At 38.0% G+C, this 144,179-nt stretch overlaps 1 long non-coding RNA gene across 1 annotated transcript; it reads left to right on the plus strand.

The window, feature by feature from the left end:
* Positions 1-33,607: 33,607 nt before the first annotated feature.
* LOC122448746 lies at positions 33,608-120,489 on the plus strand. Its single transcript, XR_006271734.1, has 3 exons — positions 33,608-33,839; positions 76,372-76,529; positions 120,363-120,489. It is a non-coding gene; the product is annotated as an uncharacterized LOC122448746 (long non-coding RNA).
* The last annotated feature ends 23,690 nt before the right edge of the window (positions 120,490-144,179 follow it).

The raw sequence follows: 144,179 nt of genomic DNA on the forward strand, positions 1-144,179 counted from the left end.
CTTCATCAAGGTATGACATCATCATCACCAGGTCACTTGTCACTTCATCAAGGCCCCAGTCAAGTGTCAGTTGAGCTTTTCCAGAGTTTGAGGATAGTGAGTAAATAGTGGTGAAATGGTCAGTTCATGGTATCCTGTACACTGGAAGGAAGCTCTAAAGCAAGGAGAAGAAAGGAGATAAAATGAGATACATAAGGATTACATGAAAAAAGGTGCATGAAAGAGGTTCACATAGGGCCTTGTACATACTAGATACACAGTAGATCTTGTTTGTTTACTATCCTTTTCCTTTTTTCTCAAGTAATAGGAAGAGAAAGTTCTTTTACAAGATGTTTGCATGTTTGTTGGTGGAGGTTGGTCCCATCAGGTTACTTATTAATCAATCAATCAATCAATCAATTAATTAATTAAAACACTTAGTAACTAATGATGCTAATGTTATGTCTACATGGTGTCAAAATATGTAGCAGAACATTTTTTTAAGTTATTGATGTATAGCTAGGGTATCATCATACACCTAATGATTTTTTTTATTCCACCAAATTACTATGTGCATATAAAAAGTCTAATGTAACATGGGAACTATAGAACCTGTGACAATGCTGTCATCTAATATTTAGACTTATAAAAGGTTTACTGTGCCTGGAAATATCTCCATGGTGAGCAAACAAATCAAAGAAATTGATTTACTTTATATTTTTAACCTATGGGCCACCTAGCCATAGCTGCCACCCTTGAGTGCAGATGGAGATTTGGCTTCTCTATTTGGCTATGTTGGAGAGTCCCTTCATTCCTTACTGCTGTGAGTCTACCCTTTCTTAGGAAGAGCTTAAGGAAAAAACTTCACAGGTAGACGTGAACGACATAGAGGTCAAAGATATTCAGCTCTCTATTTCTCAATTTGAAAGTTTTCATCATATTCCCAAGGTTTAATTGAGGAGACAATAGGGTACCAAATATCCAAGGCTCAGTGTTTTAATTTATCTGCTCTAATCCTCAGTTTCCTCATGAAGACTCTATTTAAAAACAAAATGTGTTCACTTGACGGTTGATTTTATTTCTGCCTAATCACCTAATCAATCACATCACTTGGGGAATCTAAAATATTTATTTTGCATGTGTTATTTTCAGAAGTCCAGAGCAACGTAGATTCATTATTTTAGCGTTCTAAACACAAATTTCATTGCCTGCAAAGCTGCTTAGTTGAGTAATGGAATTGTCTGATTTAGCTGGAAACTTGACTTTTCTCTCATTATTCATATGTGACTTAGTGTTCCAGCAATTCCTGTTTGTACATGTCAGACTTGGTGAACAAAACTTACACACAGTGAGGAAAAATTTCACATCCATCTGTAATCCCATGTCCTGGGAGCATGTGGGAAGGAGGAGAGGCTAAGAGGGAAAGGCCAAGTTCTGTTTTCCTCTTGGGGATGTAACAGCCTGCAGCACTGGGAGCGCCATTGCTTTCTAGGCTACACATAAGACTACTGCCCCCTTCAAAATATTCATACTAGAGCATCTGGGAAAGCATTTCACATAAGAGAAGGAGACAGTGCTTTAAGGTAGTGAAGTTTTGATGGGACTTTTGCAGTGGTAAATGTCCAAAGAGGGCAAACATTTTGACACTCCAAGAGCTAGAAATAGAACTGAGACAGTTTGGTGAAAACTGACTCAAACAAAATAAAGCAACTAGTATCGTCCACCAGCAACAGCTCCCGAACCTGCAATTTAAGTTTTTTTTTTTTTCCCTAAAATAATCTAATGAGATTATAATCTAATAATAAAATGAGAAACCACTTGGTATTTTTAACCTGACCTGGAAGCATCACCAAGTGGTCTCACCTGTATTGTGTTGGTGGGATATGTTCCTGAAGTGCCAGTGACCTCCAAGTGCAAGAAGCAAACCATCCCTGAAACAGTGGAATGGAAATGTCCTCAAACCAGAGAAAGATGCTCAGGTCATGCTTTGATAAATGATGGCAAATTCAAGGGGAAGGAGAGGAGGTGAGCTCATTGGCTTAGGAACCAGAGCAAAAAGAATGGAAAGGCCACAGTACTTGGATCTAGTATTACACAGCATTCACGCATCATTTTCCTGTGTCTGCGGTATCAGCCTTCCCTGATGATGGTGTGGTTTCCAGGACCAGAGTGTAGGGCAGACCTGGGTTCAGCAAGAGCCCTGAAGCCAGCACCCACTTCCTCCATCAGAGAGGCACCGGTCAAGCTTTCCCAGCCAGTAGCTGCGGGTCACTGATGACTGACTGAGCAGCTCTGGATTTTACGTGTGTATCTCAAGTAGGAGATACATGGGGCCAGACTCCGTGTCACAGAACATTAAAGACTATTTATGGTCCCATGGCTCTTTAAGACTTAATTGGTCCTTTTGTCCATTCTTAGCTATACTCAGCACAATTTGTTGTTGTTGTTCAGTCACTAAGTTGTGTCTGACTCTTTGCAACCCCATTGACTGCAGCACACCAGGCTTCCCTGTCCTTCACCATTTCCTGGAGTTTGCTCAAACTCATATCCATCCATCTCATTCTCTGTCACCACCTTCTCCTGCCCTCAACTTTCCCAGCATCAGGGTCTTTTTGATGAGCCGGCTCTTCACATCAGGTGGCCAAAGTATTGGAGCTTCAGCTTCATTACTTGGTCTTTTTCTCCCTTCTTAGCTACATTCAGAACATATAGGCTGAACTTAATTTATCCATATCTAAGGACTATCACAAGCTACTTACTATCTATTCTTAGTTTTATCTGTCATCTTAATTTGTTTCTCCTATCTGTTGTGGAAGAATTCAGTAATCTTAAATAATACAGCAGTTAACACCCTTCTGGGCTGAAATTTCAAAATATGCTTAGTGTCAAATGAATGAATCATAAAGTAGAAACGTGGATTTTTCCTGTTACAACTCAAAGCCTACTACAAGTGTTTTTGTAGATTCTTGTAGCTCTCTTGGACCTCCCAGGAAGATTCCCTCCCCCCATCACATGAGTCATGTAGCTGGAGGCTAAAAGCACAATGAGCAGCTCATGAAATACAGCATTTCTTCTCCTCCTGTTCTTCTCCGGCTGCTCCTGCTCTTCCTCAGTCTCCTTTTCATCTCCTTCTCCACGTGTTTTTCTCTTCCCTCCTCCCTGCTAATTCAGACTTGAAACTTTTTGGTTATATACCTGTGAATCATCTACCCACCAATCTTTTATCCAACTGTAATGCGTATGTCTTACCTCATGTGAGTAACAGAAAACAAAAACTCGCTAGGGACTAATTAAAATTATTCCAGTTAATTGACAGACAACTGAAATGCTCAGGGCAGGATGTGGCTCCAGCATCAGGAGGAACTCCTTTAGGTTCTGCTCATTCTGCTTTGACAACCAAGCTCGGCTACTCTGGCTAAATGTCCATCAAGAGTATAAGAGATGCCAAACAATAGGGTTCAGTTCAGTCAGTCAGTTCAGTTGCTCAGTCGTGTCCGACTCTTTGTGACCCCATGGACTGCAGCACGTCAGGCTTTCCTGTCCATCACCAACTCCAGGAGTTTACTCAAACTCATGTCCATTGATGGTGATGCCATCCAACCATCTCATCCTCTGTCGTCTCCTTCTCCTCCGGCCTTCAATCTTTCCCAGCATCAGGGTCTTTTCCAATGAGTCAATTCTTTGCATCAGGTGACCTAAATATTGGAGTTTCAGCTTCAGCATCAGTTCTTCCAATGAATACTCAGGACTGATTTCATTTAGGATGGACTGTTTGTATCTCCTTGCAGTCCAAGGGACTCTCAAGAATCTTCTCCAACACCACAGTTCAAAAGCATCAATTCTTTGGCTCTCAGCTTTCTTTATAGTCCAACTCTCATATCCATACATGACTACTGGAAAAACCATAGCTTTGACTAGACAGAACTTTGTTGGCAACGTATGTCTCTGCTTTTTAATATGCTGTCTAGGTTGGTCACAGCTTTTCTTCCAAGGAGCAAGGGTCTTTTAATTTCATGGCTGCAATCACCATCTGCAGTGATTTTGGAGCACCCCCCAAAAAATAAAGTCTCTCCCTATTTCCGTTGCTTCCCCATCTATTTGCCATGAAGTGATGGGACTGGATGCCATACTCTTAGTTTTCTGAATGTTGAGTTTTAAGTCAATTTTTTCACTCTCCTCTTTCATCTTCATCAAGAGGCTCTTTAGTTCTTCTTCGCTTTCTGCCATAAGGGTGGTGTCATCTGCATATCTGAGGTTATTGATATTTCTTCCAGCAATCTTGATTCCAGCTTATGCTTCATCCAGCCCAGCGTTTCTCATGTTGTACTTTGCATATAAGTCAAATAAGCAGGGTGACAAAATACAGCCTTGATGTATTTGGAACCAGTCTCTTGTTCCATGTCCAGTTCTGATTGTTGCTTCATGACCTGCATACAGATTTCTCAAGAGGTGGGTCAGGTGGTCTGGTATTCCCATCTCTTTAAGCATTTCCCACAGTTTGCTGTGATCCATACAGTCAAAGGCTTTGGCATAGTCAATAAAGCAGAAGTAGATGTTTTTCTGGAACTCTCTTGCTTTTTCAGTGATCCAACAGATGTTGGCAATTTGATCTCTGGTTCCTCTGTCTTTTCTAAATCCAGTTTGAACATCTGGAAGTTCACGGTTCACATACTGTTGAAGCCTGGCTTACAGAATTTTGAGCATTACCTTGCTAGCCTGTGAGATAAGTGCAATTGTGCAGTAGTTTGAACATTCTTTGGCATTGCCTTTCTTTGGGACTGGAATGAAAACTGACTTTTTCCAGTCCTGTGGCCATTGCTGAGTTTTCCAAATTTGGTGGCATATTGAGTACAGCACTTTCACATCATCGTCTTTTAGGTTAGTTTATTAAAAAAAAAAAAAAAAAAAAAAACAGGTTGAAAGAAGTCCTAAAAATATTCTGTGCACAACAGGTTTTAGATCTATATTAACATAGTTGGATATATAATTTAAAAGGACAAGGCAGATATAGTAGGAGGACTATGTGTTTCTCTGCCTTGTAAGGAAATTATAGTAATCTCTTGGCTCTCCTGGTGGCTCAGCTGGTAAAGAATCCACCTGCAATGTAGGAGACCCCAGTTTGATTTCTTGGTCGGGAAGATCTGCTGGAAAGGGGATAGGCTACCTACTCCAGTATCCTTGGGCTTCACTTGTGGCTCAGCTGGTAAAGAATCCACTTGCAATGTAGGAGACCCCAGTCTGATTTCTCGGTCGGGAAGATCTGCTGGAAAAGGGATAGGCTACCTACTCCAGTATCCTTGGGCTTCACTTGTGGCTCAGCTGGTAAAGAATCCACTTGCAATGTAGGAGACCCCAGTCTGATTTCTCGGTCGGGAAGATCTGCTGGAAAAGGGATAGGCTACCTACTCCAGTATCCTTGGGCTTCACTTGTGGCTCAGCTGGTAAAGAATCTGCCTACAATGGGGGAGACCTAGGTTTGATCCCTGGGTTGGGAAGGAGATCTCCTGGAGAAGAGACCAGCTACCCATTCCAGTGTTCTGGCCTGGAGAATTCCATGAAGAGCCCAACAGGACTGAGCAACTTTCACTCACTCACCATAGTAATCTCTCAACAAAATATGCTAGGCAAGGAATGTAAAATATAAATATTGTGCAGAATTTATATTTCATGTTTAAATAATGCTCAGCTCCTTTCTCATTTGACTATTTTTATTTTCAGTATATGTTTTAATTTAACCAGAACTAGAGGATGAAAGTGAAATTATTACTTGGAAACATTTGTATTCCTGCTTCAATTTAAATATCCAAATATCAAAAATTTTACATTTAAATATAAGCATCAAATATAAACATTTGATTGTTAAAATGTAATTGAAATATTCAAAACATAATTGGAATAGGTATTTGTAAGTAACAGGATCACCAAGCATATAGTAATCTAGACAGAATTTGCATAACATCAGTGCATAAACTTCAATAACTTCAGCTGAGCTTGAGGATATAACTTTTTAATAGTACAGGTAAGAGAGCCAAGTTTACCTTCTCTTTATGGGTTTCTTGTTAGACAACAATATTCAACAGAAAGAAATCTGAAAGTTCATCCTCACCAATCATTCACTCAAGACTAAGATCCGAGCATTTACCTGCCACTAAATGAATTAATTTCATAGCCAGGAGTGAGTTTGTGGATTTTACGTCTTAACTAAGCATTACACATGTTTGAAAAGAATATTAAAATTTAATTAACTTGTTTTCATTTTGTTTTTATTGGACAAGATGATTTTTGTTTAAGAAAAAAAGATCATATATAGACCTGATGAAACATTACAATTTTAAAACTCATTTCATTTGAGAAATTAAGCATATCTACATTAAAACTATTGTGATAGTGGTAAACAACAGCACTCTCTCATTCATTTTCTTCTGATTAGCCAACTAAAATAGGATTCACGCTCTCTAATTAGCAAACACACAAAAGATTCAAATTACTGCTGTAGGAGCAGAATGTTTAATTAAATTACAAAAGACAGTTTGCAGTTAGTTATATTTGGTCTACCTGATGGTATTCATTTATTTGTCAAGAGACAAACTAATTTGGTTGCTTAGATTACCACCAAGTTCAAAACAAATAAATATCTTCCTGGGTGAAGAAAGTAATCATAGTTCTTTCTAATTATATTGTAATCTGATTTGCAGTAACCAATCTGAGACAAGGTAAAGTTCAATTCATCTGTTTGTGCCTATAGCATCTAGAACATATTAGATATCCAATAATACTGGAAATAAAGAAAGGAAGAAAGAGAAAGGAAGGACGGGAAACAGAATATCAAGAAATAGTAAATAAAGTGAAGAAGTAATTGATTATTTGGTCTTCTCGAAGTCTCTTCTAAATAAATAAGTAGATTTGCAGGAAGAATATTGGATTGAAGATTGAGCCAGAGTTTTGGTATAACATGTTTCAAAGTATAGTATATTATACTTTATATACTAATAATTTATATACTTTATAATATATATTATATATAATATATACAATATAAAGAGTATATAATAATTTATATACTTTATATATTAATAATATTGTGCATGTAGTTTTACCATTCCTGAATTTAATTTCTCATTGAATTTTTCTAGATGTTTAGGTATATCCTGGAACTCTATATATAAAACTTTATATATTTAAAGATCTTATCTTTATTTTGCAAGTGAATGTAGTTTTTCTACTTTCTAATAATGAATCATTCTGTGGTAGATTCCTTACAAAAATGGCTGCAGCTTTTCTTCTCCCTGAATCAGTAATCCTGGGTGATAAAACTTTGCAGCTCCTCCCACCAAAAAACCATAGTCTATCCCCAACTTTTGACTTGCTTTTGTTCATTTGTTTGCATTTTTGGCCCTATGACTCACTTTGACTAATAGAATGTGATTGTGTGCTAGTTCTGAGCCTCAAGAATATAGTTTTTGCATGCTTCTGGTTAATTATCTTAATTCCTACCCAGACTCCATGTGAAAAAGTCTTGACTAGCCTGATGATGGATAAAAGACTACATGCTCAACCCACAGTAGATCAGCCAGTCCCCCAACTGATATAGCAACTGACTGCAGTTACATGAACAAGCCCAGTCAGCAATAGCTGATCTTGGTCCAGTTGAGCAGAAATGTCCAATTGACTAAGATAGTTACGAGCAATAATAAATTATTATTGTCTTAAATAATTTAGTTTTGGTGTGTCTTGTTACTCAACAACAGCTAACTGATGCACATCCTTCCTGAAACATGAAAGCATCCTTTATTCTTTCTACCCTCTGTCTCTACAAATCAGTTTCCAAATCTTCTTTATTTTAATGAAAATACAATTTCTCTTATGGTCTCCTGACAGTCTGCTAATCCTGGCTTTCCAATAGTTATTGCCTGGTGATATTGATGGGTTCTTACTGAAGTTCCCGCTTCCAATCTCTCCATTCTCCAGTTCAATCACTTAAATACTATTTCAGTCTATGGATCTAATCATGTGAATCCTTTCCTTAAACACCTTCGTTTACTCTCTTTTTATACATTGAAGGCAAATCCAAATATCTTTAAATGGTATAAAGCCCTTCCTGTTTTTATTTCCACCTCTCTTACCAGATAAACAATGGAAGACTGTCATCAAACTCCTGTAATCCCACAACATAACAGAACCACCTTTAACTTCACAATCACAATTCTAAAGCTGCTGCCCATTTTGTTCTGTTTGCCTGAATCCACAAATCTGCCCTGTCCACCTGTTGACCTTTTACTTTTCCTCCAGTGTGTACCTCAGAGATCATTTGCTCTGGGAAGTTTTCCTGATTTCTTTCAAACAGATGCATTACACACTCTGTATGGTACATCTTTCTAATGAATAAATCTTGTTCTCTGTTTCATTCACCTGTTTCTGTGTTATTGTCTCTCAGAATAAGTGAGCTCTTTAAATGCAGAGATTGCTCAACCACCTTTTACCCTTGAGAAACAATCATAGTGTCTAGCATATAACAGGCACTTGATAACTTTTTTTAATGTACATGTAGTCAGCAATATTAAGTCAATTCATCTAAAACTGTCCCCAAAACCCCTATTTATGAAGTTAATTTTATAGATGTTTGAAATCTGCACTTAATTTCCTTAAGTTTATTTACATTTCATATAATGTAAATGCACATTATAAGGGTGACAAATTTTCCCACAGGACTTATTTTGGGTGAATCTGGCTTAGTATTAATTAAAATTCCAAGGCATTTCACTGTTTCAGAAAACTGTAATCATCACTGTATTGTTACTTTCATTCATTCAACAAATATTTCTTAGGCACATACTATGTACCAAACACTGTACTAATCCTTCAAATCAATCACTGTCCAAAAAAGTAATCTTGCCTAAATTAATTTATGAAATAAACCATGCATGTGCTTTTGTTTTTCCTTTTTATTTTATTTTATTATTTATTTTATTTTATTTTATATTTTATTTTTCCTTTGTTTCTTCATTGTTTCATCCTTTCTTTTAACTAATTTTTCTAAGAATACTCAAGTTTCCATTTTATTTTCAGAAATTCAGGATATTCTCAGATGGTTTTAAATCCTCAAACTCTCTTTTATGCATACTAGCTATTTTCTATCCAAGATTTTAATGCATATAATTTTTAAGAGGAATAATTACTTCAGAAGTCTGATTTCAGAAGCTATAACTCATATCCATTGATCTCAGTTAATATGACATATCAGTCATCATTTCAAAATCCTATGGCTGGGAATTAAATTAAACTTTCAAAACATCAGTATCATTTAGAATTCCCACTGAGAATATGAGTATGTTCAAAAACAGAAAACAACATCTTTATGTACTCATTATTTATAAAAGATTAAAATTATCATATTGAAACATCAGTGACTACATATGTTTATTTTTTATAAGTTACTCCATAGTAATAAGGAAACTGCACAAAGCTCTAAAAGCAAACCACAGTTGTTCTTTTTTAAATTGTTTTGGAAAAGGAAATCAATATGTATTTAAAGAATTACAACTCAAGAGTGAATTGAGGAAAATAATATGATTCAATCAAGAACTACTGAATACAAACATTATATTCAAAATAAAACTAATGTTGTTGTCAATTCTATTACTTAATCACTAGATTAATAACACTGCAAAAGATAGCAATTCAAGTCTTTATGAAGATTCTTACTGACATATAACTGCATCAAATTTGTCAAAAATCCTATTTGGTGAATCATGTAGGTTCCCCCCTGACCAAAGCAAAGTAAAACCAGTATCCTTGGTCAATTTAAAATCAGTAAAACAATAGGAATTAATCATAATTGATTTAATTTTTCTGAGCAAAATGTACTATGAATTCTACTTTAGTCCTTTTCCATCTTTAGTAAAATTACCCTATACATTTATATGGGATTAAAATGGAGACCCAACAAGTTATTCTTTTATCTGGGAATGGAGTTTCAGAAGCATATTTCTGTGCTGAGGTTGATATTTTAGAATATTTTTATAAAATATCATAAAATAATGTTATAAATTCCTTTGGCCTTTCATCTTCCACATTCTAAGTGAAGGTTTTTTAAAAAGAAGAGCAATTCAATTCAGTTGAATTATACTCAAATGACTCTCATTAAGTAGCTTGACTTGTGGTTAAGCTTGAGTCTATTCCTGTAATTTTTCTGACCCCTCTCTCAAAACATCAACACACTCAGAGATTATAGGAAAAACCCACTTCAGATCTGAATTTGGCCTGAGTTTCACACAGTTTGAATATACTCCTACCATTTGAAGGCATTAAAAACAAACAAATCTTTATTTGGCTTGTCCCTTTTGGAGTCTCTTTCCTGGAAGCAATGTTTAGGATCAACTGTGATCCTAAGTTCCCATACAGGATTGTTAAAAAGAACAAATTTATCAGTGCTTGGCTTAGGGACAAAGTGCTAAAATAACAGATGGAATCAATATCAAACTTTACAAAGGAACTACATAGGAAAATCAACAGTTCTTTGTAATGATTGATGATGATTGTATAAATGTCTTTTTCATGCTCTTAGCATTTCTTCTTTTGAAAGAGTCTAAGTAGATGCCATAAGTGGTTGTTGTGAAGTAGCTCCAAATAGGCATTGAGTTCCATTCTAGGCTGTGATCAATTGTAAATCAGCATTTTGTATGATTGTCACAAAAGAAAGGTAAAGATGTAATCACCTGGCTGTCTTCATTAATGTACATTTGAGAGGGTTCAGCTTTCTATAATCAGATCCCCCCCCCACCCAGTGTCAAAAGACACACACACACAGAGCTCTTCCCTTTCTTTCCCAGGACTGCCATAGACTGCCACAGACTGATTATATCCATGTTCAGTGGTCATCATCACTATGATTACGTTTGCTTTCCTGTATATGTATGCAGTTTTTTCAGTTACTAATTTGTTCATTTATTTGCTTAATTAACTTTAAACCTAGCACTATGTCCTATTTATATACATGTTGCATGTATGTATTTTAACAAAAGAAACATCTGCATCCTCTTTCCATTCTCCAGCTCTAATTTTTATTGTTTTCTTCTCTAAATCTAAATTCTAAATTCTCTTCTCCATCATCCAGTTTTTTAGCTTGCTTTTTAAATCCTCTCTGTATTGGACCTAAGGATTACATGAATTGTTATATTTTAGATTACTCATTCTGATAAAACATACCTTCCAGGAGTAAAATTTTAGAAACTTGTTGGGACTTGCTCAATGGTTCAGTACAAACTAATTTTTGTAAAAGTTCTATTTGTACTTAAAAATATGAAGTCCATGGGGTCACAAACAGTCAGAAACGACTTGGCAACTAAACAACAATGCTTCAGTTATCGGCTGCAACATTCTAGATACGTTTACAAAAATAAGTTTGTTAATCATGTTGGTTAAATTTTCCACAGTCTCCTGGTATTTTATTGTTCAATTAATTCCTGAGGAAGGTTATTAAAATCTCTCATTATGGTTGTGGGCTTATATATTTTGCTTTAAAGTTTGTCAAATTGTACTTTATATGTATTTTGAGTATCTAGCATTAGACACACACAAATTTAAAATTATTTCTTCTCTGTGACTTAAAACATTTTTATTTATGATTATTTATTTATGATTATTATCATTCTAATATGATAAAGATATTTTGCCACTGATCATTAAAACTATCTTAATTTCTAATAATGCTTTTTGCTTGGAGATTTACTTTTTGATATTAAAATAAGGATGTCATACCCTTTCCACTGTTTTACATCTCTGTCTCTGCACATTTTATATACTTCTGAATAGCACACATTTAGTTTAAGAAATGTCTGTCTGCTCACTGGAATATTCAGTTATTTTAACTATAGTTTAAGTAAACATTTTTATTTTGTCCTTGCCATTTATTTCACCTGTTCGACACTTCTTTTCATCATCTTTCCTTTTGGATGATTTGTACATATTTCTTTATCCTTTTGAATATTTTTGTATATTTTAAGTTTCTAATTTCCCTCCCACAGGTTTTTAAAATTAAAATTCTATTTCTAAAAGGATTAGTAACTATTTCAGAAATTAAAACCTGCATTAAGTGCTCAAAGTCAAGTAGTTCTCCAGCTTTTTTGACATATAATTGACATACCATTGTGTAATTTTAAGGTATAAAATATGATGAGTTGACCCACGTATATATTGCAAAATGTTTACCACAATAAAGTTAGTTAACAGATTCTTCACCTGACATAATTACAATTGTGTTGTTATTGTTGTTATGGTGAGAACATTAAAGATATACTCTTAGAGCAACTTTCAAGTATGTTATATAGGTATTGCTAACTATAGTCACCATGCTGTACCTTAGATTCTTAAAATTGTTAGTCTTATAACTGAAATTTTGTACTCTTTGAACAACACCTCCCCATTTTCCCCACCCCTCAGCCCCTGGCAACTACCATTTTCTTCCTTGTTTCTGTGAGTTTGATGTCTATATAATTCAAATATAAGTGAAATAACACAGTATTTCGTCTTTTCCTGTATGACTTATTTCACTTAGCTTAATGTCAGCAAGATCCATCCATGCTGTTGCAATTGCAACATTTCCTTTTTTATGGATGAATAATGTTGCATCGTAGCACACTTTATCCATTCATCCATCAATGAACACTTAGGCTGTTTTCACTCTTAGCTGTTGTGAATAATGCTGCAGCAAACATGGGAGTAGAGATATCTCTTTAAGAGAATGATTTCATTTCCTCTGGGTATGTATCCTGGAGTGGAATTGCTGGATTGTATGAGTTTTTTAATATTTTGAGGACCTTCCATACTACTTTTTCAAATGGCTGGACCAATTTACATTCCCATCAAGGTTTTCTTTTCTCCACATCCTTGCCAGAACTTTTATCTTTTGATAATAGTCATGCCAACAGGCATGAGGTGATATTTCACTGTGGTTTCAATTTGCATTTCCCTGATGATTCGTGATTTTGAGCACTATTTCATATACCTGTTGGCCATTGATATGTCTTCTTTAGAAAAAGGTCCCTTCAGTTCCTCTGCCCGTTTTTAATTAGATTGTTTATTTTCTTGGTATTAAATTATATGAGTTCCTTTTATGTTTTGGTATATTAACCCCTCATTGAATAGTTTGATTTGCAAACACATTCTCTCATTCTGTGTGTTGCCTTTGTTTTGTTGTTAACTGTTTATTTACTGTGTAGACGCATTTTAGTTTGAGGATTGATGTTAATTCTTCTTTAAATATTTCCTAGAATTTACCCATGAATCCTGGGCTTTACTTTGGAAGATTTCTGATTACTAATTCAATTTCCATACACATTATTAATCTCTTCAGATTTTCTATTTTTTCATGATTCAGTTGTAGTAGGTGATAGCCAGAGCAAGCAGCAAGGGTCAGGGTCAACTTCAGGCTCACAGGCAGCTGCAAGGGTTCTGCCTGTTGGCATGGTCACCTGTGGCTGGAAAATTTCCTCATGGGCACACACAGGGCAGTGGAGACCAGTGATGGGAGTCAGACTGGAACTCTGGGTATGCTGTGGAATACCACATGCAATCAGCATCAAGAAAAGGAAGTGTGTGAAGACGCAGGTGGTACCCTCATCCTCTGCCATCTGAAGCACACGTGTAACATTTTATCAAGTAAGAAACAGAAAAAATACTGGCAATGGTGCTTTTGTATTCTGAGAGACCACCTGTGAGGCCAAGTGAAACATGCAAGTGTTTATTTTTCTTAGTTACTTCATGAACAGAAACTGAAAGATGCCTAGGGCAAGAAACTCCATTCTATCCCTCCTCCCCAACCCCCTGTTTTTTTTCCATTTCCTTGTCCCTTGAGTCCACATGTCAGGAGCGATTTTTTCAAAAGAAATATTATATTTTATTAGCCAATTTCCAAGAAATTAAACATAGACACAACATTATAAAATCAGTGTAAGGAAATATGTCTTTTTCAGAAGCAAAAATGAAATTGGAAGGATTCTTTTTGCCCTTCTCTCTCCCTTGGCCACTACCAACAGTAAATTTCAGGGGATAAAAAGAAAAAAAGAAAAAAAAAGAGGAGGAAGAAAGAAATAAAGTCAAAAAGGAGATTAAAAAAACTAAAGCAGTAGCATTGTGTTATGAGAACACTCTGTTCTATTGTAGACAATAAAACACGTACCTTCCCAAGAGCAAATACACTGGCCCTAGAGGGGTCCACCTTCAGCTCTGCACCAATTGCATCTATAGCAATCCTTTGCTTTGGTTAAGGATGGTGCATAAACTCTTTGGCAGGTTAACCAGGCCAGACTAGACATCTCCTGTGTATATCCTGACAGATCCTGGTCACTACTACTTTGTCTGGCTATAAGCAGCTGCCTTTGTAGAAATGGTAAAGGTGGGAGGGAAACCCTGGGAGAATTACAGAGAGAACATAAACACATTTCTTTGCAGGGGACTGTAAATTACACCTTCTCTTCATTCCGCCCTTCACCCCACTCCATGAAACCAAAAAGCACAACCTTCTACCTATACAGAAACAAGAGGTTTTTCCAGGAACCTGTACTAAGAAATTCTAATTTTTGTTAATGTGACTGCTAACAATGTTACGTGTTTCAGCTATTTTTAATTGTCAGCTTTCTAAAGACAATGTGTGTAAATCCAGCTCTCCATTTTCGCAGAAGGTTGTTGTTCTTAATTAGAAAAGTGGGTTCATTATCAGAGACACTAAAGTTTATTTTTCATACCAGAAACATTACCATGAGAGGTTTTTCATTAGTATTTATGTAATATTAAAAACAAACTATTATCATATTTGGAAATTCCCCAGTTATTTGGCATATGAAGAAAGAATGTCCAAATTATTGTTTAAAAATTTCACCCTACGTTTTAGTGTCAGATAGACATAACCCTAAATACTTAGTGTCTTAAATTGTTCAAAGCTTCTTGAAGTGAATGCCAATTCCTAATTCTCAAGTGGTGTTTGATAACTTCACTTAAAAAGGAAATATAAACACAGTATTTTGTTGCATTATACCTTGGTCATTTATTAGAATGTCTGCACTTCAATTATAGAACGTAAAACTCAATGGCAAAGGTTTTAGTAAGCATTTCTTCTGCTCAAATCTGAAATCCAACAACTTGCAAAGAATCAACCATTAGAATAATCATGACATTAGTGCTCTAAATTTGGGCTTGGATTCTAATGAAAATTTTTTTCATGTAAGCAGTTGGAGTTTCTTGTTACAGGATTGCAGAGCTAGGTTGGGAGGCTTAGAAGATTTGGAATCCTAGAGCTGTTATCCTAAAAACAGCCATAAATTACAGAAAAATGGAAAATTCAGGCACCCATAGCATCATTCTTTAACATGTGGTTTTGTTTACCGCAGCTGCGTTCTATACATAAGAAACAAGCGAATTCAATGAGAAATGCAGTGTGTTTTACTCCTACTTGTTAATCTAAGCCAAAGTGGAGTGAAAGCAATAACTGACATCTTCCATTTGTCAATTAATTATCGAATGCCTTGTAATACTCCTCCTACTGTTGAGTCATAATTAACTTGTGCACTATTCAACTTTTCCTATTTTATGATTTGTTGCTCTAACTTGCAAGTGCTTTGAAGGCCCTGGAGATTACATTTTTCATAGTCTCTGTCTTCACCATGTCTATAAGTTGGCTTGGGTTTAGTAGCTTCTTAAACTTCTTTGATAATTAAACTAAACAACTATATGATTTAACAGACGTGAAAACACATTATCAGAAAAAGTGGGTCTTCTAACCATGAAAGAAAAGATCTGCTACACAGTAACCTCCCCTTAGGGTGGAGATATTGCACATAAGTGATTTCCTTCCTTAGTAGGAAAATGGACCATTATTTGAAATACCAGAAATTTAAACTCTCTGAACCTCAACACAGCTACTCATTTCCTCTATTCCAGGAAGGAGAGTTGCTTTTACTGATGTATTAAAACAATCAAGTTGTCCAAAAAGATGGAGTTTAATTGCAGTTTTAATAGCACACAAGTGCACTGCACCAAGCCAATATTGTAATATATAGTATTTGTTTTATCAATCATAATTTTTCTTAATTTCTTAATTTCAGCATCATCAAATGAATATCCATAGCTATGAAAAAATGTTGGCTGGCAAGGACTACAGAACCAGCAATCATGCACCATAGCATCATTTCAGCAGGATAAAATGGGCACCAAGAACCTAACCGCAGAAACCAGCAATGAAGGCAGCATCAATTATGCCACCACAGGCTCTAAAGTAGCAAAGAACACAAGACAACATCAATTCTTCAATCTTTATCTCTGGAATCAAGCCATGGGACTCCGTGAACACAGAGACAATGTGTGCTAAGTTGGGTGTCCTGTTCCAAATCACAGACTTGGTTGAAGAGTTATAAAATAAACTGTAGGAAGTTGCTCTGTTTATGACCATAGAGCAAGGGTCAGAAGTGGAATTCTGGGAGCTGCTGAAATTTACTTCATAATATTACTTAAAACTGGCCTCAAGGGGGAAGAGAAAATGGAAAATGGCTCTAATTTCATCTTTCTCACTTGAAATTATGGGCTGCTATTTACAGTCCCGTCTCAGTCAACTGACAGCAAATCTTTTCCTGTGATTGCAGAATGTTTCCTGTCTTAAGTGAATTGAATGTGGTTGGGGAACACATGGGGCAGGGTGAGAGTTCAACACTGAGGAAAATGCTTCCATTGATACCAACTCATGACAAGACTTGACAATATGGTCATAAAGTAGGTCCCAGCACTGAATTATTTAGCTCTGGACTCCCTGGAGGCCTACCACATGAACTTGCAAAGTGTGAGACTTTAGGATCTAGTGACAAAAGTAGTCATCAAGAAATTCTGGAATTCAATGCATCTTGTCAACATGGCTTCAACGAGAGGATTATGCAAAACAGATTTATTAAATGCAGGACTATGTAAGTCAGGAATTGTTGTGATGGGACGAAAAACGATTAAACCAGTTAAGACTGTCAAGCACAGCTAATAGAAAGCTGAGATTTACCTCATTCAGAGAAGTTATTTAGGGTTGAGAATCATAAATATTTGAGAAAGCAAGAGATATTAGTTAAAAACAATGAGTTCATATAATATTTTTATTACTAACAAGAGATTTCTTTTTAAAGAATTATTTTGATGACATGTCCAAAAAGACAGGCACCCAGACCATCATTCTCCGACATGTGGTTTTGTCTATTATAGCTATGCTCTTTGTGTTAAATATATAATTGATATAGCTAGCAGAATTATACAATTCTGCCTTGACAAGGAATATAAATTGAACTTTACTATTTTACTATTAAACATATTTGATTTATGTTAACATAAATCAAATATGGGGGCTGGGTGTCATCCTTGTAAGTCAAGCATGAGGCCTGATCTTGTAGCCTTTTCAACAGCTGCACACTTTGCCTGGTAATAAGTCTTTCCCCACCATATTTGGAGCCATATGAGTAATCATTAAATAAAGTTAATATCTATAATGACTGTAAAATAGAAATATATATTAATTTCCCCTCATATCAACCAATGAGTTAACCAATGTGTAATCACTCAGTACTATCTATATGAAGATATTAGTAACAAATGGAGAAAACTTTGAAGCAGGGAAATATTGGAAACAAGTAAAACAACTGCTATGAAATTTCATCATAGTGATATTTTTCTCCAATTTTTCTCCTGCTGCATTGAAACAAAGTATGTTGAGCATTTTCTAAGTGCCTAAAACTAGAAAATCAAGCAGGGTAAAAGGAGGAAAACATCATCTCTGCCCTCTGAGTTCTAATATTCCTCCTATTGCATAGTATCTTTTTAGAGTCCAGTCATCAGATTTCACAAATTAACCTGAGGACACTGAGGACAGAAACTGAGGACACTCAGAATACTTTGGGTTTTAGACAAATTACAATTTTTTTTAGTATAAATATGTTACAAATATTGTCTGAGACATGGTGTGTGTGGTGTCAGTAGCTCCATCATGTCCAACTCTTTGTGACCCCATAGATGGTACCCTACCAGCCTCCTTTGTCCGTGGGATTTCCCAGGAAAGAATGCTGGAGTGGATAGTCATTCCCTTCTCCAGGGATCTTCCTGACCCAGGGATCTAACCCAGGTCTCCCGCATTGAAGGCAGATTCTTTACCATTTGAGCTATCAGGGAAGCCCCATATAAGACAACATACTTATACTAAAACATGTACTCATTTCTTATCTAAAACTCACATTTAACAAGAGATAATATAATTTTATTCCAGCAGCCCTATTTTCTGGCTGTTGTTTGGTTTAAAGTAATTCCAGCTGCAGTAGAAGAATGTTCCCATTTAGGCAACTCTCCACTCAGAAGGAACAAAAATCCCCTCTACATTGTTGCTCCATTTCCAAAACCTTAGCTTGAAACTGTGATCTGTGGTGTCTCCCTCCCAGATATTTGAGACAGGGAGCCTCACTTTTGGTTGAGTGGGTCAGGCTAGGACAGCACTTACATCCCTTTTGCTCACATTTCATTGCTTAGAACTCAGATGCATGACCCCATTTATTTAGGAATTGCAGTCTACCATGTGGCTCCAAAGAAGAGGGAGTAAGTGAAGTTATTGCCTAGCAGTCTCTACTGCAAAGCCAAAAAGAGTACAGAAAATGAGAACTGTATTAACAGAAGATCATTATATTGTTTACACACATTCAAGAAAAGAAAATCACATTAATGTGAATTCTAGCAAAGAAAAGTAATTTATATGAAAGTTTACAAGTACATTAAGAAGTGAATTACTACTTAGAAAAAGAAGTCAATTAAGATACAGATATGTGGCTTATGTATACTAAATTACCAATTGTACATGTTAACTGTGCACAATGCACATGCTCTTAATCTATTCATTAATGTCATTTAGGACTTCCAATGGAAAATGATACCACTTTCCCAAGAATCCCCTTAAAGTTTTTTGTATTTGAAAATAAAACTACATAACCTTAGTTCTCAAAATCATATTGAAATTCTTCAGATAACTGCAATTTTAGTATAAAAATACAAGGATGTTAAAAATGCATGATAAATGTATAGATAAGATATAAATTGAAATAAATGACTTAGGATCAGCAGCTAAAAACCAGAAATGATAAAATAGAGAATAAAACTTGTAGTGCAGTTCCGTTCAGTCGCACAGTTGTGTCCGACTCCTTGCAACTCCATGAACCGCAGCACGCCGGGCCTCCCTGTCCATCACCAACTCCCGGAGTCCACCCAAACCCACGTCCTTTAGTCAGTGATGCCATCCAACCATATCATCCTCTGTTGTCCCCTTCTCCTCCTGCCTTCAATCTTTCCCAGCATCAGGGTCTTTTCAAATGAGTCAGCTCTTTGTATCAGGTGGCCAAAGTATTGGAGTTTCAGCTTCAACATCAGTCCTTCCAATGAACACCCAGGACTTATCTCCTTTAGGATGGACGGGTTGGATCTCCTTGCAGTCCAAGGAACTCTCAGAAGTCTTCTCCAACACCACAGTTCAAAAGCATCAATTCTTCGGGCTCAACTTTCTTTATGTCCAACTCGCACATCTATATATGACCACTGGAAAAACCACAGCCTTGACTAGATGGACCTTTGTTGGCAAAGTAATGTCTCTGCTTTTCAACATGCTATCCAGGTTGGTCATAACTTTCCTTCTAAGGAGTAAGCGTCTTTTAATTTCATGGCTGCAATCACCATCTGCAGTGATTTTGGAGCCCAGAAAAATAAAGTCTGACACTATTTCCACTGTTTCCCCATCTATCTGCCATGAAGTGATGGGACTGGATTCCGTGATCTTAGTTTTCTGAATGTTGAGCTTTAAGCCAACTTTTTCACTCTCCTCTTCCACCTTCATCAGGAGGCTCTTTAGTTCTTCACTTTCTGCCATAAGGGTGCTGTCATCTGCATATCGGAGGTTATTGATATTTCTCCCAGGATCTTGATTCCAGCTTGTGCTTCATCCAGCCCAGCGTTTCTCATGATGTACTCTGCATAGAAGTTAAATAAGCAGGGTGACAATATACAGCCTTGAGCTACTCTTTTCCCTATTTGGAACCAGTCTGTTGTTCCATGTCCAGTTCTAACTGTTGCTTCTTGACCTGCATACAGCTTTCTCAGGAGGCAGGTCAGGTGGTCTGGTATTCCCATCTCCTTCAGAATTTTCCACAGTTTATTGTGATCCACACAGTTGAAGGTTTTGGCGTAGTCAATAAAGCAGAAATAGATGTTTTTCTGGAACTCTCTTGCTTTTTCAATGATCCAGTGGATGTTGGCAATTTGATCTCTGGTTCCCCTGCCTTTTCTAAAACCAGTTGAACATCTGGAAGTTCTTGGTTCAGGTATTGCTGAAGCCTGGCTTGGAGAATTTTGAGCATTACTTCACTAGTGTGTGAGATGAGTGCAATTGTGCAGTAGTTTGAACATTCTTTGGGATTGCCTTTCTTTGGGATTGGAATGGAAACGGACCTTTTCCAGTCCTGTGGCCACTGCTGAGTTTTCCAAATTTGCTGGCATATTGAGTGCAGCACTTTCACAGCATCATCTTTCAGGATGTGAAATAGCTCAACTGGAATTCCATCACCTCCACTAGCTTTGTTTGTAGTGATGCTTCCTAAGGCCCACTTGACTTTGCATTCCAGGATGTCTGGCTCTAGGTGAGTGATCACACCATTGTGATTATCTGGGTTGTGAAGATCTTTTTTGTACAGTTCTTCTGTGTATTCTTGCCACCTCTTCTTAATATCTTCTGCTTCTGTTAGGTCCATACCATTTCTATCCTTTATCGAGCCCATCTTTGCATGAAATGTTCCCTTGGAATCTCTAATTTTCTTGAAGAGATCTCTAGTCTTTCCCATTCGATTGATTTCCTCTATTTTTGCATTGATCACTGAGGAAGACTTTCTTATCTCTCCTGGCTATTCTTTGGAACTCTGCATTCAAATTTGTATATCTTTCCTTTTCTCCTTTGCTTTTCACTTCCCTTCTTTTCACAGCTATTTGTAAGGCCTCCTCAGACAGCCATTTTGCTTTTTTGCATTTCTTTTTCTTGGGGATGGTCTTGATTCCTGTCTCCTGTACAATGTCACGAACCTCCATCCATAGTTCTTCAGGCACTCCGTCTATCAGATCTAGTCCCTTAAATCTATTTCTCACTTCCACTGTATAGTCATAAGGGATTTGATTTAAGTCATACCTGAATGATCTAGTGGTTTTCTTCACTTTCTTCCATTTCAGTCTGAATTTGGCAATAAGGAGGTCATGATCTGAGCCACAGTCTGCTCTCGGTCTTGTTTTTGCTGACTCTATAGAGCTTCTCCATCTTTGGCTGCAAAGAATATAATCAATCTGATTTCAGTGTTGACCATCTGGTGATGTCCATGTGTAGAGTCTTCTCTTGTGTTGTTGGAAGAGGCTGTTTGCTAGGACCAGTGCATTCTCTTGGCAGAACTCTATTAGCCTTTGCCCTGCTTCATTCTGTACTCCAAGACAAAATTTGCCTGTTACTCTAGGTGTTTCTTGACTTCCTACTTTTGCATTCCAGTCCCCTATAATGAAAAGGACACCTTTTTTGGCTGTTAGTTCTAGAAGGTCTTGCAGGTCTTCATAGAACTGTTCAACTTCAGCTTCTTCAGCGTTACTGGTTGGTGCATAGACTTGGATTACCGTGATATTGAATGGTTTCCTTTGGAAATGAACAGAGATCATTCTGTTGTTTTTGAGATTGCATCCATGTACTGCATTTCAGACTCTTTTGTTGATCATGATGGCTACTCCATTTCTTCTAAGGGATTCCTGCCCACAGTACTACTACAGTATATAATGGTCATCTGAGTTAAATTCACCCATTCCAGTCCGTCTTAGTTTGCTGATTCCTAGAATGTCGCGATGTTCACTCTTGCCATCTCCTGTTTGACCACTTTCAATTTGCCTTGATTCATGGACCTAACATTCCAGGTTCCTATGCAATATTGCTTTTTACACATTGAACCTTGCTTCTGTCACCAGTCCCATCCACAATTGTGTGTTGTTTTTGCTTTGGCTGCATCCCTTCATTCTTTCCGCAGTTATTTCTCCACTGATCACCAGTAGCATATTGGGCACCTACCGACCTGGGGAGTTCATCTTTCAGTGTCCTATCTTTTTACCTTTTCATGCTGTTCATGAATACCACTTCAGTATTCTTGCCTTGAGAACCCATTAACAGCATGAACAACATGAAAAATTTATACTTAGAATTCATCAGTTTAAAGAACATAAATTAGATATCACTTGCTGTTAGTGGTGTTTTAAATGTATAGGTCAGTAAAAAATTAGGAGGTGACACAAAGAGTCAAAGGAAGAAGTCAAAGAAACAAACGAAAACTAGTACTGAGGTTCCTCAAATGTATAAGCAGGGAGAGAAAAGGGAAAGATGACTTTAGGGTATCTTTAACATTAAACTCCTCAGTGATCAGTGCAAAAATAGAGGAAAACAACAGAATGGGAAAGACTAGAGATCTCTTCAAGAAAATTAGAGATACCAAGGGAACATTTCATTCAAAAATGGGCTCGATAAAGGATAGAAATGGTATGGACCTAACAGAAGCAGAAGATATTAAGAAGAGGTGGCAAGAATACACAGAAGAACTGTACAAAAAAGATCTTCACAACCCAGATAATCACAATGGTGTGATCACTCACCTAGAGCCAGACATCCTGGAATGCAAAGTCAAGTGGGCCTTAGGAAGCATCACTACAAACAAAGCTAGTGGAGGTGATGGAATTCCAGTTGAGCTATTTCACATCCTGAAAGATGATGCTGTGAAAGTGCTGCACTCAATATGCCAGCAAATTTGGAAAACTCAGCAGTGGCCACAGGACTGGAAAAGGTCCGTTTCCATTCCAATCCCAAAGAAAGGCAATCCCAAAGAATGTTCAAACTACTGCACAATTGCTCTCATCTCACACACTAGTGAAGTAATGCTCAAAATTCTCCAAGCCAGGCTTCAGCAATACCTGAACCGAGAACTTCCAGATGTTCAACTGGTTTTAGAAAAGGCAGGGGAACCAGAGATCAAATTGCCAACATCCACTGGATCATTGAAAAAGCAAGAGAGTTCCAGAAAAACATCTATTTCTGCTTTATTGACTACGCCAAAACCTTCAACTGTGTGGATCACAATAAACTGTGGAAAATTCTGAAGGAGATGGGAATACCAGACCACCTGACCTGCCTCCTGAGAAAGCTGTATGCAGGTCAAGAAGCAACAGTTAGAACTGGACATGGAACAACAGACTGGTTCCAAATAGGGAAAAGAGTAGCTCAAGGCTGTATATTGTCACCCTGCTTATTTAACTTCTATGCAGAGTACATCATGAGAAACGCTGGGCTGGATGAAGCACAAGCTGGAATCAAGATCCTGGGAGAAATATCAATAACCTCCGATATGCAGATGACAGCACCCTTATGGCAGAAAGTGAAGAACTAAAGAGCCTCTTGATGAAGGTGGAAGAGGAGAGTGAAAAAGTTGGCTTAAAGCTCAACATTCAGAAAACTAGGATCATGGCTATTGGTCCCATCACATCATGGGAAATAGATGGGGAGACAGTGGAAATAGTGTCAGACTTTATTTTTCTGGGCTCCAAAATCACTGCAGATGGTGATTGCAGCCATGAAATTAAAAGACGCTTACTCCTTAGAAGGAAAGTTATGACCAACCTAGATAGCATATTGAAAAGCAGAGACATTACTTTGCCAACAAAGGTCCATCTAGTCAAGGCTGTGGTTTTTCCAGTGGTCAAGTATGGATGTGAGAGTTGGACTGTGAAGAAAACTGAGCGCCGAAGAATTGATGCTTTTGAACTGTGGCATTGGAGAAGACTTTTGAGAGTTCCTTGGACTGCTAGGAGATCCAACCTGTCCATCCTAAAGGAGATAAGTCCTGGGTGTTCATTGGAAGGACTGATGCTGAAGATGAAACTCCAATAATTTGGCCACCTCATGTGAAGAGTTGACTCATTGGAAAAGACCCTAATACTAGGAGGGATTGGGGGCAGGAGGAGAAGGGGACAACAGAGGATAAGATGGCTGAATGGCATCACTGACTCGATGGGCATGTGTTTGAGTAAACTCTGGGAGCTTGTGATGGGCAGGGAGGCCTGGCGTGCTGCGATTCACGGGGTCGCAAAGAGTCGGACACGACTGAGCGACTGAACTGAACTGAACTGAACATTAAACTGCTGATTTTTCATTACTTTAAAGTATGAGGAAGAAATTTAATTTTGATTCAAAAGAACAGCTGAAATACAAAGTTAGATAAGCCTTGAGTAGAAATGGATGAGAGAAAGGGTATTTTTAAAGATACAAGTAATGAGCTTTCTGTTACTTATTTGATGTAACTTTAACCTTAACAAGAGCTTTTGCAGTTGATGCCATTATCTAATAACCTACTATTATCGATTTTCAGAGAAAACACATTATCTGCAGGAAAACTTTCTGAAAGTCACAAACAAGCATGAAGAACCCAGAGGCAAAAGATTTGTAAAATCTTTAAAAGATAGCTAGAGGCAAAAGAGTGAGCAGTGGGAGCAGATCACCAAAACACTTGTCTGCCTAATAAATGTTCCACAGAACAAAATCTACTCAAAGCATAGCCCAGAAAGCAGCCTTAGCCTTGTGCTGCTACAGTGCTCAGCTGCGACCTTGCTAGAGCAAGCCACAGGTCTGCCCCAGCTCAGAATGACTCACACACAGACACTCTGCCTGCAGGAAGAGCAGAAAGCACTTTAATAATCAAATCCAGTGACAACATAAATATTTCACCATGTCAACTCAAGGTGCAAGTTGGCTTGTCTTCTAGAATAATTCAGGGGACAGAACATGATTCTGTAAAATAGAAAATGCATTGACCTAATACTGTAATATATAGACATATATATGTATGCATACATATATACATATACATTTATATGTATATATATAAATGCTCTCATTGAAAGATACAAGTTGTTCAAGACCCCTTCCTTATTTGAAACTTAAAAGCACTCCTCCAAATAATGGGGTATAGTTCTGACTCATTTCTAGCCTCATTTCTAGAAAGCATAAAGTCACCTTCAGATGTACATGTCTCCATATCCTTCTATTTCAGATGACTTTTTTTTTTCCTGGTGACTTATAATCTCAGGAAAGACCAGTAAGACAAAGCAAACACTGTACAAGAATTTTTTGAGGATAATTCTACACAATATTTCCTTATCTCTCCCAGTTTAATATTAATAGCAAGACAGCACATCCTACAAAGAGAAATAAGTAGAACAAGTCTTCTTTTGCCCTCCCTCTTTCTCTTCTGTCTGTCTCACACACACACATACACACACATAATACTCAACTGCCTTGTCCTAACTGTTATACTTAATGCAGAATTGTTCCAGGATAATGGAACAAGATGGCTTCTCTTTGGCCCTTAGTTCCCTTCTTTTTGTACCTTTCATTCATACGGGTCTTGGCCCTTTGCTTGCCTGGTGTCCTCAGCTTGACCTATATTATCTTATTAACACTGTTTTTTTGGAGTTTTCCTGCCTTAATCAAACTTCGTTGTTCTGAGCCCCACTGTAATTTGAATTATATGTAATGATGAAAAGAAATCTGAAAAACATGTAGTAAACTGATGTTTCATAGTTGATTAATGCTAACTCCATGGGAACAATTTCATTCAAACTAGAGATTTCTGGGGCCACAAAACCGTAATCAAAAGGGTGGGATATATGTGACCAGAGGCAATTTTACTCAATACAAGAATTGACCAGCCTGGTCCAATTTCTTATACAGAACTAAATTTCAGAAGAGAATTTCTAGTCACTGGCTGACTGCTTACAAGTTCTGGCACAATTTGAAAATATGGAAATGTGATACAGGAAATAAATTATGAGACAATTGTCTTCATTGTAATTCTCAGGGTTTTTGAGAACATAGTTATTATTAGATGAAAACATGGATATTATTTACAAAATTCTCTAATGTTGCAGCCAGTATGAGTTAAGATATACTAGCCATGTGTCAACCACTAATAGGTACTTTATCCATTATTTCATTCAATTTTTACTACAGCTCTACTGGACTACTGTCTTCGTTTTCCAGGTGAGAAAACCTAGGCTTGCTTGATGAGAGCTAGTAAGTACAGAACTCAGATGTAAAATACAGGGCTACTTGACTCCACGGCAGGCTCTTTGCCCTTTGTTGCAATGCATGTGCCCCTGCCCCTTGGTCAGGTGCAGAGTTCTCTCTGGCTGTTTACCATCCAACCTCACATTAAGGAGGTCGCTTGTTTGAGCACCAGATTAGTGCTCAAATCTGGTGGTTCCTCAGATATAATTATCCTCTTGAGGAAAGAACACCTTATTTCCCAAAATTCTAACTCCTTTCTGAAAATGAGTGAACATGGATCACACACTCTCCTGGGGACCACTTATATGAGCACTGGGGGATATTTTGAGCTCACGAACACAGAAGAATACTCAAATATGAAGAGAAAATGAAAAATATTAGGTAATTTTTGTAGCCACTAGACCACCAGGGAAATCCTAAATATTAGGTAATTTTTAAATGTCATGACAAATTTAGTTTTCTTCTACTGTCAAAATAATTTCCCTAACGAATCATTTTCCCCTGGAGAATGAAATGGCAACCCACTTCAGTATTCTTGCCTGGAGAATCCCATGGACAGAGGAGCCTGGCCGGCTACAGCCTATGGGGTTGCAAGAGTCAGATACAACTTAGCGACTAAACCACCACCACGAATCATTTCAACCATTTAACCACTTGACTTTATCTTGCTCAGGTAATAGAGATCTTCTATGAAAGATATTACAATACTTAGGTACCTTTTGTTCTGAGACTGGTATTAAAGCCCCAGCGGTACAACCCAGGGTTTAAAATCCTTACCTTCTTTTCAGATAGAATTTTCTTCCTTATGTTAATTTTTTTTTAAAGGTAGAATCTATAGATTTTGAAGGCAAATTTTTTTGTAAATGGAACTCAATTCAAAGTATTGTCTGTCTCTGTCGTTAAAGACAAACATGTTGTGAGCAACATTTAATTCCAACACTATGTAAACAGCAGCCATCCTGCAATTACAAATTATTTCCTTCATTACCGCTGATGCCTCAAGCCTTAAGAAACACCAGGGAAGACAGACAAAACAAGCAAAAATAACCGATTTCCCTCAACCTTTCCTGCTGCATAATTACTTCCTGTGTTTATCTGATATTTGCTTCCTTAGGCCTGTTGCTATATGTTTTGACCTTATAAATGGCCAATGGAAACACTAAATAGGAAATTTACACCAATTGTTGGTCAATCTTTTCACTGGTTTCATTTAAAAATAAAATTAAAATTAGAAAGATAATAGTATTCTTTTACCTTTGGTTTATAAGTCATTTGAGACAGAGAATCAAAATGAAGTTAAGTTTTCTAGAAAAGTCCACCTAAATATTTATCTGACCTCCTTTTTGTCTTTACAAGAAGAGGCACTTGTGTTTATCTGGTTTTATTTTTGTTTTGTTTTGTTTTGTTATCTGTTTTTTTTCTTATTTTGCATAGATATATATACATGTTCATGTTCTTAACCATTTATTCCTTAAAAGGCTTTATTTTCCTTCTTTTTGAGTGAATTGATAAATGGTTAGATAGAATCACTGACTCAATGGACATGAATCTGAGCACACTTCCTGAGACAGTAAAGGACAGGGAAGCCTGGCGTGCTGCAGTCCACAGGGTCGCAAATAGTTGGACATGACTTTGCCACTAGTACAGTGCAGTGCGTCTGTGACATATTTTAGAGTTATGACAATATTTTAACACACTGGTACACTCTCTGTGCTCATTCAGAATGATTAATATAAGTGGGAAAATTAACTCTAAAATGTCTTGTTTTAAAAGCACCCACTTCTCAAAGAGATGGCTCACTGGCCTTCTCTTTGAATTACAGCTTTGGGATATAGAAGCTTATCCACCGGAATCATGCCTTCTCTTCAGCAAGGGATTTCTAGAGATAGCCGATTAGGTTCAGGTCAAAATGCAGATCCCCCAAAGTTCTGGAGTCACTGCTTCTCAAAACAGTGCCTAATAATACTTGTTGCAGTGACTAAGTAAAGAAGTTAAACTTGTATGTTTTTGCCTGTTTTGGGGTTTTTATTAGAATATAATTGCTTTACAATGAAGTGAATCAGCTATATGTGTACATGTATCTCCTCCCTCTTGGACCTCGCTTCCAGGTCACTTCTGTCCCTATTTAATGCAGCACTTCTCAGGGTCTGTAAGACAGTAATAATGCACATGCAACTTTCCAAGTACTGTCAGTGAGAAGTAACCAGAAGGCGCTTCCCCACACGCCCTCATCTGCATCTCTAGACTATTGTTCTTCCTAAGCTAAATCGGGAAATGTTTCACAAAATAATATCTCTTAAAGAACAAGATGGGACAGTGTGCAAAACCTCAGGAACCTAATGAGCCAGGCAGGAAGGTGAGGCCTCTGGGCATCTTCCCACCGGGCTGAGCATTTCTTCACTACTTGCAAGATAAGTTGGTCCATTAGCAATAAAGATGTGCTTCTGAAGCTGGCGGCTTCCCTGATGGCTCAAATGGTAAACAATCTGCTTGCAATGCAGAAGGCCTGGATTAGAACCTTGGGTCAGGAAGATCCTCTGGAGAAGGGAATGGCAACCCACTCCAATAGTCTTGCCTGAGAATCCTGGGGACAGAGGAACCTGGCAGGTACCTTGATTGAGGTCCTTGAGGTCACAAAGAGTCAGTCAAATACACCTGAGGAGCTTTCACTTTTTTTTTTCACTTTCTGAAGCTGGTACCTTTTGGGCAATGATCGGGAAGGCAACTGGTTATTTCTATTTGTATATTAAGGGGAAGAAAGTTTTCTGGCAGTTGCATAAGGTTTTACAGTGCAAATCAGAATTTACAAGCTAATAAGTGGTCAATAAAATTCAGATCAGTTCAGTCACTCAGTCGTGTCTGACTCTGTGTGACCCCATGGACTAGAGCATGTCAGGCTTCACTATCCATCACCGACTCCCAGACCTTGCTCAAACTCATGTCCATCAAGTTGGTAATGCCATCCAACCATCTCACCCTCTGACGTCCCTCCTCCTCCCACCTTCAATCTTTCCCAGCATAGAGTCTTTTCTAATGACTCAGTTCTTCGCATCAGGTGGCCAAAGTACTGGAGCTTCAGCTTCAGCATCAGTCCTTCCAATGAATATTCAGGACTGATTTCCTTTAGGATTTAATGCTTGGATCTCCGTGTAGTCCAAGGGACTCTCAAGAGTCTTCTCCAGCACCACAGTTCAAAAGCATCAACTCTTTGTCGCTCAGCCTTCTTTATGGTCCAACTTTCACTTCCATACATGACTACTATGGAAAAGCCACAGCTTTGACTAGATAGACTTTTGTCAGCAAAGTAATGTCTCTGCTTTTTAATATGCTGTCTAGGTTGGTCATAGCTTTTCTTCCAAGGAGCAAGTGTCTTTTAATTTCATGGCTGCAATCACCAACTGCAGTGATTTTGGAGCCCAAGAAAATGAAGTCTGTCACTGTTTCCATTGTTTCCTCATCTATGGGACATGAAGTGATGGGACCAGATGCCATGACCTTAGTTTTTTGAATGTTGACTTCTAAGCCAGCCTTTTCACTCCCCTCTTTCACTTTTCATCAAGAGGCTCTTTAGTTCTTCTTCACTTTCTGCCATAAGGGTGGTGCCATCTGCATATCTGAGGTTATTGATATTTCTCCCGGCAATCTTGTGCTTGTGCTTCATCCAGCCCAGCATTTCGCATGATGTACTCTGCATATACATTAAACAAGCAGGGGGATAATGTGCAGTCTTGAAGTACTCTTTTCCCAATTTAGAACCATACTGTTGTTCCATGTCTGGTTCTAACTGTTGCTTCTTGACCACATAGAGATTACTAGGAGGTAGGTAAGGTGGTCTGGTAATTCCATCTCATTAAGAATTTTCTATAGTTTGTTGTGATTCATACAAAGGCTTTAATGTATTAAATGAAGCAGAAGTAGATGTTTTCCTGGAACGCTCTTTCTTTTGTGATGATACAGCAGATGTTGGCAATTTGATCTCTGGTACCTCTGCCTTTGCTAAATCTACCTTGAACATGTGGAAGTTCTTGGCTCACGTACTGTTGAATCCCAGCACAGAGAATTTTGAGCATTACTTTGCTAGCATGTGAGATGAGTGCAACTGTGAGGAGGTAGTTTGAACATTCTTTGGCATTGCCTTTATTTGGGATTGGAATGAAAACTGACCTTTTCCAGTCCTGTGGCCACTGCTGAGTTTTCCAAATTTGCTGGCATATTGAGGGCAGCACTTTCACAGCATCATCTTTTAGGGTTTGAAATAACTCAACTGGAATTCCATCACCTCCACTTGTTTTGTTCATAGTGATGCTTCCTAAGGCCCACTTGACTTCACATCCAGGCTCTCTGGCTCTAGGTGAGTGATCACAACATGGTGATTATCTGGGTCATGAAGATTTTTTTTGTATAGTTCTTCTATGTATTGTTGCCACCTCTTCTTAATATCTTCTGCTTCTGTTAGGTCCATACCATTTCTGTCCTTTAATGTGCCCATCTTTGCATGAAATATTCCCTTGGTATCTCTAATTTTCTTGAAGAGATCTCCAGTCTTTCCCATTCTATTGCTTTCCTCTTTCTTTGCATTGATCACTGAGGAAGGCTTTCTTATCTCTCCTTGCTATTCTTTGGAACTCTGCATTCAAATGGGTATATCTTTCCTTTCCTTTTGCTTCTCTTCTTCTCTCAGTTATCTGTAAGGCCTCCTCAGACAACCATTTTGCTTTTTTGCATTTTTTCTTCTTGGGATGGTTTTGATCCCTGTCTCCTGTACAGTGTCATGAACCTCCATCCACAGTTCATCAGGCTTTCTGTCTATCAGATCTATTCCCTTGAATCTATTTGTCACTTCCACTGTATAATTATAAGGGATTTGTTTTAGGTCATACCTGAATGGTCTAGTGGTTTTCCCTACTCTCTTCCATTTAAGTCTGAACATTACAATAAGGAGTTCATGATCTGAGCCACAGTCAGCTCCCAGTCTTGTTTTTGCTGATTGTATAGAGTTTCTCCATCTTCAGCTACAAAGAATATAATCATTCTGGTATGAATATTGACCATCTTGTGATGTCCATGTGTAGAATCATCTCTTGTGTTGTTGGAAGAGCATGTTTGCTATTATTAGAGTGTTCTCTTGGAAAAACTCTATTAGCCTTTGACCTGGTTCATTTTGTACTCCAAGGCCAAACTTGTCTGTTACTCCAGGTATCTCTTGACTTCCTACTTTTGCATTCCAGTCCCCTATGGTGAAAAGGACATCTTTCTTTGCTGTTAGTACTAGAAGGTCTTGTATGTCCTCATAGAACCATTCAACTTCAGCTTCTTTGGCATTAGTGGTTGGGGCATAGACTGGGATTACTGTAATATTGAATAGTTTGCCTTGGAAACGAACAGAAATCATTTTGTCGTTTTTGAGATTGCACCCAAGTACTGCATTTTGGACTCTTTTGTTGACTATGAGGGCTACTCCATTTGTTCTCAGGGATTCTTGCCCACAGGAGTAGATATAATGGTCATCTGTATTAAATTCACCCATTCCGGTCCATTTTAGTTCACTGATTCCTAAAATGTCAATGTTCACTCTTGCCATCTCCTGTTTGACCACCTCCAATTTACTTTGATTCATGGACCTAACATTCCAGGTTTTGATGTACTATTGTTCTTTACAGTGCTGAACTTTATTTCCATCACTAGTCACATCCTCAGCTGGGCATTGCTTTTGCTTTGGCTCAGCCTCTTCATTCTTTCTGGAGCTATTTCTTCACTCTTCTCCAGTAGCATATTGGGCACCTACAGATCTGGGTGTTCAATTTTCAGTGTCATATCTTTTTGCTTTTTCATACTGTTCATGGGGTTCAAGACAAGAATACTGAAGTGGTTAAAATAAAAACAAAATTGAGGGTTACTATTAGTAAAGAATTTTATTCTTTACCATAATATTAGAGAAGAAGACAAATCATGGATAATACTATGCTGCATTAATTGCAAAGCAATGTAGTCAACAGAAATTACCTTTTCTAGGTACACATGAGTCTATTCCTCAGCATGCCATCACTTTTAAAACTTTGCCTTAAGTGCAATTAGGGGATGTAGGTAAAATCAACAAGTAGAAATTCTAGAAATCCTGGAATTCTTGTTGGGAAGGCAACACTAATTTCATTACTAATGAAGTTAGTCTTCTCAAGTTCAAATCACAGATAACAGCTTTCCTTTATACTAAAGACATGGGAATTATTATCAATTTCAAAGATGAATTTAATTGATAAATTTGTGGGCTATTTCCTAGTAAAGATCTCTTTCTATGAAGGGGAATTAAGTTCTTTATAGACATTGATTCATTTCAGTTCATAGTACTATTTTTCTTATTTTATTAAAATGTTTGTCCTTAAAGTATGTTGTTAATTTAATTTCTTGGAATAAAGTTAAATAATAAAAAAGAAGTTATAATATCTTTTATGAACAGAAAAGATTTGGTCTATTGATATTTTTATATTATTCAATAAAGAGCAAATTCCTAGTTTTTACTGCATAGCAGTCAACTGCTTAAAAAAGGTAGTTTTCTACTTTTAAAAAAAAATAGATGGAAAGGATTCATTTGATCATTTTAATTCAAACTGTTTATTTCTAAAATTGCTGATATTTATCAAATTTCCGTTGATATTACAGCTAAGTACTTCACATGGTTTATCTAACTTTGAAATTACCTTTGAGGGTAGATACTCATTTTATCCTCATGTGAAAAATGGGGGATTTATCATCCGGACTATGTATACTAACCTGGTAGAGAATGGAGCTATGATTAAGATTTGAGTGGTTTGACTCCAGGGTCTTCCTCTTTAAACACTGAGACTTATACAACCTATACACAAATGTCCTGCCCTGGCATCATCACCATGAGTGAATGATTCAGGTATTGTTGGAAAAGTATCAGCTCTTCAGAAATTTGTATCTCATTCATGAAAGTAGCTTGCCTTGGGGTCAATACTGAACCAAAATACACAAATTAGCCTGCATGACATATTACAAATTTTCTCTGAATTGGATCCCTTAAATGACAAATGTGTTGTGGTTAGTCGCTCAGTCATGTCCAACTCTTTGCGACCCCATGGACTGTAGCCCACCAGGCTCCTCTGTCCATGGGGATTCTCCAGGCAAGAACACTGGAATGGGTTGCCATGCCCTCCTCCAGGGGATCTTCCCAACCCAGGGATTGAATCCAGGGTCAGAGGAAAAAGCATACACAGCAGTATGGATCTGTATATCGTAACCATCGAAAGGCTGCTGGCTTGGTGGGCAACAGAAAGGGAGAGAGTGTGTGGAAGAACAGCCAGAGAGGCAGAGACATAAAGTTACAAACAGACTTGTTTTTCTAAGGACAAGAACTTTAGACTTTGTCCTTTTGCAAAGGGAAGTTGTTAGAAGATTTTTAAATAAAGCAATAGGCTGACCCAATTTTCTTTTTAGAACACAAATCATGGCAGGAATAAGTCAGAACTGGAGGTAGAAAAAACAGATAACAGATTATTGCAAAAAGTTGGGTTATTGAGGACAAGGGGCTGCAAGACGGCAGCACTGTGGGCAGAAGGGCAATAATGGAGCTGTTCACGGACTGGATGCGGACTGTGATGGATCAGCAAGTCAGTCATGATGTCGTAACAACCACTATGCTTCTGCACTTGTCCTTCTGACTTGTAAGGTAAGTAACACTAGAGGGTGACTATGTTCTTGGAAAAGAGGACTTGAAATGCTCATGTAGTTAATAAATGTTTGCTATGTGTGCCTCATTTCTGTTGAAGATACAAAAGATCATGAGACATGGTTCAGGTCTCGCATCATATTGCCGTGCTTAGTCACTCAGTCATGTCCGCCTCTCTGTGACCCCATGGACTGTAGCCCACCAGACTCCTCTGACCATGGGGTTTCTCCAGGCAAGCATACTGGACTGGGTTGCCATGCCCTCCTCTAGGGGATCTTCCCAACCCAGGGATCAAACCCAGATCTCCCACAATGCAGGCAGTTTCTTTACCATCTGAGCCACCAGGGAAGCCCATAAAGTGAAAGTCGCTCAGTCGTGTCCGACCCTATGAATTGTAGCCTGCCAGGCTCCTCTGTCCACGGAATTCTCCAGGCAAGGACACTAGAGTGGTTAGCCATTCCCTTCTCCAGGAGATCTTCCTGGGGCCACAAATAGTGTCCAGCTTTTTGCGACCCCATGGACTGTATAGAACATGGAATTCTCCAGGCCAGAATACTGGAGTGGGTAGCCATTCCCTTCTCCAAGGGATCTTCCCAACCCAGGAATCGAACCCAGGTCTCCTGCATTGTGGACAGATTCTTTACCAGCTGAGCCACCAGGGAAGCCCCATATCATTTATTATGTTTTAGATATATTTGTGGAAGCCTCAGTGCAGCAGATATATGGTATCAACTGCCAGGGAAGTAGATAAAAGCACTCATGAGAAACATGGTGAGTGAGAAGGGACAAGGACAAGAAGAGAGACTGTGGATCTATAATGTTCAGTGCCACGTAGGAAAACATGGCAGCAGGGTTGGAGGTCAGCCACCATGGGAGAGTGCAATCAGGAGCAACAGCTTCCTAAAACTAAAAGGTTTCCTGCAAAGTGAAAAGAAGCCAAGTCCAGTGGGGTTCAGGATGGATGTTAGTCTGCAAAAGTAGTGAGAGCGGCCTCAGGGAACATGTGGAGTGAGGCCATATCACAAAGGACACACAAGAAGCAAGAAGTGAAGGACACAAGTGTCAACCATTCGATTGAACCGCTCTCTGACTCTCCTCGGAATTTACATGGAATATTCTGGAAGGGGTGTCATTGCTTTCTTTTTTCTAAGAAACAAACATGCAGAACAAAAACCCCCACACAAATATCCTACCCAAATAAACTCTGAGGTTAATATCTAAGGAAAAATAAAATAAAACCTTCTGCCAATACTATGTAGCCTAGCCCTAAAGTTATTTTATTATAAGACTATTTTAATAATGATTTTTGAAGGAACAGATGAACGTGATGGGGAGACTACTACAAGCTACAACAAGATGAATTTTTAAAAACAAATTTAGATCCAATATAAATACAAAACATCATTATTATGGGCCAGATTTCTGATTCTTAAATATATAATAATGTGTCACGTTACATTACTATATAAATATTCTTTCTTTTAGTGCTATAAGTACTCTCATTTGATCAAAAAGCTCATTAAATAGTATGATGGCTATTTAGGGACACATGGAAGAGTCGTCAAGTCATTAGGATTTCCTAGTAATTTTAGTTTAAACAGACATCTGTGGTATTGTAGTGTATGCCACAGAAATACGTTTACAAATGACCTGGGCTCCTGCCAGTCTGGGGCTAAGTGGATTATTAACAGGGTGAATTCCCAGACAACTGCTCTTTCTTGTGGGAAATGCAATGAATAGCATCCTTATTTTGTTCATTCACAGATATCAGTCTAATTTCTCTCCATCCATGCTGATTTCAGCCTACTGACAAGCAATGGGAGTGGAACTCCTTAACGGAACTGTGCAGTGGAATGCTTACCACATAGCAATATTTTGGGGGGACACTGTAGCAAAGTGTAATGTATCTTCAAGAAGGAGTCAAAAAATAGGTTTGAGAACAACAAAGTCTTCCTTCCTTTTTTCTTTCTTTCTTCCTTGAAAATCCAGCCCAAAACTCTGGAGTGAGAAGAAGACTGGGGGAAATGTGGGAGTGCTGGGATCAGGATGACAAGAGGACAGTGACCAAGCATCCCAGAGAGAGCCTGGCTGGGGTGGGGGTGGGGGTGGGGTGGGGCAGCCCAGCAAAGGGGGGCAGAGGGCAGGGAAGGAGCTCACTGGAAAGCAGAGTCCACGTGAGAGTGCTGATCCACCAGGTACAGCCATCCATTACAAACAGGAGCTGAGCAAGTAGCAGACACACCAAAGATATGGGAGACATGTTTCTCGCTGCAGAGGGAGTTGCATACATGAAAAAGGGAGAAACTAAAATGGACAGTTCAGCTTTGAACTGGAATCACCAGTATCAGTGTGAATGCACCATTTTTTCAATATATAGCTATAGACATAAAAACGTAAAAACATAACAGCTGATCGTGGGTGTATATATACAATTCCAGTTCAAGATTTTCTTTCTTGAAAATCATTCTCCATTAAAAAGAACCAGGGCTCCATAGTGAAATGGGTGATTCTAGGGCTGAGGCAAAGAAATACAACAAGGTGTGTCAGTTTTATAGCAGTTAGGTTAGAACTTCCATTATTTCAGAAAATGAGATTCGCTTTGGTCATGGGATGGCTCTGCCTACCTCACAAGATAGCCGTGTTACAAGGGATTATGTATTGAACATACTTTTTAAATTATTTAAAGCCATATAATTATAAATGAAGGTTAGTATCAATATCTGTACTACTCATAAAACATAAAACATTCCCTGAATAGCTGCACAATACCAGGAGGGTGAGACCCGTGGCCTTGCTCCCCAGTGCCTGTGTTCTGACAATGGCCCCAGGGGATGTTAGGTGAGAATATGTGGCAGTTGCTTTCCATGCCATTAAACTCATAAGCCTAAGAATGTTCACAGCATACTCCACTCATACTTATTGACTCTCAAATAAATAAAGCAAGCCATATTCTATTTTGCAAATACACGAGCAATTTAAATCAAGAGTAAGCTTATTTTCACAGCAGTTTAGTTTACAATTTTAATGTTCTGTTGTGATGATTCATTTCTCTTCCTCCTCGATTTAAACGTTAAAAAAAAAAAAGAACATATATGATTTCAAAGGTTTTAGGTATATGACTGATCCACTCACTTTAGTTCACCAACACAATAAGGCACAGAATTGTATTGTATGGATCATTGACATGGCCGATGATACTGCCTCCTGTGGAGCTATTGTGACCCATCGTGTCGATGGTAGCTTCCTCATTTTAAAAGCAATGCCCTCTATGTGGTCGCTGATCCAGAATGTGTCTCAAAGAACAATAGAGAACCATGGATTGATTCTGACTTTTTTTATTCCATTGTGATCATCAGAAATGTCTAAAAGTCAACTCATCCTATTAGAATTTCATAGCCTATAATAGATATACATTTTGAAGCAGCTCTGTTTAAACTCATATTATTCAGTTTTTCCTGAAATGCACATGACAAAACTTAAGTACAGAATAGCTGTTATTTAATATACAAGTATTGAATGTGATACTCAATTCTCCAGGTTAAAAGATCAACAAACACAGCAAGAAAAACAAGCCAGAGTTTCTCAATTTATGTTATCAAATATTAAATCATCTACATTAGTTGGCATGCTAATAATTTTCACTCAGTTTGGTAAATTTGCATCAGTGGTTCACCAAAGCAGCAGCAGAGACCTGTTAAAGTTCAAATTCTTGGGCTCCATCCTAAGATGCTGGGGTTTCCCAGGTGGTGCTAGTGGTAAAGAATCTGCCTGCTAAAGCAAGAGACTTGAGTTTAATCTCTGGGTTGGCAAGATCTCCTGGAGAGGGAAATGGCAACCTGCTCCAGTATTCTTGCCTGGAAAATCCCATGGACAGAGTAGCCTGAAGGGTACAGTCCATGGGGTTGCAGAGAGTCAGAAATGACTGAAGTGACTGAACACATCCTAAGACTTACTTAAATCAGAAACCCATCAAACTATACTTTCATAAGGTGCCTGGTGGTTCTGCTGAGCCCCCACTTGCTCCACATGGAGATCAAGTTTAGACTGGTATGCACTAGCAGGATTTGCTAAAATAGTTGTATCTTTAGTGAAAACGATGGTTGCAAGCACTCTACAATTGTTCTGATGCCAATATTTAGAAGTCAGTCATAAAATACATTGCTTAACTAATTATCAAATAAAAAAAAAGAAAATCTTCTCTAGCTTTCTTCTCCCCTATGGCAAATGGGATAGTTATCTCCAACTCACCTCCCTCATTCCACAACAATTATCCAATATCATTCGGCCTGGTTCTACTTGGATATATATAAAACTATATATATAAAACTATATATTTAACTATAATGTTGATTGGCGGCATTTGGACTGTTAGTGGAAACATCATACTATAAGAATACTGTGTTAATTTATATAATAGGATATTTTTTTCTCAGGGTATCTCCAGACCGCAACTGTATCCACCTTGCTCATTTCCTGCTGTTGTTTAGTCACTAAGTCGCACCTACATCTTTTGTGTTCCTATGGGCTATTGCCTATGAGGCTTCTCTGTCCGTGGGATTTCCCAGGCAAGATTACTGGAGTGTGCTGCCATTTCCTTCTCCAGGGGATCTTCCTGACCCAGGAATCCAACCTGGGTCTCTTGCATTGGCAGGTGGATTCTTTACCACTGAGCCACCAGGGAAGCCTACTCACTTCCTGTATACTTCTAATTTTCTAGGCTCTCCAATTACGAGATTATGTTAAGCTCTATTTTTTTCTCTACTATTCTATGTTTTGGAAGCATTTATTTCCATTAACTCAAAATGGTAAGTCACATTCCCTCTGCATTCTAAAAAGAGACACGCTCATCCAAATCAGTGTTAATTATTGATAAATTTCTATGAATCCAGTCAGTTCAGTCGCTCAGTCCTGTCCAACTCTTTGCGATCCCATGGACTACAGCATGCCAGGCTTCCTTCTCTGTCCATCACCAACTCCCAGACATTGCTTAAACTCATGCCCATTGAATCAGTGATGCCCTCCAACCATCTCATCCTGTGTCATCCCCTTCTCCTCCTGCCTTCAATCTTTCCCAGCCTCAGGGTCTTTTCTAATGAGTGAGTTCTTCACATCAGTTCCGTTCAGTCGCTCAGTCATGTCTGACTCTTTGCGATCCTATGGACTGCAGCAGGCCAGGCTTCCCTGTCCATCACCAACTCCCAGAGTTTACCCAACTCATGTCCATTGTGTTAGTGATGCCATCCAACCATCTCATCCTCTGTCGTCCCCTTCTCCTCCTGCCTTCAATCTTTCCTAGTGTCAGGGTCTTTTCAAATGAATCAGCTCTTTGCATCAGGTGGCCAAAGTATTGGAGTTTCAGCTTCAACAACAGTCCTTCCAAAGAACACTCAGGACTGATCTCCTTTAGAATGGACTGGTTGGATCTCCTTTGCAGTCCAAGGGACTCTCAAGAGTCTTCTCCAACACCGCAGTTCAAAAGCATCAACTCTTCGGCACCCAGCCTTCTTTATGGTCCAACTCTCACATCCATACATGACTATTGGAAAAATCACAGCCTTGACTAGACGGAACTTTGTTGGCAAAGTAATATCTCTGCTTTTTAATATGCTGTCTAGGTTTGTCATAGCTTTTCTTCCAAGGAGCAAGTGTCTTTTAATTTCATGGGTGCAATCACCATCTGCAGTGATTTTGGATCCCAAGAAAATAGTTTGTCACTGTTTCCATTGTTCCCCCATCTATTTGCCATGAAGTGATGGGACCAGATGCCATGATCTCAGTTTTTTGAATGTTGAGCTTTAAGCCAACTTTTTCACTCTCCTCTTTCACTTTCATCAAGAGGCTCTTTAGTTTCTCTTCACTTTCTGCCACAAAGGTGGTGTCATTTGTACATCTGAGGTTATTGTTATTTCTCCTGGCAATTTTTATTTCAGTTTGTTTTTCATCCAGCCCAGCATTTCTCATGATTTATTCTGCGTATAAGTTAAATAAGCAGGGTGACAATATACAGCCTTGATGTACTCCTTTCCCAATTTGGAGTCAGTTCGTTTTTCCATGTCCAGTTCTAACTGTTGTTTCTTGACCTGCATGCAGATTTCTCAGGAGGCCAGTAAGGTGGTCTGGTATTCCCATCTTTAAGCAATAGTATCTATTTTTGGTCACTTGCCATTACTTTAAATCAATACAGTTATAAGAATCACAAGTATTTAAAGACCTTGGAGTGAGATTGCCTCTGCTGTTAACCTCCTGTCATAACACAGAAGTGACTTAACTCTCATTTAGTAAGTATATACTCCAGGTTTTTATTCTAGAATAGACAGTAAAATTTAGCAGTCATATGAGGGAAAGAAAATGGCACTCTCCTTGTGATTGGACAATGGTGGTAATAGATATATTCCTAATTTAAAATAATATTCTGGAGTATGGAAAGATTTATGTCAGCCACACTAAGCAGAATCAGACAGTTAACTTTAAAAGGATCCTTGAGAATGGAATAGAAAAACAGTTCTTGAATCATCCCATCTCTCAAAATACCATCACAATAATTGCCAAAATTACAGCCTCTGGTTACCTGCACATTCTATGAGATTCGGCTCACATGCCCCATGGTTCTCCTGATGGAAACACCACATCAAATATGTTTCATAACCAGTGCTAAGCCAGGTTTCTATGAAGTTATGTCAGTCCTAGTAAAAGTTCATTTTTCAGCTAATGGGCAAGAAATTAATTAATAAAAGTATAAAACCTGTAAGGAAATATATCTTATATTCTTAAGTGTCATAAAAAAAAAATGATTTGGTGGTCCAATGGTTAAGACTCTTGCCTTGCAATGCAGGAAAAGTGGGAGCCCACATGCTCTGGAACCCGTATGTAACAACTACAGAGTCTGTGTGTCACAATGAAGATCCCGTGTGCCGCAGCTAAGACTCAGTATAGTCAAACTAATTAATTAATTATTTTACAGATCTGGTATCAATTACCTCTAAGTTTTAAATCAAATTGTGCAAATTTGGTGATGGAAATTTTCTGCCAATAACATTATAACTGTAGCATTTCAGAGAAAAACAACTAACAACTAACTTAAATAGGACAAAAATTTCAATGAGACTGTTACTTAATGGAAAGGTAAAACAGTCAAACTGTGAATATGGTGGGTATAGGAGTAACAGCTCTTATTATGAGATCAGAGGTACAAAGGACTCTTTTTTCCTTATAACGTTCTCATTATTGGCCAGAAATAATACAGAGCAAAGTCAGGTTGTTTCAAAACTGTACCTCATCAGTCAGCCATTATTCAGCTTATCTTTCTAAAGCCAAAATATTCCTGAGGCCCTTTAGCTTCAGGATTACTCATTTCCACAAGCACAGTGATGAGAAAGGTAAATTCAGTATCTTAGTAGACAAATATTTGTCCTGAATCCCTATTATCTCCACTTATTATATTGTTTAAAACCTTAAATAATCTGGGCAATTGTCTAGCTGTTTCATTCTCTATCACTAAAAATGAACTTTAATGATTGAATTTTATGTCTTATGGGCAAAAAAAAAAAAAATAGATGTTTGAATGCAGTTTATATTATATAAAATCTTATTTAACTTAAAATTTTCTTGGGGACTTCCCTGGTGGTCCATTGGTAGGAAATCCACCTGCTGGTGCAGGGGACACAGGTTTGATCCCTGGTCTGGGAAGACTCCACATGCTGTGGGGCAGCGAGGCCCAGGTGCCTCAGTTTCTGAAGCTTGTGCTCCCTAGAACTTGTGCTCTGCAACAAGAGAGGCCACTACAATAAGAAGCCCCTATTCTTATCCCCACACCACCACTAGAGCATAGCCACCACTCACAGCAATCAGAGAAGGCCTGTGTGAGGCAACGAAGACCCAGTGCAGACAAAAGTAATAAATAAATAAATAATAAAATGGCATTGGAATATCCATGTATACTAACATGGGGAGATACCCTGAAGATGTGAAGTGAAGGTGGAAGACAATGAGTGCTCACCAAATAACCAAGTGACTGACTCCATGTGTCAGCCTATTTCTGGCCAGTGAACCATCAGTGAAAGTGATGTGTGTCCCCTCCAAGGAGGATAGGTAAGAGCAGGTATGTCTCTGTGGTATTTCTTACACCCTAGTGCAGTGGCCTTTGAGGCCATGTGTTCCAGAAGACTGCCTTAAAATATGGAAGAACCTCAGCAAAACCACATCAAATTATGACATGACTGAGAAATAAACATAAAGTGCTAAGCCACTGAGATTCCAGGGTATATGTCTTATAAAAGCCGGTACAAGTTATCCTTATAGATATTAAAATAAATGAGTCAAGTCTTAGGAGAGTATCTAGTATATGCACCTATCACATATACTGTAAAGCCTGGAAATGGTCTTGAAGCATAAACTTAAATTGCTGATCAGTGCTGAACACTAGCCTGTGAAAGCTGGGGTTCAGGAAAATGAAAGTGAAAGTGTTAGTCACTCAGTTGTGTCTGACTCTGCAAACTGTCCATGGAATTCTCCAGGCAAGAATAATGGAGTGGGTTTCCAGTTCCTTCTCCAGGTGATCTCCTGACCCAGGGATGGAAACCAGGTCTCCTGTATTGCAGGCAGATTCTTTACCATCTGAGCCACCAGGGGTTCAGGGGTCGAGGTCAATGAAGGGCACATGAGGAAGGAGGAGGAAGATGACAGACTTCTGTCCTTAACTTCAAAAAAATCAAACATCTTATTTTGTTTTACAATGAACACAAGTTATTTTTATATACAGTTAATCTATTTTTAACAGATTTTCTTACTACCATAATTATAATAGTAAAACATTCATTTATCATTGATTAAATTGCACACTTCAGATAAGAGAGATTGGGAAATTTCTGTATAAAAAGTCTAAGCAGAATCTGGAGCCCAGTACCACAATTTAAGAGCCCACACACTGCAACTACTAAAGCCTATGCACTCTGGTGCCCATGTGCCACAACTACTGAACCAGTACAACACAATTAGAGAGCCTTCAGCACAACAAAAGATCCTGAATAATGCGTCAAAGATCCCATGTGCCACAACTAAGACCCAATGGAGCCAAAAAAAAAGTCTAAGCAGAATTAAATAATCTGATTAAAGACAACTTTGTGATGTCTACATGTAACAGAGTAAATATAATCAAGAAGCAGAATGCTGAGACGTTTGAAAAACTTTTCTGGAAATTAGAATTATGTAAGGTCTAGAAATTCAAAGAGAAAGTGTATTTTCTGAGCCACAAGAGAGACAAAATTTTCAATAAATGTTAACTTCAGCTAAAAGCCAAATGTAACCTCAGCTAAAAGTGAATGACTCTTGACTAAACATCTGTTTTAGATGTCATACTCCTGAAAGCCAGAGTTTGAAAATTCTAGAAAATACATGAAGCCAAGAAGAAATGCATATATACTTGTATAGGAGTAAAAAGGAAAAGGACTTGCCCCATCTTCACACTTGACAAATGCCCAAAACCCAGAGGCATTAGGCTCAGTTGCTTATCCTAGTGTTTTGGATCACAGGACTTTTCCTGAAGCATGGAATTTATAAAAGTGTAGATTCAAGTCCCTAACACTTTTACTTCTCCCCACTCCACATTTTATGTTATTGTTATCACAATTTACATATTGTGTATTTATTAACATTTTTATAGTTACTTTTAATACTTTTCCCTTTCAACTTTTATATTAGAATTAAAAGTGATTAACTCACACTTATAGTGTTATAGTATTTTGTGTTTATATACTTATCTTTACTAACAAGTTTCATACTTCCTTATGCTATCATATTAGGTGTTTTTAGCATCCCTTTGTTTCCTTCAATATTTCTTACAAGGCAATCTAGTGGTAATAAACCCTTTCAGCTTTTGTTTGTCTAAGAGTCTTTATCTCTTTCATTTTTAAAGGGTAGTTTTGCTAGGTATAGTATTTTTGGTTGGTAACTCTTTTCTTTCCCCACTTTGAATATACATCCTATTCCCTTTGGACCTGCAAGGTTTCTGCTGAAGATACACTGAATGTATCATTTAAGTTCCCTTGTATGTGACACTGCTTTTCATATAAAGTTGCTTTACTTTCACTGGTTTCAAAATTCTCTTTGTCTGTGACCTTCAGCAATTTGATTATAATGTGTCTTGGTCTATGGAGTTGTTTGGATTCATCCTTTTTGGTAGACCTTGGATATCTTGGATCTGGATATATGTTTCCTTCTTAAGACTTGGGAAGTTTTTAGCCATTATTTGAGTAAACTTTCTGGTTCTTTCCCTCATCTGTCTCTTGCTGGGACTCTCATAATGCACATACTGCTTTTCTTTATGATGAGCATTAATTAAGCTTTATCTACTTTTGTTTAGTCTATTTCTTTTTTGTTCCCCTCACTGAACTATGTCCAATAACTTATATTTAGATTGATTGCTCCTTTCTTTTGTTTATCCTAATTTTAAACCCCTCGTGAATTTTTCATTTCAGTTATTGTGTTCTTCAGCTTCTTGAATTCTCTTTAGTACTTTTAAAATATTTTCTACCTCTATTGAGGTTCTCAGTTTGCCCATGCATTATTTTCTTGATCTTGTATGACAGTGGTTTTAATTCTCTCTTATTGACATTAGTTGACTTATTAATATGTTTCTGGAGATTTATTGTGTTCTTTTGTTTGGAACTTACTTACTTCACTTTCCTTGACTCTCTATGTTGTTTTCTATACATTAGACAAAGCAATCACCTCTCCTGGTCTTCACAGACTGATCTTTCTTTACCTACTCTGGGAGAAGCTGGGAGTGAGAGGTCTATTCTTGATTTTACTGTACTGTGTCAGCAGTAAGGATTCTGTCAAGAGAGTGTCTTTTTTCTCCCTCCTGGCTTCAGTGAGTCTGTTTTCATGTTTACCTAGGCCATTAAAGTTTTCCAATTAGCTTTTGGATTTATCATAATGAGAATTTACCAGTGAATTGTTGAATCAGTCTATTACATACATTTAAAATTTGGGGCACATCTCTCATAAATTTCATTTACAATCATTGAATGTTATTCTATCAATCATTTCAATTATTTTTATATGGGTGATTTGACAAGGACTATTTCATGATGCATGAAAAATACATATCCTCTTCAAGGTATGATCTAATTCTAATTTTCATTTCTAATTGTATGAGTGATATAAACATTTTAAAGTGAGAAAAATATTTTTCCAACTAATTCAAGCTTGTTTCCTTTTTTCTTCTTTTTCTTTTTTTTCATTTTCTATCATGGAAATTAGGGGGAAAAAACTTTCTTTTTTTTTTTAAAAAACTTTCTTTGATTTGGGCTTTTCTCTTAATAAAGAGAGGTGATCTCAGTCATGCAGGAAGTCAGAAATTATGTAGCAAATGTAAGCTACAGAAAACATCACAGAGCAATAAAAAAATATACACCTGATGCTGCTTCATCTTAGTGCTTATCATCTACTTACAGAGTCTAAACACTATTTCCCCCCTCTGTGGCTATCAGTGTCTGGTTCTTAAACTGAAGAAAATGGGATGTGGCTCTTGAGGTGCTGATATCTGATAGATGCTACAATAGTGGAAGACTACTTAAACATCTAACTTTTCAGGAAGTGCTACCTGTTTTACTTCTCTCCTACTATTACAAAAATGGTCTCACAGTAGGGATTCACTTCATGTCTGTGATTGTATAAAGAAATTAAATCCAGAAATATAAAACCCTCAAGGGGAATAAACCCACATTTTAAACATGAAATTTGGTTTTATATTAATATTATATTGTGGCATCTTGCTGTGTCATGAAAGTCTAGGAAAGACCAAAAACAATATGTACTCCCAATGTTCCCAGACATCGCGTACTATGTTCCTCTTTCCCTCTCCCTCCTCAGACATTTGTACTTTACTGCTACAGTACACAATATCCAAAACAGTGTACTTTTACCAGAAACAATCACATCTTCTCCCTCTGCATCCCAAATTATACAACAGACTATAAAATGGAAATCTGAAGATTCTCATTAACCAAAATAGTTGTCATTTATCTTCCACATCCTCTTATGATGGGGAACCACTTCACTTGCTGTCACAGTCTTACTCTGTTCCTCTAATTCGTGGCCTGGGAAACAGACCAGCTCCAGCTGAACAGGTGGTCTAGCTGGAGCCCTGCAGAGATCCTGAATGCCAGGAAGCTTTCAAGGTAACTGCCTTCATGTGGTAATTCATGTGATAATTTGTTCTCAGGCCCAATAAACCAAAGAAAAATAACTTGGAACAAAATAAAAATGACATAAACAAAAACCAGATGCTCAAACCTTGAAGCATACTTATCTCTTATTTTCTTTAAGGACACATTTCATCAATGTAATCTTTAATATAAAAATTAAGCAACATATTCTTGTACCTAACTGTATCAGTGCTTTCTTATTCTTCCCTTTTGTTTTTAAGAGGCAAATTGATTTGACAGTATGTAAAACTTTCCTATGTTATGTGCCTAGAAAGCTGAAAAAGTATCTGTGTTTCATTAGCCTCTGAAAACTTAGATGTCTGTTTAATACGTCCATATCTGTAACTTTTTGAAGAGAAACAAGTCAGCCTTGAACTAACATCTGTCTAAGACATTAGCTACTTTATAAATTATGTGTTATTCAAAATATAATATTGGATTATATTTCTCACCAAAAAAAAGATGCAGCACTCTTCTTGAAAATTAATGTGTGGTATTGGTATTAAATGGACTGAACAGCACATTCACAGGTGTGTTTGCCAGTGATCAGGAAAAAGACTAGGGCCACAGAAGAATCCCCAGAGCTTGCGGGAGGGACACATTAATTAACAAATTTTATCTGTCCCCTGGGTTTCTGCTCACCTTCATCTTGTGACACAAATGTAATGAAGAGAATCAGGTTCTGAACAAATCTTCTTAATCATCTTTGCACCTTGTTGCATTTTTCTAAATTATTACCAACACAGCCTAGTTCTGTATAGGGAGAAAACAGTGAATATAAGCCTTACCTTGTACTCTGGTGAGCCACAGGGTCGAGCTTTGCCCCACGAGCTCAGACATAGTGGACCAACCAGGGAATTGAAATCCCTGATGGAAGGCAAGCACGAACAAGTTTCCCGCTTTTGCCTTTGGGAATTCTAATTGTAGGTGGATAGGAATATGATTCAGACCTGATCGTCTAGAAAACACAATAACTGCTTTACTAGGGTTTAGGTAAACTCGCCTCCGATTCTGCTTTGCTTTTTTAAGGCTGATATGTTTCTTTTATTCTATCAATGTTCATTTACAGAATGTAAAGATTCTTTCTCACAGCAACTTTTTCCATGACACTTGTTTCTCTCAAAGTAGTAGCAGTAGTAATTAATATCTTGCATGTTTATAACTCCTGCAGTTTTCAAATGAGAAAAAAAGCATTCTTTCATTTGTAGAATATATGATTAATCATATCCTATTGGAATTTCAGTATAAGGTACTATAATCATTATATTACAAGATAAATAATATGAACCTTCTGAGTACATTTGCTGAATTATTATTATATTAATATATTATCATAGAGGCAGTAAAGTAAAAACACAAGACTTTTGAAATATATGATCTTGATTTCTATTCATTAATATATTTAAAGAAATACGTAATCTTTAATTAACATAAAACAAACATAGTGAGCCCAGAAACAACAAGCACATAGTAAATCGCTAGGAAAGGCACTGACATTTCTAATTTACAAAAAACATGATGTACCTAAGAGAATGTGTAAATTAAGAAAAAATAGAGTGAATTAAAGAAAGGGCAAATGATTCATAAATTTCACCATTCTGAATCAATGCTCTTTCCATCTCAAATGATTCTGTTTAGTTTACTCTATCCTTGAATCCAACTCTTTCTTTTTTAAATCTAAAGTTCATTCCAAAATCACTTTTAAATCATTATTTTTTTCCTGAGTAAGCAACTCTATGACTCTTCTCCCTAAAAGGCTGACATTTCACTTGTTTACATAGGAAGGTTGTCAAGACCATTACAGTGTTTATAAAAGGCTGAGTTTCCTTTTGGTTGATATATTGACAGCATAATGCATGCAATGGTTTTGTAGATTTTTTTTCTACCCACAAATTTTCCTTTTCCAAATCTAATATGGATTTGGATCTTGTTTATCTTCCAGTGTTCTTCTATGGAAAAAAAAAAAAAGATCACTATACTTTACAAGATTGATGTTTATGAAAAACAGCACTGTCAGGGAGAGACTGAAAACCTTTCTTTTTTTATTTCCTACTAATATGACCTAGCTTTCTGCAATATTGTGGAGAGAACCAAGGGAAAAGGCAAGAGGAATATTTTAAAAAGCCTACATCAGTTTTTAGTATTCAGGTTGAACCATATCTTATTTTGGAAGACTTACATAAAAGAAGACTCCTTTCTTGTCCTCAGTAACCCATTCCACTGCCTAATAGCACACTCCATGTAAACTCACTTCCTTAAAATTTGGTTTGATATCTCTAAGCCTAATAAGATTTTTCTTGTTATTTTGTGATGAAGACACAAGTATGATACAATGTGATAAGTGTTGTGATGGAGATATAACCAGTGAAAATTATATCACAAAGCAGGGATAAAATGTAGCTATCTTATACTTTATCCCAATTAACTTAACACTGGTTTGAGTCCACATCTCAAAGTTGATGCCAACCTTATCTCTACAGAGAATTCCTGCATCTTCTGAATGCATCAAAAGTCAAAGGGATTGGCACAGCCCTAGCGTTGGAGTTCAGCTCCACTTCACAGTCACAGACAGGGACAGGCTGGTGGATCTGCAACTGCAGCGTAGTTTTCAGTAAAATGGTACTGCCTTTGATAATGCGCCCTACCCATTTTGACTGTGGATGCCTTCATCCATTCATTTAACAAATGTCATTGATTGATGTTATATTCCAAGTCCTATTCCAGATGCTGGAAACAGAACAGTTAGGAAAACAAAAGTGTTTATTTTTATAAACCTCATGTTCCAGTGACACTAATTACTATTCAGTGCTCATTCTGGAGATCAGACACTAGATAGACAGATAGATAGGATGATTTACTCTTTTCAATGAAGAAAGCATTAATATTATTCCAATGTTATGAATGAGCAGAGTGAAACACAAATAGTTTAAACAACAACCCCACTTTTCATAGCTAGTGAGGGGTGATTTAAGCTCACACAGACTAGTTCTAGAGCCAGTGATAATAACCTGTGTTATTACATTATTTTACTGCTACTAACAGTCCAGTGAAAATTTTTCCTTTGAGCCTAGTTATCAGGGGAGAACAGTCTGCCATCCTGGATCTTCAAGGGGAAAACAAGACTCTTCCCCTCAAAGCTCAAAGGGAGACCAGGAACAAGCAGATATTCAGAGTTGTGCTTCCTACTACTCATTTTTCCTAATAGCACCAGCTGCATCAGGGCTGTTGGGTCTAGATGGGAGAGTGGGGGACAGTGGGGGAGGGAGGTGGAAGCATCCATACTTTATCGCTCTTTTCCTCCTAGATGATCCAGACAAGCCAGACAAGTTTTTCCTTCCAACCCCTTAAACAGAAGAGACTTTGGAAAGTAGAGTACCCACCCAAGCCAATTAATGTCACCATCCTGGTTGTCTCTAAGAGGCCTCCAGTCTACACAACATAAACAGTACATCTGCTCTCAACTAAACTGTCTTCAGTGCCTCGATACTTTAATTTCTTACAGACTATGTCATGACTTTCTTTAACTTTCTTTACATAAAAACAAATAAAAAGAGTAATGGAACATTTTTATAAGGTTTGCAATGTAATAAACAAGCATCAAGTTGATTACAATATTGGGATGAAATTCATTTGGAAAGAAATGTTTGACCTTGGATTTGAAGGATAAGTAAGAGTTTTCATTTTGGGGAAGTAGGGAGAGCAAGGCAGATGGAGAAAAGAGCATGAATCAATCACAGTTGACCAGTCATATGGCAAGATTCTCCTATGCTCTCAGATCTTGGAGGTAAGGATCATACCTTCCCTGTTGGACTAGACCAATGCCAGACACAGAGGCATGTGGTAAATATTCCATGTTAATAATGAATAAACAGATGCTGTTAAAGAAAACAGAATATGCCAGGAGACACAGAGAGACTGTGGGTAGAAAGAGATCTAAAAATGAAGTGCTAAACAGCCTGTGAAGTACATTATAGAAAGAATTTGTGTCTTCTAGGCCAGCAGTTCTCAAAGTGTTGTTTGCAGCACTCTGGGCATTCATGGGGTCAAAACTCTTTTCATAAAAATGCTAACATGTTACATTTATTTTCTTCTCTTATTCTCTCACAAGTGCACAATGGAGTTTTCTATAGTCTACATGGCATACAGTGACATCATTATTTTAATGGGAAAGTGGTATATTCATGGGAATGAATTTAGTGGGTATATTTAATGGGAAAGTGTATTCATATATTCTTGTCTTTAAAATGTCAAGTTTTGTTATCTAATATAGTAAATGGAGACAGACCCACACAAACCAAAGTCCCTTCTAGTTCCTCAATAGTTCATAGTAGCATAGAAGTTTCCTGAGACCAAAAAATTTGAGAATCCTGATCTAGGTAAACCATCACATTTTTGAAGGGGGTGATGGTATTATATCAGTGTGATATTCTATATAGCTCAGTAAAGGTAAGACAACTAATTTCGATTGGTCTAAAAATCCATTCTCTATTTATTCTTATGTATAAATGATGCAGTTACATTTTAATTGTTTTTAATGAGAATTCTATCTTAGGTACAGCTTGGAAATATCTTGTCCAAAAACTCAAGTCAGGTAAATGTTTGGCCATTATTTACTGATTAAGTTTAGTCTACTCTGCCCTTTTTTAAAAGAAAGTTTTTGTTTTATTTATTTATTTCACTACACTGGGTCTTTGTTGCTGTATACGGGCTTTCTCTGGTTGCAATGAGCAGGGGTTACACTCTAGTTGTGGTGTGCTGGCAGTGGCTTCTCTTGTTACAGAGCACGAGCTCAGTAGTTGCAGCTTTCAGGCTCTCGAGTATGTGGGCTTCAGTAGTTGTGGCTCACAGGCTTAGTTGACCCAAGGCATGTGGCATCTTTCTGAATCAGGGATCGAACTCATGTACCCGGCATTGCAAGACTGATTCTTAACCACTCGACGACCAAGGAAGTCCTACTTTGCCCCTTTAAGAATGAAATTTCCCTTTAAGGAAAGATGACTATGGGTAAAGCAGGTATTGTCTTGTAAGTTCTGCTTCAAACTACAAATATTTTGCGGTAACAGAGGAGGCCATTAATATCTTTAGCTTGAAGCCTCCCGCCCACACTATGGCATTTGTAGGTCTTGCTATCTGGTCATTGCAAATTTGAAGTGTTCTATAACAGTCATTCCAAAGTGCTTTATGCCCTCTGGTGACCATTTGAAACTTTGTTCTTTCTTTTGATAGATTCCTTACCTCAAAATTTTTATATTCACTTAACCTTGTATAAGCAAAATCTAATTTTGAGTGCTATGATATTTTGGTTGGAGTTTGGAAACTTCTTAACTTAATAACAATAGGGTGCTTGCTATGTAATATTCATTTCCTGAACTCATTTTCACCTCACTTGGATACTTTTAATTTTCCATTTTCTCTTAATATATAAGTCAAAGGTGTCGTACAAGTCAGTGTCAAAAATAGGAAGCAGGAGACGTCCTGTTGTGCGGATTTTTGAATGGTTGGGAAGAGTATTAGCAAATGCTTACTTTCATTTATAATAATCCTCCAAAAAGAAAAAAAAGTATAATGAACATTATACTATAATAATTATACTACCGTGATCCATTATTGCTTACAGAGGCATTGATTGAGGTTTATGTTCCTCTGGGCTCAAAAGAGACACAGCACTGATTGCCAAATGCTCAAATTAACATTTTTCATAATATGCTTCAACGATGACAGCTTCTAAATGGTTTACCTGCTTTACCAAAGAATTTACAAATAGCCTACCTAAAAGCATACATCTTACAATTTCCCCTCAAAACAATAATAACAATTTGGTCTTCTTCGTACATCACTGTCACCATCCATATATGTGGAATGACTAAAAAGAAAATAAATCAGGCCAATGGGTCAAGATTTTTTGATAAAGAGATTAAATTCACACTCAGTTCACTATTGACAGAACCATGAAGCTTCTTGACGCTACTGATTTTCTTTTACTTATTTTTTTATAGAAGGATAATTGCTTTACAGAATTTTGTTGTTTTCTGTCAAACCTCAACGTGAATCAACCATAGGTATACATATAGCCCCTCCCTTTTGAATCGCCCTCCCATCTCCCTCCCCATCCCACCCCTCTAGGTTGATACAGAGCGTCTGTTTGAGTTTCCCGAGCCACACAGCAAATTCCCATTGGCTATCTATTTTACATATGGTGATGTAAGTTTCCTTGTTACACTTTCCATACATCTCACCCTCTCCTCCCCTCTCCTCATGTCTATTCTCTATGTCTGTTTCTCCATTGCTGCCCTGTGAATGATTCTTCAGAACCATTTTTCTAGATTCCATATGTGTGATTTAGAATATGATATTTATCTTTCTCTTTCTGACTCACTTCACTCTGTATAATAGGTTCTGGGTTCATCCACCTCATCAGAACTGACTCAAATGTGTTTCTTTTTATGGCTGAGTAATGTTCCATTGTGTATATGTACCACAGCTTCTTTATCCATGCATCTGTCAATGGGCATCTAGGTGGTTTCCATGTTCCAGCTATTGTAAATAGGCCTGCAGTGAACAATGGGATACATGTGTCTTTTTCAACCCTGCCTTCCTCAGGGTGTATGCCTGGGAGTGGGATTGCTGGGTCATATGGTGGTTTTATTCCTAGTTTTTTAAGGAATCTCCATACCATCTTCCATAATGACTATATCAACTTACATTACCACCAACAGTGCAAGAGTGTTCCCTTTTCTCCACACCCTTTCCAGCATTTATTGTTTGCAGGCTTTTTGATGATGGCCATTCTGACCGGCATGAGGTGATTTGCATTTCTCTAATAATGAGTGACGTTGAGCATCTTTTCATGTGCTTGTTAGCCATCTGTATGTCTTCTTTGGAGAAATGTCTGTTTAGGTCTTTTTACCACTTTTTTTTTTTTTTTACCACTTTTTGATTGGGTTGTTTGTTTTTCTGGCATTGAGTTGCATGAGCTGCTTGTATATTTTGGAAATTAATCCTTTGTCAGGTTTCATTTGCTATTATTTTCTTCCATTCCAAGGGCTGCCTTTTCACCTTGCTTATAGTTTCCTTTGCTGTGCAAAAGCTTTTAAGTTTAATCAGGTCTCACTTGTTCACTTTTGCTTTTATATCCATTACTCTAGGAGGTGGGTCATAGAGGATCTTGCTTTGATTTATGTCATCGAGTGTTCTGCCTATGTTTTTCTCTAAGAGTTTTATAGTTTCTGGTCTTACATTTAGGTCTTTAATCATTTTGAATTTATCTTTCTGTATGGCGTTAGGAAGTGTTCTAATTTCATTCTTTTCCATGCAGCTGTCCAGTTTTCCCAGCACCATTTACTGAAGAGGCTTTCTTTGCCCCATTGAATATTCTTGCCTCCTTGGTCAAAAATAAGGTACCCATAGGTTCATGGGTTTATTTCTGGGTTTTCTATCTTGTTCTATATTTCTGTTTTTGTGCCAGTACCAAACTGTCTTGATGACAGTAGCTTTGTAGTATAATCTGAAGTTGGGAAGGTTGATTCCTCCAGCTCCATTCTTCTTTCTCAAGACTGCTTTGGCTATTCGGGGTCTTTTGTGTTTCCATATGAATTGTGAAATTTCTTGTTCTAGTTCTATGAAAAATGCCATTGGTAATTTGATAGGGATCACACTGAATCTGTAGATTGCATTTGGTAGTATAGTCATTTTCACAATACTGATTCTTCCTACCCAGGAACATGGAATATCTCTCCATCTGTTTATGTCATCTTTGATTTCTTTCATCAGTGTCTTATACTTTTCTGTGTACAGTTCTTTTGTCTCCTTAGGTAAGTTTGTTCCTAGATATTTGATTCTTTTTGTTGCAATGGTGAATGGGATTGATTCCTTAATTTCTCTTTCTGATTTTTCATTGTTAATATATAGAAATGCAAGTGATTTCTGTGTATTGATTTTGTATCCTGTTACTTTGCTAAATTCACTGATTAGCTCTAGTAATTTTCTGATACTATCTTTAGGGTTTTCTATGTACACTAACATGTCATCTGCAATCAGTGAGAGCTTTACTTCTTCTCCCATCTGGATTCCTTTTATTTCTTTTTATTCTCTTATTGCTGTAGCTAGGACTTCCAGAACTATGTTGAGTAATAGTGGTGAAAGTGGACACCCTTGTCTCATTCCTGATCTTAGGGGGAATGTTTTCAGTTTTTCACCATTGAGAATAATGTTTGCTGTAGGCTTATCATATATGGCCTTTACTATGTTGAGATAGGTTTCTTCTATGCTCATTTTTTAAAGGGTTTTAATCATAAATGGGTGCTGAGTTTTGTCGAAGACTTTTTCTGCATCTATTGAGATTATCATGTGGTTTTTAATCTTTCAATTTGTTAATATGGTATATCACATTGATTGATTTGCACATATTGAAAAATCCTTGCATTCCTGGAATAAATGACCATGACCAACTTGCTTATGGTGTATGTGCTCTTTGATGTGTTGCTGAATTCTGTCTGCTAAAATTTTGTTAAGGATTTTTCCATCTATGGTCATCAGTGATATTGGCCTGTAGTTTTCTTTTATTGTGCTGTCTTTGTCTGGTTTTGGTATCAGGGTGATGGTGGCCTCATGGAATGAGTTTGGAAGTGTTCCTTCCTCTGCAATTTTTTGAAAAAGTTTTAGAAGGACAGGCATTAGATCTTCTCTAAATGTTTGATAGAATTCTCCTGTGAAGCCATCTGTTCCTGGGCTTTTGTTTTTTGGGAGATTTTTTATCACAGCTTCAATTTCAGTGCTTGTAATTGGGTTGTTCACAATTTCTATTTCTTCCTGGTTCAGTCTTGAAAGATTGAACTTTTCTAAGAATCTGTCCATTTCTTCCAGGTTATCCATTTTATCGCCATAGAGTTATTCATGATAGTCTCGTACAATCCTTTGTATTTCTGCATTGTCTGTTGTAACCTCTCCTTTTTCATTTCTGATTTTGTTGATTTGATTCTTCTCTCTTTTTTTCTTGATGAGTCTGGCTAAAGGCTTGTCAATTTTTTGTCTTCTCAAAGAACCAGCTTTTAGTTTTGTTAATCTTTACTATTGTTTCTTTCATTTCGTTTTCATTTATTTCTGCTTGGATCTTTATGATTTCTTTCCTTCTACTAATTTTGGGGGTTTTTTGTTCTTCCTTTTCCAGTCGTTTCAGGTGTAAAGTTAGACTGTCTATTTGATATTTTTCCTGTTTCTCGAGGTAGGATTATATTGCTATAAACTTCCCTCTTAGGACTGTTTTGGCTGCATCCCATAGGTTTTGAGTTGTCGTGTTTTCTTTTTCTTTTTTTTTTGAGTTGTCGTGTTTTCATTGTCATTTCTTTCTAGAAACTTTTTGATTTCTTCAGTAACCTGTTGGTTATTTAGTAGCGTGTTGTTTAATCTCCATGTGTTTATGTTTCTTACAGTTTTTTCCTTGTAATTAATATCTAGTCTCATAGCATTGTGGTCAGAGAAGATGCTTGATACGATTTCAATTTTCTAAAATTTACTGAGGTTTGATTTGTGACCCAAGATGCAATCTATCCTGGAAAATGTTTCACGTGCACTTGAGAAGAAGGTGTATTCTTCTGCATTTGGATGGAATGTCCTGAAGATATCGATGAGATCCATCTCATCTAATGTATCATTTAAGACTTGTGTTTCCTTATTAATTTTCTGTTTTGATGATCTGTCCATTGGTGTGAGTGGAGTCTTAAAGCCTCCTACTATTATTGTGTTAATGTCAATTTCTCCTTTTATATTTGTTAGTGTTTGTCTTATGTATTGAGGTGCTCCTATGTTGGGTGCATAGATATTTATAATTGTTACATCTTCCTCTTGGATTGATCCCTTGACCATTATATAGTGTCCCTCCTTATCTCTTGTAATCTTCTTTATTTTAAGGTCTATTTTGTCTGATATGAGGATTGCTACTCCAGCTTTCTTTTGCTTCCCATTTGCATGGAATATAAGGCTTCCCTGGTGATTCAGAGGGTAAAGCGTCTGCCTGCAGTGCAGGAGATCCAGGTTCAATCCCTGGGTCAGGAAGATCCCCTGGAGAAGGAAATGGCAACCCACTCCAGTATTCTTGCCTGGAGAATCCCATGGACAGAGGAGCCCGGCAGGCTACAGTCCATGGGGCCGCAAAGAGTTGGACATGACTGAGCGGCTTCACTTTGCATGGAATATATTTTTCCATCCTCTCACTTTCAGTCTAAACGTGTCTTGAGGTCTAAAGTGGGTTTCTTGTAGACAGCATATATATGGGTCCTGTTTTTGTATCCATTCAGCCACTCTGTGTCTTTTGGTTGGAGCATTTAATCCATTTACATTTAAAGTAATTATTGATATATATGTTCCTATTGCCATTTTCTTAATTGTTTGGGGTTGATTTTGTAAATCTTTTTTCTTCTCTTGTATTTCTTGACTATATAAGTTCATTTAACATTTGTTGTAAAGCTGGTTTGATGTTACTGAATTCTCTTAACTTTTGCTTGTCTGAAAAGCTTTTGATTTCTCCATTAATTTTGAATGAGATCCTTGCCAGGTACAGTAATCTTGGTTGTACATTTTTCCCTTTCAGTACTTTAAATATATCCTGCCATTCCCTTCTGGCCTGCAGAGTTTCTGCTGAAAGATCAGGTGTTAAGCGTATGTGGTTTACCTTGTATGTTACTTGTTGCTTCTCCCTTGCTGCTTTTAATATTTTTTGTGTTTAGTCTTTGTTAGTTTGATTAGTATGTGTCCTGGCATGTTTCTCCTTGGGTTTATCCTATATGGGTCTTTTTGTGCCTTTTAGACTTGATTGACTATTTCCTTTTCCATGTTGGGGAAATTATTTTCAACTATAATCTCTTCAAAAATTTTCTCATACCCTTTCTCTTTCTCTTCGTCTTCTGGGACCCCTATTATTCTAATGGTGGTGTGTTTGATATTGTCCCAGAGGTCTCTGAGACTATCCTGTTCTTTTCATCCTTTTTACTTTATTCTTCTCTTCAGAAGTTATTGTCACCATTTTATCTTCCAGCTCACTGATTCATTCTTCTGCTGCAGACATTCTGCTATTGATTCCTTCTAGAATATTTTTAATTTCAGTAATTGTGTTTGTCTCAGCATGTTTATTCTTTAATTCTTATAGGTCTTTGCTAATTGATTCTTGCATTTTCTCCATTTTGTTTTCAAGGATTTTAATCATCTTTACTGTCATTATTCTGATTTTTTTTTTCAGGGAGTTTGCCTGTTTCTTCTTCATTTATTTGGACTTCTGTGTTTCTAGTTTGTTCCTTCATTTGTGTAGTATTTCTCTGCCTCTTCATTATTTCTTTTTAAACTTATTGTGTTAGAGGTCTCCTTTTCCCAGGCTTCAAGGTTGAATTCTTTCTTCATTTTGGTTTCTGTCCTCTAAGATTGGTCCAGTGGTTTGTGTAAGCTTCTTATAGGGTGAGATTTCTGCTGAGCTTTTGTTTGGTTGTTTGTTTTTCCTCTGATGGGCAAGACTGAGTGAGGTGGTAATCTTGTCTGCTGATGATTGGGTTTGTATTTTTGTTTTGTTTGTTGTTTAGATGAGGTGTCCTGCACAGGGTGCTATTGGTGGTTGGGTGATGCCAGGTCTTGTATTCCAGTGGATTCCTTTGTGTGAGTTCTCACGAGTCTTGGAGTCAGTGCTCCCACTCCAAAGGCTCAGGGCTTGATCTAGGTTCTCTTTTTTCCACAGTTCTCCCAGGAATCAAGAATTGAACTCTGAGAAAGTCAATTCTTTAGATGGTTGGCAAGAAGTAGATTTTTGGTCAATTACAATACAGCAGAATGGGGGAGACTCCTTGCCTGACAGTAATCTTCCTCAAAACTCCACAGTGAGTGTGTGGAAGGAAAAGGCATGCTTTGTGAAGGTCTACTCTCACCCGGAGGAGCTAGCAGTGAAAGGAGCAGGATCCAAGGGAAGCTGGGCACAACACGATTGATTTTTAATTAATTGATTGTTTACTACATACCCTTTGAGCTTAGTGAAGATTGCAAAGAGTTTTATAACTCATGGGTAGATAAAATTTATGTTCCAAATTCTAAGAGAATTGTTTCTCATCCCTTTTCCCACCTTCTCTCTCTTTTTACTCTTGAAGCAAAAAGGAGATGAGACATTGAGTTGAACTGAGGTCATTTAGTAGAATTATATGACAGATACCATAAAATGAAGTGAAGTACATAGGATTATTCCTGAGAATGAAGTCATCCTGATTAATTTCTCCCCATAATTTGGTAACTTGAAAATCTTTTGGGGCAGTTTTTGACCAAGACAAAGTTTCGTTACTTCTAACTGCATGTCAGGATGGCTTTGATGATATTTCTTTTCATTTCCTACTTTAGCTCAATACCATCTGTGTGGGAAGCGTATTATCTACTTTATCTCATATATTCTTCTTCTAAATTAATCTTCTCTAATGAATAGCTGTGTATTTTGGAAAGTATAGTATTGAAAGGGCTTTCCCAGGTGGCTCAGTGTTAAAGAATCCACCTGCCATTGTAGGAGATGCATGTTTGATCCTTGGGCTGGGAAGATCCCCTGGAGAGGGAAATGACAACCCAAGGAAACGGTATTCTTGCCTGGGAAATCCCATGGACAGAGGAGCCTGGCAGGCTAGAGTTCCCTGGCATTGCAAAAGAGTCGCCACCACTTAGAGACTAAACAACAACAACATGGTATTGAGAATGATTCTCATTCCACCAGAACTATCATCACATTGGGATGAGGTACTGGTAGGTAAGGGTATCAAGCAAAATGGTTTTGAAGCTACTCCACACATCCGATTCAAGTCCATTACCTTTGTAGCAAAACAAACAAAAACACTGTATTTTACTGTGTATGGGAGATGGGGTAGCGGTGATTTCTCTTTTTCAAAGATGAATGACGGAATTACAACTACTACATTTTTTTTTTTATATTTTTAAATAAGGAGGCACACTGAAACAAGGATTTATTCCACCAACATGGCAATGGGTTAAGTGCTGTAAAGTTATAAAATTTCTCCCATATAACTTTAACCTTAGCAAACTAAATCACAATGCTGACTGGACACTAGTGCTTAGAAATACCCTTTCTTCCCCTCTATGGTAATTGTTCTTTGTATCTGCTATTCAGTTCCCACACAGCTTGAATATCTACTTTGTGAGGTCAGTAGAATGTAACCAATGTGACCATGGGAGCATAGTTGTGGTAGGAATGGTTCTTAGTGCTGTAGGTTTTGTTTGCTAAAAAGTGTTTTCTAGGCCCAGACCATAAGTTCTGATCATGTTATTTATCAATTGAAACACTGTGCCAAAAATTGTCATTTAGTTTAATGAGTCATTTTTTAACCTAGATGGTTGAGCTATTAGAGAACACTCCCACTCACATATCTTAAATTGAATGAATGAAAGCTATTCATTTACATACCATTTCTTGAAATGAATTCTTGCCATGGGAGCAAGAGAGAAGCAAACACATGTTAGGCAACAATATGGCAAAACAGAGAATGAGACATTCACAAATGAATTTGTGAGAAGGAGAGAGAAGGAGAACATGACAAGAACACAAAAACTTCTTTTCTGTTGACTGAAAGGGACTTCTAGAGAGTACGAAAATGGTTGTGGGAGCCAAGGTTTCAAGTTTAGTATTTGAATTGTACATTTAAAACAACTGAGATTTACGACTTTAAACTGATTTACTACAAATATAATTTCAAATACAGATCTCAGACAGATACAGCATAGTAGGAAAAGGAAAACATAGTTGAATCTCTTGGCAACTAACTCACATTAAATGTGAAAAACAAAAATTTTGGAGTCTCTAATATCTGTGAGTCACTCCTTAGTTGGGTCTATTTACTATCTTCTACCCTGAATTTAACCAATTAAACTGTATCCTATGATCTAATCTTCTAAACTTTCTTCCACACTAAAGTGGATTATCTGCATCTACATTTAATAAGACATTGGGAACCTACCTGTTCTGCTAATATAATGTTTTCCATAATAGCATGCCTTGAATGAATTTAATTTTCAGGATATCTTAATATTTATTCACAAACATCTATCATAAGTATTTCGATAAGAATATTATCACTAATTTTCTCAATAATATCTTAAAATGACTGTTATGATGCCTGTATTATAGGTGGGTAAGCTGAGGCTTACCTAGTTTAGGTAGATTTCCCAAGATAAACCCTGAGAGACAAATTCAGAATTCATTTTGCGTATCAACATAAGGTCTTTCTGCGTAGAACTTTTTCCTTCTTATTGCATTTCCTCCACAGAGAAGCAAATGAAGTAAGTAGATTATTTACCAGGGAAAAATACTTCCATTTTGTAAATCATTTTAGTATCATGGTAAATTCAACATCTCCACTGATTTTTCAAGTGGATATTTCAAGAGGTTTAAAATGTTGTGATTCTCACTTTACATTATTTCAGTGTCTGGTTTCAGGATCATGGCTCTCTATTTATGGAGAAGGAAATGGCAACCCACTCCAGTACTCTTGCCTGGAGAATCCCAGGGACAGAGGAGCCTGGTGGGCTGCCGTCTATGGGGTTGCACAGAGTCGGACACGACTGAAGCGACTTAGCAGCAGCAGCTCTCTATTTAAATTGTTATGGCCATAGAATTTAGAACCCAAAAGGACCTTTGTTTTATTATAATCTAATAACGTAAGCTTATTTTTCATGGAGATTTGAGGTGCATAGAGATTATTAAATCAAGTGTTCACCTTCAAATTCCAAGAAATGGAAAAGTTTCTCATATAGTTTTCCTGTCTTTGAGGTCTGGATTAAGGAAACAGTAATTTTTTCAACCAGAAATCGAAACCAGGCCTCTGGCAGTGAGATCACAGAATCCTAACCACTGGACCCCTAAGGAATTCCCAGAAAACAGTTATTTCATAACCTGGTTTTCATATGCTTCAGATATTTCTTGACTCCTCCAGAAGCATTATTTCCCATTCCATGGTGATCATCTGTATTTATCCCATTTATGACTTATGGTGATTTCCCAGCATGAACTTGATGAAGACTAAGAATGTTCAGAGAGGTGAATAACAACCCAGAAGTATGCCTTCCTATCAAATCCTGCTTCATTTTAATGGACAGAGAAGCTCTTAATATTTGACTTTGGCCTAAATGCTGACATTTGGCTTTATTTATTATTTCATACTTGTAGATCAGTGAATTTTTGTTCAGTAAAATAAGAGACTAGAGGCTCAGGAACTTTCTCACAGAAATGGGTTTCCAGAAATGTCAGTGGTTTAGTAAAAATACTTAACATATATCTTTCAATGTAGACATAGTTTATATTATATTTAGAGATTTCATTTGTGTCTGTTTGATAATCTGGGCTTCCCTGGTGGCTCAGATGGTAAAGAATCTGTCTGCAATGCGAGAGACTTGGGTTCAATCCCTTGGTCAGCAAGATCCTCTACAGAAGAATGCCTATCCACTCCAGTATACTTGCCCAGAGAATTCCATGGACAGAGGAGCCTAGCAGGCTATAGTCCATGGTGTCACAAAGAGTCGGACACAACTGAATGACTAACATTTTCACTTTGATAAGTTACATTTTCTCTGAGGTTTGTCTCTTTTATCTCCCCTCCTGGCTAAAATTGCTCATCTCTTAAACATGCCAACTTCTTTTTCTTTATTCCTTGATGTATCTGGCATAGTTATTTTAAATTTCCTGTCATAATCCCAATTTATGAGCAGTACATGGGTCTGCTTCTATTGACTATTTTTCTTCTTAAAGAATTAGGGAGGAGGATTTAGGTGTGCACTTGATTGATTTAATCATTTTTTAAAACTATAAATAGTTTTGTTCAACCTCAATTCCAAATAAATCTGAATTATTGCTGGAGATTGTAGTCCTCCAGATTTACATGCTCTTTTCCAAAACTTGAGTCAAAATCTCCATGAGTTGGTCCAGACATGTGTGTATTTAAAAATAAGAAAGGAAAGAAAAGCTTTACAGATGATTTTGATGAATACCAGTGGTTGAAAAGCACTGTGCTAAATTAATGAACTTAAGTGACTTTTTAATACTAGGATTTGTATAGTCATGTGCATGTAACTAATAGGTATTTGAGGAGATTTTCTGCCACCAAAGTTGCATTCTTCTGTATTGACAGCAGTTTTCATTCTGATAATGAATTCCTTTAAATTCTTTATTCTAGACAGGTCTCCTCTGGGTTTTGATTGCTGTAATGGAATTTTGCTTAAACATTTTATTTTACAATCTAGTCTTAGAGACTCATTCAAATCCCCTCAAACCAAAGAAATTGTCTGAAAAAATACATATTTAAAATAGTTAAAGCCAATTGCATTATAAAATTTCTAATGAATATAGGATGAAAAAAGTTAAGAATGAAACAGGGCTAATTTCTTTTTTTTAATTATTTATTTTAATTGGATGCTAATTACTTTACAATATTGTAGTGGTTTTTTCCATACATTGACATGAATTAGCCATGGGTGTACCTGTGTTCCCCATCCTGCACTCCCCTCCCGTCTCCCTCTCCGTCCCATCCCTCAGGGTCATCCCAGTGCACCAGCCCTGAGCACCCTGTCTCATGCATCGAACCTGGACTGGTGATCAAAACAGGGCTAATTTCAACTGCAGAAGTAATACTTATAGTTTGGCATTGCCAAGCACTTTTCATTTTCTTAATTGAAATGACCTCAAAAAGTAGAACCAATGACTTTCAGGTTGTGGACAGAATAAATTCTTTAATTTGAACAAATGGTAAGTTACCACCAGTAAACTGAGCTTATGTTCATAATGCACTAATAAAATCCACCACTGAATCCTGTTGAAATAGCTTTTATTTCATCTTAGTAGCAAACAATTCAAATTTTAAAATTTCAGTGTGGTTTCTCTGCATATTTGTATATGTAATTCTGGAAGGATAATTAAAACCATTTGCACTTAACCAAAAAATTAAATGCTGAAATTATCTCATTAATATGTGAAACTGTTCAAAACAAAGTTAAGTATGGGAAATTTGTACTGAGAGAAACAAGCAACAGAATAATATTCAGCAATCAATTGACAGTGTGCTGGAAGTTGAGGGCACATGGGCTGTGACTGGCACACATGATTAGCAGAGACGCATTGTCCCTTAAGGTCTAATTAGGTTCTCTGTGCTGGGAGACAGGACTCGGTGTACATAATTATCCATTGTGTATTAATCTTCTCTCTTTTGAATATTACTTTTGTTGAATTTAATTATGCCTAGAAAATGAGAAGTGTTATTTCATCTGTGTGATCTTATCAAGTGATCACCAGCCAAGAAACACCAATATTTGAAAAGAATTGAAAAGCTGGGTGTAAAATGAATTTTCAGAAAAATCTGATCTTTTGATGTCACAGTGTTTCAGCCTTTCCCCACTTCTGCCACCTTTTCTTTTTCCTAAGACCCCCTTGAGTGAGTGATCCATGTGTTTTGATCATTTGTTGTTTAGAGTTGGAAACTTCAGTGTGTGGCAACTCTGTGATCCAGTATTAATGGAGAGATAAAAATTCTATCTGTAAGTCCTATTGTCTAATACACTGAAACACTCTTGCTGCTTACTAGCTCCTGAATGAACCGCAGTTTAAAAATTAAATGTCCTACAGAACCGAGGGTAAAAACAGAAAACAATAAAGTTTCCTAGAGTCCCAAGCAAAGCAATGGCAGATTAATATTTCTGCAGAACTTTAAAAATTTCACCAAGGAATTTTCCTGTCTTAGGGTGTTCCAGCTTGGTCCCTTAGTAACATCTTTTAAAAGAATAAACTAGGAAACATCAAAAGGTATAAGAACAAAATTTATAAATGGGATCCCTCCATGACTAGTAATAATCTTTGAGTAATAAGGAAACCGCTACCCAGGATTCAAATGCTGTTCTGTTTCTATCCGAGAATGGCCAATATTTTTTTCAGAGAATTTCCATACACGCAGTCAGCAAAAACCTATATTTTTCCAACTTCCCAACTCCACAGAAACAGAACCAGATAGGTAGGTAGATAGACAGATAAATGGATTTTTCTTTTTTTTACAAGGGGTTAGCTCACATGATTTTAGAAACTGTGAAGTTCTGTGATTCACTATCTGTAAGCTGGAGACCCAGGAGGCCAGACTGTATCTGGAGGCTTGAGAACCAGAGGAGCTAAAAGTGTCATTCATTCCCAGCTGAAGGGCAGAAAAAAACTGATGATGTCCCTGTTCATGCAGGCCAGCATAGAGAGCAGTTCTCTCTTCCTCTGCTTTTTTGTTCTATTCAAGTCCTCACTGGCCTGGATGGTGTCTGCTCACATTTGGGAGGGCACTCTGCTTTACTCAGTCTACCAATTAAAATGTTAATTTCCTCTGGAAACATCCCCACAGACAGACCCAGAAATAATGCTTCGCCGAATATCTGGGTACCCTGGAATCCAGTTAAGTCAATACATGAAATTTACCACCACACTTAGCAAACAAAACACTCAGTCAAATGAACAAACAAAAACTAAAGCAATTTCAATTTAAATTCTTACTTTTGATCAACCACTACACAACCTGGAAGGTTTTCCTACAATCATATCTCTGTTAATTTTATGTGTTTTCTCATCTATCAACATACTGAGATTAGGCATATGATGGGGCTTATTTTTTATTGTATATATGTGTGTGTGTATATTTATTTATATACAATAAGTAGTGCCATAGTTTACCATTTCTGTGGAGGTGACGTTGAGAAGTATAAGCTAAAAATTCAGTGAAGAGTGGAAGGATTCAGAAATAGTAAATGCTGGGGAAAAAAAAACAAAGAAAGAGTAAATGCTGCTCTTATTTCTAGATCCTCTGTTGTAGCAAGTGAACTGGGAATATTTAACAGGCTTTAAAAAATCTATTTTCCTTATTACTTGTATTATATCAAACTGTCTTAACTTGATAGTGTCTGCCCCAGTGAGGCAGTCAATCTTGAAGTCCAGATCTGTTCATTTGTATCAATTTCAGTTGACATCTACCATCTATCTGCAATAATTTTAAACTCTACAAACACCTGAATGCTATTTCATTGGGTTACCTTCTTACTGGGTAGCATAATGTCTGAAACAGGGCAAAAATGACAGACACATCAAAGAAACGGATATGGTATTCATAGGTGCTTGGCTTCTGGGTTTCTAAGTTGAAATTGGACATTCTGACTATTAGAATATGTATAATCATTACTAAACTAGCAATGGCCGTACAACTCATGTAAGGAAAAAAATTCATGCCAAGTATTACATGACTCTTCTTTCCTCTTTGTCTCACAGTATTCTAAATGCTGAGCTAAAGAAGGGTTAAAGAGTGATTTATTATCTATCTGCTTATTTGATCATTTATCCCCCTCTTTTCCAAACAAGGATTATAACAGCCTGACAAGTAGTTTAAAAAAATAGTAAAGAGAATAAATTACCATTTCAAAATGATCAGAATATAAAAAAGGTTAAGATAAAGTTAGAATAAAAATTAAAATGAAAAGCTAGGCCATAAATTCCTATGTACTAGCTGCAGCTATGCTATATTTCAGTCATTCTTCTATCTATTTATTTTGTTAAAATATAGCAATATTTACTGAGGGATTTAGGATTTACTGTAATGACGTATTTATTGTAATTCATTATAATAAATATTCTCAATGGTATCCTTTAGAAAAAAAAAGAGCTCCACTGAACTTTTTCCTACAAGGATGTGCAATTAAAAGTACTACTTGTTTTCTAATCTCTGGAAGCATCACAATTTGCAACTATTTGGAAGTTATTATTAGTACAACAGCTTTTAAGTTCAGTCCATCATTACTACATGTTTAATTATATGTTAATTTTTTACAATGCTTTTGAGTATTCTTTCAACTTATTTATCACTCTTTTCACTATACTGCTAAGATTCTGAGGCTAAAGTTGACTTTGCCTTCTCTTTGCTTACAGAGATTAGCCTGAGAATGAAGAGGCTACAATACAAATCTTGTGCACACTGAAAAATTGGCAAAGTCTACAATAAAAATGAGTAATTGCAAGCAAAACAAGTAGAACTATATTTAACAACTGTTATTCATGATATCAACTGCTCTAAAATTTGCTCTTTACTTAATTTCCTCTGGGAAGTAAAGTATATTTGAAACAAAGGATTCTTCATTTGCACTGTTGTTACTGTCATTCATGGTCGGATTTCATCATCCTGAAAAAAGTTGCTTTTTTTACATACTGCAGATAAATAGTACATATTTATAGCAATGCCTCTGGCATCAACTACCTCCATGACCTCAATGATACCGATTCACAAGTTATTCCCTACCTACACAGGTAGAGTCAGATTTTTTCTTCACAGCAGTGAAAACATTAAGAAGGATCCCCTCAAACCTAGAGATTCAAGAAACTGAAGTTAATAACAGTGAACAGGTCAGAGTTTCAAAGATAACAGTCTTGACTTGTTCAGAGTTGGCTTGCAAAGTGTAGGTTTTCTCTGAATGTCCTCAATGAGATCACAATAGTTCTCTTTGTTTCTCCTTAGTTACTTATAGTCTGGATAACCTGATTCTGTCCACACTGAGAAAATTTTAAATTTTACAATTTTGAGTCAAGAGAAATATGTAGAAAGCAGAAAATCTTATTTGTTGCCAAGCTAGAGCCCCCCATTCTTGTGTTCAACCACACTTGCTGTCATCACATATTATATTTTGATGGGAACCATCCAAAAATCTCATCTCTCATTCCAGCCTTTAAGAATCATGTGAGTTTTTTTTATTCTCTGAAAAGAAACCAGAAAAATATTTTTTTTCCTTTTATGATTTTAATCCTATTTTCAGAGTGAACTTTGTCCCAGATCGCTTTACAACCTACCTTTGAGCCCACCACAGACACTTTCTAACTGTGAAATTTTTTTTCCATAAAAACTGTCCCTGCAATAGATACATAGAGAAAAGTTTAATATTCAAAACCTCATGTCACCTGACTCAATATACTACATTATCTTCCACTTACTGCATATTTTGATAATATAACTTTATGTCATCTATTTTCAGATTAATCTTGAGTGCATATATGTGCATTTAGTTGCTCATTCATGTCCGACTCCTTGTGACCCCATGGACTGTAGCCTGCCAGACTCCTCTGTCCATGGAATTTTCCAGGAAAGAATACTGGAGTGGGTTGCCATTTCCTTCTCCAGGGGAACTTCCTGACCCAGGGATCAAACCTGCATCTCCTGCACAGGCAAGCAGATTTTTTTATCACTGTGCCGCCTGGACAGCCCTTAATTTTGAGTATATATAAATTTTTTTCTATGAAATAACTGATACAAAATATATATTAAGCTGTTTTATTTCACAGATATTTGTAAATTTTAGTTGATTTATATTTATCATCCCAATTTGGTCAAATTTCTGTGGTATAGAACAGGAGTCTATAAATTTTTCCTGTAAAGATCCAAATGGAAAATATTTTAGGTTTTATGGACCAACAGGTCAAATCAAGGATATTATTTGGGTACCTATATAATAACCATTTAAAATTTGTAAATCCATTCTTAGCTATGGGTTGTACAAAAATAGGCAGTTGGCTGGATGCAGTCCACAAGGCTACAGTTAGATGACCCCTGATATAGAATCTAATAATACTGTGTACTTCTTACTCATATATTTGTCACACTTATATGCAAATATAATTAAAGACTTTCCTTCCTTGCTGGATTCAGTCTCTATGACTCCATCACTCTGTGACTCGTCTGACTCCGGCACTCAATACAGTGTTTGATTTATGGTAAATACTGAATAGCCTTGGTCTCTTTCCCATATCACTCCTCCTTCATAGGGTGACATGCTTGAGGGCAAGGGTGGGGCTTTTACTCATTTCCTTGTTCTTACAACTCTTACAAAGATTTACACATACTAGAAAGAGTGTGTGTGTGTGTGTGTGTGTGTGTGTGTTTTAAAGAAAGAATAGACATAAATAACTTTTGCCATCCATAGAAGACAGGCTAATTTGCAGAAACATCTCTGTATGGCAGCTCTGTTATCAGCAGTGGGGAGATTGATCTAATGACAGTGTTTCATTTATGTGGAAAGCAGGATAGCTGAAATCGTGATTCAAAACTGCTGGGTGATGATTCATATTATTTCATTTCTTTACTGGTAGGTGTGAAATTAACAGCTTTGAGGAGTACTAAGTATTTTAGGTATGACCTAAATCAAATCCCTCATGATTATACAGTGGAAGTGACAAATAGATTCAAGGGTTTAGGTCTGATAGACAGAGTGCCTGAAGAACTATGGATGGATGTTCGTGATGTTGTATAGGGGTCAGTGATCAAGACCATCCTCAAGAAAAAGAAATGCAAAAAGGCAAAATGGTTGTCTGAGGAGGCCTTACAAATAGCTGTGAAAAGAAGAGAAGCAAAAGGCAAAGGAGAAAAAGAAAGATATACTCATTTGAATGCAGAGTTCCAAAGAATAGCAAGGAGAGATAAGAAAGCCTTCCTCAGTGATCAGAGCAAAGAAATAGAGGAAAACAATAGAATGGGGAAGAGTAATGATCTCTTCAAGAAAATTAGAAATACCAAGGGAATATTTCATGCAAAGACGGGCACAATAAAGGAGAGAACAGGTATGTACCTAACAGAAGCAGAAGATATTAAGAAGAGGTGGTAAGAACACACAGAACTATACAAAAAAGATCTTTATGACCCAAATAGCCATGACGATGTAATCACTAACCTAGAGGCAGACATCCTGGAATGCAAAGTCAAGTGGGCCTTAAGAAGCATCACTATGAACAAAGCTAGTGGAGGTGATGGAATTCCAGTTGAGCTATTTCAAATCCTTAAAGATGATGCTGTGAAAGCACTGTACTCAATATGCCAGCAAATTTGGAAAACTCAGCAGCAAACTACCTCCTCACAGTTGCACTCATCTCACATGCTAGCAAAGTAATGCTTAAAATTCTCCAGGCCAGGCTTCAACAGTATGTGACTCATGAACTTCCAGATGTTCAAGCTGGATTTAGAAAAGGCAGAGGAACCAGAGATCAAATTGCCAACATCTGTTGTTGGATTATTGAAAAAGTGAGAGAGTTCCAGAAAAACATCTACTTCTGCTATATTGACTGTGCCATAGCTTTTGGCTGTGTGGATCACAACAAACTGTAGAAAATTCTTAAAGGGTTGGGAATACCAGACCACCTGAACTGCCTCCTGAGAAATCTGTATGCGGGTCAGGAAGCAACAGTTAGAACTGGACATGGAACAACAGACTGGTTCCAAATAGGGAAATGAGTACATCAAGGATACATATTGTCACCCTGCTTATTTAACTTATATACAGAGTACATCATGTGAAATGCCAGGCTGGATGAAGCACATGCTGGAATCAAGATTGCTGGAAGAAATATCAACAACCTCAGATATGCAGATGACACCACACTTATGACAGAAAGCGAAGAAGAACCAAAGAGCCTCTTGATGAAAGTGAAAGAGTAGAGTGAAAAAGTTGGCTTAAAACTCAACATTCAGAAAGCTAAGATCATGGCATCTGGTCCCATCACTTCATGGCAAATAACTGTGCCGCCTGGACAGCCCTTAATTTTGAGTACATATAAATTTATATACTCAAATTGAGTACATATAAATTGAGTATATATAATTTTGAGTATATATAAATGGGGAACAGTGGAAACAGTGAAAGATTTTATTTTGGGGGCTCCAAAATCACGGCAGATCGTGACTGCAGCCATGAAATTAAAATACACGTGCTCCTCGGAAGAAAAGTTATGACCAACCTAGACAGCATTTTAAAAAGCAGAGACGTTACTTTGCCAACAAAGGTCCATATAGTCAAAGCTATGGTTTTTCCAGTAGTCATGTATGGATGTGAGAGTTGGACTATAAAGAAGGCTGAGTGCCAAAGAATTGATGCTTTTGAACTGCAGTGTTGGAGATGACTCTTGAGAGTCCCTTGGACAACAAAGAGATCCAAGCATTCAATCCTAAAGGAGATCAGTCCTGGGTGTTTATTGGAAGGACTGATGCTGAAGCTGAAACCTCAATACTTTGGCCACCTGATGCGAAGAACTGACTCACTGGAAAAGACCATTCCCTGGTGCTGGGAATGATTGAAGGCAGGAGGAGAAGGGAGCGACAGAGGATGAGATGGTTGGATGGCATCACCTACTCAATGGACATGAGCTTGAGTAAGCTCTGGGAGTTGGTGATGGACAGGGAAGCCTGGCGTACTGCAGTCCATGGGGTCGCAAATAGTCTGACATGACTGAGAAACTGAACTGAACTGAACTGATTCCATTTTTCCTTCCTTCTTCTCACTCTTTGATTACCTCTTCTAATTCATTTCAATATATTACAAAGATAGAAGAGAAATATATATATATATAGTTAGGTATCCAGGGGATACATGAATCAGCAATTTGAGGGGAAAAGCAATGAAAAAAGCATTTGTGTCTCTAATTTTCATCTTGACTTCTATACAATTGCTCCAGAAAACACTAAAAATGGGCAGCTGATGACTTGGGATGATAATAACCATCCTGAACTGAAGAGCAGAACAAATCTCCATGGGTGATATAGATTTCCTAGGTCTAAGCACAAAAACTTTTTTTGGTTCAATGTTTTCAGGTTATCCTTGATGACTTATTATCTATTTATTTAAAGAATTTTGCCCCCAAAATTCAGGAAGGACCATTCCTTAGAACTCACCTTCCTTAGCAACATCAACAACCCACTTCTTTGTTTCATAGCTGTACAAGCTTGACCTCACTTGTAGGCTGGGCAAACAAAGCATCAAGATTAGTTTTCTGTTTCGACATAAACCCAAGTGTGAGGTGGTGTTGGTATCTCTAGGATGCCAGACAACATGTTAGCTAGAGACACATCGAAAACAGAAGTAAACTATGACTTTAAGATGACACCAGAGCTTGAGGCTGCTGGTGAATGATCTCGAACGTCAGTTCCCTGAGGTACTGGGAATGGCACTGTCAACGTTTTCAGTATCAATTCACTTCAGAAAGTCGAGGAATATCGTTATGAGGGTTCCTATAACAATGAAAACTAAAATAAGTAGTAGTTCTGGAAACAGAAAAATTGAGTGGGGAGATTGTGGAACTGCTGAGAAAGTTTGGTTTAGTCATTTGCTAGGGCTGCCATGAGGAAGCACCAGAGAGCCAAGGCTTCAACAACAGACGTTTATTTTCTCACAGTTCTGGAGGCTGGAAGTCTAGGACCAAGCTGTGAGTGGGGCTGGTTTCTTCTGAGGCATCTCTCTTTGACTGGTCAACATCACCTTCTCTCTGTGTCCTCATAGCATCTTCCTTCTGGGTGTGTCTGTGTCCCAGTCTCCTCTCCTTGTTGGCAGGCCAGTTGTATTGGATTAAGAACCACCCATGCACATGCGCTGTCACCTCAGTCTTGTCCGACTCTTTGTGACTCTGTGGACAGTAGCCCACCAGGCTCCTCTGTCCATGGGATTCTCCGGGCAAGAATACTGGGAGTGGGCTGCCATACCCTACTCCTAGGGATCTTCCTGACCAGGGGATTGAACCCAAGGTTCTTATGTCTCCTACATTGCAAGCAGGTTCTTTACCACTAGCACCACATGGAAAGCCCAAGAACTACCCATATGACCTCATTTACCTTAAATACCTATTCAAAGACCCTGTCTCCAACTACAGTGACATGCTGAGGTCCTTCAGGTTAGTACTTCAACACATGAATTTCAGGTGGATACCATACAAACCATAACAGTTAGTGTATAGAGAGGTACCCAGGGATGCATACCAGGTGCTGTAAATCTGGCTTTCAGCTTCCTGGTAGTTCAAGTATAATGAGAATTTGATCAGTTAGAAGAAATTTAAAGTGCTCACTGATAAGTTTGAAATCTTAAAGAAAAGCACCTCTCTTATAATGACAAAGGCCCAACAGGTTTTTTTTCCTTTCAGCTATATTAATATAAAGACAGACACAGTAATTACTTTTGCTAAAGTTGTCTACTGGTATTTTCCCCTCTGAAGAAGCAGTAATACCTTGTGTTTATTGCCTACAGTTAAGTATTGGAGGGTGAAGCTCCAGGACCTTGGCCATCTGATGTAAACAACTGACTCATTCGAAAAGACCCTGATGCTGGAAAAAATGGAATGCACGGGGAGAAGGAGATGACAGAGGACGAGATGCTTGGATGACATCACCGATTCCACGGACATGAGTCTGAGCAAGCTCTTGGAGATGGTGAAGGACAGGGAAACGTGGCATGCTGCAGTCCATGGGGTTGCAAAGAGTCGGACGTGACTGAGTGAACAGCAAATTGACATAAACCCTAGAGTAGCCATAAGCCCTAGAGTCAGAGTTATGCTCTAGGAAGATGAAATAATTTAGATTTTCAAGAGTTTGAGGCCTTGAATGACAGCTTTAATTGGGGTACAAGAATTGAGACTTGTGGTACAGGAATCAGGGAACAAAATGTTTTTTATTTATGTTGTGGAAATGAGCTTTGTAGTCTTTTCTGGACATTTTAGGGGAGAAACAAAAGAAGAAAATTGTGTGTGTGTTTCTACTGGCAGGTGGTGAAATAATATAGAAATGGAAATAAGCACTTCCATTTATGAGGTCCATTCTGCCTGCAGGGCCGTCTTTTACCTTAGAGTTATTCAAGGCACGAAGAAATTCCTTACGCCCTGCCTGCTTGTTGGGTCACCAAGGAGATTGCTGAGCCTTCATCTGGGTCATGGCTTAGAAAGCTCTCAGAAGTTTTAATAAAGATTTATAATGATCACATTTGATTTTGGATTAAGCTTTTCTGACAAATATAGAGAAGATTTATTTTAAGACTGAGTATGTTTTTTCTATCTTCCTGTGTTTGTTGTAAATGTGTATACAGCTCATGGGCACATAAATTTATATTGTAATCCTTGTTTGAAAGAGTGAGGTTTGTCATTTTATATTATTTATACCCTTATGACATTTGAGCATTACAAAGAATAACTCCTGGACCCAGGAAGAGGAGACAGTTCTACAATCAAACTGCTCAAAATGTAAATGATCAATTTCATATGAATGTATATTTCCTTGCATTACGTGTAGCTAAGAGCCTAGGGCATAATTGTAAGTTTCTGCTCATGTATTAGGGCAGATATAATTTACCCAACATTTCCTGATATTGAGCTGAAATTCCTACATTTTCTGTAGGACTATGTTGTATTTTTCCAGTGCTTGTTATCTGTGTCTGATTTGATTTGCACGGTCACATTAAAAATTCCTACATGCAAGTATCAGAAAGTCAAATCAAACTAGCTTGAGAATTCACTGGTTTACCAAACTGAGAGGGTTAGGGGAGAATCTTCAGGCCCAGAGAAACTCGGGAACTAAAATAATAATGTCAGGACTATCTCTTTCTCCCAGGGTCTCTACTCCGCTTTTTCTCTATGGCTTATTTTCATATGCATGTAGGTAGCTCTTGGCAGGACTAGACTCACATTCCCAGTTACCAGGTTCAGCACACAGACTCTCTTTCTCTCTCTTTCCCCCTCCACCTCTCCTACTCTCTCTCACTCTCTGTTGCTTTTTATCTTTTTTCCCTTCCCAATCCTATTAGACAATCCTAGGAAAAAATACTGGCTTATTTCTGCTTAGATCAGATAATCCTCTCTGAGCCAGCAGTTGACAGAGCTTGGAGATTCTCTGAACAGTCCAGCATAAATTCTGTACCTGGCCCTATGGTCCATCAGGACTCCTGGGAAGGTGACAGTGAAGTCCCCCAAAGAAGGATGCTTTGACCTGCACATATTTTTCCATAAATACCCTTCTGAAAATATTCCTACCTAATATCAGAAATTATCCTATTTACAATAAGAAGTGTGACACTTCTCTTACCTTTCAGGCATTCTTTCTAAGCCAAGATCTTTTGAGTCAGCTCTGGATAAGGATTCTCACAGCCCAGTAACTTGCAGCTGAAAGACCCAGTTAATACAGGAAGAGGAATATGGAAAGCTACTTATCACTTCCTTGTCAGTGTAGTGACTTCTTGGTTAACTAATTTGGCCACCTCTGTTCTGCCCCTACCTGTGTCCCTGGTCACATACCCTCAGTGATCTTGATCATATAGAATGTGCTCAAGAGTGTGCATGTGTGGGGATATATGACCTCAGTTAGGTAAAGTGTGGATAGCAGAAACTGTACAATTTAGGTTGCCCATTTCTTTCATTTAACTGAAGTCTCAGAATTGTCTTACTTTGAATTTACTCTCAACCTTTGTTAGCATCTAGTTTTCCTGAAACACAAAATACATCTTTTGCAGTTTCACAACACATAGAATGAAGTCAAGCAGGGATATTTAGGCTGCAATAACCTAATCTACTTTTTACTAAGATGTTTCAGAGTATACTGTCTGCTAATATAAATTTATTATCTAATATTAAGTAACATACTATGCTATATTATCATGTAATTTGGTAGGGAAAAGAGTGCTTTGTATTTTAGATATTCTAAGAGGCCACATTTAAACACATCATTGCTATGGTTCTTGATCTCTCTGGTACTGTTGATAGTGTTCTCTTCTCACTCCTTCTTCATATAAAGTGTCTGACCCTCTTTGGTTTTTGATACTACCCTTTTCAAATGTTTCTCCCAACTTGCTGATTACTGTTCTTGGTCTTCTTTGCTTTTTACTTGTGGGTGTTTCATGCTGTTCATTCTCAGGGTGCTATTCTGGACCCTCTTCTCGACTCACTCTATTCAGTCTCCCTCAGTGATATCATAAAACAATTATCCTCCCCCCAGAAAAGTTAGCTCCACACCACAGAGCTGTCTTTCACATGGCTGCCTACAAAGGCTTCTCAAATGCAACATGTCCCACAGCTTAGAAAACACTGTCCAATTCATGCAGCTGGAACCCTGGGAGCCAGGTCAGTCTCCTCCCTCTCCCTCCTCCTCACTCTACACATCTGAATAATCACTAAGAACTGCTGATGGCACCACCTAAACACTCCTGAAATTTTCAATATCTTTCCATAGCCACTCAAAATAGCTGTTTATTGCTTAAATGCGAAGTTGACATTATTTCCCTAAATTTAAAAAAAAAAATCAATGGACAGTCATCTAAGGATAAAATTCAACTCCCCTCCGAGCTGACCCATCAGATGAATGCATGTCCATCAGAGAACCCAAATCAGATGTCATTAGGGGATGAGGTGAACATATTTTCCAAGCAGAAGGAAATCAAAATTTGTAGAGGATGAGAACACAGCCCACCATAGTCTGAAGCACCTCTCATCTGGATGGCATCACCGACTCGATGGGCATGAGTTTGAGTAAACTCCGGGAGCTGGTGATGGACAGGGAGGCCTGGCGTGCTGTGATTCATGGGGTCACAAAGAGTCGGACACGACTGAGCAACTGAACTGAAATGAACTGAACTGAACCTCTCATCAAGAAGTGATAATTTTTTGCTCACCTCTTGGATCCAGGCTTGTGTAAATAATTTAACTAATAAAATGGGCCAGAAGTAACTTCGTGGAACTTTTGAGGCTATTCCTTAAGAGGCCATGAAACCCTCAACTACACTAAGGTTGGGTAGGGAATCCCCATTTTGTGCCACCATATGGTCTGACGCTACTCAAGTTTGCTTTAAACAGCTAACATATCCGAGCAATGTGTCACTGAAAAATTTATCATTAAGAACTAGTGAAAATTTCTATGGACAGCTGTGCTACAAACCCAAATAATATTTTATCCACATTACAGAGAGACTTTCTTTCATTCTTTGGATCCAAAGGCATTTTTGTGGAGGCAAAATCCTAAGCTCTAGGAAATTATGAGAAAACCAAGTCACACACGGGCTTCCCCAGTGGCTCAGCAGCAAAGAATCTGCCTGCAATGCAGGAGACACAGGTTGAATCCCCAGGTCAGGAAGATCCACTGGAGGGGAACACAATAACCCACTTCCAGTATTCTTGCCTGAAGAATCCCACAGATAGAGGAGCCTGGTGGGATACAATCCATAGAGTCGCAAAGAGACATGACTGAAATGACTTAGCACACACACACGCAAGTCACAAAAAGCAGGGGGTTTTGAATATTTTCTGTTACACAATTCTCTTTGTGCATCTCAATAAAGAAAACCACAAATTACTGACATTGTTACAAAGGGGAAACTCTACCTCTAAAAATATTTGCCTCTTGTTTAAAAATTTATTGACTTCAATCCATTCACCACTATACAGTTCCACCAGCTGAGATTTGGAAGGAAGGTTTGTTTTTATCACGGTAATAGTTAGGCAGGAAGCAGTAAATCTTGCTGGTCATTTACAGGGAGACGTCAACCAATAAAAGTAAGCACATGATGTGAAGGACCAACATGTACCAGGACATTGGCCACTTCCTGCTTTTACTGCATTTACTTCGTTTGGCCGTCTTCCACTGTCACTACTGTTTCCTTGACAACCAAAGCACAGAGTCCTCTCCTTAAGGTAATGATTTGATATTTGTATATACTGTGAAATGATTGCCACAATAAGTCTCGTTAACATCCTCAACCGTATGTAGTTACAAAACTTTTTTCTTATTTGACAACTTTTAAGATCTACTCTCCTAGCAAGTTTTGCACACGCCCTACAGCATTAACTGTAGTCAGCGTGCTGGACGATACAGCCCCAGGACTGACTGACTTTGCAACTGGGAGTTTGTGCCTTTTGATTCCGTATACCCATTTCACCTACCTCCACATGTCTGCCTTTGGCGACCACAATCGGTTCTCCATATCTATGAGATGGGCTTATTTCTTTTTCTAATAGAGAATTTTCCATGTATTTTTAAGATTATACTAAATGGCCCATAGCATTCATTTGAGGAGATGCTATTAGCAAGTGTAGAGCCCATAAGACCAATGTTTTGGATTAGGTGTTTATTTACTGGTTTTCATCTGCTTCCAAAAAAATCAGAAGTCTTATTTTTCAAAAGGCAAGGAAAAGAACAGTTAAAAAAAAAAAGTAATAAACCTTATAGAAAACAATGGAAAATATCCCATGAACCTGAAGTAAGTTGGTTATTGAAATGCATGTTTTAATTAAATTCTAAACTTTATGGCAGCAATAGCAAAGACAGGAAGCGTAATGGACCTTGTCATTTCCTTTGTCCGATAACAAACTGCTTTGGAGGAATAAATCCTTTTCTGGTCTTAAAGCATAAGGACTCATGATATGGATCTTTTTATGGGGGACTAACACGATGAGCACTGCTTTGCAACAAGTGGTCCAACAGACTGGGACTGTTTTCCTTGAAGAAGTATGTCTCCCTCTGCTTCACCCAAGATTTTGCAATGAAAGCTGCTGTGTTTTTCCTGGATCATACTATGTCATTGGGCTAGAAGGAAACTGATCAAACTTATTCTGGATTGTGAATTTGGGTAATTAGTTTGGTGGTTCAAGCTGTAGAATATTAACCTGAGGATAATCACAACATAAACGTAGTCACAGTGGGAAAAAAAAAAAGTGCTGACAGAAACCAATCCAGCAGAGATGAAGATGGCACTGTCACCTTTGAGGCCATAGTTCAAGTTTCTCCTGAGGTTTTATCAGTAACTTTTTCCCTGCTCTTAGTGGTTCAACCCCTCCTTTGAACTCAGCAGACTAGTACCTTCTCCTTCTCATCTCCCTTTTCTCCATCAGTATATCTATTTGAGTTTCTGTCTTTTGCAACCAAAAGGATCATGGTAATATATTTAAAAACAAAGTTATGAATTTTTGGTGCCTGTTTAATTCCCAGTCTTCTACTTCTTTCTGCTTTCTAAAAAGATGTACACTTCACTTTTAGCTGTTCCTAAATGAACAGCTGTGCTGCTTGGGATGGGAATTGGGTAGGAGAGAGTGTAAATAAACTAAATAGAAAGGCCACTTTCAAAGTGCATGTCCTAGTTCTGGAGAATGAAAAATGTTGTACAGAGAATATCTGAGTGCTAAGTCGCTTTGGTTGTGTGTGACTCTTTGCGACCCTATGGACCGTAGCCTGCCAGGCTCCTCTGTTCATGGGATTCTCCAAACAAGAATACTGGAGTGGTTTGCCATTTCCTCCTCCCAGGGGATCTTCCTGACCCAGGGATCGAACCTGCATCTATTGTGTCTCCTGTGTCTCCTACACTGGCAGACAGATTCTTTACCACTGGCACCACCTGAGAAGCCTAAAAAATACCTAGTATATCACAAACCTACAATCAGAAACCATTGTTTGGTGTCAGATTTGTTTTTCCTATGAGGATTTATATACAGTAAATCCCCTACATATGAACAAGTTTCATTCTGAGAGCACATTTTAAGTCCAATTTGTCCGTAAGCCCAACGACGTTAGCCGAGGTACCCAACTAATGCAACTGCCTACACAGGTTGTAATAGGTTTATAATACTTTCCACACAAATAATACAAAAACACACACACAAAAAAATAAATAAAGAGAACATTTTTCATCTCATACTACAGTACAACAGTTGACACAGAGGGGCTGGCATTGAGGGAACAAGCAAGAAGAGTTACTGACTGGAGGAGGGAAAGGAGGTGGGGAGATGGCAGAGATGAAGGATCATCAACAATAGGAGATGGAGGGCAAGCTGCAATTTCACTCACGCCAGACACTGATGGCACACGCTCTGGTTCCTTGCTGGAACCAGATGCACATTTGCATCGTTAGAAGTTCACAACTTGAAGGCTCATAAGTAAGGGACTTCCTGTAATGCTTTGGGTATAGCAAGTTTTCCTTAAATTCTTTCAGTATGAACACCCAAGTGAGGCATGTACTAACTAGTTGCCATCATACACTTCAGGATGGATATGACAGCAACCTTGCTTCATATGCATCTTTTAGGCACCACATATGATTACAATCTTCTCATGGCATATTATTCATCCCATCCTACCTCTCTATTTTCTGTAAAGGAGGACATAAAACTTGATGCCTGATGTTGATTTCATCATCTTTTGATCTGAGTAACATTATGCTTTACACCCGCATGTAGGAAAATTCACCGAGAGTCAGTCTTGTCAAGAGCACTCTGGAGTCTTTATTTTCGGGCGGCCCTTACTTCCACTCCCACCCATTCTGCTCCAGACCCACAAGCACCACTTAGGTGTTGTACATGACCTTTGGGTGTGCCTACTGTGCTCATCCAACAGAAAATCACATCACCTAGGAAGAATTTCTTTAAGAATCCGGAAAAGAGCTGGATTGCCTTCAGTCCGATTAACTTCATGAGCAGAGCAGGTTTTCTTTTATTTTTAGTACTTCTAGGTCAAAATAGAAAATAGGAAAGTGTGAACATTTTTATCAGTTTGAAAAAGGAAGTGGTTTAGTATCAGACTTTTATTTCTTCCCTCCTCCTGTTATAGGAGTCCCTTTGTTGGGGTCTCAAAATCCCACCTCTCTTCCCGCCTATTCATTCATGGTGACATGGCATTCTCCCTAAGGAATGAAGCTTCCATGTAAGGTTTCTGCAAATGCGAGGAACAGAGGGAAAAAATCATGTGTAAAACATGAAGAATCCCTCAACTTGTTGGCACATTTACACATAGCTTCTGTATTTAGATGAAAACTTTGGGTTTTTTATATACTGTTTCAAAACCTTGAAATTCGTCCTTGCTTCTTTCCACTGTGTTTAACTGATATTTTTCACTTGTGTTACTTCTTTTTGAGTTGCTTTAGTATCTCTACAAACTTGCAGTATATCTGAAAGACTAAAGTTTTCAGACACACCTAAAAGAAAAGCTAATGTTTTTGTTCCCTTTCAACCTGCAACATTTTAACATGCATTTTCTCTGTGTTAATTCCTAGTTATTTCCAAATTTCAAATGATCTAGATTTTCACATATGTGAATTCTGTTTTAAAAGAAAAAGCAGGTGGTATCACCCAAAAGGCAGATGAAGAGATCCCTAGCCTCCAATTCTTGAGGAATATAAACAATTTGGCAGCTATCCACAAATAAACACAGCTCTGCAAGAGTTCAGGGACCGATTCAAGAAGCTTCAGCAGCAAGTGGAACAAAAAACCTGAAAATAAACAACAGCAAAAGGGAAGAACAGCTTCGTTTTTGCCTGTATCATCTCATTCTCAGGATGGCACTGCTAAGACCGAAGAAGGAACTCCCTAGGTTGAAAGAGCTGCCCTAAGAAAGGGAGCCTGGTCCCACAGAGTCCAAAAGTCTGTTCTGTACATCTGTGTCTCTTTTTCTGTTTTGCATATAGGGTTATCATTACCATCTTTCTAAATTCCATATATATGGAGGGAGGTGGGAGGGGAGATCGGGATGGGGAATACATGTAAATCCATGGCTGATTCATGTCAATGTATGACAAAACCCACTACAATATTGTAATTAGCCTCCAACTTATAAAAATAAATGGAGAAAAAAAAAGAAAGGGAGCCTGGGGTGAGTGACCAACTTTCCAAGGTTTGGGGACACTTCAAGAAGGACCCATCTCAGTTTCACTCCCTTCATAGACCAGCAAAGCTGGAATGTACAGAGAAGGCAAAAAACAGGGACTATCAATGTCAGCTACACAGCAGAGCAACCTGGATCCCAGTGGTCTGCTCTGCAGAGGACCAAAAAGGACCAAGAGCAACCTGGATCCCTGTGGTCTGCTCTGCAGAGGGCCAAGAAGGACCAAGAGTAACCTGGATCCCAGTGGTCTGCTCTGCAGAGGACCAAGAAGGACCAAGAGCAACCTGGATCCCAGTGGTCTGCTCCACAGAGGACCAAGAAGGACCAAGAGCAACCTGGATCCCAGTGGCCTGCTCTGCAGAGGACCAAGAAGACTTGGCCACTGAAGAATCCAATGGCCAGCAAAGCCACCATGGACCTTATGCAGCTTTCACTGGGTTCTGCCCCATAGTATTCATGTTCATGGATGCTGGCCACCTGAGTCCCTCCCTGCTCCATCCCACACCTCTGTCTCAGAGCTAGGGATACATACCAGCAGACAACTGAGGACTCTGCGACCCACATGGCAGTATTTGCACCCCTTTAACCTCACTCTTGTCACTGGACTCCACTGTTGTTGGCTACCATGGGAAGGCCCTGAAGCACCAGCCTGCATGCTGACAGCCAGGGCCCTGCAGCTGCTAGAGACGCTGGCCCTTGCTGGCACTGGCCCCAAACACTACACATAATACCTGTTAGTATTTGCCAGACAAGTCCAGCTGGTCCGCACATCTGGTCCGCACATGCATACCAAACCCTGACCACCAGCATCACCACCAGCCCTAGTCCATAGACACTGGGCCTGGAGGCAGCTGAGGGCTCACACACTCTTCGTAGCCTCTTGAGATTCTCACAGACTCACCAAAAGGATGACACAATTTTTGATGTTGTGAACATCGGTGTCCTGCCCCAACAACAGTTAAGCCTCCCTAGGCCTAGAGCCCTGACACACCACTGCACATGGCACCCTACAGCACCAGACCCCGGGTCACAGCATGCTCCAGTGTGCCCCCACCTGCATGAGAAGGTATTTCTCTTCAAAAGTCAGTGCAGAAGGTCTAGAAGAGATGAGAGCTTCTTCAGATGCACAGACACCAATGCAAGGCTACAGGGAACACAGAGAAACAGGGAACTATGACATCACCAAAGGAAGACAGTTAAACTTTCAGTGACTGACCCCAAAGAAATGGAGATCCATGGACTGACCCATAAAGAAGAACAAAAAGAAAAAATAATCAAAAGAAACAAAGTAAACTTAGAGAACATACAGGACACCATTGAGAGAGACATTCTAGGTACCACTGGGGTCCCAGAAAGAAAGGACAGGAAGATGTGAAATATATCTGTATATCTAGCTCTACATATACATATATAGATATCTACAGTGAAGAACAACTCAGCCATAAAAAAGAAGGAAATCCTATCATTTGCGACATCATGGATGGATCTTAAGGGTATGATACTCAATGAAATATGTCAGACAGAAAAAAAACAAGTACTGTTTGATGTCATTTATATGTGGGATCTAAGTAGGGTACATTAAACTCATAGACACAGAGAGTAGAACACTGATTGTCTGGGGCTACGGGGGGCAGAAATGGGAAGATGCTAGTCACAGAGCATGATCTTCCCCTAAGTTCTGAGGGAGCTAATGCACCCCATCATGATGATATTTAGCAATACTTTGTTGTGTGCTTAAAAGTTACTAAAAGAGTAGAGCCTTCATGTTTTTACCATCTGTAATGTGAGATTAAGAATGCTTATCTAACCTAAGTTGGTAAACATTTTGCAATATATATATGTATTACAACATCACCTTGTACACTTTAAACTTACATGATGTTATATATCAATTATATCTCAGTAAAGCTGGGAACAACAAACTAGAGGGTTTGTTTTTATTTTTTCAGAACAATGTATCTCAAGGTACATTATTCTGTTGCCAAGTGGAATAAAAGAACAGCATTAAATGAGCTATAAGAATATTGGAGCACAGCAGAAACTAATATGATATTGTAAAGCAACTATACCCCAATTTTTAAAATATAGAATAATTATCAGAGAACTTTTGATTATTGCACTAAAGGTCTTTATAAAAGTGATTTCTGCTTAAAAGCAGTAGCAGCAACAAGATTGTGCTCCCATGTAAAATAGAACAGATTTAAGTATTAAAGGAAGATGGCGGGTAATCTGACTGGAGTTGACAGTGGGGGTGATTAGCACGCATGCTAGAAAATACACATAATGCATCACACCCCAAACGCTTGTTGCAAATGTTGAGTGCTCAAAAAAAGCACAGATCTCTCACAATTTCCATTCACTCCTCGGGAAGACTTTCCCCTTTGTCGCGTCCCTTCTCTCAAGTACTGTGGGTGAGGCACCATGCTGGAGCAGAAAGAACATTGGGTAGTGTACATTACGCCTGTCTGTGCATGCATGCCTCCTTTAAATAAGAGGAATGGCACATATAATGTGTTAATTCTTTATGTGTCCCTGAACCATAAGTACCAGACACTGGGTATATTGCAATGAACAAGACAGTCCCTGCCCTCATGGAGCATACATGCAAATAAAAGAGATCAACATTTTTAAAAATTGCAGAATTGTACTATCTAATAAAATTCAGAGACTATGATAACATAGTGATGCTACATCTATACTGGGAAACTAGATATGGTCTTCACAAATAAATATTTTACCTAAAATCTAGTTTAGAATTAGATATGGATCAGGAGGAGCAGTAATGTGGGAGACAAAAAAAATGTATATTTTATGCATAGCAAATATTATGTGTAATGGTCAGAGGCAAGAAGCTAGTAGCCACTTTCCCAGGAATCACAGTCCTTTATGTTTCTAAATTCTCTTAGGTCTTATAGATATAGCTCTAGTTTCACAGTGCCTTTTCTGAAACTTACCCCTAAAAATCTCTCATCTATATTATATCAATAACCTCAGATATGCAGATAGTGATGGTTGCTCAGTCATGCCTGACTCTTTGCAACTCCATGGACTGTAGCCTGCCAGGCTCCTCTGTTCATGGAATTCTCCAGGCAAGATTACTGGAGTGGGTTGCCATTTCCTTCTCCAGGGGATCCTCCTGACCCAGGGATCCTGCATTGCAAGAGGGTCTTTACCATCTGAGCCACCAGGGAAGCCTACTATTAAGAGACATTTCTAAGTATAAAGACAGGTCAACTTAAAAAGTGTCAGCAGATACATGCTTGACTTTATCTTATAATCTATAAACAATACATTAAAATATGTAATGAATCCATACACCTTTTCCAAAGGAATACCCAAGATGGAAGTAGCAAGAAAGTTATAAATGACGGTCATCAATCAGATGAAATAATTTAGATGAAGCTTTTCTCTCTCGAAGAGATCATATAAAGTTAAAAGCACACTGTATTTCCTTCCTGACCGCTTGCCCAGATATGCAGATGACACCACCCTTACGGCAGAAAGCAAAGAAGAACTAAAGAGGCTCTTGATGAAAATGAAAAAGAAGAGTGAAAAAGTTGGCTTAAAACTCAACATTCAGAAAACTAAGATCATGACCTCTGGTCCCATCACTTCACAGTAAATAGATGGGGAAACAGTGGAAATAGTGACAGACTTTATTTTCTTGGGCTCCAAAATCATTGCAGATGGTGACTGCAGCCATGAAATTAAAAGACGCTTGCTTCTTGGAAGAAAAATTATGACCAACCTAGACAGCATATTAAAAACCAGAAATATTACTTTGCCAACAAAGGTCCATCTAGTCAAAGCTATGGTTTTTCTAGTAGTCTTGTATGGATGTGAGAGTTGGACTATAAAGAAAGCTGAGAGCTGAAGAATTGATGCTTTTGAACTGTGGTGTTGGAGGAGACTCTTGAGAGTCCCTTGGACTGCAAGGAAATACAAAGAGTCCATCCTAAAAGAAATCAGTCCTGAATATTCATTGGGAGGACTGATGCTGAAGCTGAAACTCCAATACTTTGGCTACCTGATTAGAAGAACTGACTCATTTGAAAAGACCTTGATGCTGGGAAAGACTGAAAGCAGGAGGAGAAGGGGACGACAGAGGATGAGATGGTTCGATGGCATCACCATCTCAATGGACATGAGTTTGAATAAACTCCGGGAGCTGGCGATGGACAGGGAAGCCTGGCATGCTGCAGTCCATGGGGTCGCAAAGAGTCAGACACGACTGAATGACTGAACTGAACTGAACTTATATTGACCTTTCTCCTTCCTGAAATCCTATTGCTATTTATCACTGAATCAGATATTTTTAACATTTAGTCAGTTTTTGCTTTGCCATAGCAAATCATTTTACATGTGTCCATCTTGTCTTCCTACTGACACTTTTAAGCTCAGCATAAATAGGACTGCATTTTGTACTGCTTTGGTGCATATCACAATGTGTAATCACAGTGCTAGGCACCCAGCATTCATTAAGAAAATTCTTGTTGAATTATTTGTTTTCCTTTCCTCTTAAATGCAGGCTTCCTGTCATAGCACTGAGGCCAATAATTCATGGGTTGAAATGTTGGTGCAAGGAACAGGATTAAATGTCTTATCAAGTTTTTGGAGCCTGTCATTCTTCACCTGGATTTAGGAAATGAAAAGAGTCCTGACGATACCACCAATTTACTCCTGCAGTGTTTCTAGAGGAACTCTTCTGTTACCCTTAAGTATCTCTGACTGATGACATTAACATCTGAGCTCCTGAAGAAAACAAATCTCAAGATACCACAGAAGGTTCTGCTAAAATTGCCAAGAATAACAATGGCTTTTATTTGGGTAGTACTCTCCTTTCAAGGTATTCAGAACCTAGATGTATAACAACTCTGTCAATGCATAAATCCTTTCTCTCTGCTAGAATAGAGTACTAACTGAGAGATGAAGAAAGCTATAAATAAAGGAGGTAAATCATTTCTTTAGATCTTAAAAGGAAACCCGCTGACTGTCAAAGAAGGAAAGATGTACTAAAATCCACAGTGTCAAATAAACTGTATCATAATGTTTTATTTCCCTCTTATTTTTGCTTCAGGTGGAGACAGCCAACACTGATGGCCCAGAGATTAGCAGGACTGAGCTTTTTTGTTTTGCTTTTAAATATTTATTTATTTACTTCTTTAGGTTGTGCCAGGTCTTAGTTGTGGCACACAAGATCTTTGATCTTTGTTGTAGGCATGTGGGATCTAGTCCCCTGACAAGGGATTGAACCTAGGCAGGCTGCATTGGGAGTGCAGAATCTTAGCTGCTAGACCATGAAGGTGGAGAAGGCAGTGGCAACCCACTCCAGTGTTCTTGCCTGGAGAATCCCAGGGACGGGGGAGCCTGGTGGGCTGCCGTCTATGGGGTAGCACAGAATCGGACACGACTGAAGCGACTTAGCAGAAGCAGCAGACCATCAAGGAAGTCCCAGGACTGAGTTTTAATCTGAGTCCCTTTGCTCTCAGCCTATAGGCAAACACTTCTGTGAAGTATTTTCATGTGCCTACATAGAACAAAGATCTGATGAAGCATATTGTGAAATAAAAATATGAAGCCCAGATGTATCTAACATTTCACAGTTTAAGCATTCTTCTCTCTATGGTTACATCAATGTGCTACAAATGCACGTACATGTGAAATGTACTAAATAATTTGTAGTAAAATGTACTTTTATACAGAAATTATTTCCCAACTGTCCCCAGTTTATTCTGCTTTATATTGAGATTTTTGTAATCAAATTTGTAAAAAAAAAAAGGTGAATGTTTCGAAAACAGATGAAAGTCGACATGGTATTTTATTGATGCTTTATTACTATAAAGGTCATGGTAATCTATAAGCTCAGTGTCCCTAGGCTCTTGACAAAACTCTCTAGAAACTTTCGGATGTGACAAAGATCACCCAAGTTGGATTCCAAATGGCTAAGAAAAAAAAAGAGGGAAATAGTCCTTGAGGACTCAGATGTTTGAGAAAGATTTAAGGAGTTTTTATACTTTGATAGAGCTTTTAAGAAATGTTTATCTATTTTTCTTTGCTCTGGCCACATACTGAGAGGGCTTGCAAACTGTTTATTTAAGAGTAATTTTTTTAGAGTGAAGTAGCTCCTGATTCCTAAACAGTCCCCATGGTTGTTATGTTAAAAAAAAAAAAAGAGGAAGAAGAAGAAAAGAAAAAGAAAGAAGAAATAACTCTTTAAGAGGAGTAGGAAGCTGTCAAACTCTACTTAATGGAATCATTTGTAATATAATGTTTTTCCTTTCTCTCCAAGAATCAGTGGTTTTGCTGCCTGCTGATGGCTCTCCTATCTAGAATCTGCTCATCTTCCACAATTTGAAAAACTGAAATGTAGAAAAGTGCTCTGCACAGGTGGCAAATTTGAAATTATTTACTGTGCTTGAAATAAGGGACATTCTAATACTTTATCTCCTCCCGCATTCATCTTTGTGTCTACTCAGCTGCATTCAATTTAATAAAGCTTAGAGCAGATCAAATCAAAGTTTGATTTGAATTTAAAGAAGGGACTACATGATCAGGACTGGGGTCTCTCTCTCTCTCTCTGTCTCTCTGTCACACTCTCTCTGTCTCATTCTTTGAGAGAGAATAGTTTTGAGGTGATCAGCTAGACAGTTTACTGGAAAGTAGTAGTTAATTGTTTCCATTATCTAGAAATAACTAAAGGCATATCCCTGAAGTAGATTTCATCAAAATTTATTGATGGGGGAAAAGAATATCAGAGTATGCAAAAGGGAAATAAAGGAGTATATTTCCATTAAAAATTTAGAAATATCAAGTTTTTAAAATTAATCCTCTTTTGTGGATCTGCAGATCAGAACTTGGCTGATATTTGAAAGCATAAACAACTTTTTAAAAAAGATAATATTTTTATGTAAAGCAAAACCTAAATATAAGAAGGTACATGGATTATAAGTGCACAGTTCAAAGAATTTTTACAAAGTGACACAACTGTGAAAGCAATACAGGTTATGAAACAGCATTAAGCTCCCTTCCCCTCCTACCCAGCTTCAGTCTCTGCCTCACTCCAAAGCTATGCCCTAATTTCTAACACCATAGGTTAGTTTTGTTTATTTTTCCCTTTCTTAAAAGTGGAATTTTGCATACTATTCCTTCATACCTGACTTCTTTCACTCCATATTTTCTTTGTGAAATGCATCCATGTTGCTGTGACTAGTACTAGTTCATTTTTCATGGTTGTATAGCATTATGTGTGATTATAGCATAGTTTATCCATCATCCTGTGCATGGACATTTGAGTAGTTTTTTATTTGGGTTTAACACTAACAGTTCTTTAGTAATTATTTTAGCATATTTATGGTGAATATATGTCCACATTTCTCCTGGGCAAAGGAATTGCTGTGTCACAGGACATACTTAGTAAATATTTCCATTTATTTTCCAAGTTTGTCCTAAATACAGTGTATGTGAATTTCAGTTGTTCTATCTCTGAACCAACATAGGATATGTTTCTTTTTTAATATCTGCCATTCTGATGAGAATGTAGAAATGTCATATTTGAATTGACATTTTTCTGGTAGCTAATAAAATTGCACATCTTTTCATATGTATGCTGACTATTTAATACTCATTTGTGAAGTGTCTCTTCAAATTTTTGCCTCATGTTTCCATTTTGATGGTCTATCTTTTAGTGAATCTTCTAGCAATTCAGGATATAGACATAAAACCTCTTCTGACATTTTCTTGCTTGCGTTTTCAGTACCCTAATAGTGATTTTGACAAATTTTCTCCAATTAATGCATTCTAATTTATCGAATTTGTCCTGTTACAGGGAATCCTCTGGTGGTCCAGTGGATAGGACTTCGTGCTTTTGCTGCAGGGGGCATAGGTTCCCCTGGTTGGGGAACTAAGATCCCACAGGCTGCACAGTGTGGCCCCCCAAAAATTGCCCTGTTACAATTAAGATTTTCATGTCCTATTTAAGAACTATTTATCCCAGGAGCAAAAGTTATGTCTATTTAAATATTAATTATACATCTCAAAATACAGAAAAAATAAGTAGTCTATATAGCACTATATATCCATTGTTTAAGTTCAGCATCTATAAAATTTGGTCAGGGCAATGTGCACTGAAAGAAGTCGCATTTCTATAGAACTATGAATTAAATATAATTTCCTCTAGGGCTTAACCTCCCAGAATGTTGTAAAGTTCAGTGTCAGTCCTTTTAGTTTTGTCTCATCCCCTGCATAGAATCTTATCTGAATTCTGAGTTTAAGTAGTGCCAGGGAAAGAACAAGAGTGACAAAGCCTTTGTCCACAGAGGCACCATTCTTGCATGCCAGGCCCACCTCTCTGTCCTCAGGTATAGATGCTCAAGAATGACACTCTCATCTTCTCTCTTTAAGACATCAATCTCTGCTACCTTGCTTCTGGTCTCTCTCCAGTCTCAGGAAAAGCTAAAAGTATCTCATATCTGAGTACAAACGTGCTAAGTCACTTTAGTCATGTCCGACTCTGTGCAACCCCATGGACTGCAGTCCACCCGGTTCCTCTGTCCATAAGAGTCTCCAGGCAAGAATACTGGAGTGGGTTGTCATGTCCTCCTCCAGGGGATCTTCCTGACCCAGGGAATGAACCCACATCTGTTACATCTAACCTGTATTGGCAGGCAGGTTTTTCCCCAGTAGCACCACCTGGGAAGCCCATGTCATATCTAGTTGGTTTCTACGTCGGCTAGTCCAAGGGCTTTCCTTCATATCCACATACTCAAGATAAGGCAACAACCAGCTCCTTCAATAGATGTTAATACACTGGTTGAAGAGAGGTTGACCTTTCTTCCAGAGCAATACTTAAGAAAAGAAATGGTAACACAAATCTATCTTTTTTGTAAAATATGCCATTATAAAAGAAAATTCAAACTATGAAAGGACTGTAAAATCGCCTTTAGGAATAAAATTAACTATGGTATTCAGTTATTCACAAGAAAATATTTCAAATCTAAAGTTTTTTTTATCCTTGCAAAAGAAACAATATCTATTAATAATATCATAAAGTTAATAATAAGTAAAATATAGAACATATACTAATAGATTCAGATATAGGTAGGAGACAGATGAAATGTAAAGCTTAAAATCGGATTTCCTTCCTCATCCCCAACCACAGATATCACCTTTGAGCAAAACAAATTTTACTGGTTAACAAATAAAATCTTTTCAGAGTATTTTTATTTGTTCCTTAAATAGTTGTCAGACAAATACTGAATTAGAAAGTGTAATGGTATCTTGATTTTCATCTTTAAAAATTTAACTTCTATCAGTATGTCTCAAATTAAAAATAGCTAGACATTCTCAACACTACATGGTGAGATAAAGGAAGGCCTGATCTTTCGATTCTTTATTCCACGACTAGTCGGATGGAAGCTAGAGTCATGATCACTATCACCTTCTTAGGAGAAGCGCAGTTCCACGTGAGCCTCTGGTCTCAGTGGCTGGCATTTTCCATTATCCTTGTTCTCAATTACTCACCGTTTTAACTTCCAGGATTCTTGCTTGAAGAACTCGGGGTTTTTCTTCCGTCCACCTGTGGCTCAGATAATTTTTATCTCCTCTCCCTTTTCAATAATTAATTGCAGAAAAATTTCATTACCTTATTTTTTTATTTAATTTGGCTGTGTCGGGTCTTAGCTGTGGCACTCGGGATCTTCAGTCTTTGTTGCAGCCTGCGAGATCCTTAGTTGTGGCATGTGGGGTCTAGTTCCCCAACCAGGGATTGAACCCAGGTCCCCTGTATTGGGAGCGTGGACTCTTAGTCACGGGACCATCAAGGAAATCTCTTCATTAGCTTATTTTAAACATAATGTTATTTTCTAGAAGAATCTGAACTTTTAAAACTTAACTTGACGGATAAATTGAATTTCATTTGATACAACTTATAAGACATTGGATAAAAATGAAAATTCAGCAAATATGCAGAGAAGATAATATATTTTTTAAATGCTGTTTCCAGCATAAAGTCATGATATCCTTCAATGCGTCCCTTTTCTTATTTGTTACTTTTGACAAATAGTAAGCATCTTTCAATGATAGTTAATATTCAGCTTCTCACTGAAGAAGAATTCAAAATAAATACTCTCGATGTTTTAGATTTGTCCCTGAGCAATCACTAGCTAGCCACTAACACAGAAAAGATGGCATATATTTTGGTAACTTGTTTGTATTTGATAAGTCATTTTTCTTCTTCTGCAGTTCCCAAGCCTCTGACCTTTCTTTATCCTCACTCTACTCCCTCATCATGACAGATGCAAATAGTACTCTGTGCTGGGAACAGAAAGGACATGGAGAGGTTTTTAAAGGTTATCTCCACCTCCCTCTGTGTTTTAAACAATTCAACCTTAAACGCTGGATTTTAAAATTCACACCCATCCACGTGCACACACATACATATACACACATGCAGGATTATGTTGCTTAAAAAGGCTAAAGATGTAGTATGAATTGTGATTATTTCTTCCAGTAACTTGCAGAAGTATATCAACACACTCTGTTGAATTTCCAGGACCTGGCTACTTCTTGTCTGAGCTGCCAGAGTATTTTACATTTCTAGCTCCCAGCTCCACTTCTGAAAATGTGTTTATTCCCCTCTCAAAAATCACTGCAAGCACTGAAAACACCAACTCAGAGGTTTAATTACTGATCCCCTATTACTAAGACGGTAACCATGTCCATATTCATTTATAAATTTGCTTTTCTTTTTTTAAATTTTCATCCATTTTCCTGAAATCTTGATGATGTTATACAGTAACCCGACACTTTTTTTGGTTGTTGTTGTTTCTTGGCAGAGTTATGGTTGCCGGATTCTAATGATCAGTTTCAGTAACTGTCTCGTAAAAATAAATTCACACTGAAAAATAAAATGAAAGAAAGAAAGGAAGGGAGGGAGGGGAAAATAAAAGAAAAGACAAAAAAGTAAAGGTATGGTGGCTGTTTCTACACATTGATTAAAGGTATGAAATAATCCTTTTCTTCTCCTATATATATCCCATAGCAGTAAAACAATTAACTTCCGTACATGTGTTCGCACCAATGAAAGCCTTCCTAGACTCCTACCTTTGCCCTAATCAAGAATCAAGTATATGTTTAAAAAAAAAAAAAAAGAATCAAGTATATGTTTAAAAATGGGAAAGGAAGTACAACTAAAATAAAAATATCTTCAAACAAATAATAGTGTTTGAGTACTATATGATGAGCAAACTGGCTGTTTCAAAGCCAAGTAATATGAGGACTAATTCCATAAAATCATAGTCAAAATATTTTTTAAAGATGAAAATTAAAGAGAATAAATCAGCACAAGAAAGTCTACTGACAACCCCAGCATGTAAAATATTAACATCCTCAGTATACACAAAGCAACAAACTGATTCACCACCTACCACTTTTTTGAAACACATTGACATAGGAGAGGGAAAAGAAGTCAGAGAAATAATAAAGTCTTGTATTAAGCTTTAAAATAGGAATAAACAGTGAACTTGCAAATTACTGTCTTACAAATCAGACATTAATACTTTTTGAAATAATAGAACACACATTAACAGGATATTTGTGAACATTTTGAGAACAATGGAATCCTGAACTGCATACAAGGTGGGTGATAAAAAAAAAAAAACTCAGCCTGTAAAAAAGGAATAAGCTCTTACATAAAGGGGAAGGCATTAATTTACTGAGAAAAATAAACATATAAATGAAATATAATCTTGGATGTTTACAAAGTACTTTCCCCCCAGGAATTCAAAGCACACTCTTTAATGTGTTCAATGACTCCATAGCTTTGTGAAGGAGAGTTCTGTTGTTTTTATTTATTTGTTTGTTTTGAAATCTGTCTACAGAAAATACTTAGTATGCCTGGGATATCTGATATCTACGTAATGTTTAAGCAATTTTTTAGAGTTACATTTTTAATAAAAAATGTCATTACATTTTCCTCAAGTAATTTTATGTATACTTTTCTACTTTTGGAATTTGAGGGCTTTTTTTTTCCTGTTGTCTAAATGAATGGTTATTTTTTTCATTAACTTTTTTTGACTGAATTTTTATTGGAGTATAGTTACTTTACAACGTTGTGTTAGTTTCTACCACACAGCAAAATGAATTAGCTATACAGCTACAGTCCACAGGGTCACAAAGAGTTGGACACGACTGAACAACCAACAGTTTCACTTTTTTTCATACATATATCTACTCTTTCATATATTTATTGGTCCATAGGGAAGAGTTGGCTTCCCAGGTGGCATAGTCAGTAAAAGAATCTGTTTGCCAATGTAGGCAAATGCAAGAGATGCGAGATTGATCCCTAGGTTGGGAAGATCTCCTTGAGTAGGAAATGGCAACCCACTCCAGTATTCTTGCTGGGAAAAATCCCATGGAGAGGAGCCTGGTGGGCTACAATCCATGGTGTCACAAAGAGTAGGACACGACTGAGCACATACAGGGAAGAGTCATTCTTTCTTCTAAATACTTAGGTTCCTTCCATTCAAAATGCCTCTTTTAGGAAGTCACTGGGATCATCCTGACTCATGAAATCTACTCCTCACCTCAGCTCCCCTTGACATTACTTTGTATTGTACATCTATGGCACAGAGTACTTTATTTAATTTGATACTAAGTACACCATAAAATAAAAACTAGATACGAAAGCTTAATGAATGACATAGTAGAATTTGCTGTGACTGAAAAAAAAAAGAGAGAGAGAGAGATCATTGATTCCCAGTGAATCATAAGACTTTTCAGTGAAATTATCATTCACTAACTCATTTAATGACACATTGTAAGAAGACTGAACTCACATGGAACACTGCATGCTGGTGCCAAGCCCAATCTTAAAAACGTTCAAAGGAAGACCCTGAAAATCATGGAGATAATTCTTCACATGGCAACTGTAGTGCTAACAATAGGGTTGAATGGAAAGGGAGGTATTTGATCAGCAGTTAGCTGATAAATTGAGATAGAAAGCAGCTTGACAGAATCAATCCCCTTGTGTCCTAGCCCACATCCGCACATTCATCTCAGACTCGCCCTGCCTGCAGCTCAGGAGAGGCCCAGGCCCTTCTCGAGGCAACTCGCTCAACCTTTGCTACTGACTTAATCCATTTCTTCACAAGGACTTTGAGCCATTGGCTCTCTTTCACCTGTACAATTTAAGTTCTCCCTTTTTACAGACCTCATCGGAATAGTCTATAAAAATGTTCTTGAAAGAATGACCTACACGTGTGTTTGTAGTTCCCTCTTTACTTGTCTTTATCCCAGAACATTAGGATTTTAAACAGTCTGGTTAGGGTCACCAGTGCCTTTCAATTGATAATCCAATAAACACATGTCAGTTCTTACCTTCCTTAGGTTTCTTGTAGCACTTTTGTTTTATTTTGTTTTTAACTGGAGGAAAATTGCTTTACAATGTTGTGTTGGTTTCTGCCATACAACAACTCGAATCAGTCAAAATTATAAAATATCCCCTCCTCCTGGATCTTCTCTTCTCTCCCCATCCAACCCCTCTAGAATAAATATTTACTAAAGTATACAGAAAATTTCATATATAGAAAATTGCACAAATTATAACATACAGTGAAAGGGTTTTTTACAGAGTGAAAACTACAACTGCCTTCCTTCTTTCCCTCTTCTCCTCCTCTTCTTCCTCTTCCACATTCCTATTTGCCTTCTTTTCTCCTTTCTCTCTCTCTTAATTCTCTCCCTTGGGGTTTCCCTTCTTAGTTCTATCTTTTCTTCTTAGTTCAATCTTATTCTTTCTTTTCAGCTTCTATTGTTGTTCTCTTTAAATATTCTTACCAGCAAGGTGTTTACATCCAGATTCTATCCTTGGACCTTTTTCATCAAAACCTAAGTATCCTTCAGAGTGATTTTATCAATCCCTATAAATCTAATAGTTACCTAAGCCCTGAAGACATTAAATCCTGTCAACTGTTGAGAGAACAGTGGTATAATCCAACTATCTCTTCAACTTCATACTTCATAAATACCCCAGACCTAACACCATCAAACTAACAGCTTAATGCTCTGGCTTCTAGAAGAGGATAGATTATGCTGAAGTCCTGGCATTGCTGCTTACTAAAGGTAACCTTCAATGTCATAAAGGTAACATCAGTGTTTTCCATTTTATTATGAAGACACACCATGAATTAGTTTGCTGCGGTTGATGCAACAAATTATGACAAACTTCACACCTTTAAATGACAGAAATTAGTTTTCTCACAGATCAAGAGGCCAGTAGTCTGAAGTCAGTATCACTAGAACAAAATCAAGATGTCAACGTGGCTTCACGCCTTCCAGAACCTCTAGGGGAGGATCTGTTCACTGCTTCTTTCGGCTTTTGCTGGCTGCTGACATTCCATTACTAGTGACTACATCACTCCAATCTCCATGGTCACACTGCCTCCTTCTTCTGTCTGTGTCAATGTCCTCTGCTTCGGTATTACAAGGACATGACGTCCTGTGGCATTCAGGACACAGCAGGCTAGCCCAGGATGATCTCTTCTCAGAATCCTAAATTAACCATTTCTCCAAAGAACCTTTTTCAAAATAAGGCCACATTAATAGGTTTAAGAGATTAAGGTGAGGTTCTCTGTGGGGGCCAGAGTTCTGAGGCCAGCAGATTCTTCAGGATGACTATAGAGCTGAGTTCATGGCTTCCCACTTATCTCAGTCAGTAAAGAGTCTGACTGCAATACAGGAGACCTGGGTTTGATCCCTGGGTTGGGAAGATCCTCTGGAGAAGGAAATGGCAACCCACTCCACTATCCTTGCCTGGAGAATCCCATGGACAGAGGAGCCTGGCAGGACACAGTCTACAGGGTCACAAGAGTCAGACACAACTGAGCCACTAAGCGTGCATTATGTATATTTGGGGCCATTATTCAGCCTAATATAGATGACAGTATCTACTTCATGCAGTTGTCATATGGTTAAAATGGATAACTCCAAATATAAATTTTGGAACAAGACCTGAATAAACACATACTCTTAGTTATTTTTATTGTTCTCATAAGCTTCCTCTTCTCAGATTCCCTTTCTCAAGAAAAACCACCCTATGGCCATGTTCTATCAATCCCATCTTCTTAATATCCCATTAACTTGGTTTCACCCTTATCATGTTTTGCCTGCCACTCCATCTCATACTCAAGTCCTTCCCACTGCACCCAGAGTGCTCAGTCAGTTCAGTCACTCAGCCATGTCAGACTCTTTGTGATACCATGAACTGCAGCACATCAGGCTTCCCTGTCCTTCACCAACTCCCAGAGCTTACTCAAACTCATATCCATTGAGTCAGTGGTACCATCCAACCATCTATCTAATCCTCTGCCATCCCCTTCTCCTCCTGTCTTCAATCTTTCCTAGCATCAGGGTCTTTTCCAATGAGTCAATTCTTCGCATCAGGTGGCCAACGTATTGGAGCTTCAGCTTCTTTCAGTCCTTCCAATGAATACTCAGGACTGATTTCCTTTAGGATTGAATGCTTGGATCTACTTGCAGTCCAAGGGATTCTTAAGAGTCTTCTCCATCACCACAGTTCAAAAGCATCAATTCTTTGGTGCTCAGTTTTCTTTATAGTCCAACTCTCACATCCATACATGACTACTAGAAAAACCATAGCCTTGACTAGACAGACCTTTTTTGGCAAAGTAATGTCTCTGCTATTTAATATGCTGTCTAGGTTGGTCATAGTTTTTCTTCTAAGGAGGAAGTGTCTTTTAATTTCATGGCTGCAGTCACCATCTGCAGTGATTTTGGAGCCCAAAAAATAAAGTCTCTCACTGTTTCCCCATCTATTTGCCATGAAGTGATGGGACCAGATGCCATGATCTTAGTTTTCTGAATGTGGAGTTTTAAGCCAGCTTTTTCACTTTCCTCTTTCACTTTCATCAAGAGGCTCTTTAGTTCTTCTTCACTATCTGCCATAAGGATGGTGCCATCTGCATATCTGAGGTTATTGATATTTCTCCCGGCATTTGTGATTCCAGTGTGTGCTTCATCCAGCCCAGCATTTCATATGATGTGGTCTGCATATAAGTTAAATAAGTAGGGTGACAATATACAGCCTTGATATAGTCCTTTCCCAATTTGGAACCAGTCCATTGTTCCATGTCCAGTTTTAACTGTTGCTTCTTGACCTGCATACAGGTTTCTCAGGAGGCAGGTAAGGTGATCTGGTATTCCCATCTCTTTCAGAATTTTCCAGTTTCTTGTGAGCCACACAATCAAAGGTTTTGGCATAGTCAATAAAGCAGAAATACATGTTTTTCTGGAACTCTTTTGCTTTTTTGATGATCCAGCAGATGTTGGCAATTTGTTCTCTGGTTCCTGTCCCTTTTCTAAATCCAGTTTGAAGATCTGGAAGCTCACAGTTCACATACTGTTGAAGCCTGGCTTGGAGAATTTTGAAAGTAAAGACTGGTCATTGTCTTCAACTTAGCACCTTATTTTAATCTTCTCTTTGGCCTGTTTTAGCTCCCCCCATTTTGTCATGGCTCCCACACCATCATGCCCCGACCTTTCTTGATGGAAACCAGAATTCAAGCCTCAACTTTCATGTCATGTTGCCCAAGATGTTTGCTACTCTATTCCTTCACCATATCCAAAGGATTCTTCTAACAGACATTGATATTTATTCCTTCCACAAACTAGTATATGCTTAACATTGAGAACATAAACATAATTGGGAAGAACAAATCTGACTCAGTATTAGATCTATTTCTTTTACTTTAACCTTTGTATTCTAGTGCCTTTGCTTGGAGTTAAGAATGTTGCCTATAGCATGAAATACACAGGATAGTCCATCCTCAAGGCTCTGATCTATATAGGTATAACACTTGTCTCTTCATACAGGGATAAAAAATTGCAGAACAGAGAATAACATGTATCCTGGAGGTTTACAGGAACATCATGACCTGAACCTACATGGACAGCTGCAAAAACAGAGGACTCCACACCAAAAAGTTTGCAACAACCAACCACATCCTCCTCTCACTTTGCCTTTAAAAATGTTTTGCTGAAACCCTCTAAGGGAGTTTAGGATTTAAAGGCACGAGCCACCCATTCTCCCCTAGTGTCCCTGCAATAAACCTTTCTCTGAGCCAGACTCTGCCAATTCAACTTCTTTGGGCTCACTCTGTGTCAGATACTCACACTTGCATTTTGGTAACACAAAGAGAATGAGACACAGTACAACAGGTAAAGCAACAGTTGTGGTAGGTTTATAAAATGGTCCTTCAAATGTACACTCACTTTCTAATCCTTGCAAATTGGTAATTATTACCTTCAATGATGAAAAATGTGATTGGCCTCCAGAGCTGTTAAAAGAATAAATTTAGATTATTTTAAAACCACTAAGGTTATGGTAATTACTGTAACCCTGTTACAGTAACCCTAAGACATTAGTGCAACAATGCAGGAAGTCAGCATGCAGCCCTACATCCTCTAAGACACAAAGGGAGGCAAGAAAGAATGAAATGTTCAGGAAACTACAAGCATTTTGATGCTTCTGAAATCTTATGTCAGGAGTATCTACCAAAAAATCTGAAGATAAGCCACTGACACTTCTAAAATAGTATTCTATGTCATGGTCCGTGCACAGGTTGGAAAAGAATTTCCAGAAATGAGACAGAATGAGAGTTTATTAGAGCAGGAGACACTGTTAGAACAGCGGGCCAGCTCAAGGGAGAACTGACCTTGAACAGGGGTTCTTAGTCTACTTACATACCCAGGGTACAAGGAGTGGGATAGGGGTCTTGTGGGTCATTTGCTGATTGGAAGAGGCACATACACTGGGTAGGGGAAGAGTAAGGCAAATACCTTCTCCCTATGGGGTAGGAGGGTAGACAGGTTATACTGTTCAGGAGGACCTGAAATCTGTTAATAGTTACAACATGGGGGAAGGAAGGACGATAAGGGTCTAGTTTTTCCGTTCCTGCATTCCAAGACCCTCCTTGGTTTTATCTGCTCTTTTGTCCTTGGGTCACCACATTCTGTTTAAAATGTATGGTGGCTGTGTTGCAGTGGGACAAGATGGTTTACAGGGAGACCACTTAGAAAGTTGCAAGGGAGAGGTGGGAGGGGGGATCAGGATGGGAACACATGTAAATCCATGGCTGATTCATGTCAATGTATGGCAAAAACCACTACAATATTGTAAAGTAATTAGCCTCCAACTAATAAAAATAAATGAAAAAAAAAAAAAAAAGAAAGTTGCAAGGATGAAGAGGAGACAGATTGAAGACCTTTTAGTAGATACAATCAGTAGGACTTACTGACTACTTAGCTGTGTTGGAGGAAGCACAGAAAGAGAAGAGGAAGGAAACTCAAGTTTCCAGCTTCAGTGACTGCTTCGCTCAGGGTGAGGAATTACAGGAACTGCAGGTGAAAAAACATAATGTGGTAAGTTTGAAATTCAGGGTATAAGTCTAACCTGACGACGTAGATTTGAGAGCTCCAGAATTTATAACACATTAGTGAAAGTGAAAGTGTTAGTCACTCAGTCATGTCTGACTCTTTGCGACTTCATGGATTGTAGCCCACCAGGCTCCTCTGTCCATGAAAAGGCAAGAACACTGGAGTGGGTAGCCATTCCCTTCTTCAGGGGATCTTTCCAACTCAGGGATCAAACTCAGGTCTCCCACATTGCAGGCAGATTGTTTACCGTCTAAGCCACAAGGAAGCCAAATAACCTCTGTTTCTACAAAGAAAAGTTCTACTGAGTAATGTTTTACTCAAAATAGATCAAATTTTATATAATAAAAATATCAACATGCAAACAAATATATTAATTCACTTATTAAACCTACATTGGAAGTCTTCTGTATCTTCTGCTAAGGACTGAGAATATGAAGAGTGATAAGACATAGACCCTTTCCTTAAGAAGTTTGGAGAAAGATAAAGGCATTAAAGTACAAAACACATTATTACATGTATATGTTACTATCATGAAATTCCAGGCCTTCAAAACCAAATGAGCTGCTGTCTTTATTAAAAATGCATGTTTCTGTGATAACCAGCCTTCATTAAAACTTAAACAGTAAGTTCCAACTTCTTTCCTCTTTCTAAATGAACATAAGAGTAAAGTTCAAGCAGATTTTGTTTAGAATAAATCACCAAAGTTAATTTTATTACATTTTACTTATGAATAAAAACAGGGTGGGTCCTAGCTACTTTTTACTATATTTAACTGAAATTCCCTACAAGATTTTTCTAATTATATTTTTAAACTGTGTCATCCAAAAGGTTTTGTGGGGGAAGTAAGCAAAAACACAAATTGATGTCTATTTCCTCTCATTTTCCATGTGTTTCCTTTGGTTAAATAAATACTCTAAAAATATAAAATGCTTCATGTGTTAGAAATACTCTCTGAAAGGCACACATATTGTTCACACTCAATTACTTCACCAGCAGATTTATAATAGTAGCAGCGGGGTTGATAAATCCTGCCTCAACCCAAAAAAACTACTTGTCAGACTATAATTTGATTGTACAATGAAACACCATAAAAGCAAACTGATAAGAAAAGTTTTAAGTCAGCAAACATGAGTTTCCCCCATGGTGGACAGGCACACCCACTTCGTGTCACCCTTTCTACCCCTGAAATTTTCCACAGGAAGCAACCTGAGGAGGCCGTTTGGATGGCAAAGACTTTCAAGCATTGTCTTACTTCCAGGGACATGTAAACCCTCTTATTGCAATGGATAAACAAGAGAGCCTTAAATGGGGAAAAATATAGTGATCTGTCATAAAGTGTTCACCTTGACTGCCAGCAGTATATTTCAGTGACTGGTTTTGAGTTCCATTTGCACATCATACTGAGAATAAGTGCTGCCATCTGAGGGGTTTTTTTAAGTCAGGGAGTGATTTATAGGACCACAGAGTCCATTTACAGAGCACCTCTAAAGATGAGACTGCTGTAATCTTAGGTGTAATCAAATGTAGATTTCATCCACAGTGATAAAAATCTATATCCAACACATCAATGGAAATATCATATATAACAGCCCATAGAAGCAAAGCTCTATTTAGCAAGTTGGCTTGAGTATATGCTACTAGGTGATAGGTATCAAACGAACTTTTTATCTGAGTAACAGGAAGCTGTTTATCTGTGGTATCTCTAGGATGCTAGGACTCATTAAATCCAGTCATTTGGCGGGACCACAGGCATCTTCCAGACATCTTCTAGCAGACCTGGAGCTGTTATGTCCTTATTGCCTATCAAACTGAATCTAGAGACCTGGAAAGAATCTTCTTTCTAGACGAGCAGGATGAGGGGCTACATCCTGGCTCATTTAATAGCCATATATTAATTCACTCGTTTAGAAGCATTTATTGGGTACTTTGAGAGAGTCAACTGTTGTGACAGGTCTGGGAACACAAATACATTTACTGCACAGAAGTTAATTACAGCTTTGCAGTGGGACAGGGTGGGGGAAGAAGGGGAGAGTAGGGGAAGGAAAGATTAGGGAGAGAGAGGAGAAATGCCCCACAACACACAGGGGATAAAATCCTTGTCTTAGAAAAATACCCTTGTTGATTATATTTATTTTTACAGGTGCTAGTGAAATAACAGGGAAAAAGATAAGTGATCTCAATTCTTTCATTTAATGAAGACTTTACGTTATTTTTAAGAGAACACTCATCTACTTTAAAAAATATATTTTATAGTCATTTCTTCATGTTTTAAATATCTTGATTCAGCTTTAAATTTTCTAAAAAGAAAAAAAGAAGAAGAAAATAAAAGAAAACACATAATATAGGAACTTTCCTGGTGGTCCAGTGGCCAAGACTCTGTGCTCTCAATGCAGGGGGCCGAAGTTCAATCCCTGGTCAGGGAACTAGATCCCACGTGCCTCAACTAAGACTCGGCAGAGCCAAATAAATAAATATTTTTTTAAAAAATACATAATACAAACCAAATGCTTTTTGTTCTTAAAGAAAGCTAATTAAACAATTAATATACAATAATGGTGATAACATTTATTATGTGCTGGACAGTAGGCTGAGCTCTTGTATATTTTCTCCCTTTGTTCCTGTTGCAAGCTTACAGGCAGATAGTATGTTACTCAAATTATATGGGTGAGGAAAGTGAGTCTCAGAAGGGTTATTGACTTGGGGCTGCTAGAAGAAACTAAAATCTATTTGACTCCAAAATCATGCTGGTTATCATTGGACCATAACATCTTCCCAGAGCTGGGTAACACTACCTGTGAAAATCTTGAATTCAAAGAAAGTACTGAAGTCTCACTGTGGCCTAGGATTTCAGAGCCAGCAGTGACCTTTAGTGAAAGTGAAATAATATAGACTAAGTGAAAGTGAAAGTTGCTCAGTAGTGTCCGACTCTTTGCAACCCCATGGACTGTATAGTCCAGTTGGACTACATACACAATCACTTGCTCAAACTGGAAATAAGGGACTTTTCCCCATTTTGTTCTCTTCTATCTAACCTGTCACCAATCTTGCTAATTTGACCTACAGAATATTTTCCAGTGAATATTTTCCAGTCACTGCCTATGTCTTCATCTTCATGGTCACTGCCTTAGTCAAGGATGATCCTGTCATCTTCAACTTGAACTACTCTCACAGCCATTTAACTTTCTCCTTAAATCCTCCCCTCACTCTCCCTAGCTCTACTAGAAGAGTGTTCTTTGGGCCAACATCAGTGTCACCCAGGGTCTTGTTAAAAATGTAGAACCTCAGACTCTCAGGCTCACTCCAGACACACAGAACCAGAATCTACATTATCAGGTCTCCAGGGGATACCTCCACACATTGCAGTAGAGTGAGTTGTAAAGTCTGTTTTGTAATTTGCTAGGGATGGGTGTAAGGTGGATGGGGCAGGGGTGTAACCACTGACTTTATTGAAATTGGTTAAGAACAAACCAGTGTAAGAAAAGCTGGTCTGCAGTACCACCGGAAGCTTGGGAGCCAGAAGACTCAATTTAACCTTTTTATTCAAACGATTAATTCTTCCCCTTATGATACTGTCTTTTATTTGAGGCACCCACCTTTCCCTGGGAAAAGCTGTCCAGATGTATGTAGCTCTATCCTTAATTACTATTTTCTTCAGTGGCTTTTGCTCTTTTCTTCTCTTCCTTTTTTTTTTTTTTTTTAACATCATCACTATCAAAGTGTGGGGCTTCATTGCCAGGGCAACTGGTCCTGGGATTTTCACAATTTTCCTAACACTATAACTTCACTGGCTTCCTTTTGTTCTCACTATTGAAAGAATGAACATCACTCTACAGTGTAAGTTCTGTCCATGTCTCTGTAAGTTTTCACTGCTCTTTTGGCTAAGTATTTACACTAACTCATCTCCTCTCCACTGGTCAACCTTGTTTCCTTAGCTCCTCCTCTGACTTCTAATGGAGTCCTTCTCTGAATTTCTCCTCTGACTTTCTATTTCAAAATATATTTGGATCATCACACTTCCCTGCTTCCAGTTCTTCCATTGCATTGCACTGTGCTTACATTTTAAAAAGTCTAACTTGGCTTCTCATAAACTTTGCAGGAATTCATCCTCACCTGCTTGCTGCTGGCTCTCCTCTGTCACTAACTATCTCTAAAAACAAAGGTCTCTTTCTGTTCCTGAGACTCACCAATAGACATACTCCTCTGTCCTCATCCTCTACCTTCTGTATGTTTGTGCCTAACTTTTGTCCTCTTCATATTTCTGTTTAAGAGAGAGCTTTTCTCTCAGTGGGCTTCTCTTGTGGCTCAGCTGGTAAAGAATCCGCCTGCAGTGCAGGGTACCTGGGTTTGATCCCTGGGTTGGAAAGATCCCTTAGAGAAGGGAAAGGCTACCCACTCTAGTATTCTGGCCTGGAGAATTCCATAGACTTATAGTCCATTGAGTTGCAAAGAGTCAGACATGACTGAGAGATTTTCACTTTCACTTTTCTCTCACTCTGCTATCCTTTCTTAGAGGACACTGAAGGTAACACAGTAGGTAATCATCTCTAAGCCTGCATGTATTAGTTTAGACTTGAGATCCTATAAAAATATAGTCTGTTTCTATTTTGTTCATCATTTTATACTGCCATGTAGATTGTAATTTATCACTCCATTACAATCTATCTACCCATCTATCTATTGTTTCTAAGGAAAGGATCCAATCCAGTTTCTTCAATGACAGATGAGAAAACTGAAGTCCAGAAGGGTTAAGTTGACTGGATAAAAGGCCATAGCTTGGGGCTGAGCAGGGCCAGATTTTCTGGCTCTCAATGCAATGCTTTCCATTACACCCCCACTGCATGGATGCAGACTCAGCAATCTCAGACAGAGTCCTGCTAATTGGAAATGACTTGGGAGATGTCAGCTTTGATCAGGTAACTCAACTAACCCTTCTGAAGTGATCATGGATGCTGGGCTCCACTGACCAGCAAAGCCAGCAGTGGTGAAAACGGCTGAATTTCATTGACTGAGGTCAGGAAGTCTGAGATAAATAAAGAAGGAATGCTTTGCACTGACTCATGAATCCACTCCAGCAAAGTTGGTGGAAGTGAAAGCAATAGTGGTAAACCAAAATCTGACTCACCAGTCACCAAGTCTGATTCCTCCTGCTGGAGAGTATCTACTCTCAGGCTCCCCTGCCCGGCTTCTCAGCAAATCAAGAGATCCAGTGTCCCACCCTGTCAGCCTCCATCGGCCTTCATGGGTGATGGCTGTGGGTGAGGCGCCATGAGGAATGTGTTTCTCCCTCTCTCCACATTCAGGAGAGGCATATCCAACAATGCAAATGGGGATGAAGAGAACATTTTTTTCCTACGAACAAAAGAAAAACAGTGTTTAAACACCAAACTGGTGGATGCACTTAATCTTACTTATAGATTTGCTCATCAAATTAAGAAAATGTCTTTGTCCTAATAGCATGGATTGGGTCAGGTCAACATAGGTCTATTTCTCCAAGAACCTGCAACAACAGCAAAAAATCAAATAGAATAAGAAAGGCACTGTGCTTGGGAATTCGAATGCCAACACCACCACTAAGTACTAAAAATGAGGAAAATATTTATCCTAAAAGCACCCAGTTTACAATCTTGAGAGCCAGCATAGAACAATGAAGACAGTATTTGAAGACTTTCAGCAAAAATATGTAAAATGTCAGTATAAAGCCAGTTACATTGCTAACTTTATTCACCTAGGACAGTGGTACCCAAGTTTTTTGGCACCAGGGACCAGTTTCATGGAAAAGAAAACAATTTTTCTGAGGATCCAGGCCAGGAAGTGGGGGAAACAGTTTCGGGACAATTCAAGCACTTTTATTGTGCACTTTATTTCTATTATTATTACATCAGCTCCACCTCAGATTATCAGGCATTAGATCCCAGAGGTTAGGGACCCCTGACCTAGGACATCTCCTGTGTTTCCTGCCAAGGACTATGATCTTACGGGTGGGTTGGCCTGGGTCTAACCTGGCATGCAATAGGCATGGTGGTTAGATGGCTGCAGCTGGGAGATCCAGTACTCTGCAGTGGAGAACAGGAGAGCTGGAAATGACACCCACTGCCTGGGTGCACTGCTACCGTTCATCTTCCATTGCTGAAAACACTCTGCTCCATTGAATCAGGCAACCATCCTTGCTCTAAACCAAAAGCATATGTGGTTGGCACATCCTTCTCAGCAGTGATAAAGACGGTTGCTTGTGCCATGGGATTGGCCATTCACAAACTGAACGTGCTCCGGAGGTGTCCCTGTGCTGAACAGGCCATGTAATAAGGGTTAATTGTGAGGTTAATAGAATGATAAACTTCACCGTCCTCAGCAGCTGCAGATAAAACTACAGCACAACCACTCACATGTGGAACTCATTTAGGGGCTGCCTCAACCTGGGCACCTATAAGAGCTAGTAATAGGAAGCATGTAATTGCATGTGTGGTATAAACAGCCTTTTAATGATAGCTCCAAAAAGCACTTCTTCCTGCTACATGATGCAGAGCATTCATGATTGGCCTGTATATGATTTCTGAGGAATTAAACAAGATTAGGGGCTTCCCTGCGGGCTCAGTGGTAAAGAATCTCCTGCCAACGCAGGGGACACGGTTCGATTCCTGGACTGGGAAGATCCCACATGCCAAGAAGCAACTAACCCCTTGCACCACAACTATTGAACCTGTGCTCTAGAGCCCAGGAGTCAGAACTACTGAAGCCTACACACCCCAGAGCCTGTGCTCCACAGTCAGAGAGGCCACTGCAATGAGAAGCCCACACACTGCAACTAGAGAGTAGCCCCTGCTCACTGCAACCAGAGAAAAGACTGAACAGCAATGAAAACCCAGCGCAGCCAACAATAAATCACATTTTTAAAATTTAAAATAAAGCCAGATTAGGAAGAGTATTGCAGCCAACCATGCTTTTCCATAATAAACCCTAATGAGGATTAATTAACCTTCCTGTTCACCAAGTGTTTACTCAGTGCTTAGTGCTCTGTGGGTGTGTGCATGTGTGTGTGTGTGTGTGTGTCACTGGTGAGAGAAGGCTAGACAGCTCTTGAAAACTCCCTGTTAGATATATATACTGCTCTGTCTCAGTTTGAAAGTTGACACCATTAATAGAGGCCACTCATTCTGAGCATCTGTGCAGACCCAGGCAAGAACAGTAGTTTTCACTACAAAGGACGAAAGTAAAGCAAGCAATAGAGATTGTTTAGATTTCTTTTTATGAATGCGAAAAGCCAAAAAATAAACCATAGAGAGGATAAATAGCTTCCCTTGGCACTTTCCTGACTGTTAGCTTCAGGTCGGTAAGTAGATGGGATGGGAAGAGTAACCACAGACAAGGCTTTCCCAGGGGTTGCAAAGTGTGCTCGTTTACTGCTACAGATGACACGTGTGGGAGGGACACGACGGAGGAGGTGGCTGAGCTTTCAGAGGTAACGGTGAACATTTTGTTTAAACAGCAAGCCAGTAGCATTTGTTCCACCAAGGAGAAGATGCCACGTTGTGGTTAAAACCCAGTGAACTCGGTGGAGAGATACAAATTCCACTTCAAGTGGAATCCACTCCCTACTCCCTATGTCAATTGGACAAACCACTGGAATTCTCTGGAATTCGGTTCAGCTATTAATAAGATTATTCTTTAGATTGACTACATGATACAAATTTTCAAGAAAATGAATTAATTTGCTTCACTGCAGACCACAAAATTTTGAGACAAAGGAATTATGTCTCTTTATTAAAACTCTATGAAAAAAAGATATCCCTTTCTTTGAGGATTTATCGGTTAAATGTGTTTAAGTCAAATAAATTATTTTATTATATGCCTTATTCAGACATTTTTAAAGTGATTATTTTGAACGAGCATGTGCATTTTTACAAAAGCTAAAGCCTATCTTTTTCAACCACATTCAATAAATACCTTAACATCCCAATTGAATCTCCATTCTGTGTGTTGATTTTGTTTTAAATCTTACAATAGTGCCTGGAAATACTAAATAATTTTTGAACTTCTATGCTCAAACCCATTTATAACATTCTTTCCCATATACACATAAATTCACTTATTGACTTATCCGTTAATTCAACAAATTTGTTGTTTTTTTTTTCACACACTGTATGCTTGGAACTGTTCCAGGAGCTGGGTGACTCAGAAGAGAACAAAATCAACTTTCTGTTCTTCTTAAGCTTACATTCTAGTCAGGGGTGCATAGGTTGGGAAAGATTATATACATAATTATATGCATAATCATTATATATATGTATGTTTATACATATGTCACATGTGTGCTTAGTCGCTCAGTCATGTCCAACTACTTGTGACCCTATGGACTATAGCCCACCAGGCTCCTCTGTCCAGGGGGATTCTCCAGGCCAGAATACTGGAGTAGGTTGCCATGCCCTCCTCCAGGGGCTCTTCCCAACCCAGGGATCGAACCCAGATCTCCCACATTGCAGGCGGTTTTTTTACCATCTGAGCCACCAGGGAAGCCCTGGTGATTATATATATTATATTATCACCATATGTATGTTTATATATCTCATATATATGTATATTTACATACATATCTGTATATGGGTGTCTAAGTGTGTATGTATGTATGTATCTATGTAATTACCTATCAACCTAACTTCTGATTTTTAGCTACTGGTAGGACTCTGAAATTTTAAAAAGTTTCCCCTTTTTGGTAAAAAAAAAAAAAGTGTAAGGTGTTCTTCTGGATTGACTTATAACAGAGCTGGAGGACAGGGCTTGGTCAGCAGAGCAGGAAGCGCCCTCAGTCCTGGCTTGCCTCCTACTCCAGGCTGCCCATCTATCAGGCACAACTGGGACCACCATACATGCTGGTGTTGCTGAGAATGATGTGCGGGAAAGCGCTGTTCAACATGGGGTATTGAGGGAAGGACTCTTGGATAAGGTGACATTTAGACAGAGACCTGTGGGAGGCGGGGGCAGACCCTGCAGATCTCTGGAAGAAGCACATTCTAGGCTGAGGGAGGTATGTTCTCGGAAGAGCAAGGGAGCCAGGGTCCCACTGAGTGAGTCCCAGGGAGTCTGGGTCCCACTGAGTGAGAGGCAGCAGAGAATTCAAGTCATGAAGAGACCTTTTGTTGTGGGAAATGGAAAGCCACTGACAGGTTTGGGGCAGAGAAATGATACAGTCCCACTTATTTTAAGAGGATCCCTCTGAGCTATTGCATGAAGGACAGACTGTGGGGTGTGGGGAGGGCAGGTAGAAGCAGGGAGGTCAGTGCAGAATTTACCACAATAATGCAAGTGAGAGGTAATGGTTTAGATAAACATAATATTGGAGGAGGTGATGATAAGCAGTCCTAATGTAAATATATTTTGAGGAAAAGAAAGAGGGGAGTCAAGAAAATTCATCACTTTTGAAAAATCAACTGAATGAATACAGAGTTGCCACTGATGAAGCTGAGGAACTCTTGCGGTATGGAGTAGGTTTTGTGGGGGAAATCAAGAGTTTGGTTTTGATTGTATAAGTTGAGTTGCCTCTGTGGACACCCATGTGGAGATATCAAATAAGCAATAATATCTCGAGTTCAGAGGAGAGGCTGGAGCCAGAGAGTACAGTAACAGCCTCGTGTTGTTACCACTTAGGGACATCGAGTCTTCCAGCTGGTTCTCGGTGACCTTGTTCTGGAAGATTTTGCTATCTGGGATTTTTTCACACACATTCAGGGGCTTGAAGAAAACTCCTTAGGTAACTGATTCTCTCAACTTGTTTAGAGAATGTGAAGGCTCTAAAAAGTTATTTTGCCTTCTTCTCATTAAAAAATATGACTCTTCTATCAAGGGTGCAAGTCACACTGTGAGGTAACAATGAAAAGTGTGTTCTCCTTTAAAAAGCATTCCAGGACCTTCAGAGAGAGAATATTCCGTTCTTCCAGGAATATGTTAACCTCCAAAAGGTCTGCATCTGAAAGCCTGTTCTCCCTTCTCCCACCATCCACGCATATCCATCTTTGGTGTACGGTTCAAATTACACCTCCTGCACCAATAATTCCTTCGACAGACATTATAATCATGTCTGCTTTCTCCTCTGATCTCCTACGTTACCTGGTCTGTAAGCTTATATTTATTCCTTTCTGACTGTCCCATGACCTCTGTTTGAATGGATATGCCCCATACTACACTTGTGTTTTTCAGAAGCTGACCTCTTGGTCTCAGTTTCCTCATCTGTAAGGAAGTTGAAAGCCTAGCATGGATGCCATGACATGAACCTACAACATGCAGCCTTGCAGCTGTGTTATTTATGTTCTAACATTAGTGAAAAATATTCTACATTTTACTGCTCAACAAATGGTAGATACAATTCATGAATATATACATATAATTATTTTTTACTCCTTCAGTATTTTTATGCACTTGTCTTTTTTTCCCATCTTTAGAATGACATACCATGTAATAGGATGCAAGAACTCTCATGTTGTGGGAAGAATTAAAAATGAATAAATAAAAGAGAGACTTTTGGGGTAATTATATATTACCCTGAAAGAATAAAATGTATTCTTTTGAAATAGCAACTTACAGGGAAAATTTTGGAAAACTCACCAATATGGAAATACCTATGCTGTAGCCAAAACAAAAAGACTACTACTACAATTTTCAAAAGCAGTAGTAATCTAACAAGTAAAAACATTCAAAGAAATTAACCTTCTTAAGGCTTTTGCATAAACAGTAGCTAAACTCACATTTTAAAAATATATTAGTCAAAATACATAATGGTAAACTACAGGTAGTTAAAATATAAATCTTGTGAAATTAAAAAGAAAAAATTGGAAGCTAAAAATTATTTTCACTAAATGACTCAGAAGGAAAAGCTACATTAGTAAGTGAATTTTTCTTGCTGAAATAAGAAAGACATGGCAATTCAAATAAATTTTCTCTTATAGTATATCAAGACACTTACGCTGACCTTCAGAAAAAGCCAGACTTAAAATAACCTGAGCCCAACTACATTTTCATCAGAGCTATGCTGCTCTATTACCTTAACCATCATTCATCGTCTAAGTCAAACAGTTTATAGAGTGAGAACATGAATTCTAGCCCTGAGTCAGGACTGCTATCAATGAGTTTGGAGGTTTACATTCTGTTGGTGTGAGGTCACTGTTTGCTGTCACTAGTGATCGATGACCCAGTCCTGGGCTGTCTTACTGACTTTAGCAAATTTCCTAGTTTTAACAGTTTACTCACAAATCTTAGAAAATTATTTTCTACTGAAATTCACCAAATCACACTTTGGTGATTTTTAAAACAGCAAACTAGTTTCAAACACAGTAGTAATCTAAATTGCCATCCAAACAGTTGGTATTTTAGAAACAGTGATTGATGAAACAGATGGGAAAGGATTATTTCTATAAATAAACAGAGACTTAAAACCTTTTAGCAAGATCATTCATATCACCCCGTTTAATCTCTTATGGCAATTGTTCTAGTCTTTTGGCAATTTGACAATCTCTTCCAGTGACTGTGAAGGTATTATTTTCTTCCCCACAAAGAACTGGGAGTACTATGGTTAATATTTTACTGAATTGTGGGAACGTTGTAGGTTTTGCTCAGTCCCAAAGGGTACTGACATTTTAACCCACTTATCTCTGATTTATTCAAGTTCTTGACAGTGCCAAAAGAAGGATGCATTTTGCCTGAAGGATCTATAGTTAAGGCAATTTGACATATGCTTTTCTTCTCTCTGAAGGGGGTGGTTCCAGCTGTACAATTGCCATTTCATGGTGCAGCAGTCACAAGATTATTTCTTAGATGGTGAAGTTTTGTGCCACCACAGAATTCTGAAGATCTATTAAAACAGTAAAATTATTTTAAAATGATTTTACATTACATTCCAAATTTTTGTGGGAAAGCACTCAAAACTTTAACCTAAAATTATAATCAGAAATTATCCAAAAGTTGAATTGGGGGAAATGTCCAATGATACATGATAGGGTAAATATAGTAGCTAAGATGCTTATTAGAGAGCAACCTATGGCAACCCACTCTAGTATTCTTGCCTGGAAAATCCCATGGACTGAGGATCCTGGTAGGCTACAGTCCATGGGGTCACAAAGAGTCGGACACGACTGAGTGACTTCACTTCACTTCACTTCACTTATTTCATCAATACATTTCTCATATTGATTTTCTTCTTTAGCTGCTAACTATAAATGAGACTCTTACAGTCCCACTTTGGGAGTGGAAGACACTCCCAAAGAATTTTCTTATCATTTTTTAAAAGAAAAGTCATGATTATGTGATATACATGAATCTGTGAAGTTATGATTTACATGACTAAGCTAGGTACCCCTTAGTTAAAAGATAATTGAATCCTCCTCCCTGGCTCTCCTGTCTGGTCACCAGAGTAGCATCCCAGGAGAGCAAGTTCCCACATGTGGTCTTATGGAAGAGTGATGGATTCTGTCTTCAAATAGGCATCACAGATATTCTCATAGAAATGTAGTGCCAAACTGTTGCATGATATTGAGTTGGCCAAAAAGGTCACTCGGGTTTTTCCATACAAGCATACAGAAAAACCAGAACAAACTTTTTAGCCAACCCAGCGCTATGCAGTTCAACTTCCTGTGCATTTCCTAGAGTTACAACACATATTCTTCACAATTTGAGGCAGCTGTCTGATAAATGTGAGTTCTAGATTAGAAAAAGATGGGACAGAATTTAAACGGGCTGGATAAATCCATCACTGATGCTGGAAAAATAGTTCAGACACCATGCCTTCTTAACAAGAGAACCATGCATCACTAATTCTGTAAATAAAACGACCAGTCTATGGCAATTTTAGTCTCTAAGTTTTAATGGGGGGAGGGGTATTTTGAAAGTTCTTAAAAATAATGTTTTTCAGCCTTAGATGCAGAATAAATGGAACATGCTAAGAGTTCAAGCAAAATGGATTTCTTTTTGCATCTGCTTTTTAATTTGATTTATAATAAAGAGAAGTGCAAATACAATGCTGTGTCTGCATTTTGTTTATCATCCTCAGGATCCCAGGAAATGTTGCATAAATGAATCATTTTTCTTTTGACTTGTTTTACTAAAATGAAATGATTGCATTTCACACACACACACACACATATATATATATATTTCCTCTGTGCTGCTGCTGCTGCTGCTAAGTCGCTTCAGTCGTGTCTGACTCTGTGCGACCCCACAGACGGAAGACCATCAGGCTCCCCTGTCCCTGGGATTCTCCAGGCAAGAACACTGGAGTGGGTTGCCATTTCCTTCTCCAATGCATGAAAGTGAAAAGTGAAAGGGAAGTCGCTCAGTCATGTCTGACTCTTAGTGACCCCATGGACTGCAGCCTACCAGGCTCCTCCATCCATGGGATTTTCCAGGCAAGAATACTGGAGTGGGGTGCCATTGCCATATATTTAAGTAAATGTTGCACTTCTGTGTATCTACCTTCTGATACTGTCAGCTAATTTTAATATTGACCCTTGATCACATCATAGTGGTAATCTTTTTGTCATTTTATAAGCCACATAATTATTACATGATTATAATTTTTTAAATAGAAAGCAATCATATTGCTCAAAATATTCATAAAGTGCTACTTTAAAATGTAGATTTGACTGTTTTAAAAATAAAATTATTTCCAAAAGAATGAGCAATTTTTAATTCTGCTGAGAAATACTGCAAAAATAATTTCTGGGAATATTGTAAGTAACAGCAATATTACTATAATTGCAAAAACTCTCTAGATGATAAAAGAGAAAAAAATTCATTTGCTGTAAAAATGTCACTACATTTGTGGAAAACTAAGTTACATTCCTGTCTGTCACCTTTTGTTTTTGGTGTAGGAGTTCCCTGATACAGATGTAAAACCTAGAGTTTTTTGAAGAATGACATCCAGGACACTAATAAACATAGAACAGTGTGACTGAGGTGCTTCTAGAATCCACTGAAGCATCAGTCTCAATCCCTGCCTTGTGTTAAGTGTGGCATGCCTGCTTTCTCTCTTCCCACTTGCCTGGAGTGAGTCCTGAGACCTTCGGTTTCTTCAGAGTAGCAAATGTTTCCGAGATGCCAGTCTCTTCAGCAACTGAAATCCAAAGTTCTTCTCCCCCTGTACCCCCCACATGACAACAAGTGGTAATGAGTTTGGGTTTGCATGGCTTTGGCTGTATTGCAGGGGGTGTGGGCGGGGAGTAAGGGGGAAGGAATGAGTTCCATGTAGCTCTTATGTCATGGAAAATGTCCAGGGAGCTGCACAGACAGGCTAGCCACGAAGAAAGTTAAGGTGCTTCCTGTCTTACGGAAGTGGGCTCCTCTGGTTCTCCATTTTATTTCTCCACCTTATTTATGATTAAAATGTAAAAACTGAGTGTGGTTTTCATTCCCCCACTGTCAATACCACTTCTCCAAAAAAGAAATAAAACTGTATCCTTTTTGGATAAACTAGGAAAGTTAGAGTTTCCAATCATTATATATGGCTGCCCCTTTTCCTGCCATTTCTTCATCACAATTTCACAATTTTTTTCATAGAACTCATAAATGTTTTTTATAGAGTTCTCAAATGTTTTGTTTTTTCAATTTCTCTTTTTTTTTTTTTTTCGCCAAAATGTAACAGCGGAGCACATCCAAAGAATCTATCTCAATCCCTAACAAATGTAATAATTTTCCATATAGCAGAGAAGAAAACTGTCCATTCAATACTTCTTTGAGTGAGTAGTGAGAGGAAATATGAGAGGAAGATTAGAAAGAAAGGGTTCCGATTTATTTCTATATCATCTTTTGACTTCTCAGCTAAAATAGAATTTAAGACACTACAAATCAAGTTATAGTTGAAAGAGTATTGATTTTTTTTTTTAGTTGGGTTGGCCAAAAAGTTCATTTGGGTCCATATCTTACAGAAAAACAGGAGTGAAAATTTTGGCCGACATGAACGAACTTTTTGGCCAACCCAGTATATTTATTGAGTTTCTTTTAAACTAAATTTCTCACTTTTATTTTCTATAGGGGAAAAAAAGTACTTTTAAACAATTTATACTCATGGAAGAAGATCAATATGGAATTTTCCACTTCCTTACTACTACAGTAAATTTTAGGCCTCTAACACTGGTGAATCATAGTCATTTAATTAATAAATTGGGGGAAATATTTTCTCATATTTTCTAATACTTTTAGTTTTTAGAATAAAAAGGAGTTTAGTCCTTTAAAATGTTTTATACTTGGTAAGTCTTCTTTTTTTTCAATTTTATTTTCCAGTGCAGGAATGTGAAACAGCTCAGTAGGAAATATAATAAGTATTTGCCTGTGGATAACTGGCCTTGATTTCTATATTAGCCACTAGGGAAAGGGAGTGTGATAACCTTCTAGATGTTATTTTAGCACATCATACAGCTACCCTATAATCTACATACTGTAATTGCTAGTGTCTGCACCAGGAGCTTGTTATAATAAATGTTTCCAAGTGTCAGGATCAAGGTTCTTTTTAAAAGGCTACTAATTGCAACATCTAATGAATACATTTAGAGGAAAGGGGGGAATAATGCTTGTGAGGAGTAATAGAAAGCTGAAACTGGATGAAAGCCTAGAGGATTGCACAGGTGCCCCTGCGAGTTGATGAGAGAACCAGGGCCAGAGCAACAAGATACATCTTGACCCTACAAGAAACTATTCACTAGAACTGTACATGTCCATATCATTACTAAACATTAATAGCTGCTAGGTGCTGGGCAATGTTCTTGTCACTGGCAATCAAAAATGAAAACATGGGACTTCCCTGATGGCCCAGTGTTAGGACTCGATGCTTTTCACTGCTGGGGGCACAGGTTCAATCCCTGATGGGGGAACTAAGATCCCACAGGCCATATGGTATGGCAAAAAAATTAATTAATTCAAAAAATTAAAAATAAAGTGAAAACACATAAAAATCTCTAAGGAATATCAAGAAAATGAGATACAAAAGCCAAGAGAGAAGGGACAAGTCAAATCAGTGAGAGACTCTGAGTGGGGTGAGGCCAAGAAGCATACGTGGGGCTCAAAATACAGAGGTGACCTAGAGAAGCAGCTTTAGTGTTGTGCTCAGAAGAGAATGTCACACATGTGTAGGCAGAAGAAAGTATGGGAAAATCCCCCAAAATAAAAACATGAGAGAAACTAATCAGAAAATGGACCACAGGTATAAATAGATAGGTTTTCAGAAAACGAAACTCAAAATACCTATGGAAAAATAAAACATGGCTCAATCTCAGTAATCAAGGACCCCAAAACAAAGAGATACCACATTATTTCCATTAGATGTGGTGCTTGGGGTGGAGGGGTGTCTGACACAACAACAACACATGTTGGGATGATATAAAGAGAGAAATTCTCAACTCTGCCGGGGGAGTGTAAATTACTATAATTTGGAAAAGAATTTGGCACTATACTGAGAATTTAAAATATGCCTGTGCTATGACCCAGAAATTTCTCTGCTAGCTGTCTTCCCTAGAGAAATTCTTGCACATATATACCTACACACATGCATCAAGTTCACTGGAGCATTGCAACAACACACATTGAACAGCAGCCTTTGAGAGAACAGATTTTTAAATCATCCTGCCATTGCCTGATTCCAGTCTCAGACACAGCAAGGCAGAAACTTTAGCTCTTTTACTAATTTTTTGCATTTTGGATTCATTTCTTTGCTGTGGAGATATTTCTCTTATATTTAAGTGTGCCTATGTCCTTTTGGTTTTCTATTTTTATATTTTATTCATCGTGGCTGTTTTCATCTCTACCTAGAAGCACCAAACCTATTTTCACATATATAGCTTCACTCAAAAATTGGGGAAATATCTCTGGTAGACTAGAAATGGAAGAAAAACACAGCAGTAAGTGGAGGTCAAAGGTGAAGATTTACTGGACTGTGGGTCTAGCGATGGGAAGACATAGCCCAGAATTCCATTTTTGTGTAGTGAGTGACTTTGAGTGTGTCTCATATATCCTGTGGGGCTGAAACCTGACTCATCGACAAAATTAGGATTCCAAAGAGCATCCCACCAAGAAATGGAGGCAGAAAGCGTGGCTCGGGCTAAACCAGCAGAGACTTTCTCGCTGGTGGTAAAACGAAAGGGAAACCCACACATACACATGCACCTACACACATGCACAGTCACTCTAAAGTGATAAGGCTGTGTACGGTGACCCACAAGTGAAGAAAAAAAACATCACCTTTGGGAATTATCTAACCCTTTGCTAAGCTGACTGTCAAAAGTTTATAGTGGGCACCAATGGCTGACTTTCAATTAAAATGGGCACGAAGTATGGTTTTGTTTTTCTCTGAGAGCTTTAGTCAGCTTGGGCTGCCACAACAGAATATCACAGACATAGCGGATTGAACAACAGAAATTTATTTTTCACACTCTGGAGGCTGGGAAGTTCTGGTGAGAGATCTCTTCCCAATTTAGAAACAGTGGTCTTAGAGAGAAAGTTCTCCAGTGTCTCTATGAATGAAAGCACTAGTTCCCTCAGCCCAGGGCCCTGCTCTCATGAGTTCATCTAACCCTAGCCACTTCCCCAAAAAAAACCCATCTCCAAAGACCATCAGACTGGGGATTAGGAAATCACATAAGGATTCTGAGGGAACACAAATAGTTCATAACACTGAGTTTGATTTTATTTCATATCCCAAATCTACCAGATATTAGAAAGCAAATTTCAAACAATTTTGAGTAATCTCAGCCCACTAATGGTATATCCCTCATCGTTCTATATTCTGGGTCTAAATTCCAAGGGCTGACATAGTATTATATCAGGACTTGAGAGAGGTGAGCGTATAGAGACATCAATATTTGTTCTCTCTCCAGATAACATCTTTGAAATGTCTTTATTCTCATTTCTTAAACAAACATCTGGCCCCAAACCCAATAAGACCAGCAGAAGCCCAGTGGAAAAAATAGACTTCTGCCCTCAATAGGCTGTGCCGAGGTATTCCAGCATTCCTGTCTCCCACCCCATGGTGTGGGTGGAGACTACATGGGCAGCCTAGACTTCTACCCTCATCCAGCAGTAACAAGACAATCCTTATCCTCCTGATGGATTGGTGTATGGGGAGACCCATGGGAGAGTCAAGTCAGTCACCGTTGCCAGTGGTATTGAAGTCTCCCCCCCGCCCACCACCATGGTGTCAGTGGGGACCACATGGGGAGCTGGAATTCAACCCTACCTACAAGGTCATGTAGTAAGGCAGTACCCGCGTAAGTATTTCAAAGAGATCATGGTTGAGGAGGACATACCTAGCCATAGTTTGATACAGAAAACATTGAAAAAGTGAGTCAATCTTGATGGGCACAGATAAAGTGCCAGAGTCAAGTGGTAATAGAAGGCAAAAAGATAGCATGTGACTGCCTAAAGAATTTGGGTAAAAGTAAGAAAAGAAAAGAGGTAGAACTAAGGTTGCATATGCATGCTAAGAACTTCAGTGTGTCTGACTCTTTTCGAGGCTATGTGTCTGATAGCCTTTTCGAGGCTGTCCATGGGGTTCTCCAGGCAAGAATACTGGAGTAGATTGCTATGTGCTCCTCCAGGAGATCTTTCCGATTCAGGGATTGAACCCACCTCTCCTGTGGTTTCTGCATTGCAGGCGGATTCTTTGCCGCTTAGCCTAATGTACTTCCTGTAGAACTAAGGTTAGCTAGGTTCAATAACAGAAATATAGGATCATGGAATGAATGGAGTGTCTTCCTTTTCCAATGCATAGGAGCCCGAAAACACACTCCCTGGTGCCAACAACTTCTGGGCGCTGAGATAATTCTGGTACATTGATCTGTATCCTCAACTTGTCCCTGAATAAAAGGTGTTATTTAATATGTGCTACCATCTCTTTCAGTTATCTCCCCTACTTCCTCATGGTGAGGGGTAGGGGAAGTAGATTTTAATCAAATTTAAAACAAGGCTAGAAAGAAATTATTAATGCTAATTCTGTTCAAAAGCTAGAGAAAATCCTTTTTAAAAATTCTGGATGCTAATATAGTAAATTTATTTTTGTTGTTCAGTCACTCAGTCGTGTCTGACTCTTTGCAACTCCATGGACTGCAGCACCCCAGGCTTCCCTGTTCATCACCAACTCCTGGAGCTTGCTCAAACTCATGTCCATTGAGTCAGTGATGCCATTCAGCCATCTCATCCTCTGTCATCCACTTCTCCTCCTGCCTTCAATCTTTCCCAGCATCAGGGTCTTTTCCAATGAGTCAGGTCTTCACATCAGGTGGCCAAATCATTGGAGCTATAGCATCGGTCCTTTCAATGAATATTCAGGATTGATTTCTTTTAGGATTAACTGGTTTAACTCCTTACTGTCCAAGGGGCTCTGAAGAGTCTTCTCCAACGCCACAGTTCAAAAGCAGCAACAGCCTTCTTTAATTTTCACCTGAAGGATTTCATGTTTCTTTGAATTTTCAAAAGACTTTTCCTGCAGTGAAGCATTCTCTTTCTCATTTTTTTCCAGCCTTACTGAGGTATAACTGAGGACTAAAATAACATATTTAAAGTGTACCACCTGATGATATATGTACACATTGTGAACAGTGAAGCATTCTTGACTAAGATTAAATAAATGGAGTGATCAGTTGGACTTAAATCCTTTTTAGCCTCATCTGTATGTTTTAAATGCCTCCATTCCACCTGTTCAATAAGGTCTGTTTTTAGTTAACTGAGGATTTCTCATGACTCTAAAATGTTATCTACCAAAAATTCCTCAATTCAAAAATTTTCAAAAAGCTAATGTGTCTTATTACCATGCATTTAGGCTCAGCTTAAATTCTTTAAATATAACCACTTTAAATTGACCTTGTCTTTTAATGAGCAGAATAAATAATGAAAGTGTCATATAAATCTCCACTGAGTGTCACAAAGTTTGAGACTTGAATATTGTACAGCTAATTATGGGTTTGCCTGGTAGCTCAGCTTGTAAAGAATCTGCCTGCAATGCAGGAGACTCCAGTTCCATTACTGGGTTGGGAAGTTCACCTGGAGAAGAGACGGGTTACCCACTCCAGTATTCTTGGGCTTTTCTGGTGGCTCAGACAGTAAAGAATCTGCCTGCAATGCAGGGGACCTGGGTCCGATCCCTGGGTTGGAAAGATGCCCTGGAGGAGGGCATGGCAACCCACTCCAGTGTTCTTGCCTGGAGAATCCCCATGGACACAGTAGCCTGGCAGGCTACAGTCCATCGGGTCACAAGAGTTGGACTCAACAGAGCAACTAAACACAAGCAGCACAGCACAGCTAATTATAGTAATCAGCTTCAGGATATCCATAGTCTTTAAATGAAATGAGGAATCTACACTCTTTCCTTGTGACTAATCTAGAATTTGAAGCTAGATACCCAGGATAAATAGGAACCATCTCCTACTGAGCTTCTTCATATTAATGAGTGAAGCGGTTAAAGGATTGATTATGTTTCTCTTACAGAAAATGAACCCATGAGAATTAGTAGGATCCCAAGCATGTGGAGAAATACCAATAGAGAAAAAAAAATAGAGCAATATATTTGCATTGTCTACCAGGGATTTGAAATCTAAGACAGGTAAGGAAGACGCACGCAAAAACAGATGATGGCTGCTGCAGGATGGTTAACTTTCAGTAAAGCACGATTTATTGTCTGTTTTACATCAAAATGGATTTCCTCTGGAAGAAAAGTACCCTCTTGCTTTCTGGAGTATCCTATGTAAGAGAAACATTTTAATTTCAACTCCCTCAGTGACAGTGACCCCTCTGCCCTCTCCATTTTATAAATTATTGACAAAGCGTCAAGAAGATTCCAATTGTGCAACAGCTAATTGGCCCCTCTGGTCATTTCTCAACAGCCCTGAAAAGTTCATTGGTTTTAGATAAAGACTTTCCCGGAGTTTCAGGCTCAGGCATTCCGAGAGTTTGAATAAGTTTGTGTTCTTTATTTGCTTTTTAAATACAACATTTTGAGGCCAAGGCTTGGCAAAGAGCTATGAGGTTGGGATATTTGCTTGCTAAGGAAAAAATGAGAACTCGAATTGGTATTTTAAATGAAATTAAATTTGAAATGTATATTGTAAAGCAAAAATAGGCTTTAGCTGATTTTAAAATAAGGGGAAAAATGAATGTTGATATAAAATGAATGTTGATGAAGCTATTATGAGGAAAGATTTAAAGGTAACAATATTTAAATAAAATATCATCATCCTCAAGCACGTCTTAAAATGTATTTTAGAAGCCTTAAACTGGTATCAAGACTTTGACTTTCAGTATGCATTTTTTCTATCTATATAAAAAAAGAAAAAGGCTTTTTGCTGTGAAGTGGTTGAATGTAAGATGAAAATGCTTACAGCTTACATTTGAAATGAAATATTTTCCAGTCTCTTACTGGAATTTTATTTTGGTTGAGAATCGCAATGACAAATCAACCCTTCTCCTCCTAGCTCTCTACTACCTGTGACCCCTGAACTGTATGAAGTACATCCCTGAACCTGTGGAATGAAGACGGGTGTTTCAGTCCACTTACTGGACTCAAAGTCATCCACATTTATGACTAAAACTTAAATGCGATTCTTTGCCAGCTTTCATTTCCATATTCATTGTTTTTCCACTGTAGTGCTGTTAATAAATTGTGTTCTTTGCATGTGTGTGTGTGTGTGTGTGTGTGTACAAAGATGAGTAGAAGAGATTGAAGCAATTTTCCCCTGTTTCTTACCTCTGCAAATGCCCTTTTTTAAGAATATTATATCAGTTGTTTTTAACAATAAGGTCTCAGAAGCTATATCAAGTACTTTATTATAGTAGAATACATTCAAGAATTTTCTGCTTATCTCAATATAAGATTTACTCTGGGATGTAACTATTTTTTTCTATTTTATCTTCTTTAAACCTTTTATTTTCCTCACCTGCTAAAGTTTCTATTAACTGATAGGTAATTCATGCAGATGGAAAGAAGCACAAAGGGAAATTTAGGCGGAAGAGAAAAATTTAAAAGAAGGAAAAACAAAATGAGAAGAAAAAGCATATTTGAAAATTTAATAAAATTAGATTTCCATATTCAGGTTCACAACATTTTAAAAGATTAATGTTTCTCAAACATTCTCCCAGGCAGTATATTCTCAAAGCAATCTTTTTCAGAAAAGAAGAAAATAAAAGGAGTAAATTTTATATTACTCCAACCCTACTTCAAATGAAGACTTTTTTTGAAACTGTAAATAAGAGTAGAAACACATCTGAAGTTATGTTTAGAATGTATATCAAGGAAAATCAAACAGAGGCATTACTCACAGTCTAAGAGTTAAAAATCGATGTATTTAGGAAACACAGGCAATTATCCATTCTCATCTAGACTTCAAACTGTCATTTGGGAATCCTCCCACCATTCCAAGCTATACTACACACTACACAGTGCAATGTTATACACAGAACACAGCTTATTATTCTGCATTTCTCAGCTATCTGTTGCATACATTCAGCACATACAAAGGACACTGGTATTTCTATCCTTTCTGGAGTTTTAAACTGTAAATACTGAAAGCAGACATTTATACTTCTTATTTACCTTAGCATTTCAAACATTCCCAAAATTATGGACATATTTCCATATTTTCAGTAAAAATCAACACCTCGGTGTTCTGTTTGTTCACTAAATGAGGAATTTTGCTTTGCACCTGGTGTGGCCCAAAATGTCATAGGTTACCACATTTCCAGAAGTTACCCCTTATCCTCATTATAAAATCTGGTGGTAGAAGGTTTGTTTTTTCTGTGCTCTAGTTTTTATAATTTCTTGTAGCCAAAGCTCATAAATAATGATTCTATGTGCCTGGTATCTATTGTCCTCAGAAGCTGTGTAGTTAGAAAGGAAGACCATCCAGAAGAGGAATTAGAGTAGACTACCACACATCTCTGCACATCAACAGGTAGACCCAGCTGCGCTCTCCTGGTAGTCAATACACACTGTCACATGTGTAATGAACTACTGCCTCAATGCAAGCAGGGCTCATGTTAACACCATCCAAACTTTATTTCACTCTGCACCTAGTTATACAATTTTCAATACTGGAAAATCCTATGATTCACAAAACATCAAATGACTAAATATTGTTGCTACATTACTTTGCAAACAAAGTTGTGCGGCCATTACTAGCCAGAAAGTAGGGAAGTAAAAACATAAATTTAACAAATCACTTGTCTCAACTTGCATGAGCACTGATAACTATAAATCAGAGCGTCATTACAGAAGAACTTCAACGCGTCTCTATCCTCCAGAAGCTGTGAGAGTATACATGATAAACTGGAAAAAAGTACAAATTCAAAAGGGCAGTATTTTTCCATCTCTGTCTGCAGTAGAAGGAGAAATTTTAGCCAATGCTACTTCTTCATGCAATACCAATACCTGGATATCAATTCTAATGCTGTATTCCAATAAAATGATCCTGGACTCCTTGAAGCTAGTTAATTTGGTAGGGGGCAGGGGAGGCATGCTGGGCATGAAGTATTTCAGTTCTCTGACCAGAAATCAAACCTATGTCCCCTGAAGTGAAAGCATGAAGTCTTAACCACTAGACCACCAGGGAAGTACCAAAAATCACCATAACTCTATTATGTTTTATTTGATAATTAGATATAATATTTTGCTAATTTAATCAGAAAAGCTGAATTTAAAAAAAAAAAAAAAAAAAAAAACCATGAACTCAAAATGATCCTCAAAAGAAAAGAAAATGTTTATAGAAATTGTTCACAAAGAGTTGTAATTTAGAAGAGGAGATACAATAGAAACACAAATTGGAGTATTCATTAAATGGGTATTTATTTCTTCTGTAAATTAAACATGCTTATAAATGCTTTTAGTGAATGCATTATTAGTGTGAATGCACATTAAGTGAATGAATTATTCACTATTAAACAATTCCTAGAACTGAGTTTAATGAAGTTTCTTTTTCTCTTATGTCACAGTTCAAATCTAGTTTTACTCACATTCCATTAACTAGAACACAACCAGCTGACCACAACTCACTATAAGAAAAATGAGAAATATAATTCAGCTTTGCACCACAGAAGAGAATGGAAATAGCACCTGAATAATTAACCAAGACCTATGCTAATAAGACAGTATATTTTTACCTCTGTGTCTGACTTTATTTTTAGGGGCTCCAAAATCACTGCAGATGGTGATTGCAGCCAGGAAACTAAAAGACACTTACTCCTTGGAAGAAAAGTTATGACCAGCCTAGACAGCATATTAAAAAGCAGAGACATTACTTTGTCAACAAAGGTCTGTCTCATCAAGGCTATGGTTTTTCCAGTGGTCATGTATGGATGTGATAGCTGGACTATAAAGAAAGCTGAGTGCAGAAGAATTGACGCTTTTGAACTGTGGTGTTGGAGAAGACTCTTGAGAGTCCCTTGGACTGCAAGGAGATCCAATCAGTCCATCCTAAAGGAGCTCAGTCCTGGGTGTTCATTGGAAGGACTGATGTTGAAGCTGAAACTCCAATACTTTGGCCCTGATGCAAAGAGCTGACTCACTGGAAAAGACCCTGATGCTAGGAAAGATTGAGGGCAGGAGGAGAAGGGGATGACAGAGGATGAGATGGTTGGATGGCATCACTGACTCAATGGACATGGGTTTGGGTGAACTCCAGGAGTTGGTGAGGAACAGGGAGGCCTGGCGTGCTGTGGTTCATGGGATCGCAAAGAGTTAGACACGACTGAGAGACTGAACTGAACTGAACTAAAGACCAGTGAGTTTCAATTTTATTTGAGGACCTTACTGAGGACTATAGCCTGGGAGACAGCCTCTTAACTCTGAGGACCTGTTCTAAAGAGGTAGAGGGAAGAGCCAGTATTTATATTAATTGTTTGGCTACAGAAATACATATGGCCAAGCATACATCTTGGTAAAAGATTACTGCTAATCACAAAACACAGATACCTCCAGTTAATGATTTTGATGATTTTCTACATATGAGAAAAAGCAAGAATCCAAAATTATTAAAATTCTTCCTTCCATATGCATCTTAACTATCTAGGGGCTGCATATTTAAAACACAGAACACTTCCTCTTGCTTTTCTCCATCCTAAATTCCCCACCGTCAAGGGGGACTGCATGGGTTTCAGCTTAACCTTCTATATAAACAGATGATGAGTGAGACTCTCTGTTCTCTTTGTTTACATATGCAAAATCAGCCATAAACAATACCTAAATGAATGGGTGTGGCTGCATTCCAATAAAACTTTATTTACAAAAACAGGTGTCAAGCCTAGGATAGGTTGCTAACCTTCACCCTAACTGAAAGATGACTGATCAACAATGATTGACACACACATTAATTAGTTACAAAGAGAGTTCCAGTGTTAATTAGCACTAGTCTTCACACATAATAAATAAATAGGAAGCTCATTTAACAATGTTCTAAGAAAACCAATTAGCCAAATGTCTTAAAATGCAAAGATAACGTCATCTCCTAGGAGAAAAATTCTCTAGCTATAACTAATAACAATAGTTAAGCTTTTTTTTTAAATATAGTTTTACTAGTGGCAATAGAGCATATCAATATAATTACAAGAAAATAGATAATGATGAAAATATATTACTTAGGGGTTAATAGTGGGTTGAATAAAACCAAAGCTAGGATGTTAAATATGAAGGCATGGATGTTAAATATTGTTGATTTGAAACAATTTCAGTGTAACAATAAATTAGAAGTTTAACATGATGCTCAGTGACATGGATATAAATAATTCTGACATGGCTGCCAGGACCTGTGCCTTGAAAAGAAATAACTGACTAATAACCCAAATCTTGAGAACTGCCATGTCCAGGACAATGCTTGCTTTTCATTTTATTCCAATAAGACTATTAAGACCACAGGAAGATAAAGTTCAACAGGAATAAAAACACTGGTGATAGAGATGCAAATTTAGATTAGCAGCATTTATAAATAATATTTGTAAGTAATATTTTAGACCCTATTTCTGTAAATACTACAATCAGTTTTATAATTACTATTTATAATTTGTCTTCTTTTAAGATGCTAAAGCTGTTAAGAGAATGTATGTTGGAATTGTAATTTTAATTAAAAATTTCTAAGTGATTATTTTTTTTCCAATAAATGTGCAAAAATTAGGGAAATTTTAACTTTTTAAATCCATAAAGATTTATTATAGTTTTTAGTAATGTGTAACTATTTAAAGGAATTGATTCACTTTTTAAATGGTAGTTGACTGACAAATCAATAATATTGGGTGTTCTACAAAGTTCAAATGTTTTCCTATTTTATTTTCACCAAAACCTTTTAGCAATTAAATAAGCTATTAACAAACTGCAACACACACAAAAAAAACTCTATTGTGAAGTAAATGTATAATATCCTTCATAAAGAAAAGATCAAAAACTTTAAATTGTATCATCAGCAATTAAATATTTTTAAAACCACTGTTCACCAATAGCACTGTACTCTGCGGATGATTCATCTTTACTTCAGCATTTTCTAAGCCTTCCGTTTAAGCACTCAGTGTACTGAATGCTAATTTAAGTACCTGACTTCAACTAAATCAACAAGTAACACCCAGAGCATTTCATGGGGTTGGAGGGGGCCTGAGAAATAACTTTCTGTTCTTCATTTCTAAAATTGATGATATGTTTGAGGCAACAATGAAAAGATATTTCCCGTTGAGATAGGAGATAGATAGGACCCAGTCTGAATAGCCGGAGGCTGTCCCCTATACACAGATACTCCAAGATGAGAAGCGAGAAAGGAGCTGAGCTCTGCCCAGATAAGAGATAAAAGACCACATATTTCACCTTCTTGAAGTCAAGGAGACCTTCCTGACTGTGCATGGGCAGAAAGACTCCTTGAAAGTCAGAAAGGGAGGGGGCGCTGCTCAAATTATTACCCAAAGGAAAGAAATGATTTGTAGTTGATTAATTCTATATAGTGCACCTCTTATCATGGACTAAGATCAATATAGGGAGAATACCATAGCTTTTATAAAAAATAAGTTTGCTTTAGTTTATGAACTATATTTCTGTATCAATGTAAATGTCTGTAGATATACATATCACCCCAACCTTCTACCTAAGACGTTTTCAAATACTAACTGAAGCTAAGAAATGACATAAGAAAATTCCTGATCTATGTTCTGTTCTCCATACCAGTGCATATCAGACACCTTATTTTGTGAAAGCATTTTAAAATCTCATATGCTGAGAGGATCAGGTTTTGGTCAATTGGAGATGTTCATGCTAAGGTGACGTCATGATTTTCTGTGACACAGAGAAAACTGTCTTTAGAGAGAAACCTGATCCAAGGCAATTTTCTAATTCTCTGCTCTGTTCTTGACAATCCCCGGCACTACAAATAAACAGCCTTTATCCCAGGACCCACACATGAATTGGTGATTGTTTTCTCCTAACACTATTTGCTTGGGCTTCCCAGGCGGCTGAGTGGTAAAGAACACAGCTGACAGTGCAGGAGATGCGGGTTTGATCCCTGGATTGGAAAGATCCCCTGGAGAAGGAAATAGCAATCCACTTCAATATTCTTGCCTGGAAAATCCCATGGACGGAGGAATCTGACGGGCTACAGTCCATGGAGCCACAAAACATGGGGCCTCTGAACATTACTCAGAGACTGAACAACAACAACCCTATTTGTTTAAGGTTTTCATGGGAGGCATGGCTATCTAAAGGTTATTAAATTATTTAACTTCAAATAGTTAACCACTAATTTTTACAATGTGGTGACAAACACAGCCTTTTCAGCATTAGAGATTTTTTTTAAGCCTCATTCATGTATTTCAGTGTCATAAATTCAGGGACCACCAAGCTGTAGTGTTGGAATCACACAAGGAGGATGAGTCTTGGGTCCTCTCTATTCTTAATTTTAGAAGCTCAAGAAGGTCTTTGTTACAGGGTTTTCTTCAGGGGCTTATTTCCTGCAAATGGGTCCCAACATCTTTATAGGGAAGCTGCAGTTCCTGTGCTTAATACAAATAAGGAGAAAACCCTAATAAGGAAATGCAAGATGTTTTCCATTAAGATTTTTAAGAGACATGAAGCATTTCAAAGAATTATGCAAATAGATCATGCTGTGTGCCATTTAGCACATTTTATTATCTCACAGATTAGTGCAATTTAGTGCTTGAGCAGTGAAAGCCTCTGTCAGTTGTTGAAAGCATGAGGCATCTGTAGTCAGAATGCTGACATTAGCAGCCTACAAAATGTGGACAACTGTAACCATAAATTAGAGAAATTACCAAGGAGATCCTTCCAGAGTAAGGCAAAGAGTTGATGAAATACAGATGTCGCCAGAGTTCCCTCATATGTGCATAATTTCATAGCTGCACATTCTGATATTTTGAAGATTTTATTCCCATTCCTTCGGGGACTAACACTTTTAACACTTCCTTGGTCAACAGGTGGGGATGGCAGTAAAAGATATAAATCATTCCAGACATGGTATTAAAAACTTATCCTTGCTCACTTTAATCAACAGCTCCATGCTTGCAAAAGGTAAAATCAAAATATTAGGTATCAACTGGCAGAAAAGGGAAGAATAAATGATAGTTTCTTTGCAAATATATGAGATATATCCTGCACCTCTTCAATTGTAACAATGAGTTATAATTTTTAAAATGTGAAGAAGGAGAGCTGAAGTCAATTTATTTAGTTGGCTTAGTGTTTCCAGAATCCAGTGACCAGGCCAGGGGTGAGGGGAGAACTTCATGCACGCTTCCAAATGATCCCCACCCTTGGGTGGTTTACGTTCTGCTGCTGTGAATCATTTTTGAACAAAGGGTTCTTCATTTCCCTTTTTCAGTGGCCCTCCAAATACACAGTTGGCCCTATCAGTGGAGTTCCGGGTCCTGAGGACGCTATGGAAGTCTATTTCAGAGGCCGTGCCTGGATTCAAGAGCAGGGAAAAACAGAGCTGAAGAAAAATGAGCTGACAGTCAATGTGTGTGTGTGTTTGTTTTTTAATCTTCAGAGAGTCACAATTTCTTGTATAGGGCAGGAAGCTGAGAATTGTTATAAAGAACCACTTGTAAGAGGGAGAAAATTTATCAAGATTCATCAGTCTTGACCATTACGAACAGAAAAAAAAACTGGATGACAAGCCTGTTGAGGGAACCAGTGGCTGCTTTTTCTTGGGATCCACTAATAATTCTGATTGAGGCTTTGGGCTTGCACCAGGAAGATGCTGCTGCTGAGGAACCAGCAGAGCTGTTGGTGGTTTTGGAGACTGTTAGAAAAACAGGAGAGTCAATGTCCTCAGCACATAACTAACTTTCCCTCCCAATGCTTACTCAAGTCTGAAGCTCAAGGGGTTAGAGAATGGAGAGTTAACAAACGCCTCTGTAAATCAGTGTATCATTCCTCAAAGCCTAAAGATGCAGAAGAAACAAAGATTCACTAGGTGGAAGGTCAGCTCAACATTCACTAGATGATGGAAAGGCCTGTGAGAGACACCTGCTGGGACAGACCTGACAGAGGGGCTTGTAGACTTGCTTCTGCCCGTGTTAGACCCTGAGTTCACAGCCAAGTGTACTCCACACTAATGCTTGGACAGCTCAGGTTTGAATATTTCCCCTTTCCCTTGAGACAATTGCTTCCCAGCCTCCTCATCCTTCCTGAAGGAGAATGACCTATGTGCCAGCATGACAAAGGTCCAGAAATACATAGAAGCTTCATTGTGAGCCTCAATCCTTTAAGGGACCCAACGGTCAACTCCAAGTGAGGAGAGGGGGTGTGCAGAAAGCAGGAAGTCATTACAATAATCAATCACTAGCTGGGCTTTGAGCTCCTTTACCACTAATTTAATGGAAAGATTTATTATCTTCACAATTTACACTTCTGAAAAATCACTGAATCTTCACATCAATCTTTGTGTTTTATCACAGAGGAAATTATAGGTAGCAAATCAATAGTTTATTTTTGCAAATTTGTACCTTACAGCTAAAAAAAAATGGTCTTATTTTAAATTAAGGCAATATTAAATCAAGAAACAGCATTTTTCTCCATTCTGTGACTACAACACAATGATTCAATACTTCCTCTGCCCACTTTTGTCTTTAATAGTCATAAGGTTGTTTTCCTATGATAAGCGTTTCAATGGAAATTAAGACCACCATTTTCTTCAAAAAGTATGATTTCACTAAGTAAGAACTGACTTGAATTTTATAACTTCCAAGTTTGGAAATTCTTTGATATTTCATTTTCCTTTATCAGAATGGAGACAGATATTTGTTGCTGCTGTTTTTTGTTTGTTTATTGATCCTAAACTAAATAGAACCCCAAATTTATTCACTTACTCCTCTTTCAGCAATATGACTTCTTCCAATTGTTAGGTTTCACTTGATATTTTTAACACATAAATATTGTTATAAAAGTAATTTTTTAAGTATCAAAAAAGTTAAGAAAAGCAGAGAAAATTACAAAATTTAAAGATAATTCCATCATCCAAATTAGTACCAATAGTGTTTTGGCATATTTTCATTTAAAATGCATTTAGGATGATTTAGTTCTATTTCTATGCTATTTTCTATCTGTGTCAATAAGTCATTTTTCTAAACTATGTTTAATGTGTAAATCATATTCTTATATACTTGCTACAGTTAACAAGTTACCTTGTTATGAGGCATTTAGATTATTTACAGCTATTTAGTATCCTAAACAACACTGAAGAAATGACCTATTACTCATTTAATCTGAACTCATTTGTGCATGATGATATCGAGAATGTAGAATAAAACTGGTCTGCTTGAACTCTGAAATTTTCCTTTAGAGATGATCTTCAGTTTGCGTTAGAGGAAGGTCTTTTCCTGGTTGATTATGTAGAACTCAGAAATTTCTTACTTATGTGTTTTATAAAACCCAAAGAAAGATGGAGTTATAGCAGGTAAACATGTTTATTAAATGTGAAATCAGCCTGAAAGAAACACTTTCCTTATAATCAGGTAGGCTATCCTTGATTCTCTGTCTGAAATTCAGGGGGAATAGTGGGGGGATGGGAATAAAACAAAATTTCAGAAGGAGAATGAGTTATTTGGTATATGTCTCCAAAAATTAACAAGTAGCAGAAAAGATAAATTCCTTTGTTGTAAAAAACTTGTTATGAATTTCTCTGTGACATTTTTGTGTCATTTAGTCTCTAAGTCATGTCTGACTCTTTGTAACCCCATGGACTGTAGTACACCAGGATTCCCTGTCCATCGCCATCGCCTGGACTTTGCTCAAACTCATGTCCGTTGAGTCAACAGTGCCATCCAACCATCTCATTCTCTGTCACCCACTTCTTCTCCTGCCCTCAATCTTTCCCAGAATCAGGGTCTTTTCTAATAAGTTGGCTCTTCGCATCAGGTGGCCCAAGTACTGGAATTTCAGCTTCAGCATCAGTCCTTCCAATGAATATTCAGGGTTGACTTCCTTTAGGATTGACTGGTTGGATCTCTTGCTGTCCAAGGGACTCTCAAGAGTCTTCTCCAGCACACAACTCAAAAGCATCAATTCTTTGGTGTTCAGCCTTCTTTATGGTCCAACTCTCACATCCATGCATGACTACTGCAAAAAACATAGCTTTGAGTATAAAGACCTTTTGTCAGCCAAGTGCCGTCTCTGCTTTTCAATATACTGCCTAGGTTTGTCATAGCTTTTGTTCCAAGGAGCAAGTGTCTTTTAATTTCATGGCTGCAGTCACCATCTGCAATGATTTTGGAGCCCAAGAAAATAAAGTCTCTCACTGTTTCCATTGTTTCCCCATTTATTTACCATGAAGTGATGAGACTGGATGCCATGATCTTAGTTTTTGAAAGTTGAGTTTTAAGCCAGTTTTTTCACTCTCCTCTTTCACCTCTATCAAAAGGACACTAGGGGTAAGAAATAGCATATTTCTTTATTTTTCTATTTCTAATCATATCTGATTTAAACACATCATTTTCCAAGGTGAGAGAGAAATTCTACAATTCAATATTAGTTCATTTACACTTATAACTTAATTCTGAAACTTTACACATCACTCCTCCCCAAACTAGGAAAACTTCATTTTAAATCAGTCTTCATCTCTGGTATAGCTTTTGTTCCATATATTCATGACCTCACCATGAAGCACTTGTCTTTATGATATTGTGCACTGTTAATGCTGGTCCAGAACCCCTAAATCCTTTCCAATCCTTGTCTACAACAGAAAAAAAAAAAAAACATTTTAACATAGTCATAGAGTGGTTCTACGTTTTCAATCCACATTTAGAACTGAGAATTGTGGAATTTAAGCCAGTCATTTTCTTTTGTAGTGCTACAATGGAAATACAATGGTATTTCAGCAAGGAGATCCTTAGAGAAATGAAAGTTATATAGAATCATTACTTAACCAAGTTGGAACTATTGAAGATGAAAATATTTACTTGGAGATGAGACTGCCAGTTCACAGCAGGCAGAAATGAATGCTGGTCATGACATCATCACCAGTTAGGCCGTGGTCACCAGGTAGGCAGAGCCCAGTGAAGGAAAGACTCAGGGCCAAGTGACAAGAAGAGTATGTGATTTGAGCTGGTCATTCACGACTTCTTGAATATGAAAGCAATCACCTAGCATTCAGAATTCAATTATGTATTTAGAGAAATTAAATACCACAGATTTTCTTGCTTGCTAAATCCGTCTTTGCTTTTCTCTTCTTGATATGGATGTGGCTTGCTGCTTCTATTGAACATAGCACAAAACTTAGTTCAGTCCCTCTCCTGGCTTTCTTTATAAAAGTTGCAAATTGTAGAAATGAACAAATACCCTAGTTTTAGCTTACTTCCCAGGTCTTTTATTAAAAGTCACAAATCCTTTTAACTTCCAAAAAACCATGCAGGATGATATTTTCTATGTTTGCTATGTCTTCTACAAAGAAGAAAATAGCTAGTCAATTGGATGTTAGAGCCAATTACCTAAAGGATTAAATCCCCTTTGTTGAAATCTTTGTGCGTGTGGGTGGCATGGTAAATCCCTTAACAGACCTGATAGCCACACCTTGGTCTAGAACATTTTTCCCTCCACCTGCCTCTTTGGCTTCTGTTTAGCAGGTGTGGGTGGTTTGTGGTTTAGTAAAAATAAGAATGATCCACAGGAGCCCCTCACATTTGACACTGAAACTGCCACTTGAATCACCCTTACATTATAAACTTGACTACCAACCAAAAGTTTCAGGGAGAGAATATTCCCATTTGCTTTACTTGTAAGGGTTCCTAATAATAATAATAACCAGAAGCTTGATAAAACAAGAGTTAATTTATTCATTTCCAGTAAGAATTTCAGAAACAATTCATCTCTGGAATTTTAAACTAACATTCAGCTGTCCTCTCTGGTCTGATCTTTAAGCAATGTGCATTCAAGACATAGTGTCCCATTGGTATTCTAGTGTGTGTGCACCGGTAATATAAGTTTGTGTTGCTTTATTAGTAATTGTGTTAACCAATGCAATGACTCTGTTGTGTTTCTTTGTTGATGATAAACATTACATCCATACAAATACATTCTTACCCAGTAAGAATTCTAGGTTTTCAAGTTGGATTTAGGCTTTTTTTTGAAACTTTGAATTAAAATTATATCATCTTTTCAATATATTAATCTTAAAACATTTAAGTACCATTAGTAAGAAAAGTAACAAAGTGTAAAACGAAGTGTCTTTATGAATCACAAATTTTTATTTTACTTTAATATTTCTTAAAATAAAAACAGTATTCCTCCCACATTGATTCATATTTTACTAAAAAATTTTTGAATGGACAATGGGAGGCCGGTCTTGAATAGGATATAACCTCTTATCTTTTCATTCTATTAGATATATCATGAAATAAACTTATGGGAAATGACTAATACATTTAAAAAATAGTATTTTTTCCATAAGGCATTTTATTATGCTTTAAGGTTTCAAAAAAAAAGTTTCATAAAAAGTTGTCAAGAGGTAACAGTTTACTTAATTTGTAATCCTGTATAGTATAATCTTTATATTTCATGCTTTTGTTGGCATTGATTTTTAAAACTGTTTTTTTTTAATTTTATAAAATTTAACTTGAAGTGGTAAGTACTTGAATAATATCTTCATTAAAATTACTCAACAAAAATGGAAATGAGAAGTGTAATAAATTGAGAAAACTAGATAAATAAGGCATCCTGAACACAATATGAGAAATTAAAGTTAAGCCCTACAAATAAAAACAATGACTCTGAGGTTGTTAAACTATTTTATGTTATGCTGTCAATGAGACACCCTCAGCATATGCAAAGATTTTAATCAAAATGGTAAACAGATAGCTCTGATTATAAATATATTAAAATAAAGAAAAACATCTTCATCGAGTAAATGTACAATTTGCAGCTAGAATAATCAACAGCTATGAAAAGAAGACATACAGGAAAAAACAATGAAGGGAAACAGGTAAACTCACTGCAAATTAAACTAAGTTCAAGGGACTTTTTTATAAACAATAAAAATGAAAGTCATCAATGTATCTGAGTTCAGATTCATTTTTATTGCTTATGCTCATTCTGCTTCACACTCGGAGTCCTCAAGTATTTCTTCAGTTTTGGAAATGTTGATGCATAATGTAAGCTATGAAGTTAGTGTAGGATTGGCCAATTTTTTCTTGCTTAAATATTCTCTATGATCAGAAGAGAAACCCATCCAGGTAGACCCTTAGTAAACATGTTGAATGGATGAAACTTTTTTTTTTTTTCTTTGTGAAATTGTTTTTATTTGTATTGGGCTACAGGAGATGGGTTGGGAAATATCTGCAGGGTATGCCCCAGCAGGGAATGGTCCATTCTACTCTTCCTGGGATAATGTTTAAAGCTTTTTCTTTTTCTTGGAGCTGCTGCTTTTGCTGGAAGAAGCCTCTTTAGGTCCTCCTTGGAGAAGAGTTTTCCCTTCTGTTGGGGGAGGTGGGGGGACACGTTGTTTCCTGACTCTCAGGGTTACTAACTGGTTCCTATTTAGAGAGACTTCCTCCTCTTGGGAAGACTTCCACTGCCAGTTGTCTCTTCAAGACCATTACAAACCAGCCCCTGACTGGAAAAAGATTTTTTTTCTCTTGGGTTTGGAGGAGACAGACGGTCTTCCATTCCATTCTCCTGAGGAGAGTCCTAGGACTTTTGCTTTTACTTCTTTTTGGTGAACTTTCTGTTTAAATACACTTCTCCTTCATTCTCTCTGTCCTCCTTTTGAAGCTTCTATTAATTTCTGTTAGAAGCTGTCTTAAGGGCTTCCCTGATAGTTCAGATTGTAAAGAATCTGCCTGCAATGTAACAGATCCTGGTTCAATTCCTGAGTTGGCAAGTTCTTGGGCTTCCCTTGTGGCTCAGCTGGTAAAGAATCTGCCTGCAATGTGGGAGACCTGGGTTCGATCCCTGGGTTGGGAAGATCCCCTGGAGAAGGGAAAGGCCACCCACTCCAGTATTCTGGGCTGGAGAATTCCACAGACTGTATAGTCCACGGGGTGGCAAAGAGTCAGACACGACTGAGAGACTCACTTTCACAGAAGCTGTCTTAACTTGTTGTTTTGATCTTTCAGTCTCTTTATCTGGATAAATTCCTTATTATTATCATTGAATTTCCTAACTCTCTTCAACTGTATTTCTTATTTTTATGTTTCTTTTCTTATATACTTTAGATTTCTAAAGCTGTTATTTATATCTGACTGTACTTTGTTCTTTTTTATGTACTATTATTTCAAATTCCACTACTCTTTTTCATGGGTTGCATTCTTTTTAAAAAACTTCATTGAGAATTCTTAACACACACACTTTAAAGTCAAAATATATACTGCTATAGTATATATTGGGCTTCCCTCGTGGCTCAGATGGTAAAGAACCTGCCTACAATGCAGGAGACCCAGGTTTGATCCCTGTGTTGCCTGGAGAATTCTTGCCTGGAGAATCCCATGGACAGAAGAGTGTTGCAGGCTACAGTTCATGGGGTTGCACAGCATTGGACATGACTGAGCAACTAACACTTTCACTTTCATAGTATTTTTAATCTTTATGGTGAATTCAACTCCAGAATGCTTGTATATATTAAGTATTTTATTACCTCTCACAGTTCATTTTCCTCACACATTTTATAATGTTTTTGCACACTCATCATGAATGAGAAGTACTGTACTCATTCTTAGTCATAACGTTTCAAACAGAATTCATCACCTTTCTCCACAACCTCTACTCTCCACTACTGTATACAGTATGAAGTTTCTCTTGGCTGTTGTTTGTGGATCCTTTAACCAGGGACCCTTGTCAAAAACAATGTATCATTGACTCTTCCAACTACTGTATCTCCTTTCCAACATACTGTCCAGCTGTCAATTTTTAACAGTTTGCCATCTCTGTTCTTCCCATCTCTATGTAACACCCTTGAGATTAGCCTTCTATCAGTTCAGTTCAGTTCAGTTCAGTTGCTCAGTCCTGTCCGACTCTTTGCGACCCCCATGAATTGCAGCATGCCAGGCCTCCCTGTCCATCACCAACTCCCAGAGTTTACTCAAACTCATGCCCATCGAGTCGGTGATGCCATCCAGCCATCTCATCCTCTGTCATCCCCTTCTCCTCCTGCCCCCAATCCTTGCCAGCATCAGGGTTTTTTCCAATGAGTCAACTCTTCGCATGAGGTGGCCAAAGTATTGGAGTTTCAGCTTCAGCATCAGTCCTTTCAATGAACACCCAGGACTGATCTCCTTTAGGATGGACTGGTTGGATCTCCTTGCAGTCCAAGGGACTCTCAAGAGTCTTCTCCAACAACTTAGTTCAAAAGCATCAATTCTTTGGCACTCAGCCTTCAATAGGCAACCTCAAATTTCAGTCCACACTAGCTGTCAACACTGCTCAAATTGCTATTGCATTCCCAGAACATAAAGTTACTTCACATGCAAATTTCAGTTACATGAATTTTACATGTATACAAAATGCATACAAAATTTACAAGGAAAAGTCAGTTATATGCTTTTAACAAAAAAAATTCATAACAGAGATAAAATGAGATGATGATATATACTAGGATGCGTAACATTTTTCCTCCAAAGCAATTTCCATTAGATTCCTTCTGGAACTCTCCTATACTGTTGGTGGGGATGTAAATTTGTGCACCTACTATGGAAAACAATATAGAGGTTCCTCAAAAAATTAAGACAGTTGCCATATGACCCAACAATCCCACTCCTCAGCAAATATTTAAAAAAACTCTAATTCAAAAAGATACACACATCCCTATGTTCATAGAAGCGCTATTCACAATGGCCAGGACATGTAAATAACCTAAATGTCCACCAACAGATGATCAGATAAAGAAGAGGTGGTACATGTATACAATGGAATACTACTCAGCAATAAAAAAGAATGAGATAATGCTATTTGCAGCTACATGGATGGGCCTAAAGATTATCATAATGAGTGAAGTAAGAAAAACAAATACTACATGATATCACTTATATGTGAAATCTAAAAGTATGACACAAACTTATCTATAAAACAGAAACAGATTCACAGACATGGATGGATTGGGAGTTTGGGATTAGCAGATGCAAACTTTATATATAGGATGGGTAAACAACACGGTCCTACATTCTAGCACATGGAACTGTACTTAATATCATTTGATAAACCATATGGAAAAGAATATGAAAAAGACTGCATGTATAGATATAGACATATACACACATATATAACTGAATCACTTTACTGTATACAGCAGAAATCAATTATACTTCAATAAAATTTCTAAAAAAATTCCCTCCTTCCTAGCTTGCTTCAGAGCTCTCCAATCACAAATTATGAATGAAAATTTTAGTTCCTTTTCATCAGATCTCTTTATAAAACTTGCATTAAAGTTCAGTTTCACTGAGGAGCATACCTCAAGATGAATTTGGAGTATAAGAGACTTATTGGAGGAGGTGGGAATAGGAGAAGATGAAAAAGTCTTCAGACTATGATGCCAGCCTTACACCTGAGGAAGGGGAGAAGGAAGGAAGAGACCTGGACTTCAGACAAAATGACCCAAAATACATGGACAGCAATAAACCATCAGTATTGTTTGCCTTCCATAATAACGTTGATCAATTATTTGATTATCTTCCTGTGTTAAATTCATATTGTCTATATTTCCATGAAATGCAATTACACAAGCTATACACTCTTCCACTCTAAAGGGGGAATTTATACATGGAACAGGAAACTTGAACTAGAAAAACTATCCTCCAGTTCCCCTTCGAATTCTAGGTACCAAAACTCTATTGTGAAAAATGATTCAATAGTCCTAATTCACTTCACTCTTCATACAGACACATATGTGTGGAAGTGAAACTCTTAGCTGTATCTTGTGTTCTGACAGTAGCCTTCTAACTAGAGATTTCTACCTTTCAGAAAAAAATGTCTTCAAACACCATGATTAACTCTTACATGGATAAACCAGAACCATGGCAAATGGAGACCAACTTTTGTGGCTTAGGCAAGACGAAATTATTTCCTCTCTGTTTTTTGTTTGTTTGTCTGTTTTGTTTTTGGCTGTGCTGACCAGCATGTGGAATCTTAGTGACCTGACCAAAGACTGATCCACATCCCATGCATTGGGTGCATGGAGTCTTAACCCCTAGACCTCTAGTGAAGTTCCAAAATCATTTTCTCTTTGATAATTCAGATGATGTATGTATTGCCTATTTCAGGGGGCTCTGTATGCAATGTAAGTCACCCCCAATACATTGGTATTATTTCAAATCAAATTGTATAATTTCGGCTTCCCAGGTGGTTCAGTAGGTAAAGAATATGCTGCGATGCTGGAGACTGCCTATAACCCAGGAGACCCCGGGTTCCATCCCCGGGTCGGTAAGATCCCCTGGAGAAGGAAATGGCAACCCACTTCAATAATCTTACCTGGGAAATCCCATGGACAGAGAAGCCTGGTAGGTACAGTCCATGGGGTCACAAAGAGTTGAACACAACTGAGCGACTAAACCACTACTCTTTATTAGGATGAGATTTTATAATTCTCAAAGCATTTTTAGGAACATGTCCCTCAAAGGAACCCTGAATCAACCTTGTGAAATAATCATAGGTGGGTTTATTACCTCCATTTTTCAATTGAGTAAGTGGAGTACAAGAGCTGTTCAATTTTTTGAGCTGGATTTGGTCTACTGTTTGATGCAACCAAGCTTTGAATCCTTGTGCATTTCCCTATCAATTCTGCAAAGAATTTAATGATGACTATAACATGAAAAATAATTAATTTTTCTCTTTGCTTTAAAACAGAAAACAATGGGAATTACATGTAATATGTGTGGAGTATCTATAGATTATTTTGACGGGACAAGCACTTCCTCAGACATCATTCCAAGAACTAAAGAAAAACAATTAAATGTTTTTTTAAAAAATTACATTACAGTGCTTTGGGAGGGAAAACAAAGAATGCTGCAGTATAATATTTTCATATTTTACCTAATCAATCTACATTATAGGAGATATTTTAAACAATGGATAAAGTCTCTGTCTCTTATAGTCCAAAAACAGTGAGCCAAACCACAATTTTTCAATGATATCTGAGATAAATATTACTAAATACAGCTCCTTGGATATGATTTTTTTCTCACCTAGTTTATTGAAAGTGTCTGCTTATAGTTTTCTACTGACACTACCTACTACCTTTTAATTAAATAAGCTGATAAAATTTCATCTTAGTGCAGAATTTCCTTTGCTTGACCTTGCTGCTTTGTTCTGCTGCATATCACCTGTCTTGGTTTTCTATTGTATGGGTGTTTACAAGGGGATGTGCTGTAACTCAAGAATAAGCAGAAGGCGCTTTCATTGTTATAAATCAAATTGGCTTAACCTGTGATTGGGGTAAAGGCAGCCCCAGCTTTCTGAAGACTGTACTCCCTGCTGAAAATTGCTAGGTTGCTCTTTTTCTCTTTTTTTCCTGTCACCTTAACTGGGTTTGGAGGCCTTTACAAGTCCGGAGCATGACTACTCAGGCAACCACAGTTTTCTAGTGTGAATTAATAGGCCAAATGTATTGAGCAGAACTGACCTTTGCTTTTATATATAATGCCATTATAATTGATGTGAACTTCTTTATCTAGGTTGCAGGTATTAGATTACTTCATAGTTCTTTATTGCAATCAGCAGGGTGTTAATTTGATTTCTTTTTAAACTCCTGAATTCTGTCATTCTCATTACTGGTTTCCTAATGAAAATCAATGGATAAAATAAATGAAACCCAAATATCATAATCCTAAAACTCCTACTATTTAGAGTTCTATGGTCATTTGCTTTTGGCATTCATTGAACTATGTCTGGCTTGTAGAAAGGTAATCAAGTTTTTTTTTTTTCTTTTTGCAACCGGTATTGAGTACAAAATACAAAACAAATCACCAACTGTGTCCATGCTCAGAGTAAGCATTCATCAAAAGACATACTATTCCTTAGAATGCTTCCCTAGTAAATTAGGCTTATGGAAAATATTTGTAGCACAAAAAAATATAAATAAAGTATAGAAATCTATTAAATTAGCTGAAGAGTAGTTAGCATTTCTGATAAAAATTTGGGTGTATTATGAAACTGATCATTTTATGTTTAAATAAGTTTAATTATTCCTATAATTTTCTGAGACAAGCATTCTCAACAGCTTCACTTAAAAATTGGAGAACTAGAAGTGGGAAGAACGCTATTAATAATTGCTTCCTGAGAAGCATGTTTACAAAGTTCGCTGTTCTCCTTTCTTCAAAATAAATGTCCTGGCTTCCCATTTCAATTCTGGTCATTAGAATTACCTAAAGATTTCACTAATAATATTATCAAAGTTCGAATGAAATTCAAGATAACAGAGATATCCTTAGTTAAAAAGAGTATGAGACTATGATTTTCAATCTTGCAAATTTAAAGGTAAGAAAAATTACCCTGGACAGACAAACAGTAAAAGGAATATGATATCCATATATCCTATGTAATTCAGAGAACTTACTTTAAGTATATGAATATTTGTATGAAAGACATATTTATTGATCCAAAAGTTTCTTTAAATTGATAAATGTTGGCAAAACAATATCCTTTAGTCAGCTGACTAATATCAGTTTTCACCAATATCAGATCAAGAAAATGAAAAGGTTAACAGTAATTGCACACTTCAGTATGTGTGCACAAATAAAGAGTGATCTTTAGTCCTTTTAAGATATGCCACTCTAACACAGAAATAAGTTATTTTGACTTTATATGGAGAATTAACTAATATACTACATTTGGGGAACATTTCAAATAATATTTATTGATTATATTAGTGAAGTTATAGTAACTGCTAACATCAAACTTCTGTTATGCACCACATACAGCTCCTTGGCCAAAACGAACAGAATTTTAGCTGCAGATTTATAATTAGGACTTGTCATTCAGGCCAGACATTAACCAACTGATTGATACCAGAGATGGAGTAGGAAACAGCAACCCACTCCAGTATTCTTGCCTGGGAAATCCCATGGACAGAGGAGCCTGGCAGGCTGTGTTCCATGGACTCTCAAAGACACAATTGAGTGACTGAGCACAATGTGTACATACTCAGAAACTGGGCTCCTTTCCCCTTGCTTAATGTTGTTTGGATGTCACTAGACTTATAGACTCTGTTATCAGAAAAATCACACCCTACATTGCCAGAAATTCATTTTTAACAATTCTAGTTACCTAATGTTTAACTTTTTCTCATCAACAACTACTTACATTGCTCCAAAGCTTAATCCTTTTGTTTCAGTCAGTTCAGTTCGGTTCACTCGCTCAGTCATGCCAGACTCTTTGCAACCCCATGGACTGCAGCACCCCAGGCCACCCTGTCCATCTCCAACTCCCCGGGTTTACTCAAACTCATGTCCATTGAGTCAGTGATGCCATCCAGCCACCTCATCCTCTGTTTTCCCCTTCTCCTCCTGCCCTCAATCTTTCCCAGCATCAGGGTCTTTTCAAATGAGTCAGTTCTTCCCATCAGGTGGTCAAAGTACTGGAGTTTCACCTTCAGCATCAGTCCTTCCAATGAACACTCAGGACTGCTCTCCTTTAGGATGGACTGGTTGGATCTCCTTGCGGTCCAAGGGACTGTCAAGAGTCTTCTCCAACACCACAATTCAAAAGCAGCAATTCTTCAGCACTCAGCTTTCTTTATGGTCCAACTCTCACATCCATAGGTGACTACTGGAAATAACATAGCCTTGATTAGACCAACTTTTGTTGGCAAACCAGGGGTGGCTAGGAGTTATTAGGGTGACCAAGGGGCAGCTTATTGACCAGTTCTGTGAGACATATAGATAGAGCACGACCCCCAAAATCATGCTTTCCACAGGCACCAGCCCTGGAAGTCGGCGTCCAGCCCACAGCGCCCGAGGCCGACCTACAGGCCGCACATGGCGCCACTGGGTCCACAGGGCACTGCACCTCCTCGAGGAAGCAAAGGAGGCCCGGGAGCCCATACTCCGCGTGCTCCTCCTTCTCCCACCGATTAACAGGTCCTCACCGGGGTCTGGCCGGAGTGTGAATGCAAAAACGCCAAGAGGCAACAACTCCCCTCAGTCAAGCACAACGTGGGCGTTCTTCTCACCGCAGGTCGGGACCGCAGCCCACACTGAGCCGACTCCAAGTTCAAACCTCCTCACTCAAGCTTCTTGAGCTGAAATAGGCGGGTAATGAAACAGACTTGACATGGGGTAACCCAGCTTCCTGCTCCGGACCTGGGCTTGGACTCCCGAACCCAGTATTCCGGGCGTGTGAGGCATAGCTGGCACCGTCTGGGTCTCAGAAGTTCACCCACTCTGGCTGAGGGCTTGGACCACTAGCTGATAGGGCTTCTGGTTCTAATTTGAGGCCCCGCTGCAGGTGGAGAGGCGACATACTTCGTGTTGAGGTACGTTTTGACGACTGGCTGAGAAAGTCGTCTAAAAGGAATTTTCAGGTAAAGTTTTGAACACAGTGCACATGAATACCTTTCTGCTGAGTCCTTCCTGGCAACTAGTCTAAACAACTTTTATAACTTTTGAGTTATGTTTGTTGGAAATTTTCAGCTATTCCTAAAGGTAAAGTTTTGTTTTGTTTTTAAGTGGGAGGCAGATATTTTTGTCAATTATATATATTAATACATCTAACATATAGACATAATGTATGTATGTGGTGTTGGAGAAGACTCTTGAGAATCCCTTGGACTACGAGGAGATCCAACCAGTCCATCCTAAAGGAGATCAGTCCTGGGTGTTCATCGGAGGGACTGATGTTGAAGCTGAAACTCCAGTACTTTGGCCACCTCATGCAAAGAGTTGACTCATTGGAAAAGACCCTGATGCTGGGAAGGACTGGGGACAGGAGGAGAAGGGGACGACAGAGGTTGAGATGGTTGGATAGCATCACCTACTCGATAGACATGAGTTTGGGTAAACTCCAGGAGTTGGTGATGGACAGGGAGGCCTGGCATGCTGCGATTCATGGGGTCGCAAAGAGTCGGACAGGACTGAGCGAATGAACTGAACTGAAAATGAAATGAGATAATTTTAGAAAGAAGAATAATATAATTTTTTTAAGTTCAAATTGATACAAGTCTCTAATTGAAATTCATTTTTCAGTAGCTCTTGCTGACTAAAAATTGATTCTATTTTTTCTTCATTTTTGTCCAAGTTGGCCTCTTGAAGCTTTAGAGGATTACAAGAACTCAGTCTATTTGCCAAGTTATCTTTTAGTAAAATCATAGCCTTGTTTGGTCTTGAAATTGACCATACTCCAAAGCCCTCTAATTTTGAGATGGAAGAGAAGTGGAAAACTTGGTACAAACATGTATTTACCATTTTCAAGAACAAATAATTATGTTGATTAAACTAGTAATCTTTATTTCTGCCCATTTTGAGAAGCATATTGCTTTCTCACCTTTTATTTTTCTTTTGTATTGATAAAGATGTGGAGAATGTACTCTTACCAGAAGTTGCCTAAGCTGATATCTTTTTCAAGAATTTTTAACCTGTGGTTCAAGTACACTTCTGGGGGATGGATGGATTGTTCGTGGATAGGTTTTAGAAAATGGGGGGATTCCCTCAATTCTGTGGAAATGTCTTTGGTTTATGTGTTAGGTGTAATTTTTTTCTGAGCAGAAGATCCATTGCTTTCACCAAAAAGATTTTATAGCCACCCAAAATTAAGAGTCTAGGTTTTTATGATACACAGGTTGTGAATGAAGGGTTAATTTGGAGATGGAAACTTTTGTAGTTTTTGGTAACAATTGAACAAGATGGCAGTCCTGTAAAATTTAAATCTACTCATTTAATTTTAGAAACCTTGAATTTTTTTTAATCTTCAGTCTCTTTTATTTTGGAATTCTACCTAGTTAGGTCAAATTTGAATTAATATTTGTGAGTCAGTTTATATATAACATGTTAAATTCATAAATGAAGTAGACAAGACTTATTCTAATAATATCTATGAATGAAATGTCAAGTAGAAAATTTTAGCAAATATTTCACTGATTCACACCCAAAAGCTTCTCTAATCAAAATAAAGCAATCAACAAAAACAACAAAATATTCAGTTAGTTCAGTCTGTCAGTCATGTCCAACTCTGTGACCCCATGAACTGCAGCACCCCAGGTCTCCCTGTCCATCACCAACTCCTGGAGTTCACCCAAAACCATGTCCATTGAGTCGGCGATGCCATCCAACCATCTCATGTTTTGTCGTCCCCTTCTCCTCCTGTCCTCAATCTTTCCCAGCATCGGTGTCTTTTGCAAAGAATCAGCTCTTTGCATCAGGGGGCCAAAGTATTGGAGTTTCAGCTTCAGCATCAGTCCTTCCAATGAATGTTCAGGACTGATTTCCTTTAGGATGGACTGGTTGGATATCCTTGCAGTCCAAGGGACTGTCAAGAGTCATCTCCAACACCACAGTTCAAAAGCATCAATTCTTCAGCGCTCAGCTTTCCTTATAGTCCAACTCTCACATCCATACATGACCACCGGAAAAACCATAGCCTTGACTAGATGGACCTCAGTTGACAAAGTATTGTCTCTGATTTTCAACATGCTGTCTAGGTTGGTCATAACTTTCCTTCCAAGGAGTAATAATCTTTTAATTTCATGGCTGCAATCACCATCTGCAGTGATTTTGGAGTCCAGAAAAATAAAGTCATTCACTGTTTCCACTGTTTCCCCATCTATTTGCCATGAGGTGATGGGACCAGATGTCATGATCTTAGTTTTCTGAATGTTGAGCTTTAAGCCAACTTTTTCACTCTC

The sequence above is a fragment of the Cervus canadensis genome, chromosome 10 (assembly GCF_019320065.1).
Source record: "Cervus canadensis isolate Bull #8, Minnesota chromosome 10, ASM1932006v1, whole genome shotgun sequence".
Taxonomy (NCBI): Eukaryota; Metazoa; Chordata; class Mammalia; order Artiodactyla; family Cervidae; genus Cervus; species Cervus canadensis.